The 139,533-nt window shown below is 57.3% G+C and overlaps 1 protein-coding gene and 1 long non-coding RNA gene across 2 annotated transcripts; both read left to right on the forward strand.

Moving 5' to 3' along the window:
* Positions 1-14,022: 14,022 nt before the first annotated feature.
* NUP210 (nucleoporin 210) lies at positions 14,023-102,750 on the forward strand. The gene is made up of 40 exons (XM_043886453.1): positions 14,023-14,364; positions 27,549-27,685; positions 29,516-29,647; positions 33,914-34,010; positions 38,299-38,449; positions 40,748-40,880; positions 46,190-46,348; positions 46,906-46,974; positions 48,453-48,559; positions 49,485-49,625; positions 50,450-50,587; positions 51,518-51,673; positions 53,387-53,585; positions 57,072-57,217; positions 59,088-59,309; positions 59,795-59,968; positions 62,781-62,973; positions 63,454-63,560; positions 64,107-64,211; positions 64,293-64,394; positions 72,899-73,027; positions 75,162-75,289; positions 75,390-75,525; positions 76,986-77,048; positions 77,177-77,356; positions 79,054-79,134; positions 80,387-80,518; positions 81,695-81,853; positions 85,240-85,331; positions 87,058-87,232; positions 89,000-89,175; positions 91,119-91,339; positions 92,328-92,464; positions 94,490-94,613; positions 95,639-95,785; positions 97,882-98,132; positions 99,363-99,579; positions 100,023-100,118; positions 100,202-100,285; positions 101,387-102,750. The coding sequence occupies exons 1-40, from the start codon at positions 14,192-14,194 to the stop codon at positions 101,485-101,487; spliced, it is 5,670 nt and encodes a 1,889-aa protein (XP_043742388.1). The 5' UTR covers positions 14,023-14,191; the 3' UTR covers positions 101,488-102,750.
* A 1,658-nt stretch (positions 102,751-104,408) lies between these two features.
* LOC122682550 lies at positions 104,409-112,387 on the forward strand. Its single transcript, XR_006337420.1, has 3 exons — positions 104,409-104,543; positions 112,007-112,103; positions 112,189-112,387. It is a non-coding gene; the product is annotated as an uncharacterized LOC122682550 (long non-coding RNA).
* Positions 112,388-139,533: the final 27,146 nt, after the last annotated feature.

Consider the following 139,533-nt stretch of genomic DNA (forward strand, 5'->3'; position numbering starts at 1 on the left):
AATCAAGGAGCTCAAATGAGTCAGGCCTAAAGGAAATCAACCCTGGATATTCACTGGAAGGAGTGTTGCTGAAGCTGAAGCTCCAATACTTGGGCCATCTGATGAGAAGAGCTGACTCATTGGAAAAGACCCTGATGCTGGGAAAGATTGAGAGCAGGAGGAGAAGGGGGCGAGAGAGGATGAGATGGTTGGATGGCATCACCGACTCAATGGACATGAGTTTGAGTAAGCTCAGGAGCTAGTGAAGGACAGGGAGGCCTGGCGTGCTGCCGTCCGTGGGGTCGCAGAGGGTCAGACACGGCTGAGCGACCGAACTACGACAGCAACAGCACCGCCGGCTCTGATCCCCGTCGTGACTTGGGTGGGAATCCTTCCTGTATAAACACAAGGTTCTGTCTGTCAGCCCCGTTCCGTCTTTGCCTGCTCTCTGCTTAACCTGTGGGACTGGAAGCTTCCAAGCTATCTGCCCAACCCCCTTGTTTCTGCATTTGGAGATTGTAAGGGAGGAGAGAGAAAGAAGCTGTCCTCCTTTCTGCGCCAGCTCTGCAGGTTGGTGGTGCTTTCAGCTGTGGCAGGAGAAGGACCTTAGGCCCCTGAGTTCATGGTTGAGCGCAGGGCTTCTGGCGGGTGAGCGGTACCTTTGCATTCTTGGCGTCGGTCCAAGGGCAGAGACAGCCTCCTGATGTCTGAGTACTATTTCCTATTGTTCATCCCCTTCAACACACTTGAAAGCAATTTTTTGCATTAAATACCTTTCTCCTCAATACAGCTAGAACAACTTCTATTTTCCTGACCAGGCATGGATGGGTACAATGCTATTGATTGGCATGTTTGTAAAATTTATACATAAACAGCATCAAGCTGTACATAACACTCCGCATTTCCTTTTTTGTAATAACATTAAGTTATTTATGAATTATGCAGATACAGAAAAGTGTTCAGTTTCACAAAAGGGTGCAAAGTGAACACTCCTGGGACTGTCAGTCGAGTGAAGAAAAAAAGAACATTCCTGAGAGCAGAAAGCCGCAGTGTTCCCTGATGACGCGCCTGCTCCATGCAATGCTGTGATGTGATCTCAAGCTGTCAATCTGTAGGTCTGGGTCATCCTTTTTAACTGTTGTACAGTATTTTACCCCAAGAGTAAAGTTAGAGACACTTCCAATTTATTTATATTCACAAAAAAAGTCTTGCAATAAATATCCTTCTTCACATCTGCTTGTACGCGTGAGAATTTCTCTGTAGCCATTTCGTCTCACTGTGGGTCACAAGCTATAAGTGGTGTGAGAGATGAATGTGAGGGATTTCAACCAAAATTGTGTGTGTGTGTGTGTGTGTGTAGCAGAGTTTTATTAAAGTATAAAAAGGACAGGGAAAACTTCTGGCATAGACATCAGAAGGGGGACATAGAGTGCCCCGGATTTCAACCATACTTTTTTTTACAGCTTTATCGAGATATAGTTTGCATGTCGTAAAATCTCATGGATTTACAGTTCAGTGTTTTGTGGTATTTCGGAGTTGTGCAGCCATCACCATGCTCTAATTTTATTTTATTTAGTTAGTTTTTGGCCACTCAGTGTGGCGTGTGTGACCTTAGTTCCCCAACCAAGGATCAAACCAGTGTCCCTTGCGTTGGGAGTGCAGAATCTTAACCACTGGACCTCCAGGGAAGTCTCAGGTGTGTGTTAGTCACTCAGTCGTGACCTACTCTTTGTGACGCCGTGAACTATAGTCCCCCAGGCTTCACTGTCTGTGGATTACTCCAAGCAAGACTACGGGAGCGGGTTGCCGTTTCCTTCTCCAGGGCATCTTCCCGACCTGGGGGTTGAACCGGGGTCTCCTGCATTTCAGGCAGATTCTTTACTCTCTGAGCCACCAGGGGAGCCCAGGGAAGTCCCAAACCACCCTCTAATTTTAGAACAGTCTCAGAACCCCTCAAACAAGCCGTAGGATCATGAGCAACCATTCTGCATTTCTGCTCTCCATCCACGCCCCCATTGCCAGGCAACCAGTAACATGTTTCTGCTTCTGTAAATTTGGACGTTTCGCATAAATGGGGTCATACGATATGTGGCATTTTGTGACTTTCACTGACCACAGTGCTTTCAAGGTTCATTCATGTTGTAGCATGTGTCGACTCTCGCTTCCTTTTTGTTGTCAAATAGTGCTCCATCCTCTGTCAGACCACACTCACTTATCCAGTCCTCAGCTGATGGACAATTGGCTTGTTTCCCCTTTTTGGTTACTGTGAATAATTTTATGGATGTCTGTATACAAGTGTTTGTGTAGAGGAATGTTTCCGTTTCTTTTTGGGTATATACCTAGGAGCAGAATTGTTGGATCGTAGGCAACTCATTGGAAAAGACGCTGATGCTAGGAAAGATTGACGGCAAAAGAAGGGGGCGGTGGAGGATGAGACAGTTACATAGCACCATCAAGTCAATGGACGTGCGTTTGAGAAAACTCCAGGGGACAGTGAAGGACAGGAAAGCCTGGCGTGCTGCAGTCCATGGGGTCACAAAGCGTTGGACACGACTGAGTGGCTGAACAACAATGGGGGCTTCCCTGGCGGCTCAGCTGGTAAAGAACTGCCTGCAATGCAGAGACCTGGGTTCAATCCCTGGGTTGGGAAGATCCTCTGGAGAAGGGAAAAGCTACCCACTCCAGTATTCTGGCCTGGAGAACTCCATGGACTGTATAGTGCATGGGGTCGCAAAGAATCTGACATGACAGAGTGACTTTCACTTTCAACAATAGGGCAGCTCTATGTTTAATTTTTCAGGAACTGCCAGGCTATTTTCCAAAGTGTCCGCACCATTTTGCATTCCCACCAGCACTGAGTGAAGGTCCTTTGGGGGCCCAATGAGGCCTCCAGAGTTGATACAAAGATCATTTTAAAGGAAAGACGTTCGAGAGTCACAGTTGCAGGAAGAGCCTTTTCCGAGCTTCCTTTATTTGATTAAGGTAGAAACTTCTGGAGTGATGATGCCATAAACCTCCTCTCTTGGGCTGGAAAGAAGAGAATGGAAGATCCTTGTACCTGCTTGTGTGTTGTGCCAAGTCACTTCAGTTGTGTCCGACTCTGTGACCCTATGGACTGTAGCCCACCAGCCTCCTCTGTCTGTGAGATTTCCCAGGCAAGACTACTGGAGTGGGCGGCCATACCCGCCTCCATCCCTTCCCAACCCAGGGATTGAACCTCATCTCCTGCATTGGCAGGTGGGTACTTTACCACTAGCACCACCTGCTTAAACAAACATCACAAGCTTTCTTATTTCCCATTGGCTCCTCTGTAAACCCATTTGTTATTCCACAGAAGCATTTTCGTGTATCCTTCTCCCCTATTAAGTCTTCAGCTATATAGAGATTATGTTTTCCTGTGAACTTCCAGTACCTATAAAATTCTATCTTTTTTCTTGCTAATCTGCCCCCATTACTGAACCTAACATAGCAGGGGAAAGTTTTTCCTCCCCTGTGGTTCCAGTTCCCACATCCTCACCAACAGTTGGTATGTCTCTTTTTTGGTTATCACGGCCATCCCAGTTGATGTGAAATGCTATCTGTTGTGGTTTTGATTGACATTTCCCTGGTGGCTAATAACATTGGACATCTTCCTATTGGCTGTTTGTAAGTCTTCTTCAGAAAAATACCTATTCACGCCCTTTGCTTATTTTAAAAAATTGGGTTATTTGGCTTTTTTATCATTGAGTTGTTACCCAAGAACTTTTGAAAGAATGAAATATAGGGGAAAAGGCTTAGAACTATGTCTGGCACATATTAAACACCCAAATGATGAAATATGAAACAGAAGATATCAGAATGGTCACCTGCAGGAAGGCAAATACTGTTTCATGAAACTTTCATTTCACTCAGACAAATGCGTTACATGTGAAATGGGTTACATGTGATTGTGTTGCTTTGTTTTTTAACTGCACTGAGCAGCATGTGGAACAGTAGTTCTCTGAGCAGGGATCGCACCCATGCCCCCTGCAGTGGACGTGCAGAGCCCTAACCACTGGACCACCAGGGAAGTCTCTGACTTGTGCTTCTCATACTGTGGGTTGCACTCAGAAAAGTTCAAATTCTATTAGCAGGTGCAGCCTGTTATATACAGGATGGATAAACAACAACGTCCTCCTGTGTAGCACAGGGAACTGTATTTGATGTCCTGTAATATACCATAATGGAAAAGAGTGTATAAAAGGCTACGCATAGTCATAACTGAGTCACTTTGCTGCACAGCAGAAATTAACACAACATTGTAAATCAACTGTGCTTCGAACATTTTTTTAATTGAGAAAAAAACTTCAAATCTCATGTTCTAAGGCACATACTTATGAGATGAATTGCTAGGTCTTGAACTATGTCTGTGTTCAAGTTTACTAATTACAGATCCAAGATCCCGCCCCACCATTCTGAAATCAAAAACAAACCCCCAAAACCTCTAAAATCACTTTCCCCGTAAGTTCTCATCAAAGTCCTTTGCAAGGAAAACCGACATACTTGAGTTGAGACTGTTGAAAGTCTTCTGCCCATTCAGTGTGAATATTGATGTTTTATTTAAGAACAGTCATAGTGTTGACAGTAGGTGCTGTTCCTGAATTCACTGGGAGTGGTGTTGTAAAAAGGGGTTTCTGCACCTTTTACTTTTCAAACTAAATGAAAAACAATAAATTCTGAAACAGGGGCTTCCCTGTTGGCTCAGTGGTAAAGAACCCGCCTGCCAGTGCGAGAGACACGGGACTGGTTCCTGGTCCAGGAGGGTCCCACATGTGTCCGAGCAACTAAGCCCGTATGCCACAACTACTGAGCCTGTGCTCTAGAACCCAGGGGTTGCAACTACTGAAACCCTTGCACCCTATAGCTTGTGCTCTGCATCAGGAGAGAAGACACCATAATGAGAAGCCTTCCTGCTGCAACTAGAGAGTAGCCCCCTCTGGCCACAACTAGAGAAAAGCCCACACAGCAACAAAGACCAGCACAGCCAAAAATAAATAAATGAATAAAAATTATTTTTAAAAATTCTGAAACATATCTGATTTCAGATTTTCAATAAGGACTTGCAGACATATGTACTGAAAATCTCCTCCAATTGGCTGAAGCAATTTACACCTCCACCAACGGTGCAAGAGACTTCATTTCCTCTGTCTTTGCTCAGACTTGATAGAGTCAGACTTTAAAAGTTTGGCTGATCTGATCAGTGAGAGATGACAGCTCATTCCTTTTTTATTTTGCCTTTCCCTGGATTCAAGGGATGGGCAGATCTTTTTCTGTGTATTGATCACTGGGACTTTCTCTCCTGGGAATTCTCTGTTTGTATGCTTATCTTCTCAGTACGATTTCTTTAGCTCTCCACAAACTGACTCTAACACCATAGTCAAGTAGTTCTAATTTTCAGCTGATAGAGAAGTTGAATTTATTCTCACAAACTTCTCTTTTTGCTCTGAGATAAAAATGGTAGGAGAGAAAGTAAGAAGTCTAAAGTAAAGATGATTTCTGCCAGGTCAGGCCATCCCCAAATATGCCTTAATGGCTCACTGGTTATTTTGAGTTAAAATTACTTACGGCTTCGCTGGTGGCTCAGATGGTAAAGAATCTGCCTGCAATGCAGGAGACCCAGGTTCGACCCCTGGGTCAGGAAGATCCCCTGGAGAAGGAATGGATACCCACTGTAGTATTCTTGTCTGGAGAATTCCATGGACTGAGCAGCTTGGATGACTACAGTCCTTAGGGTCACAAAGAGTCAGACACAACTGAGAGACTAACATTTGAGATAGATGTTAATACAAGAGGGAACCAGTGACCCTCCTCTCTGCCTTCCAGAAAGCAGGAAATCAGTCTCTCCTGTAAAAGGGTCACTGCCTGCATCTGGAGGTGGAAGGAATCCTTATTGCCAGAAATGGGATCTATGGCGGAGAGTCTATATAAACAAACCTGTTACTTCTTTAATTTACCACCCCAAGGCCAAACTCTAATTAGAGTTCCCAAAGCTTCACTTCCTTTTTCCTGTCAATTCCTCTCAAATTTATTGTTTCTTTGTCTAAAAAAATATACAAACTGCTTGCTTTGGCCACCTCTTAGGTCCCATTACTACAAAACCTCTATGAGCACAAATTAAAATTTATTCCTTTTTCTCCTATTTATGTGTCTTATGTCCATTTGATTATTAGCTCAGCCACAGGAACTCAATGGAGGAAGAGGGAAATTTCCCCCTCCCAACAGACACTGCCTTTCTTAGTCCTATAGAAAGCATTGTGGGCCCACAGAGTAAAAATGTGAGCAAAGAACCGCAACCCCCCCACCCCCACCAGCGACTTAAACTCTGAGTTCATCAAAGTTTCTAATGGATACAAAACCTAAATTATCCACTCAAGTCACATTATGACTTAAAGGACAGTACGATTTGACACATTCTAATGTGCACCTTTGTGTTGTAAATATTGTGATATTGTCAGCAGTTTAGGGACTTCCTGTGAGTCCAGTGGTTAAGACTCTGCATTTCCACTGCAGGGGGTGTGGGCTTGATCCCTGGTGGTGAAACTAAAATCCCACATGCCCCAGGCCAAGAATTACAAAAACAAAACAAAAAAACAAAAAGAACCCTCAAAACAGTTTAGCTAAATTTACCTGGCTGTTCTCCGAAATGATAACAAGTGCCCTGCTGCATGGGCAGGGGGGAGAGAGCAGCTTCACACAGGAAGCCATCCTTGCTCTGACAGGCCTCTCGGCTGGAGGGCAGACCATCTGAGGCCTGCCGCAAGACAGAACTGTGGCTTCTTCGCTTCAGTGAATATGTGGAAAGTTATGGGAAAACCTAAAGTTCCTCTTGATCACTGCATTGGCGAGTCTGTGGGTGAAATGAAAGTTTCCTAATGTATTTTGTTGCCTGGGTGTGGATTTTTATTTATGTGTAATGTAAAGCTCATTGGGATGACAGTAGGGGGTGGTGAGGACTGTGGCAAACTGGGGAGTTGAAAATCCTTCTTTCAAAAGATGTTGGCCACTTGTTTCTGGCAGGAAGAGATGAGTCCCTGGGGAAAGATGAGTCCCATGATGCCAGTCCTTCTGATTTTTTTTTTTTAACTTCTAATGTTTTGAAAGAAATTATAAAGCTAGATTCTACATTAAAAAAACAAAAAACCTGATTGTTCAATATTGGGAAACAATTCAAAGGAAAGAAATCTGGGTAGTGCTTTCTGAGGAAGAGGAACATCCTCCTTGTGGAATAAGTACTTGACTACATAGTGTCCTAAGCCCTGTCCTAAGGCTACATGTCTTATCAATGGAATCTCTGTGCCTTGGAGACCAGGAGGAACTCCATGTTATCAATGAAGGGGTAACCAATTACCTTCCCAGGGCCACGCAGCCAACAGGGAGCAGGGACGGCATCTGACCAGCATTTGTACAGGCCTCAGAGTAAGCTGTGCCCAAGGATGGGCTGAGGGCTGCCCACAGCATTGTCCAGAGAGATTCTGAAGACAGTAACAAGGTGGACTGAAGTTTGTCTGGTCTCCATAACCACCGTGCACAGGCAGTGTTAATGTCAATGATAAAATACACACCGTATGTTTGTAATTCATCACACAGGGATGAAATACACAAATGCCTGAAAGCCTCTGTAGGCTTAAGTTCTAAAGAATTACTTGGCTACTGTTAAGGTTTTTTTTTAATCCTTTTTCGTTGTCGTGGTGGTGGTAAAGTTCATCATCTTAATGATTTTTAAAAATAATTTTCTTTATGTGTTTTTGGCTATGAGAGTCTTCCTTGCTTCTCGGGCTCGTCTGTAGTTGCCGTGAGCAGGGGCTACTCTAGTTGTGGTGTGCAGGCTTCTAATTGTGGTGGCTTCTCCCGCTGCAGAGCACAGGCTCTAAGGCATGCGGGCTTCCGTAGTTGCAGCTCCCGGACTCTAGAGCCTAGGCTCAATAGTGAACTGGCTTAGATGCCCCGCGGCGTGTGGGATGGTCCCAGATCAGGGGCGGAACCGGTGTCTCCTGCATTGGCGGGTGGAATGCTCACCACTGAGTCACCGGGGAAGCCCCCCCAAATGGCAGATTTCAATTGCATTCTTCTTTAGTAAATGGACCCGTACACCCTGATGTTATTTCTTACTGAAACAGGCAGGTATGTAAGTATGTTTTTAAAAAATATACTAATATAATTAAAAAGAATAATCTATCACCTTTCCCTTTTGGGCTACAATATTTAATTTTTAATAAAAAATAAAAATATTTTAAATTAAAAAAAATAATTTTGTCTTATAAAGGAGTGTTAGAAAAAAATGTTCGTCCCTAAGAGGTTGAAATAGCCAGGTGTGTCCAGACTGGAGGAGAGGGCCTGAGAGGTGGACGGAGGAGTGGATGCTGTGTGGGAAGCAGGTGCATCTGGGGTCCTGAAGATCACGGAGAGTTTAGACTCTTCTGCCAAAGGCATCTGGGGGGCTCTGGAGGGTGGGGGCCAGGCAGGCGTGTACTGTGATCTGTGTTGACTACTCTGGTACCAGTGTCCGCTGCCTGGTGGTGGGCAGGGCCCATCTGGGGAGCCAGGGTTAGGACATACTCTCCTCCAGTATTTTTCAAAGTTATTTATTTGACTGTGCAGAATCTTCCAGCTGTGTTGTGGCATGCAAGATCTCAGTTGTGGCATGTGGCATCTAGTTCCCTGACCAAGGATCAAACCCAGGGCCCCTACATCGGGAGCACGGAGTCTTGGCCAGTGGCCCACCAGGGAAGTCCCCCTTCCTCCAGTTTTTGGTGGCCTGGTGAGGTCGAGACCCCCTGTGTGTCCCTCCGGGGTTGTTGGTGTCAGGCCTGGCGGTGGGATAGCACGCGTGCCAGTGCTTCTGAGGCGCCCGATGGTGTGGCGCTTCAGTCAGCCTATCCTGCCTCCACTGTCCCATAGTGAGGTCTCTGGGGAAGAAGAGAGTAGTGGGGTGAGGATGAGGGCTCTGGTGGTCCAGGGGCAGAGAACTGGCCTGGGCATTCCCTGACCCTGGCAGGGGATGGACGTGGCAAGTGTGAGAAAACCGTCCCTCGTGAGCATAAATGCACAAATCAAAACTAGATCCTGTGAGCAGGCAGCATGTCTGAGCATTGGTAAAAAGCAGCAATTTCTGTAATTAAATGGTGCCATTCTCTTGAAGTTTTAGAAGGCATTTTGCCAGGGTTGAAGCTGTTGCATTGCTCCCAGCCTTTTTCTTATTTTTTATTTCCCTAAATGCTGAGGTTTCCAGCTCAGAGACAGTGCTGAAGGCCCACAGTGGGGACCCCCTCCCTTGTCCTCAATCCTCAGGGACTGTGACCAGAAGCTAGCTGTGGCCTCATGCCGCAGGAAGACCAGTGCTGCTGGGCGGGTCCCGCAGAAGGATGGCATGGGGGTGGGCAGGCGAGTGAGGGAGCTCTAAAGAAGAACTGTTATCCCAAGAGGAACACAGACAATGCCTGGAGGCAGAGAGAGCTGGACAGGGAACCTGCAGGTTAAAAGCTCATTTCAGCCCATTGCAACATGTGAACCTTGCCTGGATCCTGATTCTGAAAGTACAAATTGTGAAAAAAAAAGAAAAGCTATGACAGTTGGAAGTTTGAACTTTGATTGGATATTTTATGACTGAGGAATTAGTGGTCGTGTTTTAGATGTGGCGATAGTTTTATGGTTATCGTGAAAGGGTTTTTATCTTTTAGCAATACGCACACTGAAATACAGATGAAATGGTAAGATGTCTCGGATATGTTTCAAAATGAGACGGCTGGGGGCTGGAGTTGGCTGCAGAAGGAGCAAGGCTGGCCACGCCGTGGTCGTGGGGGTGGATGGTCCCGCCGGGGGCGTCATTATGCTATTCTAGCAACTACTGTGAATGCTTGAACTTCTCCACTGCACCGTTTAAAAAATATGTTTGTTGCAAAAAGGTGGGAGATAGATTCTAATATGACAACATGCCAGTAGAAGCAGGTTCCTTGCCTTTGAAATCCCCTCTCGACTTATGTTCGCTCCTGGAGAAAGGTCCTTGTAGGCAGGGACTTGGTCCTCTGCCCAGGAACAGACAGCTCGGGCCTTGGGCTCCAGAAACAGTGTCTCCTGGTAGATTCAAGGCATCCTATTGCTTCATTGTATTTATTTTATGGCTACTATTTGAGCAACTGATACTGCCTTCCTATTTACAGAACTGACAAAGTCTCCTTCTTAAATAAATGTGACGCTTTGATTTGAAGACAAATAGGAAATACCAGTATGAGTGATCCTCAGATCTGCAATTTTTTTCTGAGTGGTAGGAGACGACAGGCATGGCACATAGGGATAGAGGTCATTGTCCTATCTCATTTTCTTTATCAGGCAGACAAATGTGGGGTCCCTTCCTTCCACGGGGCTCTCTGTGCCTGGGGCAGCGTGGCCTGCTCAGGCCAGGCCCCCTGTCCCCCTGAAACTCAGATTAAGCACTTGATACCTAGAGAAGGCGCCCAGGGCAGGGGGAGGACACAGACCACACTCAGATGGCAGGTGCTGCTTAGAGTCTGGGACCCAGACACTGCTCCTTACCAGGGTCATGGGCACCTGGGCGGGGAGGTGGGGGGGGTGGTCAGGGCTAAGGACAAAAGAAAGAGCAAAGGGAAATGTTCTGTCCCTCATTTTTTTGCTTCCTGTTGGTTGGTTTCCTCAGAGGAAATTTCCTGACTGCCTTAAAGTAAGCATATGAGTGGTCAACAAGCTGTGTCTACCAGATCATTTTGTTGGGCCTGTTTGTATGTTTGTTTTTCCGTTTGCATAATTAAACTTTTTTTCTTTTTAGGTAATTGTAGATTCACAAGCAACTTTTTTTTTTTTTTTTTAGTGTTTATTTATGTATTTGGCTGTGCTGGGTCTTAGTTGTGTCATGTGGGATCTAGTTCCCTGACCAGGGATGGAAGCCGGGTTCCCTGCATTGGAAGCCTCGAGTTTTAGCCACTGGACCACCAGGAAAGTCCCTCCCATGCAGTTTTAAGACAGAGACAGAGACATGTTTGAGACAAAGAGATCCTGTGCACCCTCTTCCCAGTTCCCCCCATCAGTGACTTCTTGCAAAACTATAGGACAAACAGGGAAACTCTTTCAATATCTTGTAATAATTTATAATGGAAAAGAACTTTAAAAAAAAATGAATCATTTTGCTATATGCCTGAAACTAAGACAACATTGTATCGATAAATCAAGTATATGTCAATTAGGAAAAAACCCACAGGACATACTATAACCAGGATTTACCCTGCAGTGCAGGAGACCCAGCTACAATTCCTGGGTTGGGAAGATCCCCTGGAGATGGGATGGCTACCCACTCCAGTATTCTTGCTTTGAGAATGCCATGGACAGAGGAGCCTGGCAGGCTACAATCCATGGGGTCACAGAGTCAGACACAACTGAACGGCTAACACGTTCACTTTTTCAGTCAAGACACATTTCCATCCCCACAAAGAGGTCATATTTTAAAGCCACATCACCACCTACCCCTCCCCTGTCTGGCTCTCACCCGTCAAGCACTCACCTGTTGTCCAGTTCTATAATTTTGCCATTTTAAAGAATGTTATACAAGTGGAATTATGCTGTATGTAACCTTTTGTGATTGGCTTTTTTCTACTCAGCATAATTTCCTTGGAATTCAAGCTACTGAGTTGTATCAGCTGTGTTTTCCTTTGTTGCCAAGTAGCATTTCATGGTGTTGATGGACCCAGTCTGTTAACCATCACCCATGGAAGGACTTCTATGCTGTTTTCAGTGTTGGGTTGTTCTGAATAAAGCTGCTTTGAACATTGTATGTATGGGCTTTTGTGAAAACTAAGCTTTCTTTTCCTGGGATAAATGTCCAAGATAAATTACATTCACTTACAGTCAAGATGTTTTATCTACAAATTGACGTTACGATTTCTCCTCAATAATCAGAAGATCTGGAAAGGTGGGGTCATAGGGATTCATGCTTCCCATGGGCCAGATGGGCTTAAGATCCCTGATGGCCCACTGAGTCCCTTATATTTACTTACCTACTGGGCAAGGCTCCTGGTTTGCCAATGTTAGTGGGCAGATTGGAACATGACGAGTTATATCATGAATTTCAAATGTATACACACATGTATTTGCTTATATATGCATAAAATCTGTCTGGAAGCATACCCAAGCAGAAACACTGACTGCCTCTGGGAAGGGAACAGGGTGAGGGGGAGTGAGGGGGGAGTCACTTTTACTGTGAGCTCTTTCCAGCCTTTTTAGCTCGAACCATCCGTTATTTACTAAAAAACGAATCAATAAAATATGCAAACAAGAACACTAAGAATCCCGCACAGTTACCCACTCTGGGGCTGTTTTTTTTTCATACAACTCTTATTTCTTTACACAAGAGAACCCACTGGAATTTCCCCTCCCAGAGCCCTTGGCTCCACACAGGGAAGAGCCCAGCTCACAGAGATCTCTGGTCTGGGGCCTTTAGGCCTTGAGTGAAAGTGAAAGTGAAGTTGCTCAGTCATGTCCAGCTCTTTGTGACCCCATGGACTGTAGCCTGCCAGGCTCCTCCATGCATGAGATTCTCAGGCAAGAATACTGGAGTGGGTTGCCATGTCCTTCTCTAGGGGAGCTTCTGGACCCAGGGATCGAACCTGGGTCTTCCACACTGCAGGCAGACTCTACCATCTGAGCTGCCAGGAAAGGCTTTGAGGGTGATTCTCAAACATCCCTCTTTACTGGCTCAAAGCTGGACGGCGCCTCAGGGGCAGACCCCGGCCATCAGGGCCTCTCTGAGACCCAGTGAGATGTCTTTGTCCAACACAGGGGCCACCTCCTCCTAGAAGCCTTTCCCAGCAGGACTGAAGTTCAGCCTCTCCCTCCACCCTCAGACAAGGTCATCAAGGGGCCTGAAAAGTGAAAGTGTTAGTTGCTCATTCCTGTCTGACTCTTTTGCGACCCCATGGACTATAGCCCTCCAAGCTCCTCTGTTCATGGGATTCTCCAGGCAAGAATACTGGAGCGGTTTCCGTACCCTCCTCCAGGGGATCAAGGGGCCTCCGGGTTTACAATTCAGGGCACACTTCCTGGACCCTTCACACATGGGGCCCCTGGGCACTTGCTCCGCCCTTTCCTGACCTCCCACTAGGCTGGGGCCTCCGCGCAGCACAGCGGATTAACATCTTAATCTACTGGGAGTAGGGGACCTGCTGAGCCCTCTCCTCCCGTAAATCAGGACAAAGAAAACTACAAACCCAGAACACAACCTGTAGATTGAATTGAAGATCTAAGACTTCTGTGCCCAGAATTCTCTGATGCTGCGCAGTTCCCTCTCTCTCGCTGTTGAGGGCAGAGGAGCGGTAGGGTGTGCTCTGGCGGTGTTGGCGCCCTAAATCTGCCCTTTGAGTAACCTCCCCATGGTTTCCGGAAGAGAGCGGGTGCAGCGCAGAGAACAGGGCTTTGGGGTCTGAGAGCCTCGGGGCTGTCCTTCGTGGCTGAGCGGCCTTCAGGCCAACTCACCTTGTTTCTTCTCGAGAACTGGGGATCACAGTGCTTCCCTGGTGGGGGGGGGGGGGCGGTAGAAGGGTCCAGGACTTCGGCAGGTGGCTTACATTTGCGAAACTGGGCGCCTCTTCTAGATGCCCGGGCCAGGACGCGTACGCATTCCGGATTTCCTGGGAGCCTGTTCCTTCGCGTGTTGATGGGGGTCTCCCTCGATTGAGCTCGAGGTCTCAGGAGCCTGGCCGACTTGTTTGTCGGACCCTGGCCAGGCTCACTGGCCAGAGGCGCTGCACGGGGCCCAGTGAATGGCTGCGGGTGGCAGAGAGGAGTTTGAACCAGGGGTCCGAACGTGGAGGCCAGGAAACCGTGTAGGGCTTCCCACGTGGTCGAGGGGTGTCCTGCAGGCCGGCGCCGCATCTTCTCTCCCTGTCCACGGTGACTCGGGCGCACTCCCCATCCCACTCACCCACCCGCCTCCGGGCCCCGGGCGCGCGCCCCAGCTCCTCGCTCCGCCCCGCAGGGCCCGGGGCTGGGGATGGGAGCCCGGCCCCTTCAGTTCCCGCGCTCAGGTCGCGCCGGGGCCCAGGAAGTGGCCCCGGGCCGCGGCCCTCGCCCCGCCCCACTCCCTCCCGCGCTTATCACCTGCCGGCCGGGCGCGCGCGACCGGGGACGGAGGGCGCGAGGGGAGCGCGCGGGCCGCCGGGCACCGGGTCGCGGGAGGTGAAGCGCGGCGAGGATGGCGGCTGGGGGCCGGGAGCTGCGGCCGCTGCTGCTCCTGCTCTCGGGGCTGCTGGCGCTGGGTCCCGGCGCGCGGGCGGCCAAGCTCAACATCCCCAAGGTGCTGCTGCCTTTCACGCGGGCAACGCGCGTGAACTTCACGCTGGAGGCCTCGGAGGGCTGCTACCGCTGGTGAGGCGCGGCCCGGCGCCGGGCCGGGGCGGGAGGCGGGCCTTGCACACGGGCGGCCGAGCGGGCGCGCTGCAGGTGCGCGGGCGCGGGGAGATGGCCGCGGCCCCGGGCAGGTCCCGTGGGGCCTGCGGCGCGCGGCCTCCGGGCCGGGCCGGCGCCGGGAGGCGGGGAGCCGCGCGCCCCCCGCAGGCCCGCGCAGCAGGTGCGCCGGCGCGCGCTCGGGCCCTGGGTTGGCGGCCGATAGGCCAGTGCCCGGGCTACTGGCCGCTTGTGACCCGGCGGCGTGCGCGCCGGTCGCCGCCACTGCGCATGGCGCCTCCCGGGCCTCGGCGCGCTCGGGCAGGAGGGGGCCTGCCAGGGCGCGGGGGTGCGGTCAGGAGCCCAGCGGTCTGCTGGACTCGCGGAGGGCGTCTGGTGGGTGCAGCTGAGGGCCTCCGAAGGCCTGTCGGTTCCGGGCTTCCGTAGGGCCCCTCTGCTGGGGGAGAGGGTCGCACAGGAGAGCTGCTGGGCCCGGGATGCGCGTCCACGTGGTCGCACTCCTTTCTCGTTCAGGCTCCGGGAGGGGTAGTCGGCGCCCTGCAGAACCCTGGGTTAGGGACGCAGGCAGCTTGCTGGAGTTTGTCTGGTGATTCTTGCCTGGCGCCGGACTGGTGTGGGAACCTGGCTTGTGGGGAAGCCGGGAAGGTGTGCGTGGGAGTTGAGTCAGCAGTGCAGCGTCTTGGGAAGGAATGTAAGCCTTTGATGAGAGATCTTTCGGACAAACCTTTGGTTTTTAACACATGATACAACTACATTGGAGAAACAAATGGCAACACAGTCCAGTATTCTTGCCTGGAGAATGCCATGGATGGAGGAGCCTGGTGGGCTACAGTCCATGGGGTCACAAAGAGTCAGGACTGACCGACTAACACTTACACCTACGTTACAGATGAAAGATGCAAAAGAATGGTTGGTGATTTACCCCAGGTTGCCCGCAGAGCAGGGTTGGCCTGGATTCCTAGCTTGCTGGGGGCTCAGGAATTCTGCACCTTGTGGGGAGTGTGACCTGGGAACCCAAGGAGCTAATGAGACTAGGGGTACGCCTCACCCCAACGTCGCTGGGTGATGCGGTCCAGCCGCTGCATCCCTCAACGAGGGAGAAGAAGGAGAAGAAGGCGGCCTGAAGGGGCCTCCACTCACAGCAGGTTCATTCCTAGCAGGGTGCTGAGTGCTGGGTGTGGCCGAGGCCCTACCACACACCTCCCTGCCACCTTGCCGGAGATGAAAGGGAGGGTGCCGCCCACATGCTACACCCTTGCTCCTTCCTTCGGTTGCTTGTTTCCAGGCTAGACAGTGTATCAGGTGTGATCGCACTGCAGAGTCCAGCATGTGTTAAGTCTGTGTGGACAGTTGTCCGTGCACATCCAGAGACCGTGGTGCTGGTCCTCTGACTGCTTTCTCCTGAGTCATTTCAGTTGTCTCCGACTCTTTGCAACCCCATGGACTGACTGTAGCGCACCAGGCTCCTCTGTCCATGGCATTCTCCAGGCAACAATGCTCAGGTAGGTTGCCAAACCCTCTTCCAGGGGATCTTCCCAACCCAGGGCTTGAACCAGCATCTCTTGCATCTCCTGCATCGCAGGCAGATTCTTTACCACTGAGCCCCGTGCATGCGCTACTAGTACCTATTGTTTTCTGAAGGTCCCCTGCTGAAATGACAGTCCAGGTTAGCCAAATGCATTTTCGGGCTAGTGCCTCTGCACCTGGTGGTTCGTATTTCCGGCTTGGTATCAGAGGCTGATCTTCACTCTAACTTTTCTACATCCTGTCCAGGACCCCCTGTCGGGGGATCAGCTGTCAGTCCAGACTTTTCCTGAGACTGTGCTCATTCTCTAGCTGAAGTTGTCTCTCTCTTGATATGGGGCCAAGGAAAAGGAAGCCGACTGTTACAAACAGCTGGCTTCAAATGAATCCCCTTGGATGTCCTTGTGTGCTACTTCCTGAGATTCTAGAGCTGTGTTTTTTGTTTTTGAAGTAACAACTGTTTTTTTTTTTCCCCAACTGCTTTTTTCTTTGAAAAACTAATGGATTTTAATTTACTTATCTAGCTTCTTAGGAGGAAGGGGGGAAAAAAAAACCATTCTAATCTCTGATGCATCAGGGAGTGCTAAGTACCTTGTAACTTGTTTTGAATCTGATCCATAGTTTTTATTGCAAATGTGTGACTGCTTAAGTGTCTCGGAGGTGTTTGGTGCTGTGACTTCTCCCTTAACGTCACAGGAAAATCTTCTGGAAATGTTTATTTTCAGTCTGCTCTTCCTAGTCCAGTCAGGTGTTGTTTTCGTTTTTGAAGAGTCTCTTCTGGAACTTTAAGAGCGGGTGTGCAGGCAAGCTTTCTGTCTGCCTCCTTCTTCGCCCACGGAGGTCACTGTGAAGTCTGTGAGGTGGCGAACAGAGCACGTGACCCCCCCCCCGGACCCTGGGGGAGTTTTTGCTCATCTTTGGATTTTCTGCCCGGCTCCCGGTTTACTGGATCGTTGCCTACCTGAGCCAGGGGCTTCAAGTTTACTTTTCCTGTTTCTTGATTTTATAGTATCAAATACTCAGGCAATTTTAAGGTGAGGAGAACTATAGAGAGCATCAAGTCAAAACTGTTCGCATGTCAGTGCGAGCCTCAGGAGGGAGGTGCTCTGGGGGACTGAGTGATGGTCTCTGTTGAGCGAGAGCACGCAGAGGGGGGATGGGGGACAGGGAACGGCGCCTTCTGACCCACCATCTTTGGGGATTTGCAGCCTCTGACTAGTTGGCCAGACCTAACTGAACCCCTCCCGTCATACCAGCACTGCTGGTTTTGTGACAAGTTCCTGATTCTTTTTTGATATTTCATGTTATTGCTTGGGTGCACGCTCAGTCGGAGAGTTGTGTCCAGCTGTTTATGGCTCCATGGACTGTAGCCCACCAGGCTCCTCTGTCCATGGGATTTCCCAGGCAAGAGTACTGGAGTGGGTTGCTGGGCTGGTGACCGGGGCCTGGCTGTGCCCCCCACCACCCGGCCCACCGGTCCTGGTTCCCCCGTGGGTGCTCGGGTCCCCCTTTGCAGACCCACAGAAGGAGGTGACCGAGTGTGTTTACCGAGTGGACCTGCTTCCCGGGTGGTTTCCTTCCTGCCTCCCTTGCCTGTCCCTGACCCTCACCCCACTCTGCTCTCGCGGTGACGTCCGAGGTGACTTCCGCCCTGTCGGCTCTGGCTCGTGCGTGAGTGTGTGTGTGTGTGTGTGTTGGGGGGACGGTTAGCTGGTGGGTGGAGGGGGGCTGTGTCTTTCTCTGCCCCCACCCACCTCTTCTTTGCACAACCATCACTTCTCCTTTTCCCACCCCTGACCTCCCCGTCCTTGGGTTCTTGTGTCCGGTTAGACAGCCTGAAGATAATTTTCATTTCTGGTGCCAACATGTTGTTTCTATTTTTTCTTTTTAAACAAAACATTGGTAAAATGCACATATCATTAAAGTGACCATCTTTGTGTCCAGATCAGTGAGATCAAGTACATTCACGTTGTGGGGCCATCTCCGCCATCATCTCCAGAACTTTTTCATCTTCCCAAACTGAGACTCAGTCCCCGTCCGCTAACCCTCCTCCCCGCCTCCAGCCCCAACATCCAGATTCTAGTCTCCTTAACACCCTGTGATATCAGCCTGTTTCCTTCTTCACCCCCATCCCTGGAAGTAGCAACATTGTTGTGACTCATGTTTGTTTTTATGGTTACTTCAGATGGATGGCAAATGATATGGGCTTTCTGTCTATGCTAGTGATATACAGTTTCCTCTTTAAATACTTTTTCTGGACTTCCCCGGAGGTCCAGTGGTTAAGACTTGCACTTTCATTGCAGGAGTGTAGGCTACAGTTAGATCCCTGGTTGGGGAACCAAGAGCCCACATGCCTCAGGGCGTGGCCTAAAGGGCGTGGTACTTTAAGACTTTTTAAAGTACCTTTTCAAGAAAGAAGAATCAGAATTTTTTTTTAAAGTACGAAAATGATGCAAGGGTAACTTGGATGTAACTGGATATAGAAAGAGAGGGGCTGGGAACCAGGGAAGGTGCAAGTGTCCAGGCAGCCGCCACGGTGGGTGGGTGACCAGACACCCAGGTCCAAAGGCAGGGGCATGAATACTGCATGTGGGGGTGGCAGAGGCAGCCAAAGAGCAGAACCAGTTTTTCTGCTAATTCCTTTGCCTATTTTGTGTATTACTCCCCACTCAATCCTGAAAGCAAAACACCTCCAGAGTGACCACCCACTGCACAAATGGGGAACCTAGCAGAGCCAAGTTCAAAGCCAGGTCACAGGACTCCCCTGGAGGTCCAGTGGTTAAGACTTTGCTGTCCAATGCAGGGGGTGTGGGTTTGATCCCTGTCAGGGAGCTAGGATCCCACATGCCTTGTGGCCAAAAAAGCCCCAAAACATAAAACAGAAGTAATGTTGTAACAAATTCAATACAAACTGGAAAAAAAAAAAAGATCCCCTTAGAAAAACAAAAGACAAGTCACAGACTCTTCAGTCCTGGGATGCCCAGGAAATGTGCCAGGCCTTCTCATCAATGGCTGTCTTACCCAGGTCCTTCAGTAGGGTTTTCGGAACGTGGACGGCACGCTGAGAAGCAGTATTAAGGTTGTGAGCGGGGTTGGGGCAACTGAGGACGTGGAGTCGTTTTTCACTGAGGTCTGTCGGCCTGGACGCTCCTGTGGGCGGCTGCAGGTAGAGGGGGGCAGCTGGCTCTGTTTTGCACAATCTGGGTGCATTTATCACAAGAGGGGAGGGTGGGGTCCTGGCCAGGGGTCTAGAGACCAGCGTCACTGAGGTGTATCTAGGAATGTGTCCTTGAGCAAGTTACTTCCCATCCATGCTCTTGTTTCTGTGGGTATCATATGGGAGTTTCAGTAGGATTGTTGGGGGGCAAATAAAATATTTGTGCTGTGTTTCGTTCTGTCCCTGACACATAATAAGCACATAATAAATGACATTTTTTTTTTTTTTTAAATATAGTGCCAGTAGTTTGAATGAAATGAGACGACATGTCTTGAATAATTCAATCAGGAGGTTTCACTTAGCTAGACTCTCCTGAGTTGCCTGCATGTGACAGGAAACTCAAACCACAGTAGTTTAAATAAAGTTTAAGTAAACTGAAGTTGTGTAAAGTTTAAATAAGCTCTGTTTTGGCAGAGTTTGTTTCAGGCTGCACGCAGGGCTTGGTGAGGTGAGCAGAGCCTGGTCTCAGGTCTTAGGTCTGGACCTCTGCCCGGGGCTCCCTAGGGTAATTAGACAGCAGTTCCAGGCCTGCAAACCCCATCAGGGCTGCCGGGGCACACCCTGGGTCTGGACCCCGCCAGCCTGGGGTTCACACTGCTGACTGACCAGGCCTCCCAGTGTCCCAGGAGCTGATGGTCTGAGGGTGGAGAAGAGCGGCACCCCCTAAAAAGCTGGGTGCTGTTACTGAGGAGGGGGTGGAGGCTGGGCAGCCAAAGCCCACCACAGGTCCCCTGCAGGAGTGGCACCCGCACATGCACATTTACGCATCTCTGTGTGTGTTTCTGTCGGGGGCGGGGATGGTATGTACACCCTGGGTTTGCTCCGCTGGGGCCCTTGACGGGAGCTGCTGTGATCTGGCGGGGGGAGGGGGTTGTCTTGCTGGAATGTGGGTGAGTATTCTAGAGGAAAGGAAGCAACACTGCCACAGGCCGCCAGCCCTGCATCCCAGGCTCCCCCAGCTGTGGGGTGCCCCACCCCACCTTCCGTGCGGGACGTGGGGGAGGGTTCTCAGAACACCTTGCTGCCTTCCAGTCCACTTAGGACACTTGGTAAAATTAAGTTTCTAGTCACAGGTCTTCTCATAAAGAAAGCTGCAAGCCCGTGTTGCCTCACTTGTAAATTCTGTGAAACACTTAAGAGGAAATAGTACAAATCCTTTATAAGCTCCTTCAGGAAAGAGAGAAAGAACAGTCATTTCCTAGCTTATTTTTATGAGGCCAACATTACATTGATTGCAAACCAGGCACAAATACTACAAGAAAAAGAAATTCACAGACCCAGAGTTCAAGATTCCTTAACAAAATAGCAAATCAAATCCAGAGAAATGTAAAAAGGGTAATGTATTATGACCAACTGGGGCGGTTCCCGGGAACGCAAGGTTGGTTTAATACTAACCAATCAGTGGAATTGCTTGACCAACAGAAAACAATTCTTCTATCAACCAAATGAAGAAGAAAAGTCATATAACGGTCTCAATATGCACAGAGCATTCAAGAGTCACTTATGACAGAACGTGCGGCAAATTTGGAGCAGAAGAGAATCCATGACAAAATGAAATGAAGGTGTTAGTTTCTCAGCTGTGTCCAGATCTTTGCGACCCCGTGGACTGTAGCCCACCAGGCTCCTCTCTCCTTAGAACTGTCCAGGCAAGAATACTGGAGTGAGTTGCCATTTCCTTCTCCAGGGGATCTTCCTGACCTAGGGATTGAACTTGATCTCCTGCAGATCTTTACCATCTGATTATTTACCATCAGATTCTTTACCACCCGAGCCACCAGGGAAGCCTGTTGACCCATTAAAGGGCATCTACAAAAACTGGCACCAGGGTCTTACCTGCGTGCAACAGGGACAAGTAAAGAGCACGCCGTGGACTCTGTCTTTATACTTGGTTCAAGGTCACACAACTGGGGTGTGTCAGCGCCCTGCTGTCCTGGGCCTTCACCTTCTCAACAGAGAACAGGGCCATCTCACCAGCACCGCCTGTGCCAGGGGCCTGGGGAGGGCCTTCCAGCTCCTCCTGCGGGACTTGGGGCGAGTGGGTGAGCAGGGAGGGTGGGCAGGCCTGCTGACCGCCAGCTGAGATGCGCGGAACAACAGGTGGACAGGCTGAAGCGGCTCTCACCCTTTCTGAGCAGCGGCATCAGTTCATTTAAACTGGGGGCAGGGCCTCCCCTGGTGGTCCAGTGGTTAAGAATCCGCCTTCCCATGCAGGGGGCGTGGGTTTGATTACCTGGTTCAAGAACTAAGATGCTACGTACCACGGGTCAACCAAGTCTGTGGGCCGCAGCTGGAGAAAAGCCCGCACCCTGCCACAGAGGACCAGTGCAGCCAGCATAAAATAAACAGAAACTTTAAAATAATTAAAACAGCAAACAGGAAAACTGGGGGCAGAGGAAGGCTCTTGTGCAGAAAAGCCATTGAGCCTGAACCTGCTTCTTTGGCAAACACGAGGCTGTATCCAAAGGACCTGGCTGTTGGGGCCAGTTCCCGCGTAGGCATCTCAGCCTTCCGCCCCACGCGGACCCTGTCTTCTCTGTCGAGTGCCCAGCCGTCTCTGAGCCTGCAAGGGTCAGGCCGGGGAAGCCGCTGCGGCCCACGTGCCGTCTTTCCCTCTTTCCCTGCGTTCCTCGCCTGTGTTCTCCCCAAGCCGCGTGGGCACAGTCTGGTTGTTAGCGCTCCCGCCAGCCTTGTGGAGGCCACTCGCTCCGTCCTTGTCTTAGATACCCTGGAGATGGAGGCCGATGGACAGACCCCGCCCCTCACAGCTGCCCCAGGAATGCACGCTGGTATTTCCTCCCCAAAACTGCAGCCACCCAGCCACTGTTGCAGGTTGCCTCTTTAATGTCCTGCCTGTACTAGAACTTACTGTTTCCTTCAAAATGACTACCTTTGTGAACATTGGAGATGCTCGTCGGTATTAACATCTAGGAACTCATATGTTTGCTACATTTGTTTTTCCTGAAACAGTAAAGATGAATGTGTGCTAATTAAAAGACATAAAGACTCAATCTAAAAACAGTTCATCTGTGCCTCACTGCTCTATGGTGCTGTGTGTTTCTGGGGAAAGCATCGGGTAATGTGAGGACTGTCTGATCTGGGGTCACACAGACATAGCTATAAACACTGGCCCTGCCACTCGTGGCTGTGTGGCTTTGGGGAAATTACTCAACCTCTCTGAATCTCAGTTTGGCTTTATCCACACATGTCGGCTGGAGGGTTAAGTAATCTGATGGATCAAAGGATTTAGCTCTGGGCTTAACACAGGGTAGACAATTCCTTTCATTATCTTCTATGCCCTCCCTATATTGATCAGGTTCTCCAGAGACCCAAAATTAATAGGAGATAAATATGTGGCTTCCCAGATGGCGCTAGTGGTAGACTCCACCTGCCAAAGCAGGAGACATAGAGACGTGGGTTCAATCACTGGGTTGGGAACATCCTCTGGAGGAGGGCATGACAACCCACTCCAATATTCTTGCCTGGAGAATCTCATGACGGAGGAGCCTGCTGGGCTACAGTCCACGGGGTCACAGAGAGTTGGACATGACTGAAGTGACTTGCATAGACGAGTGTGGGTTTTTGTTCTAGTCAGGCCTCAACTGAGTGTCTGAGGCCCACCCATACTGGGGAGGGTAATTTCTTTTACTGGTCTACTGGTTTAAGTGCTCATCTCATCCCCAAACACCCTCAGACACACCCAGAATAATCTCTGACCCAGTAGCTGGGCACCTCATGTCCCAGCCAGACTGACACATAAAATGAGCCACCGCACGCCCCCAGCACACTTCTGTTTTTTAAAAGAACCGTGTCTGGATATCTCTGCATTTGCCGCACGCAAAGGGCTCCTGCCTGTCATCCCCTCTTATCTCCACTCTCTCTGCCTGGCTCGGGCTGCAGGGTGATTAACTGTCATGTCTGTGAGGGATGACCCGTCCTCCCTCTGTGGAGGAGATGATTCTTCTCTTGCCAGGTCCCGGAGACAGAAGCTTTCTAGAACTGCGCACACATGGTCAGTTCTTCCCTTCCCAGCCCAGGAGGGAGACAGCCTCCTCTGTGGGTAGCTCTCGGGCTGACCCAGAGCTCTGAGACGCAGACACAGCACTTCCGAGGGACTGAGACATGATTCGAACGGCAGGAAACATCCACGTTTGGACTTGGACCCCTGTGTCCTGACCCTGGCCCTCGGAGAGGCCCTAAACTGGCCCCTCTTCCTTTTAAGCCTCAGTTCACTCCGGGGGCTGTGGAGGCTCAGATGGTAAAGAATCCGGGTGGGGAAGATCTCCTGGAGGAGGAAATGGCAACCCACTTGAGGATTCTTGCTTGGAGAATCCCATGGATAGAGGAGCCTGGCGGGCTACAGTCCATGGGGTCACAAAGGGTCACGACTGAGCCATTAACACTTTCACTTCAACACTTCACTCCTCCGTTAAATGAGGGCACAGCACCTCGTTAAGTTACAGCTAACGTTGACAGGGGAAATATTGTTATTTAGAAGTTAGAAGAATCCAGAAAAGAACAGAGAATAACACAGTGAACACCGTATTCCTAGGGTCAGAATTAGGCATTGTTAACAGTTTGTGTGTTTGTCTACAGTTTGGCTTTATTCCGGTAAGGAGACGTTATGGGTAGAGCTGCAGCCCCCTTTGCTGCCCTCCTAGTTTTCACCCCCACACAGTCCTCACTCCGAATTTGGGTTCCAGGGGTCCCTTTCCCTTTCGAATCCCTGAGAGCACCTTCCAAAGTGCTTTTTCCACTGACTCACTCGGGGACAGGGACACCTGACACCAGGCCCCTGCTGGGCTCTCTGCTCTTAAAGGCACAGCCGGAGCACAGGGGCCTCCAAGCACCCTCCAAGGTAACAGGTAATAGCCCTCTTCGGGGGATAGAAACACCCCTCCAGCCTGTCTTAAACCCTCCAGGTGGTTGGGAAGAGCCCGCCAGCTTCAGAAGTGGGGCCCTAGCGCAGGGTGAGAGGGGGCGGTGGGGGGGGTGCGCTTCCAGCCTCCCTGCTCCCTGTGAGGGTGGGCCGTGGCTCCCTTGCGGTGAGCTCCCCTGTGCGGGAGCCGCCGTCTGCTGGCTGGACCCTGCCATAGTCCTGGGGGTGGGGGGCAGCTGCACAGGCTGCCCTGTGTTATCTCAAGGTTGCACTTACTGCCCTTGTACCCACCCTAAGTGTGAAGAGGAGGGGCTTCTTTAAGAGCTGGGAGCACTCAGCCCAGGCTGGGATTGGACGCCATCCCCAGGGCTCTCCTCCCACTGAAGGCCTGCCCCGGGGCCACTCACTGTGTCCGGAATGCAGGGGCCCCGGGTCATAAGGATGATTGGGATGTTTGGGGTGAAATAATACGTGTCATTAAAATTAAGATCAACCAGTGATCAAACTCTCACCCCCCGCAGTGGAAGTGCAGAGTCTTAGCCATTGGGCCACCAGGGAAGTCCCTACCTATTGCTTTTTAATAAGGCAACAAAGACATTTTAGATGTGATTTGCTGTGTATTTCTATTGGACAGGGCAGCTTCGGGCTGTCCATGTACCTAGCAGAGCCCTGCAGCCCTGGAGGCCCTGGATGAGGGGTGGGGTGCTCCCGGTCAGTCTTGGGGGCTGCAGGCATCTCAGGGGCCACCCATGGAGGGCCTGGGCGTGGGAGGAGGACTTCAGGCTTCTCGGACTTAAATGAGGGCAGTCTCCTCTTATCTGCATTGATTTCTTTACTGGGAGAGTGAGATTAATTCACTGCCCTGAGGGAGTGAGAAAAGAGCTTGTCATCCCTGTTCTTGAGGAGCCTGAGATTCGGGGTTGGGGGGGATTTATAGCCTAGATTCCTGGCTCCCAGGGGCCATCGAACAAGGTACACCACATTGTTTCTCAAAGTTAGAAGCAGAAAACGATGAACTGTCTTATTTTTTTTTAAAGACTCTTAAAAAGAGCAGTTTTAGGTTTATTAAAAAAACTGAGCCCAAGTTACAGCAATTTCCTGTATATACCCCTCCCCCGACGGCATCTGCCACCATCAATATCCCCCACCAGATGGTGCATTTATTTCAGTTGATGAACCTGCACATGTGTGTGTGTGTGTGTGTGTGTGTGTGTGCGCGCGCACGTGTGTGTGTGTGTGTGTGCGCGCGCGTGCGCGTGTATGCGCGCTCACTCCTGACTGGTTCTTTGCGACCCCATGAACTGCAGCCCACCAGGCTCCACTGCCCATGGAATTTCCCAGGCAAGATACTGGAGTGGGTATCCATGCCCTCCTCCAGGGGATCTTCCCGACTCAGGGATCAAACCCAGGTCTCTTGCATTGCAGACAGATTCTTTACCACTAGCACCACTTGGGAAGCTGTACCTACATGGACACCTTATTATAATAAAAGTCTGTGTATTATGTTACTGTTCACAGTTGGCATTGATTCATTGTAGCCAGCCAAATGTGTCGTGACTTGTATCATTAGAGTGTCATACAGAATAGTTTTACTGTCCTAAAAATTCTCTGTGTTCAGCCTATTCATCCCCCACTCCCCTTGTCATTGAAATTTTTTTAGAAATTTGAAACAATTTTAGATTTACAGGACAGTTGCAAAGATAATACAGAGAGTTCCTCTGTACCTTCACCCAGCTTCCCCGACAGTTACCATCCTTCAAGACCAGGAGTGTTGAGAAAAGGGAAACAGTAGCACAGGTACTTGAGTTAACTAAACTCTAGGTGGCTTGGGTTGCGTCAGGGTACCCACTGAGCTTCCTTCTTTGCCCCCCGATCCAAGCCTGCGCCCTCCGTCACATTTGTCTCCTTGGTCTCTCAGATCTGATCTATGTGTGTTTTCTGTTCTTGTTTCCACATCAGGTTTTTTTTTTCCAAAGTGAAGTGTAGTTGATGTACAATGTTGTGTTAATTTCCACATCAGTTTTGTGTGTCTGTGTGTACGTGTGGGGAGGTCTGATGCCCTTGGAAATCATCGTGGAACAGCAAAGCTTCTGCATTCTGTGGTGTGGGGCGAGGCTGCGCCCAAGGCCTGCTCACTCCTCCCTGTCTGGGCTCGATCTGTGCTGTCTCCGTTGGTCTCTGAAATGCACTCTTCTCAGGGGACGTCCCTCAGTGCGGGGACCACAGATGCATTTCCCTGGGGACTGAGACGTTCGTTTCCCTCAGCCCCACTGCGGTTCATTCTCAGAGTAGGGGTGTTGCTGCGTCCTGCTGTGTGCTGGGTGTTCACAGTGTCTGAGCATCCGAGCTGAGCTTGGAGAGGCTTGCATTGACTTGGAGACGTCTGTTGGGTGTATTTCACACCATTGCCTTTGCACAGCAGACTGTACAAGTTTCCTTCTGAGTAACCCAGGACACTGAGGCTCCAGGCAGTGAAAGCCCAGGGCGGGGGTGGCAGCCTTGACTCGGGAGTGCCCACTCCCTGCTGGGCACCACACTGCACGCAGCCCTGGGGACCACGGGTGCCCTTCCCTGGGGCCTCCCCACCTGGAGCACTCCGAGGGCAGCCCTGACTGCTCTGAAAAGTGGGAATCAGATTAGAACGTTCACCTGCTCAGGATGGCCCAGGGGCTGGTCATCATCCTCAGAATAAATCTTAGCTCCTTCCTGTGGCCTCCAATGCCTGCTTGCCCTCCGCACCCCGTGTCCCTGACCTCAGCACCCCATCTCCTCAACCTCAGCACCCCCCATCTTCCTCACCTCAGCACCTTGACCTCAGCATCGATCTCCTTGACCTTGCGAGTGGCCCGTGCTCACCTGGCACTGCAGTGTCCACTGTGTTCCTTCCCACTCTCCACATCTCACTCCCCTGGAAACTGCTGTTACCCCAGGTCTCAAATGAGAAACCTCACGCTAACCCTTGGTGCCTGCTCGTCATGCTGTCCCTTCGGCCGGTTACTCCAAGGCCCAAGTCTCCGTGGGAAGTCACGGATTCTGCAGATCCGTCCGTTTGAATGTTTCCCTGCCCTTCTGCCCGCCTTCACGTAACCTTGGCCCTGAGTGTGCTGGGCTGTTGTGCCTGGTCTCATGGTTCCCGTTGGCGGGCTCTGGGTCTGCAGAGCTTGTTGGGGACGAGGTGACCGTCTGGGAAGCTGCTGTGAGCCCGGCCCAGCCTAGAGATCAGCGGGTACCTGGCCTGTCCCCCTCCCTGGGGCCTGTAGGCACTTTCCCCACTGATAGTTATTTCCAGTTCCAGGGCATTATCCTGTCAGGACTGCTGAACGTAGGGGTGTTTCCAAGTGTCCCGGCTCCTGTGGGATGAGCTCGGGGTGGGCGGAGCCTGTTCCCAGCAGAGGGGCTCGGCCGCCCGGCTCACCCCGAGTCTGAAGCTGGCTGAAGCTGGCGGAGCTGTGAGTCTGGGGCAGCTTCGGGTCGCAGCCCTGCCTCTCCAGCGGCTCCAGGGAGCGCGCTCTCATCTTTCTGCTGCAGGTCGTCGACCCGGCCGGAGGTGGCCAGTATCGAGCCGCTGGGCCCGGACGAGCAGCAATGCTCCCGGAGGGCGGTGGTGCAGGCCCGCCTGTCCCAGCCCGCCCGCCTGACCAGCATCATCTTCGCAGAGGACATCAGTAAGGGCTTCCGGGCCCCGTGTGGCCCTGGCGGGGATGGGGGAGGCGGGGACATCCTACTGAGACCTCGGGCCACTGGGGCTGCGGAGCCCGTGGTCGGGCACACTTTCTCTTCTCTTGTTGGGTCACAGGATGCCTGCAGAGTGGGTGGGAGGGTCACCAAGCAAGCAGCACCCAGCCCGGTTCCTCCTGCCAGCGCCATGTTCCACTTTCCCTCCCATGGAGGGGGGCTTCCATTTCTAAGTTGTTATTTGTTACCAAAATAACCCTTAATGGACGTTGATTCAAAATGAAGAGATTTGTGCAACGTTCACTTCCCCATGTTTAGTTTACCATATTATGGTCATAAGGGGCTTTCCAGGTGTCACTAGTGGTAAAGAACCTGCCCTCCACTGCAGGAGACGTTAAGAGTTCAATCCCTGGGTGGGGAAGGTCCCCTGGAGAAGGAAATGGCAACCCACTCCAGGATTCTTGCCTGGAGAATCCCATGGACAGAGGAGACTGGCAGGCTAGAGTCCATCGGGTCATACAGAGTGCTCAGAAAACAACGAATTTTCCATTGTGCTTCCCCCCTACCTAAGATGGCATGAAAAATTTCCCATTTTATTGTAGGATTATTTTTAATGGCTGAGTAGCTAGCATTCCACATACTGGATATTCAGATTGTTTTCCAATGTCTGTTTCAGTGTTATATAAGAAAATCATGTTACACAAGAGAACAATTTTGGGTTCTTTCAGGTTATTTCCCGCCAAGGATAGAGTCTCAGCTTTACTGGGTCACAGCCTATGTAAATATTTTTAAGACTTTTGATAATGAGGCTGAATGAGTTTCTCAGAAATTTAAGCGTGTACAAGTAGTTTTATATGATGCCTGGAGAACAGTCAGAATGATTTTTTATCACAAGCTGTTATTTTTTCACCCTAGAGGATTCTCCAGGTAATGCCATTTATGTATCTTATTGATGGAGCAAGTAAAAAATCTGTGTGGATGTGCACACACTCTTTTACACTAGAGTGAGAAGGGCATGGTGAACCCACGCCAGTACTCTTGCCTGGAGAATCCCATGGACAGAGGAGCCTGGTGGGCTACAGTCCATGGGGTCGCAAAGAGTCGGACACGACTGAGCGCCTTAGCACGTAGGTGATAGTGTTATGCAGAAGCAGTGTAAACACACGCAATGCACAAGCTCTGGGCGTAGTTCCTGATCTCAGGGCAGGGACAGGTGTTCAGGGTGCCAACTCGTCATACCAGAGCCTTGTGGGGAGCTCAGTGGTCACAGCCTGACCAAAACCAGGAGGTCTAGGAACTGTTTTGCCATGGCGTTAAAAGATCATGTGTTTGCTCGTTTATTCTGGGCTGTGCTGGGCCTTGGTGGCGGCGCGGACCTTTTCTCCAGTGCTCTGCTCCCAGCCTCTCAGTGCAGTGGCTTCCCCACGGTGGAGCAGGGCTCCAGGGCGCGTGAGCTCAGCACCTGTGGCTCCTGGGATCTTCCCGGACCAGGGATCGAACTCATGTCTCCTGATTGGCAGGCGGATGCTTGACCACTGAGCTGCCGGGGAAGCCCCTTGCCACAGCTTTAAATGCTGGTGTCCAGGGTGGAAAAGTACAAGACAGACAACCAACGTGCCCGCAGAGCCCTTATTTCCTGGATATCTGGGCTGACTCTCAGGCCCAGTGAGGCTCCAAAGGGTAACTTGGTTCTTCCAGCCCTGTTTTTTGGGGGCCGTTGGTCACCCCCAGTCTTTGTCAAAGCCTGAGACCACCCACCCTGCGAGGCGCTGGAGGGGGTGTGGGTCCCTCACCGGCTGACCGTGCCCTCCCGCCTGCAGCCACCGGCCAGGTCCTGCGTTGCGACGCCATCGTGGACCTCATCCATGGCATTCAGATTGTCTCCACTACCCGTGAGCTCTACCTGGAGGACGCCCCGCTGGAGCTGAAGATCCAGGCCCTGGACTCGGAAGGTGAGGCCCCCAGGCTGTCCGCCCTCCACTTGCCCGCTGCCCGCTCTCCCCTTGGGGGGGCTGCTCTGGCCAGAAGGGTGACGTGCTGCAGGTTGGGACCACCTCTGAATGGACACCGGGCCCCTGCGGGCAGCAAGGCCACGGCCACGACTCCACAGGGCCTGGCTCTGTGCCTGGAGGGACCCCAGGGGTACAGCCTGTCTTTGGGAAGCTGACAGCATTGTCTGGGCAGCGGTGGGAGCTGAGAGCGGCTCGCAGGGTCAGTGCCGTGACCAGCAGAGGCCTTGAGGGCTGGGCTTGGCTTCCTGGTCCGGAGTGCAGACTGAGTATGTGTGTGTGTGCACGCGTGTGTGTGTGCACGCGTGTGTGTGTGTTGTGGGTGGTGCGTCTATGCTGTCAGTCCCATGCACCGTCTTTCCGTTTGTAATAGAGCGTTGACTTGTTTGGGCTGGGATTCTTCTCACAACGTCTGTTTTGCTGGGTGGCAGGCTGCCCAGGCTGTAGCCGACCTCTTTGTCAGGGAACAAAGGGAGTATTTGTAGGTAGAGGTTTTGTTGAAGAAAGTAGGTCAGGCTCAAAGACATCTTTTCAACAAAGGAGCTTCTAAAACTTGCAGTCTAAGTCAAGTCTCACCTTGTCTTTGAAATCTCCCCTGATCGCTCTAGCCCCTGCTTTTAGAAACACTTTTCCAGATCGGGGTTTCTCAGGCTCGTGGGGTTGACATTTGGGGCAGATATGCCTTTGCGGTGGGGGCTGCCCAGGACACGCACGGCAGGCTGGTCAGCAACATCCCTGGTCTCTGCCCTGGATGCCAGGGGCACCCTCTGAGCTGTGACAACCAAAACTCTCTCCCAGCCATCGCCAAATGTCCTTTGGGGTCAGAGTCCTGTTTTGGAGTGTCTCCCAGCTATCTTTCCTCTCTGCATCATTCATCTGGTGAGCTGCCCAGCTTCTCTGAACTGCCCTCTGATCGGCGAGACTGACATAGGGATGCTCAGCTCATTGTGAGGACTGACCTGGTGAGCAGACGTGAAGGGTCCCGCCCCGCCTGGCGTGCGGTGGGCGCTCAGTCCGCTAGGCGTCAGTGGAGTGGGCTCGGCCTCTGGAGTTCCGCCAGATACTGGGGTGCAGCCGGGCTGGGGAGCATCTCAGGCTGGGGGTTCACATGTAGGTCAGGCCCCATGTGCACCGCAGCACACGCTGTCTGTAATCACACGGGGGGTGAAGTGTGACGGGACAGGATGGGGGAGCAACCCCAGCGGGCTCAGAGGCGGGACGTGGAGATCACACAGGTCAGGACAGTTTCTTAGAAGCTGCGATGCTTGAGCCTCGAGAGGTGAAGGCTCTGCCAGGCGGGGACCCTGTTTCATCCTTGAGACTGAAATTGGAGAGGCCACACTGCCATCTCCTGATACTGAGTTTTTTCTGGGCGCTGGGTTCTGCGCCAGGGTCTGGGGTCTGTTTTTTTGGCCTGAGGCCGTCTGCAGGGTGCCTGTTTGGGTTCATGATTTTCTGATCTTTCCCAGCCTGCATGTACCTGGTGCCCGGGGAAGCGCTGGGCAGCTCTGGTCCCCCAGACACCCCCACTCCCATCCTGACACCCAGGTTCTGCTCAGAGCACCTCCCATCCCCTTCTGGATCTCTGCTCTCAGAGTCCCAGCCCCTCTGGTCACAGCCCCCACACCCCTGCCTTCCTGTGATATCCTGTCCTTGGGGGCTCCCGGGGTGGGGTGAGTCCCTTCCCTGTGAAACCCCCCAGCACTTCCCGGCCCGGCCTTGGGGTGCAGGCACTTTCACTCTGCCTCTGGGCAGGGTCGGGATCACTCCATTCCCTGTTTGACATTGGACTTTGGTCCAGCAAATGTTTGGTAGTGTTTGCTTACTGTTTTCCAGCTGCTTCCTGGGACCAGGGCTGGGGGCTGAGGGGGGAGGTGCCAGCTCCAGAGACCGGGTCCTGGCATTTCTTCGTTACTGTGAGCACTTGGCACACAGTAGGGCTAATAGATACTTTTGAAACAGACAAGCCCCCAAGCCTGCAAGCTCCTGCTGACTGTGGGGTCCTGCAGCCTCTGTTGCTGGGAGGCGCCCTTGCTCACTGTCCCCTCTGAGAAGTCACGCTGAGACTGTTTGCTGTCTCCTGTGGCTTCATCCCGTCTCCCAGACGTCAAGGCCAGCTTCATGCAGGGCCGTGTGCGCCACAGGGCCCTGGGCTTGATTTAACGCCTCACTGCTGCCGTCTTGAGATTTTAATGCGTTTCTTTTCGCGCTTGTGTGTGGTGAGAGGGGTCCGCTGGGACGTGGAGCCTCGGGGACTTGCGATCCTGCTTCCCTGCCCCCGGGGTTCTCTGCCACCTGCGCCCCGTCCCCTGGTGTTGTGGGTCCTGCCGGGCCTCTCCCTCGTGGCCCTTGCCCCGTGACGACGGCCGCCTTCCATCCCCCTGGGCTGGGTGTGTGCACGCTGCCGTGTGTCAGGTGGAGCACAGCCAAGGCCTTTCCTATCCCAGGACTGCCCGGTCCAGCCGCTGCGTTTTGGCTAGAGTGAGCCTCTCTGCGGGCCTCACCCGGCTTCCGAGCGCATCTGGGCACAGGCTTCAGAGGTTTAGCCTGGGGGTTGGGGGGCCGGGAAGGAGAGACACTGACCCCATTTCCCCGGGGCCTGCTCAGCCGGGACGCAGCGTGTTGGTTCAGAAGCTGGCAGGGGTGGACCCCAGTAGCTGGCATGTCTATGTGTAACCTGAGTTGCAGGGCAGGTGCTCTGGGTGCCTCTGAGAGTCTGCACTCATGTTGGGGTATCTGCCCTTCGGGGGAGCACCCCTTCATCTGGCCCTGTGTCTGGGGCTGTCTCTGCCTCCTTCCAACCTCCCCAAGCCAGACTTGCCTCCTGGTGCCTTCCCTTTGGGATGAGGACCCCGAGCGGACCAGGGCCTGCAAACCAGGCGCTGACCCTACATGTGCACCGCCTCCACGTGGGCGAAGCTTCTGGAAGCCCACGGACGCTTTCTGCTCTAGGAACGGTCCCACAGTCATCCCTCCCTTACATCTGAGCACGCAGGCGGGCAGGGACTTTGACACTGAAAACCAGAGCTCCAAGCGTAGCCACTGAAATGGATGAAGACGGGGACTTCCTGTCGCCAAATTCCAGGTTAAGAGACCCTAGGAGGCGTCCCCCAGCCTCTGTCTCCTTGTCCTCAGGCGGCCATGGTGAACTGGCTGACACCTTTCAGGCCCCTCACTGGGCGCACTGTCTCCTCAACAGCCCTAGACCTCAGAGGTGGGCTGGGGCAGATTCTCAGGCCTGTCTGACTCTAATGCCTTGGTCTTCACACCGTAGAAAGAGGTTTTCGAGGCCCCAGAGGTTCTGTTTTGGGGGCTGGCCGGGTGGGGAATATCCATAGATGATTGAGGTGGAGCGGGAGAGGCAGTAGGGTGTGGTGGGGAGTGTGGCAAGCTGGCCGGAGAGGCTGGGCCAGCCGCGGGTCACTAGAGGAAGAAGGGCCCAGACCGCTGGATCTTCAGACCTGTGAACTTGGAAGTTGGATGCATACATTGCGTTTCTTTATTTGAAATGATGGGGACCAGTGGAAAGGGACAAGATCAAAATCACCTGGGGAAAAGGCGACCATAGCTCTGGGCAGGTCAGGCCTCTGAGCCCCCGTTTTCATCTCCCACCCTGTTTCTGAGCACTGCCCTTCCCATGAGAAGGTGTTTACTGAGGGTTTCAGACCCTGCCTGGGTCCTGCTCCTCCAGAAAGCATCGCCTAGTCACATGCTGGGCTCCGCCTGTTCTCACGTCTGGTCCAAGGCGTGACGACGGCAGTCAGGACTTCAGAGAGGCCAGCTGTGCGAGGCCCACGTCCTCCACCCGGGACCCGGGGTCTCGGCATTGGGAAGGAGACAGGATGGGCAGGTGAAGCCAGATGGCCGGGGTTCCTCTCCCAGCACGGGGAGGGGATGGGGGGCTGGACTCACAGTCTCAGGAGCTGCTGTCTAGACTGTAAAGTGCTTACCCACTCGAGGGGTGATGGGTGCACAGGTGGGACAGGCAGCAGCAAGGACAGAGTGTGTCCCTGGGAGACCTGGGCTCAGGGGGCGCAGCCCCACTCAGTCACGTGACCCCGATCCCTTACGCTTCGGTTTCCCCTCCAGAAGGGAGGCTGGAGAGGGCGCCCCCTCCCCCATGGGGGGTGGTGCCGAGTCCACCGCCCCTCCCCTTGGCCCCGAGGGGTTAACTCGTGTGCACCCCCCCACCCTGCTCCGCTCCTGCAGGAAACACGTTCAGCACCCTGGCCGGGCTGGTCTTTGACTGGACGATCGTGAAGGACACGGAGGCGGATGGCTACTCAGACACCCACAACGCGCTCCGGTAAGGGGCGCCTGCCTTTGAAGGGAGGCGGGAGGGAGGGTGGGTCGGGGGCTTTCACCCTCATCGTCACTGTTAGCACCCCGGTCAGCGAGGAGCCCAGGATGGTCCCCAGGCTGCCCCGGGGCTGATCAACGTGTTCAGCTCGCACAGCCGTGCAGGGGCCTTGTCACGGGGTGTGTTCCGGGGGCCGTTGTCGAGGGCACTGGGCTGTCCAGCTGCAGCAGAGAAAGCTCATCCTGATAACCGGAGCTGTCACGGGGTGCCAGGGAGGGGTGGGGAGGGGCCCCTGGGTGGGATGAGTGGGTAACGGTTCTGGCTGGGAGGTCCCTCCAGCAGTGACAGCCTCCAGGCACGGGAGGCTGCCTGTCCCAGCACTGGGCAGGGCAGGAGGCGGGGGGTCAGTACTGCAGACAGACAGATGCCTTGTGAGATGGAGTCGCTCCCCGTCTTGACTTGACCAGTCCTCCCGACAGCGTGTGGCTTATGTTTCCCTGTCCGCTCGCCTCAGATTGGTAAGGGCTGGAGCTGGACTTGAACTGTTCTGGTCTGTGTGAATCCTCACTGTGTCGCGTGGCAGCCACTGGCCCCACCCTGGCCATTCACACTTACACCAGAGAAGATGGGGGGTTCCGGTTCCCGATGCACTGACCCCATCAGGTGTTCATTAGCTGTGTGGCCGGTGTTACCCACACTGGACAGGGCGGACAGAGCGTTTCCACCGGCAGAAGGTTCTGCTGGCCGGCAGTGGTGCGCTTCTGGAGTCCGGGCTAATATCCCCTGATAGGAGGTGGCTCAGTGGTAAAGAACCCGCCTGCCAACGCAGGAGACGCATAGACGTGGGTTCGATCCCTGGGTCGGGAAGTTCCCCTGGAGGAGGAAATGGCAACCTACTCCACTAGCCTCGCGTCGGAAATCCCATGGCCCGAGGAGCCTGGTGGGCTGCAGTCCATGGGGTCACAAAGAGTTGGACACGGCTGAGCGACTAAACAACAACAACAAAAGGCTGCATTGCGTTGTGCTGTATTAAATACAATTTTGGGGGGAGGAAGACTTACTTTTTAAAGATTTGCACCAATTTTCAGCCTAAAGAAAAGTTGCAAGTACAATACAGGAAGTGGATTCCCCGAACCATCTGAGGGCAAGCAGCCAGCCTGGTGGCTGTGACCCCCGATTATTTTAGCGTGCATTTACCACCTCTTAGGACATTTTCCTGTGTATCGACAAGACAGTCATCACAGTTAGGGAATTAACACTGATGCCTGCAATCACCAGACCTCATTTAAGTTTTGCCAGTTTACCCCATTTGTAGCAAAACACGCAGCCCAGGGCCCCCTGCCTCAAGTTGTCCTGTCTCTCCTTGTCTCCGTCAACCTGGAGACTTGGTCCAGTCTCTTGGTCCTTCTTTGATTCCCCGGATGTGGGACTCGTGAAGATTGTAGTCTAGATATTTTGTAGAATTTCCCCCATTCCTGGAGAAGGAAATGGTAACCCACTCCAGTATTCTTGCCTGGAGAATCCCATGGACGGAGGAGCTTGGTAGGCTACAGTCCATGGGGTCGCAAAGAGTCGGACACGACTGAGTGACTTCACTCACTCACTCACTCCCCCAGTCCAGGTTTATCTGACGTTCCTTCTGATCAGACCCAGAGCTCTGCGTCTTTGCAGGAACATCACCAGAGGCGAGATTCTGCATTCTCACTGCATCTTATCATAAAGCTGCACTGACTTTGTTCTCTGTCATCCCTCAGGGAGGGTGGTGTCTGCCAGGTGCCCCACTCTGAAGTTGCTTTCTACCCCCTTGCAATTAATAACATTTTTAATGGGGAGTTATGAGTCTGACCTCTTATTTACACTTTCAAAAGTCCAGCTCAGGGCTCCAGGAAGCACTGGGGCGCAGCTCACGGCCATTTCCACAGCAGACACCCTCACACCCTGACACCCGTGTAAGCCAGTTGCCCTCCTGGCTCAGAGCTCTTTGGGGGCTGGGCCGTCAGCCTCCGTCTCCTGAATGAGCTCTGGAACTCCCGCTGTCTTGTAAGCCCAGAGTGCGGGCTGTAGGTCAGAGAGACCTGGCGCCCAGTCCTGGCCTTGTCGTGTCCTGCTTGTGGCCGTTGCCAAGGACTGTGACCCCCTGAGCACCAGCGTCCTCCAGCAGATGGACGTGTCACCGTGCCCACCTCCAGGGTGCTGGGTGGGGAGCACGTTGACGGGATGGGAGCCCGTCTCCAGGCCCGGCACACACTAGGTGTTCAGGAATTCTGGCTGCCTGCCCCCCTCCACCAGCCCTGCTTCCTGCCCTGACAGTGGCCCCAAGCTTCCAAGCACTGGACGTGAGCCGAGTGCTGACCCAAGAGTGCTAAGAGTGTTGGAACCAGAGTGTCCTGGACTTTTATTCATTTCAGCATGCGATTATTTACAATAGCTAGGGCATAGAAGCAACCTAGATGTCCATCGACAGAGGAATGGATAGGGAAGTTGTGGTACATACACACAAGGGAATATTACTCAGCTGTAGAAAGGAACGCATTTGAGTCAGTTCTAATGAGGTGGATGAACCTAGAGCCTATTATACAGAGTGAAGTAAGTCAGAAAGAGAAAGACAAATACCATCTATTAACGCATATATATGGAATCTAGAAAGATGGTACTGATGATCCTACATGTAGGGCAGAAAAGGAGACAAACATAAAGGACAGGCTTGCGGGCACGGGGGAGAAGAGGAGGGCGGGATGATTTGAGAGAATTGCAGTGAAACATGCACAGATGTACCTGGTGGCTCAGACTGTACAGAATCTGCCTGCAATGCAGGAGACCCGGCTTCCATCCCTGGGTCAGGAAGATCCCCTGGATAAGGACACGGCAATCCGCTCCAGTTTTCTTTGGCTTCCCAGGTGGCTCTAGAGGCAAAGAACCCGCCTGCCAGTGCAGGAGATGTAAGAGACATGGGTTCCATCCCTGGGTGGGGAAGATCCCCTGGAGAAGGAGATGACAACCCCCTCCAGTATTCTTGCCTGGAGAATCCCATGAACAGAGGTGCCCGGTGGGCTACAGTCCACAGAGGCACAGAGAGTCACAGAAACGACACTACTGAAGTGACTTGGCATATACGATAGGCACTGGGAGTAAGGCACATGCAAGATGCAGGGAACCCAAACCTGGTGTTCTGTGACAACCTAGAGGGTGTGGTGGGGAGGGAGACAGGAGGGCGGTTCAAGAGGGAGGGGGCGTGTGGATAGCTACGGCTGATTCATGTGGATGTATGGCGAAGACCATCACAATGTTGTTAAGTAATTATCCTCTAAAAAATAAAAAATGATAAATAAAAAAAGAACCAAAGCTTTTCTGTATGCAAAGAAAAAAATTTCAGCATGCAGTACCTCGTGAAATGAGGAAATGAATCACCGCAGTGCTCGGCAGATCTTGGGGAGAATGAACATGTCTGACTGCTCTCCTTCGGGCGGAACGGGGGGCTTATTTATAGATCTCAGGCTGTCAGGAAAGACTCAGGCTGGCCCCGCTCACCAGCCTGCTCTCTGGGGGTCCCACCCCATCCGGAATTCTCCCTCCCTTCTTCACACAGCCTAACCGCAGGATTAGGGTAGGATGCAATGTGATCCCTTGTTCCTGACACTTGAGGGGTCATCACTGAACCATTTCCCAGATGCAGGAGCTGGCCAGGGAGAGGAGACGGGCTAGTGGGGAGCCCTGGCTGGGCCTCTGGTCCTGGGGCTTACCTTTCATGCCGTGAGACCAAAGCTTTTCATAAAGTTGACTGAGTGAGGGAAAGTCGCTCAGTTGTGTCCAACTCTTTGCAGCTCCATGGACTGTAGCCCACCAGGCTCCTCTGTCCATGGGATTCTCCAGGCAAGAACACTGTGGGGGGGGGATTGCCATCTCCTCCTCCAGGGGACCTTCCCGACCCAGGGGTCAAACCCAGGTCTCCTGCATTGCAGGAAGTTTCTTTACCACATGAGCCGCCAGGGAAGCCCTCAGCTAAGTGGGCAGTCCTCAAATCTCAGTGCTGCCTTTGATCACAGTCACAGCTGGAAGTTTATAAAATGCAGGTTCCCAGGCTCCATGCAGACCAAGGGCCGGTAGGGCCTGAAAGCCTGGGTGTTTCCGGGGGATGCTGGAAGTTCTGAGGCAGGACGTTCTGGGGACGGTTTTCTAGGCAACACCCTAGGGTCATTTCTGTGGCGCCTGGCAGCATGCGGAGGAGCCACCTAGAGGGATGCATGTGAGGCTCCTGGTTCCATGCGTCAGGGCTGAGCACGCGCTCCTTTTCCAGCATCCTGACATTCCTGGAGTCCACCTACATCCCCCCCTCGTACATCTCAGAGATGGAGAAGGCGGCCAAGCAGGGCGACACCGTTCTGGTGTCCGGGCTGAAGACGGGCAGCTCCAAGCTCAAGGCGCGCATCCAGGAGGCCGTGTACAAGGTGGGCGAGGGCGGGCCCTGGGCTCCGGGGCGGGATCTGGACGCATGGGCCCCTGGCGCGTCTGCTAGCGGAGAGGAGGTGCCGTGCGGGGACCAGGGTCTGCTGTGAGCCGTGCTTGGGAGCAGGTAGCCGGGGAGCCTCCATTCACCCTGGGCCCCGGCCTTGAGCCCCCAAGGCCCCAGCCGCTGGCTGCTTTCCAGAAAGATCAGCTCCGGGGTACGCTGCCTCCTGCTGTGCGCTGTGGGTGGTAGCTGGTTAAGAACTTTCTCGGCTGGTTTTGGTCCCGTGGAACCCGAGGGCCTGTGTCTGGCACCAGGGCCGGGCGTGGAGACGTGTCGTCTGGTAGCAGCTGCCAAAGTCAGGGCCCTGGAGATGGGTGCTCCTCCCCTTCTGTAAGAGGAGGTGGGCTCGACAGGCTGGGGTGTGCCACCCCCGCCCCCACCCCCCCAGAGCTCTCTGGGGGCCCCTCTGGGCAGGCCGACCGGCCTCTTTCCCAGGAAGGCTGGGCGTGTCAATCTGCTGACTGTGCAGTGCCCTGGGGTGGGGTCCTGCCAGGAATGGTCTCTCCAACAGTGACAGTCCTGTGGGACCCAGGAGCTCAGCACCCCCACATCAGCCCCAGCATGCAGTGATCTGGCGTGTTTCCTGGGTGGTAGCTACAAAGCTGGGTGGAGACATGAGAACTGGGGCGCTGGGGGCAGGGTGGGGGCGGGTCTGAGCTCCGGGGCATGGCCGAGCGAGGGTCCGCTGGCGGGAATGAGTTCAGTGGGCGATGCCTCTCTGTCCCATCACATCTGGGCATCCTCTTTCTTTCTTCCTTCTTCTTTCCTTCCTTCCTTTCTGCTATTTTGGTCCCACCACATGGATTGCGGGATCTTAGTTCCCTAACCAGGGATTGAACCCATGCCCTCGACAGCCAAAGTGCTGAGTCCTAACCCACTGGACCACTAGAGAATTCCCTGGGCACTTTCCACGGGCTGCGCCTGCTCTGGGCCCCGGGCGGATGTTTCTGCACAGCCAGGCCCTTCAGGGATGTCTGCCAGTCCCCACAGCCCCTCTGGTCTTTTTTCCCATAACTGCATGTGTTGATTTCTGGCTGTGCTGCCTCTCACTGCTGTGTGGGATTTTCTCTAGCTGCAGAGATCGGGGGCTACTGTCTGGTCTTTAAGACCATATGTTTTGGGGGCTCATCTCTCAGGCGCTGGCCTTAAAAGGCGGGGGGCCTGATGTGACATACGAACCCTTCCCTCCTCAGGGAGAAGCCCCAGGTTTGGGTTCCCCGTGAATGTGGTCTCTGCGAGGGGTGAGGTTTATGATGAGACTGTCCCGAGGGGTGAGGTTTATGATGAGACTGTCCCGGGATCCTCGTCGCTTTGATGTGGTTTCCCTGCTGTTTGTCCCATGTGAAGGGGTTGCTCTGCCAGCTTTTTGGGTTTTTTTAAGAGGAAATTGTTGCATATGTAGCTGTGGATGCAGCGTCTCCGTGGGAGGTGGTGAGCCCAGGGTCTTCCTGTGTCATCACCTGGAATGGGAACCTTAACTTCCTATTCAGTGAGGACACCTGTAATATGTTAGAGCTGGTTCAGTAGAAAATCCGAAGAGATCTACAGACAGGTGCAGAACTGGCCCGCATCCAGGGATGACCACCGCTCGTCCTCCAGGGAACACGTCTGCATTTCTATGGACAAGGACCCCTTGCTTTCCCCTCCATTTTCCCCAACTCACGGGGTGAAGAACAGCTCCAGGACAGTGGAAGGTGCAGGCCCCATGGAGTCTGATCACTGGGGGGCGCCCCTGGCTCCATATGGGTGGTCCGCCCCCGAGCCCAGCCTGTCATGATGCTTCCCGAGGAGGGAGTCTGGGTGGGGATGAGGGGTGGGCTGGTGGGGGTGGTCTGAACGGGGGGCGCTTGTCAGAGCGCAGCTGTTCCTCCTCGGGCTTGCCTGCGGGCGCCCCACCTCCCTGGCCTCTGGGGCTCTTGCGTGGAGCCCCCGAGCCCCTGTCTCCGCAGCCGTCACTCCTGGCTCCTCATTCTCTGTGTACTTCTTACTGTTTAAGACTGGCCTGCAGGCTGCCCACTGTGAAGTGCCGGGCTCGCTGTATTTTGGCAGTGACCTCTGAATACCTGCCCCTCTGCCACAGGGCTCCTTGGGGTCTGGGGCGTCCCGAGGTGTTGCCCTGTGTTCTCAGCCTCCCCTGCCTTCAGTGAACAGACTGAAGCGCTCTAGAGGTTCTGCCTCTTGCCCACACCAACCCTGACTCAGGCTCACCTCCCCTTCCCTCTCTTCCTCATGCTAGAACGTCCACCCCGCGGAGGTCAGGCTGCTGATCTTGGAGAACATCCTTCTGAACCCGGCTTACGACGTCTACCTCTTGGTGGGGACATCCATCCGCTACAGGGTGCAGAAGATCAGGCAAGGGAAAATTACAGGTGGGTTCCCTGCTCAGCGCCGCACTCAGGCACCCTATTTATCATGGTGAGATAGGCGTGACGTGGAACTTGCCGTTTCAACTATTCTTTAAGTGTGCATTTTTGTGATGTTGATTACATTTATCAACACATTGTTGTATAGCCATCGCCACCATCACCTCCAGAACTTCCTCGTCTTCCCAAACTGAAGCTCTGAGCCCGTTAAGCACTAACTCCCTAGCCCCCTTCTCCAGCCCCTGACAAGCGCCCTTGTACTCTCCGTCTCTATGAATCTGAGTGCTCTCGGGACCTCACCTAAGTGGAATCATGTAGCGTCTGTCCTTTTGTGGCCGGCTTACCTCACCGAGCATCCTCCAGGCCCATCCGCATTGCAGCAGGTGTCACATGTCCCTCCTTCTCAAGGCTGAGTACTCGTCTACTGTCTGTATGGACCACATTTTGGACATCATCCGTTGATGGACACTTGGTTTCTTCTGCCTCTTGGCTATTATAAATAGTGCCTCTGTGAGCAGAGGTGAACAAACATCTTGAGATCCTGCTTTCGATCCTGCTTTCGATCCTTGGGGGTTTATATCCCTTTGTTTGAAGAATGTCAGAAGCCACGAGCTTCTGCCGGACTGGGTTTCGTTCCTGGTCTGGCACTGACGTCCGGTGGCCTGGACGAGGCACTGCCCCGCTTTAGGGCTCAGGGTCTCTGCCGGAGCCCTCGTGGCCTCTCTGCCTATGTCGAGGGCGCGATGGATGAGTGCATGTGGATTTGTGCCGGAAACGCTAAAGCGCTGTGTACGTGTGGTGCATTCTTGGTGGTGAGTGTTCTTAATGCATCACCAAGCCTGCTAAGAATCACCGTCATCATCATCATCATTTTGTTTAGTTTACACACGTTTCGCGGTCAGAGCCCAGGGCGTCCAGGCTCGTGGGTGCGGGCTGCGAGGCGTGCCGGGCAGGCCCCTCCCCCGGTCGCTGGCGTCCTGTCTGTGAGGCAGGGCAGCAGGTAAGAAGCCTGTAGCTGCTCCAGCGTCGGAGCAGCCTGGGTCTGTTCCACAGCCGGGTCTGCAGATCGGGGCGGGGGGTCTGGTCCGTCATCGCCGTGGGGCAGGCTCTGCAGGCCTGGGGAGGCCTCGGAGCGAAGACGGCCTCCCCTGCCTCGGGGTCCAGCTCTCTCCCACTCAGGGTGCCCTGCGGAAGGGCACGAGCCTGGGGGTCCTGGGCATCCCCGAGCGCTCGGCGCTCAATGTCTGGCTCTTCTATGTGTGTCAACGTGGAGGCGAGGTGTGTACAAAGCTGGGTGGGGTCCTGGCCAGAGGCTGGCGTGCACCCCAGATTTAGGACCCAGGTGTGGCCTCCTGGGACTCTTGAAGGGAAGATGGCTCAGGGGTGGAGTTCTCCAGATCCTGCCCCTGAGTCCTCAAGGTGAACGCCGTGGGAACAGGTTGAAAGGCCAGAGGGCACCTGGGGGGTTCTTGACAATACTGCCTTCCCCTGAGCGCTGTCAAGAAGCGCCTTGTGACCAGATGGAGGCGGTCTGGAGGCGTCTGACTGTGGTGAGCGTTCCTGGGTGTTGTGCTTTTCACGTTATGACCCGACAACGCTGTGATGTGGGTTTCAATACTACCCTGTTTTACAGATGAGGCACAGATGCCTGATAGTTGCAAAGCTGTCAGTCCTTTGCCTATAATACCATGCCTGCAGGATCGAGGCGTCCCGGCCCTCGGGGAGCGCGAGAACGGCTCTCTGGCCTCTCAGGGCAGGGTGGGTGGCCTCTTTGCAGGGGTGGATGAGGGTGGAGAGGTGCGCCCCCACCAGGGATGTTGGGGGAGATTTAATAAAGTGGACTCCACAGCTTACCCTTCAGTGTCTGACGGACAGCGCATCCCAAGACACCCAGAGGACTTTTGGGCTTGGTCACTGACCTCCGGTAGAAATCAAAGAATGGAACCCAGGAAAGTTAGCCCCGGAGGGGAAGTAGTTAAGCTGCCTCCCTTGCATCTGTAGGGTAATGAGATGGAAAATGCCTCTAAAAATAAACACACCTGCATGATTGATGGCACCAGGCGCTGGGCTGGCGTGCCTTCCAGACAGATGCTTGGGAAGAACAGACGGGGGAGGAGCCAGCACTGGGCCACTGTGAACAAGACATCTGGGTGGAAATGCATTGTCCATTTTTTTTTTTTTTGGATGGGTTGTTTTTAATTGACACAGAATTCACATTGCTGTCATTTTTAACGGACTGCCAGGCAGGAAAGTCAGGGGGACAGCGTCGTGACAGGGGACCTGGATTTCAGAGAGCCCCTGTTTTGTATGACGTCCTTCAGAAGGCTCAGAGAATGACACCCAGAGGGCAGTTACCCCAAATTCATCTTCACGTTTTCTTTCAGTCTTTCTTCCTTCAAAATATAGTGCTCCTTCTTTTCTGTCCTGCTTTCATTCCCCGACGTCTGCCGGCCTCTCGTTAAGTGACAATTAAGTGAGTGTTAGTCGCTCAGTCGCGTCCGACTCTCTGCACCCCCACGCGCCATGTGCTCTGCCCATGGGGTTCTCCTGGTGAGAATCCTGGAGTGGGTAGCCATTCCCTTCTCTGCTGAGTGCTGGCTTGCTTTCTCATGAGCCTGTTTGTTTATGGAACCCCTGCTCTGTCTGTGGGCACTACTTGGGGGAGACTGCAGCGGTCGGGGGGCGGCCCAGGGCCCACCCACCTGGGGCTCCAGTGACAGCCTGCAGTGGGGCAGGGAAGGGGGCGAGGGGCCTGGCAGAGGGGTGTCTGTGAGGCCCTGCTTGGTCCTCAGGGCATGATGCTGGTGTCGCCGGCTCGCCTGGCGCAGTAACCAAATTATGAGAACAAGACGTGGGGAGGACGTGCTGGCTGAGGAACGGGGCGTCTAAGGAGATCTCAGTGACAGGAATGCTGGAAATTCCTGGGGTAAATCAGGCTGAGGTTGGAAGATGGATGGGTGTGGAGCAGGGGTTCCTGAGTCCAAGACGCAGCTATTAAAGGACCCAGTGCAGCCTGAGCTGTGGCTGCCCAGAGCGAGTGTACGCTAGGCTGCCTGCAGGGCTGGGCTCAGAGGCAGGGCTGTGTGCTTCTCCTCGTCCTGGGCTCGGACCCACCTCCCCAGGAGCTCTGTGGTCATCCCTACACAGGGTGGGGGTGCGGGTTCTGGAGATCAGAAGCACCTCTGGAGGATCAGCCAGGGTTGAGGGCGGTCAGAGACCGGCTGCCCTCCTGCCCGCGGAAGGGCAGCCTTGGGGCTGGCCCCATGCCCTTGGGGGTAGCTGGGCCGGGCTGGGGCCCAGGAGCAACTTCCTCTGCCTGTGGACGGACGGGCACCTTTCATGTCCGCAAAGCCTTCCCTGCTCAGTGCCTCTGACAAGTAGCGAGGTCCTGCGATACAGGAGGTGCTGGAGAGGTTCAGCAGACAAGCCCCTCATGTTCGTTGTCTTAGGGCTTTGTAAATAGGGTTACATCTTGTTGTACAAGATCCTTCCAGAGTCAGCTTATTTCCAAAAAGGGCCTTTTTCATTTGGAGGACCTTAAACAAGGGAGGAAACTAGTGGTTCTAAAGTAGCACCAAGCGATTTTGCTCAGTGGGCAGTGTTGCGTTATCTTTTGTTATGACGTTTCCTCGATGCGGGGCTTCCCTGGTGGCTCAGCGATAAAGAATCTGCCTGCTGATGCAGGTGACACAGGTTTGATCCCTGGGTGGGGAAGATCTCCTGAAGAAGGAAATGACACCCCACTCCAGTATTCTTGCCTGGGAAATCCCATGGATAGAGGAGCCTGGCAGGCTGGAGTGTATGGGGTCACAAAAGACCCGGACACAGCTGAGTGACGAACAACAGCAACAGCCCTCCATGCACTGCAGCTGTGGTCTGGTCCCTGGGTGCATCACTTGCAAGCGTCTCGGCCACCGCTCGGCCGTGTGGACCGGAAGTGGGCCGTGTGGACCGGAAGGGCTTCTCCGTCCCCGGCGTGTCAGAATCCCCGACCGGGCCTGTGCTGGTCCCTCCCCTGCAGTCTCCTCCCTGCCCCGCCCCCCGCTCCTCCCGCTCCCTGAGTTTGGGTCAGCGGGCCTGGGCTGGGGCCAATTATTTGCAGTTTCTCAGATGACGCCGATGGTCCAGGGAACACACTTTGAGAACCCTCTGCTCCAGGGCAAATTCCTGGGGACTTATTGGAACACACAACTGGTACCCCGGGGCAGGAGATGGCCACGTTGCCCTCTCCTCTTCCAGAGTTCCTGGGAATTCTGGAGGATGTTCTGGTTGAAACACCTCTCTGATCCTTGTCCTGGGTGCCTCCCGGGGCAGCCCCCGCCTGGGATGCGGTGGTGAGGAGGGAAGCTGACTGTGATCCCTCTCTGGAGGGCTGGAGCAGGGCCTCACACACAGGCTCTGTGCGTGGGCTATCTGATAGGAAGTCCTAGAGGCGGGGCAGAGGATGTGTCCCAGTGGTCCTGCTCGCTGTGGTCTGCATCCCAGGTCTGCTGCCCGCCGCTGAGGGGCCCCTAGCAAGCTTCCGGTCTTGATTTCTGCAGGTCCCCCAATGCTCACGTGAGGGTTCCAGGGGCGTCACAGGGTAAAACAGGGTGAGGTGCACATGAAACCCCTAGCGCAGTGGTCCCACTTCTCGGTCAATTTGAAAGTGCTGGTGGGCGCTACCCACAGGACTCAGAAGGTCAGACCCCGAGGTCATGGGTTTGTAGAACCCATTATTTCCCAGGGAAATTGTTTTCCTTCTTGGCCCAGATTGGGTGAGTTCTCTTCCACGATGTGACACAGAGAAGAACACCAATGGATGGTCAGGACAGCAACAGAGAGAATTCTTTGCAAATTATAGACCCATCTCTTGAAACCCAACGGGGCACCACAGGCCAGCATCTCTTTGCAGACCCCCGGAAGATGGCCCGGTCCAGTGAACCCTGCCCTGGGCCCCTCATTGCAGAAGCAGTGTCACTTACTTCTGTGACAAACAGAAAAGGCTCTGATGTTGGTATCCTGCCAGACGCTGGCAGTTTGAGTCAGAGGCTGTGCTTAATTAAAAAAAAAAAAAAGCTGCTCATGGCATCCACAGAAAACTGATTGCCTCTGAAAATTCATGGAGAGTGTCAGCTTTGTCCACAGGCATGGAGAATACTATTAAAATTTAAAGTGTTGAAAAGAATTAGGAAAAAAAAAAATCAAGCATCTGTACTGACAGCAGGATCCAGGGATTGGTGGCGGGGGTGTGGGGGGGAGTGACATTGACTTTTAACATTTCCTGTCTTGGTTCTCTCTGTCTGCTTTGCTCATCCCTGTTTCTGGGTGGCCAGAACTCTCAATGCCGTCCGATCAGTACGAGCTACAGCTTCTGAACAACGTCTGGGACCCAGAGGGAGCCCCGGGCCGGCCTGTGGCGGTCTTGGCCCAGGACACGTCAACGGTCACCGCCGTGCAGCTGGGACAGAGTAGCCTGGTCCTCGGCCACAAGAGTATCCTTTTCCCGGTTGGCGCGCCCGCACCTGTGTGTCCTGCACAGACGTGCTGTTTGGAAGTCAAGTCACTTTTCTCCCTGAAACCTTGGCGAGGCTAAAAATAGCCCTGTTCTCCCTCAAGGTCTGAAAATCTAAAAGGACCAAAATAGCACGGTGTCTGAGCAGAATGGCTCACCTCGGTGCAGGACTCCTTGGAGAGGCTCTGAGATGGAGGCGGTGGCTGGGGCTGAGCCCCCCTCTCCGCCTCTGGAACTGTCTCTGGTCTCATCCAAGGGGCCTAGCCTAGGCTGTTCCCACACCAGCGTGTGGGTTCTCATGTGTCCCAGACTTGTTCACGTGGCCCAGGTGGTCTCCAGGTTCCCTGTTGAGGCCCCCTTTTGAGTGGAGAAAGTGCCCTATGGCCACTGATCCTGGAAAAGACCTGTGTTCTGCAGGGCCTCAGGCAGAGGCCCTTCCATCCTTGCTTCTGCCTGCGTGATGTTGATAATGAGGGAGCCGCAGGAGCCAAACCAAAGCCTGCCAGCCGGTTCATTGCGCCTTAATTCAAAATCCAGGCATCCGCATGCAGGGAGCATCCCGGTTACCCAACAGCACAATCTACGTGGTGGAGCCCGGGTACCTAGGTGAGTGTGCGCGTCCTGGGTTGTCTGGGATTCCAGGAGGTAAAGAGTCAGGTAAGAGCAACAGCCCCCCAGACAATGGCCTCACTTTGGCCAGATCTGCCGGCTGGGAGGCCTGGGCCATCAGCTCCCACCCTGACCCCCAGTCCTTCCCCTGTCTGTGTACAGGACAAGCGGAGGGAGGGTGGGCCAAAGTCCAGCCGGTAACCTGCTCTTCAGGGAGGGAACCAGGACAGAGTCGAGTGGGGAGGGCTCTGTCTCCTGGCTTTACACCTGGGCTCTGCCCAGACTGCATCATGGCTGCGGATGCGGGCAAGATGTCTTGGAGGGAAGAAGGGGAGGGCTGGAGGCCTAGAGAGGAGGGGAGGAATTCTGAGCCACAGAGGATCCAGAGGGGCATAGCCAGGGCCCAGGAGCTGCCCAGGGGTAGTATTCAGAGTGTAGACCTACTGTGGAGTCAGGGTGCAGTCCTACTGTGGATTTAGAGTGCAGACTCACTGTGCACTCAGAGTGTGGATCTATTGTGGATTCAGCGTGCAGGCTCACTGTGTACTCAGAGTGTAGCCCTACTGTGCACTCAGAGTGCAGATTCACTGTGCATTCAGAGTGCAGACCCACTGTGCACCCAGAGTGTAGACCTACTGTGCACTCAGAGTGCAGACTCACTGTGGATTCAGAGTGAAGACTCATTGTGGATTCAGCATGCAGACTCACTGTGTACTCAGAGTGTAGACCTACTGTGCATTCAGAGTGCAGACTCACTGTGCACTCAGAGTGTGGATCTATTGTGGATTCAGCATGCAGGCTCACTGTGCATTCAGAGTGCAGACCCACTGTGCACCCAGAGTGTAGACCTACTGTGCACCCAGAGTGCAGACTCACTGTGGATTCAGAGTGAAGACTCACTGTGGATTCAGAATGCAGACACACTGTGAACCCAGAATGTAGACCTACTATGTACTCAGAGTGCAGACTCTGTGGATTCAGAGTGTAGACCTACTGTGCACTCAGGATGCAGACCTACTGTGTACTCAGAGTGCAGACTCTGTGGATTCAAAGTGCAGACCTACTGTGCACTCAGTGGAGACCTACTGTGCACTCAGGATGCAGACCTCCTGTGCACTCAGAGTGCAGACTCACTGTGAAATCAGAGTGCAGACCTACTGTGGATTCAGGGTGCAGGCTCACTGTGGGTCAGAGCTGGGCCCACCGTGGAGAGGGTCAAGTTTGAATGGGCCCTGGAGCCACCAGGAGTGAATGTTCCGGTTTGGCCCAGGGGCCTGTGAGGGCAGCTTGGGTCCTGAGCGCTCAGGCCTGCTGTGGGCGTTAGATCTGCCAATCACGGGCGCTGGTCCTTCCCTGGGAGGCGAGCAGGGGAGTGGCCATGGCCCCATGCTCACGGGGCCTGGTTTACCCTCTTCCTGAGCCACAGGACCCTGTGACCCCAGTTCTGAGGCTCTGTGCCCCTGCCTCTTCCACAGGGTTCACGGTCCACCCGGGTGGCAGGTGGGTGCTCGAGACCGGCCGCCCATATGAAATCACCGTCGAAGTGCTGGACAAGTCTGGTAACAAGGTCTACCTGTCGGATGTGAGTCCCCCTCGGGCCTGGTGGGGGTGTAGGGGTACATATCCTGGAGCAGGTCCCTGAAGAGCCTCCTCAAATCACCGGGCCCCCCAGTAGGCGGGCTGAGTTGGGGTGCTTCTTACAGTACTGCTGGATCCCTGGGAAACCCTGTCATGGGGAACCTTGGGCATCTCAGGGCCCCGTGAGCCTGTGAGTCTGCACCCTAAGGCCGCACTCCCATCAGTTGGAGCAGGGAGAGGAGGCTGCAGGCAGCAGGGTCACAGAGGCGGTGATGGTGGCGGGGGTGGCGTCTCCCATCTGCCCTCCTGCTCCCTCCTTGTTAGCCCAGGGACCTCACCACTGAGAATCCTTCCTTCCCGGCCCTACAGGGGCTCAGGGCCAGAGATGCCTTTGAACTGTCCAGAGGCCCCTCAACTGAGACCAAGCCCAGTAGCTTCCTGGTTCTGGAAAGAGCTTCACACAAACGGGCAGACAGAGAGGCATCTTGGCCGCATTTGTTCCTTTGTGAGCAACTCTCAGGATCCTGAGAATATCCAGACCTTCCTCGTGGGGTCTGAAGTTTCCCTTCAGCCTTTTGGTAGAAGGCACCGCCTTCTTTGTGTTACTAGACTCGCTCCATCACCGTTTTGGGGGGAAGTTAGTGCTAAGGGATTCCGTTGTCATTCTTTGTATTTGGTGGTTTCCTTGTTGGGATCACAGGGTCTGAGCGCCAACTGTGGCTTCGCGCTCCTGAGCGCCGACTCATTGGGTCACACACGGAGGACAGCCTGGGAGGGTCTGAGGCTCGGGGCTCAGAGCGCAGATCCCGGGCTTCGTGCAGCTCATCAGGCTGGCCCGACTACTCTTTGGGGGCCACGTGGCTTCTTTTCCGCATCCTGACTTCTCTGAGTTGTCCCAGAATCTCTCACCAGCCTGCGTTGCCTTCCAGAACATCCGTATTGAAACTGTGCTCCCTGTGGAGTTCTTTGAGGTGCTGGCTTCTTCCCAGAATGGGTCGTACCATCACGTCAGGGCGACAAAGAGGGGCCAGACAGTCATCGAGGCGGCCCTCACCTCTGTGGTGGACCAGGCAAGTTGGCACCTCCCTGGGCTGCCCCGGGCCCTCTGCAGGCAGAATTGTCACCCAGGGTGGAATGAGCTGGAGGAGTTGGGGCCCCGAGAGTTCAGTGCTCTCACGGGTGCCGTGGGGGTCCCTCCCACTCTAGGCTCCCAGGGGCATCAGGGGTGGGGGCTTTGGCCCTTCCCTGTCCCCTGTCCTCTGTCCCTGCGGTGGACCAGAGCCCCTCTTCCTCTGCCCCTTGCTGGCTCCTGAAAAAGCGAGCCCTCACCTCTGGGACCGGGTTTAGCAAGCCTTGTTGGGAGCAGTGTTCGGCCCGTGTGTCCAGCTGTGCACTAACTGGGACCCATGAGTGTTTCTTTGGCTGTTTTGGGTCCTTCAGAGTTTTAAAATTCCCACCTGTTTTTGAAAGGCCAGTCGGTTTCAGTGGGAGCAGATTCTACTGATTGGAAGCTTGGTGAAGGGCTTCTCATCTCCCTACTACACCTCTCCCGGGCCTGGTGGAGGCCGCTGTGGCCTGGGGACCAGGCAGAGATTCCTACCGAAGCGGCCACTTCTGCTCTGGGGGCTCTGGGCAAGTGGCTTTCATGTCTCATGCCTCGGTTTCCCCATCCGTAAAGTGGGGATAACCACAACCATCCCGGCAGGAGTGCCATGAGGATGCGGTCAAGCAGTGCTGACTTGAGTGGCGGTTGAAGAGCCACCGAAAGCCGTCTCCATGGAGACAAAGAAGGCTGCAGGGTACCCGGCGTCTTCCTTCCCACTCCCCCACAGTCTGAGGGGAGGGGCGGGGTCTGGTTGTCATGTTGGTGTGTGTCTCCCTCGCCCCCTTGCAGGATGGAGGGGTCCACACATTACGGGTGCCTGTGTGGAACCAGCAGGAGGTAGAAATCCACAGCCCCATCACCCTTCATCCGAGCATCTTGACATTTCCATGGCAACCAAAGGCAGGCGCCTATCAGTACACGATAAAGGTAACTGGGAGGCTCCATCTGGGTGACTTTCTTTGGGTGTTTCCATGTGTTGGGGCTTGAACTCCATTCTGTTTGTGTTGAATTACCATCTATTGGTTGAAAGAATTTGAAATCAAAGTCTTTATGCTTTCTGTATCTTCCAAGGTTTTCTATCACAGCAGGGTATTTTGGCAATTAGGAAAAAACCTTGAAAAATAGAAAAGAAATCACGAGGTAGAAAGTCCGGATTATGGATTTAACTTTCACATGTGGTTTTTATTTTTCGTAAAAATAATTGCTTTCTGGAAGCAGTGTAAATATCTTTAGAGAAAACCTTGGAATTGGCAGGGGAGACGTCTCCAACTCCTTCGCATGTCTGGTGTTCTTGGTCTCTGAAGTTCACGTGTCCCCCAGCGTTGGTGGCAGGGCCCAGGGCCTTTGGGGGCTGGGGTTTGTGGGGGCCGCCCTCCGTCCACTCCGCTGTCTGCCTGCAGTGAGGACAGGTGTCCTGTGTGTGCTCTGGGACCCGCTGTCTCTTCCCTCAGCTGTGTCACCTTCCCGGCCCCTGATGCAAAGGCCGCTGGGCTGTCCTTGACTTCACGGCAGATGGCTGGAGTGGGCAGAGTGTGTGCAGGAGGGGCAGGGACGTCACGACTCTGTGGCTGGGGTCTTCCCACTGCAGCCTGAGCTCGGAGGTGCCCCTGGGTCCTGGGGCCACTGTCGGGGCATGTGCATACACGTGTGTGCCAGTCAGAGGTCCGTGGAATACGAGGACCAGAAGGAGACAGGGCGGGGAGAGCAAGGGGTGCGGGCAGTGCCAGCCGGACGTTGGCTGATGCCTTGTGTCTCCACGCGGTGACGCAGTGCCAACACGTGTGAGCAGAGGTGTGAGAGAGAGAGGGATGGCGGGGCAGGGCAGGTGGGCTGACCGGTGATGCCTTCCCTCCCCAGGCCCACGGCGGCAGCGGGAACTTCAGCTGGTCCTCGTCGAGCTCTGTGGTGGCCACGGTCACTGTCAAGGGCGTGATGACCACAGGCAGTGACACGGGGGTCAGCGTGATCCAGGCACACGACGTGCAGAACCCGCTGCATTTCGGCGAGATGAAGGTGAGGCCTGGGTCAGGGCGGTCACAGGGCGGCTCGGGGAGTGATCGGAGCCACCCTCTTAACCAGCCTCAGGCTTAGTTCAGAAACCTTGGCTGGGATTGTGGTGAGGGGGGTCGGGGGTCAGAAACCTTGGCTGGGATTGTGGTGAGGGGGGTCGGGGGTCAGGTCCAGCCTGGCCCTGAGCTCATGGACAGACCCAGGAGACAGCCATCCCATCCCACACCTGGCAGGGGTGGGACTGCCAGGATTCTGAAGGGAGGTCAGAGGATTCAGAAACACGAGATACTCAAAGGAGTCCTTCTAGAAGGCCCTCCAACCCGAAAGCTAGGACTCTGCATCAGAAAGGCCGCTGGGTGCTGGGTTGTAAATTCATAGGGAGAGGAAGCCCCCAGACTCCAAGAGACTAGCCTGCTCCTTTCCTCTGGTTCCTGTTCAGATCCGAGTCAGGAGTCCCCATCACGGGGACCCTACACCTGGCGTCCATCCCAAGTGATGTGGGACCAACTCAGTGACGGCCGAAGGTGGGCGTGACCCCCTGCAGCCGAGCCCTGGACAGCCCCAGCTGGTGGCCTCCTGACCCCAGCACATTCCTGACTGCCTGACCCTGATCTCAGCTGCTTTTATCACTCCATTTAGGGCCAAAATGGAAGCTCCATACATAGCCTGTCCAGTCCCAACCTTCTACATTATTTGGGACATTAATGCACAGGTTATCCTCCTCTTTTTATTTCCGTTCACACACACCTACCTAAGGATCCATCTAAGTCTTGTGTGCATGCTAAGTCATTTCTATCATGTCCGACTCTGTGCGACCCCATGGACTGTAGCCCGCCAGACTCCTCTGTCCATGAGATTCTCCAGGCAAGAATACTGGAGTGGGTTGCCACGCCTTCCTCCAGGGGATTTTCCCAACTCAGGGGTCAAACCTGTTTCTCTTGTGTCTCCTGCACTGGCAGGCGGGTTCTTCACCACAAGCGCCTCCTGGGAGGCCCAGACTCTCATGTAAGGAGGATTGTAACCGAAACAGCTTAGCTGTAGCGGATGCTCCAAGTGTTAGGGTGATCTGTGAGCCCCTCCTGTGGCTGCAGGCCGATTCATCTCAGAGAGTGTGCCCCGCCCACCCGCCGCTGAGCCCAGAGCCTGCACACCGCCCTGCAGTGTCTGTAGTGGTCGGAGCCTGGCTTCCGGGGCTGCCTGCCTGGCCCAGACTCACCCTGCTGCAGCCGGGCAGGCTCTCAACCCCCACAGCAGGGTCCTTATCGGGCAGAGACACTGGTGACCTTCTTGACAAGGAGGCTGAGAGGATGGGGTGAATTCGTGTGGTTCTTGGAACAGAGCCTGGCGTCTGGGCAGTTTTGTTTGGTGTTGATGCCGGTGACGCCTCTCACTCTGTGCTCCCCTGTTCTTTACCTCCCTCCGACGTGCTGAGCTGTACGTGCCTCAGGGCCTTTGCACAGACCGTCTCTTCAGCCAGACTGGGTCTGGCCATCTCTGACACACTCCCAGGTCAAGCTCATGTGTCACCTTCCCAGGGAAGCCTTGTCTGCATCTCTGCCCAGAACGTCTCTGCCCCCTGCACAAAGCATCGTGTCGCCCAAGCTCAGGCTTCTCACTAGCTGGTCCTGAGTGCCCACACGCAGGAATCAAAGCTGAGCAGCGCTCTTCCTCCTCTGTGTAGCCGGCTGACCGTACCCCCCAAACCCTATCCTGCAGGTGTACGTGATCGAGCCCAGCGGCATGGAGTTCGCCCCGTGCCCAGTGGAGGCCCGCGTGGGCCAGAGCCTGGAGCTGCCCCTCAGGATCCATGGCCTCATGCCGGGCGGGGCTGACGATGTGGTCACCCTGAGCGACTGCTCCCACTTCGACTTGGTGGTGGAGGTAGAGAACCAGGGCGTGTTCCAGCCACTCCCAGGTAACGCAGTGCTGTGAGTGGCTGCCGACTGGCGGGGTCACTGCCGATGACCTAGTTTCTCAGCGTGGTTTGCCCAGATTCCTAAGTCAGGAGCTGAGCCAGCGGAGGGGTCACAGCCTGAGAAATGGCGTTTGTCCCCTGTCCACCCCCAGCTATGGTCTGCTCTGCACCTTTCTGACGTGTGGCCTGCGTGTCGCTCGGCTTTCTGAGCCTCAGTTTCCACGTCTCTAAAGTGGGCGTCATCCTAAGTAGACTCTCCTGTCGTGGTGCCCTTCGCGGTACCTGGAATGTGGCGGGTGCTCAGAGTACACTGTCCGTAGGGGTTCTGATGAGTGACAGAATCGCACTGTGACCCGGCAGTCTGCCCCTCCAGGGCCGTTGGAACCGGGCCCCCTGAGGGCTGGGTGGTGAAGTCGGTGGTGATGCTGGTGGTGGTGTCATTCCTGCCGGGTGTGCTGCGTGCACTTGGCGTGCATGACCTTGGCGTGCATGACCTCACTTGGCGTCAGAGCCGCTGTGGGAGGGGGGCTGTGGTCAGCCACGTGTTGGACAGAGAGACCGCGGCCGTGTCACTGCCCAGGGTCCCCCGAGGGCCCAAAGCCAGGTCCTCAGGATGGAATGTGAGGCTGGGTGTGTGCAACACCCACCCAGAGCCTTAGTGCCCGGGAAACGGGGCCTCCCTGGGGTGTCGGCCCAGGAGTCACCTAGGGTTGCAGGTGATGCAAACCATGCCTGAGGGTGAGTACACCCCGGGCAGGGTGAGAGGGGTGGGGAGCAGTGATTGTGGGCACGCCTATGGGCCGCGTGCACACACAGTGGCCTGGGGTTGCAGAACCTGTCAAACCCTGCATCACTGGGGCTTTGGGGTACATTGACCTCAAAGTGGCCAGGACTGGGGGCCACCGCTGGTTTCTGAGCAGAGAAGTGACCCCTGGATCCTGGCAGGGTTTAGGAAACTTGGCAGTCAGAGGTGTTTGTAGGCTCGTCTCTGGGGTCACCGTGGTTGTGGTCCTTCACAGAGCTGTTTGAATGCAAAGCTGCTCGGATGTCATGGAACATCCCGGGACATCACCGTATTCACATACTCCCCTGTAGCTGCAGTTGCATCTTCTCAGATTGTCCAGGGGAAACCAGGCCTTATGGGCTCTGTGTCTTCAGAGAAGCCACTGTTTAGCGGGGAGGCAGACATCAGCATGGCCTTCCCAGGTGGTTCCGCAGCTCAGGATCTGGTTGCCAAAGCAGGAGACGCAGGAGACCTGCGTTCGATCCCTGAGTCAGGAAGATCCCCTGGAGGAGGAAACGGCGACCCACTCCAGTACTCTTGCCTGGAGAATCCCATGGACAGAGGAGCCTGGTGGGCTGCCGTCCACGGGGTCACAAACAGCTGGACGACTGAGCGACTGAACAGCAGCAAAGCGTCAGCACAGAAGGAAGAGGCCCGTCCTCCCGACGGCAGGAGAGAGGCCCGCGGCCCCGTCCCGTCCCCACGTGTCCTGGAGGGGCGTCCACGGGCTGCGGCCACGAGCTCCGGGGGACCGAGGAGAAAGGACAGGGCTGGGGTCCACAGTCCTGGTCCCAGCGCTGCCTCTGTCAGAACTGCCGACGGGCTCTCCTCCAGGTCTGTGTACCTCACCCTGTGCACATCCGCCTTAGGGGGAAAAGAGCCTAAAGAAATACGGACCTGTAGTTACGTGTGTGCAAAGGCGTCCAGGATAAAGCCGATGCTTGAGGCTCACTTTTAGACGCGTAACCTCTGGGACGGACTGTTGTGGGGGAAGGGGGTGGGTAGACAGGCAGCCAGAAGAGCAGAAACGAATGTTCGCTGTGGGATCTAAGGGGCGGGGTGTGCAGCCTCACCACATCATCCTTTCTAAATGTTTAGGGGAAAAAAACTGTAAAATACCACCAGAATGGCTTTTTTTCAAACAGGTGGAAAATACCGCGGATTGGCGGGGGGTGTCACGCAGCTGCTGGTGGCAGCGTGAGTCAAGACAGCCATTTAGGGAAGGATGGTTGGCGAAAGTGATGACGCTGAGCATAGATGCTCCCAGGCAGTAAGGACCAGAGAAGAAATCCTGCTGTCTGTGGCCTGCCGATAGAAACGCTGAAATGCATCCCCAGAGAAATGCCGCGCGTGCTCTTGGCAACTCAGTGCGTCCTCATGGCCCCGCACGGCCAAAGGCACGTTGGAAGGGCTAAACGCCAGCCCCAGGTGGGATGTACTCCTGGAGGGCAGTGTCTCAACAGTCTAATATCAACATGATACACCGCGTTAGTAAAACAGAGGAAGAAAACCGCATCATTATCTCAATGGAGGCAGAGAAATCAGTGGACAAATCTCAAAACCTCTTCATGATAAAATCAGTCTACAAACTGGAAATAGAAGGAAACTCCACGAACTTAATAAAAGCAGTATATGAAAACCACAGCTGACATCAGACTCCGTGGTAAATGGCTGAAAACCTTTACCCTGAGACCCGGAACAAGATAAGGGTGCCTGCTGTTACCACTTCAACGTGATAGCGGAAGTCCTAGCCGGAGCTATTGGGCAAGAAAAGGAAATAAAAGACACCCAGACTGGAAAGGAAGATACAAGTGTATCCGTTTGCAAGTGATACAGTCTTAATATGTGAAAACCCTAAAGATTCCACCAAAAAAACCTCTCAGGAGTAAAATGAATGTGGAAAAATGATATTTGTGTGGAATCCCAAAGATCCAGAATAGCCAAAGTGATGCTGAAAAAAGAACAAACTTTGAGAGCTCATTCTTCCCATTTTCAGGACTTATTACAGGTTGCTGTTGATTAGTCGCTGAGTCGTGTCCAACTCTTTGTGATCCCGTGGACTGTAGCCCACAAGGCTCCTTTTTCTGTGGGATTTCCCAGGCAAGAACCCTAGAGTGGGTTGTCATTTCCTTCTCCAGGGGATCTTCCCGACCCAGGGATCAAACCCACATCTCCTGCTTGTCAGGTGGATTCTTTACCGCTGAGCCACCTGGGAAAGTCCTTATGATAAGTTATAGTAATTGAATCAGAGTGGCGGTTGCACAGACTTAGAGGCCGGGGAAATAAAACAGAGAGCCCAGAAAATACTCTGAGTGATTTGCCAGTACTGAGCGGGAGAGAGCCGGTTACCAAGGACTTCTGTCTGCAGTTCCCTTTGTTTGAGTTCCAAGGCCAGCAGGATCCGGCTCTGCTCTTAGAAGTCAGCGAGCAGTGGTTTTCCTCTGGGGAGGGGCACGGGGAGGTGCAGGTCATGCTGGTACTTCATCCCGGGCCTAGAAACAGGGCGTGTTCAGTCTGCCGGGTGAAGTGGTGAGCTGTATGCTTATGATGTGCGTATGCTTTTTGGTATGAGAATTATGCTTGAAAATGGTACATTAAAAAAATTGGATTCGTATCAAGCCCTGCGTGAAAGAGGGTGCCAGCCCGTCGGGTCTCCCCTGACAGAGGCACATGCTCGCTGACCTCTGCTGCTCCCGTTGCAGGCAGGCTGCGGCCGGGGCCTGACCACTGCAGCGGCGTCACGGTGAGGGCGGAGGCCCAGGGCTACACCGCGCTGCTCGTCAGCTATAGGCATGGCCACGTGCACCTGAGCGCCCGCGTCACCATCGCCGCCTACCTGCCCCTCAAGGTGAGCCCGGGCCCCGCCCTCCGCTCCCCTCCGGACGTGCCCCCTCACCTGACACCAGGTGAGCGTCAGCGTCTGGGACCCCAGTGCACACGCGTGCAGAAGGCATGAAGTGTGTTCCTGCTCAGAGCACGCTGCCTTTGCTGTGACACCAACTCCCGCGTCTGAATCCAGGTCCCGCACCAACTCTGCCACTTTGGTTTAACTTCTCAGGGCCTCAGTTTCCTTGCCTGTAAAATGGGGCTAACACCTGCCTTAGTGAGGAGGAGGGTTTGAGCAAAACGAAATGGACCGAGAACTGTGCCCAGGAGGTAGCAGGTGCTCAGCAGGGTTAGTAGTTGACGTGTGGGCAGGAAAGGCCGGGCCCCTCCTCCCAGGTGGGGTCATGCAGCCTCACACAGACCCGAGCAGGCCTGTTGGTTTAGGGTATGTTTCCTTCTCCTCCTGCCCCACTAGAAGCAAGCTCAGGGACATTAGAAACGTCATCTCTGAAGCCCTAGCCCTGGGCAGTGTCTGATGCAGGGCAGACAACAGCCAAGGGCTGTTTTGGATTTCCTGTTGAGATGTAATTGACAGATAATGCTGTGTTAGTTTCATTCGTGAAGCACAGTGACTTGATACCTGTCTGTACTGTGAAACGATCACCATGAATCTACTCGACGCCCATCACCACACATAGTTACGTGTGGGTTTTTTTTTGCCTGTTCCTCTGTCCTCAAAAGGTACTAGGCTCTACATCTTGTCCTGCACCTTGCTCCTTTACTTGAAAAACAAAGAAGATAACTTGCAGATCTCTTCACATACACATGGGAAGGTCTTTGCTTGCTATTTGGTCATAAAGATAGACCACAGTTTACCACCCTGCTGATGGGTGTTTGGGCTGTTCCCACGCTTTCCCCTCTTAAAAAATAATGCTGCAGTGTGTGGTTCTGTGCCTGCAGTTAGCATATTCATGGAGCCCTATCTTCCGAGTCCATTCCTAGAGCAAATACTGCTCGGACAAGGGATAAATAGGCCTGTGATTTTAGCACACACTGTGATTTTAGCAGACATTGCTGAATTTCCCTCTGTTGGGGTTGTGCCATTTTCCTATCTTCCCCAGCAGAATATGAGAACACATTTCTCAATAACACTGTGTTTGAAAGTTGCTGAGAGAGTAGATCTTAAAAGTTCTTCTCATCACGAGAAAAAAACATTTGTAACTTTGTGTGGTGACAGCTGTTGACTAGACGTACTGTGATTATCTATGCAAATATCAAATCACTATCCTGTACTAATGAAGCTCATGTAATGTTATATGTCAATTATATCTCAAAAAAACAGCTTCCTTTTATAAAAGAGTATGTGTTTAGGACTTCCCCGGTGGTCCGGTGGCTGAGACTCTGTGCTCCCAACGCAGGGCATCGATCCCTGGATTTGACCCCTGGTCGGAGAACTAAATCCCACGAGTCAGAGCTAAAGACCCCACGTGCTGCAGCCAAGACCTGGCACAGCCGAAAAATAAAAAAATAAAGTGCGTGTGTTGCCACAGACTCATCAGCAGTGTGTGTACTCAGACTTTTGATTTTTGCTGATGAGACGACAGAGAAATAGTATCCAGGGTAGCTGTAATTTGCTCCTCTTAAAATATTTTACTTTTTTCTACATGGTTTTCATTTCTCACGTGGTTGAGATCACACTACAGATATGCAAGGAAAACAGACATGCCCTTCCTTTCATGGAGCCCGTAGGCCAGGAGGGGAGACGGACACCCGAACAGATCCTCCCTGGCAGGGCCGTGAGCACCACATAGGGCAAAGACCAGAGAGCGAGCCCCGGCCGGGCAGGCCTGCTCCTCGCAGAGACACGCTGACTCTTCTGCTTTCTCCCGCAGGCTGTGGACCCCTCCTCTGTTGCCTTGGTGACCCTTGGCTCCTCGAAGGAGATGCTCTTTGAGGGTGGTCCCAGACCCTGGGTCCTAGAGCCTTCCAAGTTCTTCCGCAATGTCACCTCAGAGGACGCGGACAGCATCAGTCTGGCTCTCTTTGGGCCCCCTGCCTCCCGGAATTACCAGCAACACTGGATCCTCGTGACTTGCCAGGTCTTGGGTGAACAGGTGAGAAGGCAGCCACCCCCAGGCCTACCTTGTCCAGGGAGGGATGGAAAGTCATGTCCCCGAGTACCCTGCTGTGCCTCCCGTCCTCATTTTGTCTAATCCTCAAGGTAGCCCTAAGACACAGCTGCGGCAGTCGCACCCATTCCATAGGCAGGCAGACTGAGGACCAGGGCAGTGGGGTGGCTGAGTGAATACCAGGGGGGCCAAGCAGGGGGCAGGACCCTGATACGTGCTGGCTAGTCCTGCAAAGCTGCCTTGCATCCCCTGACCCTCCTCTTGGAGCAGGCCCAGTTCTGTTCTGTTTGTAGAGGGCCCCCCCGGAAGGTCTGTCCATCTCCCATGCATGTATCACTGGACCGTTATAAGCCCTTGGGATGGGTTATCACTGCCGTCCCCATTCTGCAGAACAGCACCCTGAGTCCAGAGGCTCCCAGTGGAGTGGGGACTCAGAGCCTGGGTGTGCGATGCGTCTTCTGCCCCATCAGGTCATCGCCCTGACGGTGGGGAACAAGCCCAGCGTCACCAACCCCTTCCCAGCGCTGGAGCCCGCCGTGGTGAAGTTCGTGTGCGCGCCGCCCTCCCGGCTCACGCTGACGCCCGTCTACGCCAGCCCCCAGCTGGACCTGTCCTGCCCGCTGCTGCAGCAGAACAAGCAGGTGGTGAGTGGCCTCCGAGGGCCGGGCGACGCCGGTGCTGACCCTCCCCCGTCAGCACACCGGTTCTGCCCGGCGGGCGCTTGCCTGGCGGTGCCGTGGGGTGCCCGGGACCCATGCTGTGGCAGTGTCAGGAGAAAGGGGACCTCTTCAACGCCAGACTCGGCCACTGCTCTCATCCCCTGTGGCAAGAGCAATGTGTGAAAGTCCGGGCTCTGGGAAGGCCCGGCCCGCTGGGTCCACTGTGAAGCCGGAGCTGGGGGGCAGCTCAGGGCGGCAGGCCCAGCCCCGATCTGACTCGCGTGCGTCCACCTCCTTTGAGTGACATGGGGTGACAGCAGCCTCCAGGGTCACTAAGGGCATAGGGGGAACTGCACACACATAGGCGCTCAGAGGGTGGCTTAGGCGTCTCACCTTGCTCCCTGCTTCCGTCCTGCTGCGGCTTCCTCTGCGCCCGAGTGAGAGCTAGACTCACACCCCTGCCTCCTGAGGCCCGCAGGCCCCGGGGACCGCCCGTCACCTTCCCCGCCCCACCGCCGTCCCCTCTCAGACCTGGGGCGGCCCCGTGGTCTGGCTTGCTGTCCCCTGACTGGAGTGGTCTCCTTCTGAACGCCCAGGCCCTCTCCTGCCTCCCTCAGCTCTTCACTCACACGTTACCTTCTGGGAGGGCCTTCCTCAGACTTAGACCCCATCTAATGAGTGTCCCCAGGCTTCCCCGCTGGCTCAGTGGTAAAGAATCTGCCTGCAACGCAAGAGCTACAGGAGATGCAGATTCGATCCCTGGGTCGGGAAGATCCCCTGGAGAAGGAAATGGCAACCCACTCCAGTATTCTTGCCTGAATAATCCCATGGACAGATGGCCTGGTGGACTTTAGTCCATGGGGTCGCAGTGACAGAGCATCTAAACAACGGTAACAAGGGCCTCCGCAGTATTTCCTCCTCTGGTTTGCTCTCCCCCCACCCCTGCCCCCAGGCACCTGACATCTTCACGCTGTAGAATTTGCACGAAGGCAGATGTCAGAGATAGCCTGGGTTTGGTTCTGGACACACCAGAACAGCTCAAGTATTGTGATAAAATGAGTCACATGAGCTTCTTGGTTCTCCAGTACATTTAAAAGCTGTGTTTATATTATCCTGGAGTCTATCAAGTTTGCGGTAGTGTTACAGCTAAGGAAAACCACATACAGACCTGAATTTTAAAAGTACTTTATTGCTAAACAACGCTGACCACCATCTAAGCTTTCAGAAGTGAGTTGTGGTAGTAATTTAAAAGGCCCCTGATCACAGATGCCCTAACAGATACAGACAGTAATGATGAAAAAGCCTGAAGCACTGGGAGAATTACCAAAACATGACCCAGAGACGCAAAGTGAACAGACGCTGCTGGAAAACTGGCCCTGACCTCCAAGCCCCTGACCCATGAAAACACAGGTTCCGCGGGGCTCGTCTCCCTCTCTGTGGTTCTCGAGCAGGGCCCAGCTCGGGCTGGGCGGTGGGGGACAGTGGCACGGTGTTGACCGGGGACCCCCACCCCTCTAGGTTTGTGTCCCTGCCACCCTCTGCTCTTAACTCTGCAGACTCACGTGCCTGGGGACCCCGAACCCAGGCACGGAGGACAGGGCTGGGAGGGGGTCAGGCGTGGAGAGCGGATGCCCCTCCAAAAGCCCCCTCGCTCCAGCTCTTGCCCCCCTGTCACTCTGGGCTGGCCAGACTGTCTCAGTTTCAGAGAATAAGATAATCAGATCTCCGGGCGTCTGTCTTGTCTGTAAGCACTGGCCGCTCACCGAATGGGCCGTGTCTGGCCATCGGTCAGCAGTGACCTCGGGGTCAGCCCAGGGTCGTCTCTTGGTTGAAAGATGGCGACGGGGCAGCGAGCACGGCTCTGTGTGGGCTTTTGCATGTTGTAAGTCTTGCTGAACAGAGAACTGCCCTGAGATCCAGCCTCCCTGGGACTGCAGAGTCCGCAGCCAGGCGGACAGGGCCGCTGTGATTTGTGGCCTCGCAGGGACCTGAGGAGGACAGATCCCTGCAGTGTATGCCGGTGCAGTGTCCGTTTCGCTTTATGCCCCTCCAGAGCCAGAGGCCGCCCAGGACGTGTTTGCAGAGTAAATCACTGGTGACACCAGGCGCTGAAACGGGGCTGACCTGTCACAGTGACGGACTGGGGCCGCACTCCAGCCTGACCCCAGGCTCCTGAGCAGGGCATCGGCCAGGAGTGCTGAGCCAGGGCACAGATGGACCAGCTGCCCGACTCCTGCACGGAGGGACGAGGCTGCACAGCGTCCAGGGAGGCCCGCGGGCTTTAAACTCAGACCAGACGGTCCACCCCAGCACCTGTGTGACCCTGGGCGAGTGACTCAGCATCTCTGAGCCGCCTCGGCCTCCCCGTTTGTGAATTTGGGGCTGCTGTTGCCTCACAGGACCAGGGAACTTGCAAGCATGCTTGACGCCTGGTCCCCCTGCCTTGGCACTGCTGATGCTTCGGGCCAGATCCTCCCTCCTTGGGGGAACTATCCTGTGCGCTATGCAGCACCCTGGCCTCTACCTCCTGGATGCCAGTAGCGCCCCCTACAGTCGTGATGACCAAAATGTTTTCAGACATCACCAAGGTCCCTGTCGAGGAGCATGGGCTGGGATTGGACTCCAGGTTGTGTAGGACTGTCAAGGGCACCTTGACAGCAGCCGTAGCGAGCATCCCTTAGCGAGTCACCCCCAGAAGCTCCCAGGACCCCCGTGAGCCCACCAGGTGCACCGTGCGTCAGGGACGGGCCTGCCCGGCCCAGGGTGTGGCCGCGTGCGTGACCTCGGCTTCTTGCAGGTTCCCGTCTCCAGCCACCGCAACCCGCTGCTGGACCTGGCCGCCTACGACCAGCAGGGCCGCAGGTTCGACAACTTCAGCTCGCTGAGCATCCAGTGGGAGTCCAGCAGGCCGTCGCTGGCCAGCATCGAGCCCGCCCCGCCCCTGCAGCTGGTGTCCCGGGACGACGGGAACGGCCAGAAGAAGCTGCACGGTGAGCGGCGGCCCTGACCAGGCGCAGAGAGGGGCGGGCAGCTGCAGGTGGGGGGCCAGGACCCCCTCTGTCCAGGACTGACGCCTGGGGAGCATCAGGACTCCCCTTTAGTCCTCACATGTCTGCGAGGGAGGAATGGACTCTGGGAGGGAGGTGGGGAGCAGCTCAGGGCACACAGCGGCTGGGCTCAAAGCCCAGCTTGTGCACGGACCAGGCTGGCACCCAGACCCAGCTGCTCCGAGCTCCGAGACCCCTGACGCTGCTGTTGGAGACCCTGAGCCGTCCCCTCCAGCTCCTCTAAGCCGCTCTGGGAAGCTTGCTCAGGGCCCCTTAACTCTTAGAGGTGCACATGGTGCACCCCGTCCCCTAATTTCAGGGCGGTGGGAGACTTCAAGCTACACACCAGCTAGTGGGAAGGTGGGGCTGCGTCACAGGCGGGAGCCGGGCCCAGATCTGACGCGGCGTCCCTCTCTCTCTCAGGCCTGCAGCCCATTTCGGTTCACCAGGCCTCGGGCACCACGGCCATCTCTGCCACTGCCACTGGCTACCAGCAGGTGCATCTGGACACGGCCAGCGTGAAGCAGCCGGTACCGATCAGGGCGCCCGGGGCGGGCCGTCCTCCCGCGTCCCCCACGCTCTGCCCGCTGTTCCCGGGGTCCTGAGGCTGGCCCACTGACCGGGGTGCCTCCTTGCCGGCCCCCATGCCTCAGTCTCCCCTCCTGTGCTCCCTGCATGCTGGTGACGGGGGGCCCAGCTGAAAGGCAGCTCACCAATCTAGACTCTCCCCTGCCGCCCGACTCAGAGCCCCTGCCGAGCGTGCCCGGGTGGTTCAGCCCTGTCCCTTTCAGCCCGCAGCCCCCACTGCCTGGAACACCACCCCACTTCTCTGGGGACATGGGGGTCGTCCACCCTGCGGCCTGGCAGGTCAGGGGGCGGCTGATTTGACAGGACTAGGGGAGGCCTCACAGGGATGCGGCTCAAAGCTCGATGGGTGTTGCTGGGCTTGTGTCCCCGATACAGCGAGGTCCCCAGTGTGACGCCAGCGCCTGGGGCTGCTCTTCCCTGGGGGCCACCCGTGGGCCTGTCTGGCCCTCGGCCCCCCTGGATCTGACCGCATGGCCTTGCCCCTTCAGCACGACCCCCTCACACCTGTGTCGGCCTCCATCGAACTCATGCTGGTGGAGGACGTGAGGGTCAGTCCGGAAGAGCTGACCATCTACAACCACCCAGATGTGCAGGTTCGGCTGCCCCACCCCACCACCCCCCGTAGCAACCCCCGGGGACCCCTCACCTCTGACACCAGCCCGGCCCCTCCGCAGGCAGAGCTGCATGTCCGAGAAGGCTCCGGCTACTTCTTCCTCAACACCAGCAGCGCTGACGTGGTCAGGGTGGCCTACCAGGAGGCCCGGGGCATCGCCACGGTGAGTGTGCACCCCGCCTGCCTCTGTGCATCGGCCGGCGGGTCGCATCGGTCACAGCACGGAGTCTTCAGATTTTCCCAGGGGTCACTGCAGACACCCTCGAGCTGCCTTTGTGGTCCGCACTGTGTCTCCACAAACTACCCACGCTGTTAGCTACCTAATGGTTTCCTTTCGGTCGGCTTTTCAGGTAGGATGGAACTATTATTACATAGTGACAACCGGAAGGACTGTTGCCTTGACGGACACATCGGCTTTTTCTGTTTCTCCATGTTCCTTCCCTGACCCCCCACCCAGCTGTGACCACAGAATATCTGAGCCTTCCACTCTGATCAGGGCTTTAATTCAAGTTTTCTCTTTCTCCATATTGCTCTGTAGGCTGGATGATGATGATGATTATCATTATTTGGCAATCATTTGTACTCAGCCATTCTCTCCTTGTGGGGCATTTGGGTGGTTTAAGTTTTTTTTTTTATTTTAAAAAAAGTCACACTATGGGGCTTCATTGGCAGTCCAGTGGTTAAGACCCATGCTTCCAATGCAGGGGGCACAGGTTCAGTCCTTGGTCAGGGGACTGAGACCCTGCATGCCACGTGGTGAAGCCAAAAAATAAAAAAAAATACAAGGTCTTCCTATGGCTATGACAAAGAGTAAAGGCAGACCAACCCAGTGTCCTAACTGTCTGTGTATCAGCAGAGTGAGTTATCATGCGGTCACGAAAACTGAACTGTGTTTGAAAGGAAACCCTCGGGACGGAGTGTGTCAAACCTGCGATGTGAGTTGTGACCACGACCCCGTGCGGTATCCTGGCATCGCAGCTCTGCTGTGAGCTTTGGACCACTCGGAGCCTAAGGCCTGCGATCCCCTGGTGGAGGCTGGTTGCCGGGTGTTGAAGGACTTTTACGGTCATCCCAGCGCCAAGCAAGACTTTGTCCCGGACTGGAGAGAGGCCGGGCATTTGGTGCTTGACGCACGGTGGGGGTTGAGGGTTCACCCGCAGTCTTGCCGTCTGCACTTGCTTTTGGCACTGCCCGTCTGTGCGGGGGAGCCCTCGCCACTGGCAAGAGCATGAAACACGCATTCCAGGGAAGGCTGCCATCAGACTTAGCCTTCACAGAGACCTGGTCCCACCAACTCCTTTCAGAAACACAGCCGGGTGCCTTTGCCTGGACACCTCGCTCTCTCAGCCGAAACCCTGCAGGTCCCTCTCTCTGACTTTCTGCATCCGGGGACTGTCTTGATGCAAGGGTCACAGCGTCAGTTGCTTCTGAAGTGGAACAGGTGTAGAGTAAGTGAGGCAGGTGGACGGGATGCAAGGACCACACTGGGAAGGGCTGGGCTAACCGACACCGGATGCTTGTTAGCTGCAGTGTTAGAGGGTGTTAGGGCATGGCGGGGACTGCGGCAAAGTAGGGAGCAGAGACTGTGGCTCAGCGATAGCTGTGACCTCTCAGCCACCTTTAGTGTTTTTAGTAGCAAGTTTATTGAGGTGTAATTCACATGCCATACGATTCACCCACTTAAAGTTACAATTCAGTGGGTTTTAGTATATTCATAGATAAATGCAACATCACCAAAGTCAATTTTAGAGTATTTTATCATCTCAGGAAAAAAAAAAATCATAATTACCTCCCTGTTTTCCACACACACACACACACACATGAAAGTGTGTTGGATTTTTAAATGTATTTGTGCCTTTGCTGGTGCAGCTGGGCTTTCTCTGGTTGTGGCAAGTGGGGGCTACTCTCCGGTTGTGGTGCGTGAGCATCTCCTCTCAGCGGCTCCTCTTGTTGCAGAGTGCAGGCTCGCGGGCCTGTGGGCTCAGGCGCCGCCCTCCTGGCTCGGGAGCGCGGGCTCGTGGGTGTGCGGGCTCGCGGGCCTGTGGGCTCAGGCGCCGCCCTCCTGGCTCGGGAGCGTGGGCTCGTGGGCGTGCGGGCTCGCGGGCCTGTGGGCTCAGGCGCCGCCCTCCTGGCTCTGGAGCGTGGGCTCGTGGGTGTGCGGGCTTGCGGGCCTGTGGGCTCAGGCGCCGCCCTCCTGGCTCTGGAGCGTGGGCTCGTGGGTGTGCGGGCTCGCGGGCCTGTGGGCTCAGGCGCCGCCCTCTGGCTCGGGAGTGCGGGCTCGTGGGTGTGCGGGCTCGCGGGCCTGTGGGCTCAGGCGCCGCCCTCCTGGCTCTGGAGCGTGGGCTCAGTAGTTGTGTACACAGGTTTCATTGCCCCTCGGTGTGTGGGATCTTCCCAAGTCAGGGATCGAACCCATGTCCCCTGTATTGGCAGATGGATTCTTAACCGCTGACCACCAGGGAAGTCCAGTATATTGGATTTTGTCCAATATTTTTTCTATGTTCCTTGAAATAATCGTGTGGGGTTTTTTTTTATTATTATTATTCTGTTGATATGAGGTGTTACATTAATTGGCTTTCAGATGTTAAACCAACCTTGCATTCTGGGATAAATGCTACTTGATCATGATATGTAATTTTTTTTATGCATAACTAGATGCAGTTTGCTGGTATTTAATTGAGTGTATATTCATATTCCCAAGAGATACCGGTTTGTGGTTTTCTGTGTGTCTTTGGTTTGGGTATCAGGATGTCAGCCTCATGGAATGACTTGGAAGTGTCCCTGTTCTAATTTTTGGAAGAGTCTGTGTAGGACTGGTAACAACTACTCTTGAATATTTGGTAGAATTAACCAGTGAAGCCACGTTGTCACGGGCTTTGCTCATGGGTAGTTTTTTATAGGAATTCAATCTCTTCACCTTTTATTGGTCTATTCAGATTGTTTCTTTTTGAGTCAGTTTTGGTAGCATGCGAGTTTCTAGGAGGATCCAGTTTTTTTTGTTGCATTGTTTTTCTGACATTTTCTTACCTTCCCCCAGTGGGCAACCTTGGTCTTTAGCTCTCTTGTGGAGCTGCAGTATAACATACCTGTTTTTCTCAGAGGCAGAATCATGGATGTCAGGGCCTCTTAGGTTTATTGCCATAAATCAGAGCAAGAAAAAGCTGTCCCTTGGCGCCTGTGGACAAGCGTATATTGTTATAGGGAGTCTGGGCGCAGCTGGATGCCTGAGATCATAGGAAGCTCCCCTGGGGCATTATTATTCCTTTCTTCCAAGAAAGGATAATCCCCTGGCCATTCCTCTTCCATGTAAATGAGTGGTCTCCAGCAGATCCCTCCCACTGAACAGAAAACTTCAAATTATAAATGATTTCAACTGCCTGAAATATGCCTTGCTTTGCTTTATCTCTGGAGATTAAAACTAACTCCCCTGTTATCTAGAAGAGGGACGTGTCCAGTTCAGAAAAATGTGTGTGGTGCAACAAAACTTGGACTCCTTTTTACTCACACTTAACCTCACACCACACATTTTGAGCAAGTCCTGAGGGCAGCCCAGTGGCCAGAGAGAGACTTTCCCTCCAGGAACAAGAGCCTCTAAGGGTCTGTGATGGACTAGGTAGGCTACTGCTGCAGATACTGAGCTCCCTGTCCAGGGAGGCATTCAAACCGAAGCTGGCACGCTTGTCTGAAAGACTCAAGACGGGATTACAGCATCAGAGTCAAGTCTTCCCAGAACTACGAACCCCTTCTCGCTTCTGCAGTGTCCTATGATGTACGGTCCCTGTTGGCAGCAGACTTTAGGCTTGTCCCTGCCAAGGCAAGCATGATGTCCCCCGTTTATAGATGGTCCCAAAGAGCTCAAGCTAGAGCTACAGCAAGGAGTCCCTTGAACTGCAAGGAGATCAAACCAATCAATCTTAAAGGAAATCAACCCTGAATACTCACTGGAAGTACTGAGGCTGAAGCTGAAGTTCCAATGCTTTGGCCACTTGATGTGAACAGCCGACTCATTGGAAAAAAACCCTGATGCTGGGAAAGAGTAAAGGCAGGAGGAGAAGAGGGCGACAGAGGATGAGATGGTTGGATGTTATCACCGATGCAATGGCCACGAGCTTGGGCAAACCCCGAGAGACGGTGGGGGACAGGGACGCCTGGCGTGCTGCAGTCATGGGGTCACAAGAGTCAGACGTGACTTGGTGACTGAACAACAACGACAAAAGAGCTGGAGCAGTTCTCTCTCCGCGTGGTGGACGCGCCTTCCCCACGTCTCATCTTCCGTGGCTCTTGCTGAGAGGGGCTGACCCCTGCCGCAGACACGACCCCGTGACCGGTCTAGTACCGTGTGTGGGGCGTGCCGGCAGTGCCCATGAGGCAGGCCCCGCCAGGATCGTGTTTGCCCAGACGGTGTCCCGGAGGGGCCGAGGCCCCCGGGGTCTCTGATTTCCCCGACCTCGGCCTGCACAGACGCCCCTGCGGCTCCAGATGCAGTCGGACGCTGGTTCCTTTGCCTCCTCCACCAAGGGCACGAGGGATTTTTCATGGAGTGTTGGCAGCCGATGACGGGTCCTCGCGGCGTCTCAGAGCGCTCCTTCTGAAGGACGTTTACACGCTTCTGCGGCATCTCCCAGCTGCTAATTAGCAGCATTCTCATTTCCCTTAATCACTGAGACAAGGAAGCCCACAACAGTTCTTCAATTAGCTCAGAGGAAATGTTTCTTTCTTTCGCTATTGAGGCCCATTCAGAGGCAAGAATGGCTCGTGGGTGCGTGTTGGCTTCTGCGCGTCTGCGGGCGGGGGCCTAGCGCGGGCGCCCCTGGGCTGCTGTGGGGCGATGGTGCCCTCACGATGCTCCCAGGGCTGCAGAGGCTCCCACGGCCCCAGACCCTCTGCCAGCCGCCTCTGTGTCCTGCTCGGCTGGCTTACGCACGGGAGGGTTTACCTGTTTTAAACTCAGTGTTTCTTCTCATCACCTCTACATTTCACATGCTCCCTCCTTGCAGAAGCCATGTAGTAAGTCCAAGGGTGGCGGGAAGGAGCCTAGCACTCAGGTCTTTCATCAAGGCAGTCACTCTGCAAAGGCGGGTCCCCATCATGCGCCAGCCCGTTGCAGGCTCGGGGGACTCAGCAGTGAGCTGCCAACCAGGGCCCCTGCTCTTAGGAGCCGACCCCTCCCCTGGGTCCTGAGCTGCGGGCTGGTGTCCGTGATGCTGCACCTCTGAGGAGGTGCTTCGGCGCGGGGCGGGGTGTCCCTCCCTGAGACGGGGTGGGTGGTAGGCGGCAGCTGTGTGGCATGAACTCAAGTGTGTCCCACCTTTTTCTGGAGAAGGGACAGTGGGCAGAGGACCCAGTCCCCAACCTGGCCCTGTAGGAAGCCTCGGGGCTAGGCGGGGCCCCTTGGATGGCGTTTCTCATCTCAGTGTGACCCTGGCCACCCCCCACCAGCCTTGAGGGTGTCCGTGTCTGCAGGGGGCACAGTCCTCACCTCTGGCATGGGCCTGGCCGCCACGAGACATTGCTGGCACACACAGAAGAAAGAAGCTGATGGCACCAGTGACATTCAAAGATACCCACAGGGTCCTTGCTCGTCTACAGATGCTGCTTGTCAAGGGACAAGCGTGACGTGTGACAGGCCTGGGAAGTGTGGAGCTGTGAGGGCGCATCCGTACCTCGGGGCCTGGCAGGCGCGGGCAGACGTCCGGAGCAGAGCTGCCCCTGGCTCCATGGCAGCATCTTAACGAGCAGTGACGTGTCCTCAGCTCCAGAGAGCTGACAGGGCTTCCTCTGGGCTCTCGGGGGGCAGTGTCACCCCTGAGGAAGGAGAATTGGTTCTGGGGGTGGATTCGGTTACCTCCCCTCCTGCACACGCATCCCCCCGACATGTCCATCAAGCAGCAAGTGGGTCTGGAGCCTGGAGAAGCAGGTGGTGACGCATGCACAGTGGGGATGGGACAGGACCACCCGCCAGCCTGCCCCCTCGCCTCCCCCAGAGCAGTTTGTCTCGAGTGGCAGGCGGGCTCACGCGTGGGGCACCGTTCACCGTTGGGTGAGCTGGCAGGGCTGACGTGTGGGCGGCCTGGTGGGCCATGTGGTCCCTCTGTGGGCCGCCGTCCTCTGCCCTGTCACCCAGGAGGTGTCTGGATGGACAGCTGCTGGGAAATCAAGTGGGAGAGAAACCGATTTCCTCACCATCATTTATATCTTTGTTTAAAACATGCAAAATGGCTCGTTTGAAGGAGAGACAGAAACGCCTCCCCTGCATGCTCACCCCCGCCTCGCGGGTCTCTCCCCATGGGTGCAGCGAGCCATCATTTCTCTGCCTCCTGAGTGACATGCCGCTTCTGACGGCGGTGACGTTTGCAGGGGGATCAGATCGGAGTCCTCGTGTCTCCCTGGGATGTTTAAGTGGGTTCTCTTTGGGGGACATGTAATCAGCCAGGTGAATCGTCCACCACAGACCTGGAGACCCGTGGCCCTGACTACCTCCTGTCTTCAGCGTATTTGATGTCAGGCTGGCTCGGTTGTTGTTCGGGCTGCCAGCAGGGTTTCCGCGCTGGGATTTTTATTGAGTGACCTGGGTCCTTACGTGAAGTGCCCTGAGCATCCTTCATCTGTGCTTGTGCCCCTGAGCCCCGAGCCCAGCACTGCAGGCAGTTAGCCCGGCCTTGTCCGGCCCAGCCCCCTGCCCAGCCCAGCCCCCTGCCCGACAGCTCCCTTCTGGCTGCTGGTGGCGTCCGGCTCTCGGGCGTGGCCGAGCGTGGGAGAAGGTGCCCTGAAATGATGGCTCGGGCACTGTGCTCCCTCCCCAGCGCCGCCCGTTTGAGGCTGGGTTCCTACCCTGGGTGGGCCTGTCTCTTTGTATGTCCGCTGAGGGGTGTGGACTAGAGTCAGCGCTTCCCAGATAGATGAGGGGCCCTGGGGTTTGCAGACTTCTTTCTGAATCCTGGTCTCCATGAAGCTAGGATGGAAGCTGAGCTGGTGGAAGCGTAGGTCTCCGTACGTTAACCAGTGCCTCGCAGCGGTGACCCTGGATCTCAGCGCACATACACTGCGGGGCTAGGCTGGACTTGAGGCTCCGCCCTGAGGCGGCGGTAGGCACCACCGCAGCCTTGGGGCAGATACACAGGTCTGCCTGCTGGCCAGGGGGTGGCAGAGCTGCCCCAGGAGAAGTGAGCAGAGGGGCGAAGGTGCCCACCTGGGCCGGAGGGACTTGGCCAAGAGGGACCTCCGGACAGGGCTGAGGCTGAGAGGGAACCAGCAGGTGGACGCGGGGCAAGAGCCCAGATTTCAGGGCTGGACCGTGCAGCCCCGAGGGGCAGGCGGGGCCAGCTGGCCAGAGGGTGACGGCCATGGGGGAACGTGGTTTGCTGTGACATCAGAGCCCTGGGCAGGGGCCAGATACGCCAGGTTCTTGTAGAACATAAAACTCACTCTGGGTAGCCTTTGAAGGCTTTTAACCTATTTGGTTGTCTCCTGACTTTTTTTCCCCCACGTGTTCTTGATATTAAAACTGCAGCTTTGCCAACACGGAGCCGTTCGCTATACCCAGCCCTACCCCCAGTGAACATAGGCCACAAACTGCAGGCATCAGAGCCGGACCAGATAGAGGTGGGAGAGGCCGTCACAGGCCCACCCACTGGCTCCGCGACGTGCCTCCACCCACCCAGCCCCCAGACCACCCACCTGAGGTGCCCGTCTCAGCAATGCAACCAATCACTGCAAGTGCATCTGCTGCGTGAGAAAGTGGTGATGATGCAGGCTGTCTGGGGAGAGGTTCTTCTGAAAGTGGCATCCCTGGAAGGAAGTAGAGAGAGAAGAAGGCTTAAAGAGGGTCTTTGGCAAGGAAAGCCAAAGACAGGAGCTTGGAATACAGGAGCTCAGATGAGTTCATTCACTGTGAACATTTTATTCAGGCTCTACGTCAAATATGGGGAAAGTGTGTCAAAGTGTGAGTCGCTCGGTCACGTCTGGCTCTTTGCCACCCCGTGGACTGCAGCCCGCCAGGCACCTCTGTCCATGGGATTCTTCAGGCGAGAATACTGGAGTGGGTTGCCATTTCCTGCTCCAGGGGATCTTCCTGACCCAGGGGTCGAACCTGGGTCTCCCACATTGCAGGCAGATTCCTCACCGTCTGAGCCTCCAGGGGAGCCCTCAAACACAGCAGAGGTAGAGATGAATGTGGAGATGGGTGAGATTCGAGGAGCTCACGGTGAAGAAAGATGTGGTGGCCTCTGTGGCCCGTTCCCAGGTTCTGAGAGTCTGTGAGTCCAGATTAGGATTCCTCAGCGAGGGCTTCATGGGGAAAGCAGCCGCCTCGCACCCTACCAGCGTCAGAGGAGACCCCACAGGATGCCCCTCTCTGATGGGAGCTGCAGCAGGTGGCCTGGACAAGCAATATGGGTTCCTGGCTGTGAATCCTCTGTCCGCCGAGCTCTGACCACCCCGCCTTGGAGCAGCTTCCATTTCTTCTCTGTAATTTGTGCCAAGTTGCAAGAAATGCTCCTTGAGATCTGTCCCGGCACTAACATATCACACCCCAAGCCCATCGCCCGCTGGCAGTGGGGGCCCATGACGAGGGGTGGGCGGGGCCGGCTCTGGGTTAGGGTTTTCCGAGCGGGCGATAGGCCGCTGCCCTGAGCGGCCGTGTGACCGCACCCCGCCCCCGCCTTGCAGGTGCACCCTCTGCTCCCCGGCACCGCCACTGTCATGATCCACGACCTGTGCTTAGCCTTCCCCGCCCCCGCGAAGGCTGACGTCTACGTCTCGGACATTCAGGAGCTGTACATCCGCGTGGTGGACAAGGTCAGTGTCAGCCTCCTCGTACGCTCCCTCTCTTTAGCTGCACAGGAGCCGGGAGCACGGTGGGGCTGTGGGGGGTGCTTTCCTCGCATCTCCCCACCCCTTGCAGCGCCGTCTCACGTGGCATCCTGGGTTTAGCGCAGGGCGGCCTCTGGGGGGGGTCCATCTTCATCTCAGTCGACACCCGTGTAACCTGGCTGTAAATCCCCCTGGATGCTGTCCTCACATCGGCCCCGGCCTGGGGATTCCTAGCCTCTGGCCGCTGCAGGTGACTAGCCAGCCAGGGCATGAATTTTCTCCCCCGTCTGTACTTTTTGGCTTCTCGGAAATTCAGTGGCAGATGAATAAAGCGCACTAACGCCGAGTGCTTCTGCAAAATGAATGCGTAATAGACCTAGGCTTTTCTTTAACGTGAAGATGGATTTTATGTAACTCAAATACATGAGGTGGCTGCAGCGGTTTCCAGAGGAGTGCTATCAGAGTCCTGTCTTCCCGAGGGAGAGAAGGGTTGGTCATTAAAGGGGGCATTCACGCAGCTTGGGCTTTTTCACAGTCACTATTCTCTGAGCCTCGGTTATGCCCTCTCTGATCTCGTTTCCACGGGTGAGTTGCTTCTAGGCTTGTGTTCTTTCACTGAGCACTTCTGACTCACGTTTCCCAAAGTTTTCACGGCGTGCAGTATGTGCTGCCAGGTGTGAACTGTGGAGCGATTATTAACCCCCCACTGTATGCCTGGTGCTGTGCTCAGCTGTGGATCAGCTCTCTAACTGAGCTTTCTTTGTGCTGAAGTAGAGCTGATTTACAATGCTGTGTTAGCTTCAGGTGCATAGCACCGTGATTCCACTTTATTATATGTGTGTATATACACACACACATATGTGCTGCGCTCAGTCGCTTCAGTTCAGCTCAGGTCAGTTGCTCAGTCGTGTCCGACTCTTTGTGACCCCTTGGACTGCAGCACGCCAGGCCTCCCTGTCCATCACCAACTCCCAGAGTTTACTCAAACTCATGTCCATTGAGTCGGTGATGCCATCCAACCATCTCATCCTCTGTTGTCCCCTTCTCCTCCTGCCCTCAATCTTTCCCAGCATCAGGGTCTTTTCCAATGAGTCAGTTCTTCACAGCAGGTGGCCAAAGTATTGGAGTTTCAGCTTCAACATCAGTCCCTCCAATGAATATTGAGGACTGATTTCCCTTAGGATGGACTGGTTGGATCTCCTTGCAGTCCAAGGGACTCTCAAGAGTCTTCTCCAACACCACAGTTCAAAAGCATCAATTCTTTAGCGCTCAGCTTTCTTTATAGTCCAACTCTCACATCCATACATGACCACTGGAAAAACCATAGCTTTGACTAGATGGACCTTTGTTGGCAAAGTAATGTCTCTGCTTTTTAATATGCAGTCTAGGTTGGTCATAGCTTTTCTTAATTGCTTCAGTTGTGTCCTGCTCTTTGTGACCCCATGGACTATAGCCCACCAGGCTCCTCTGTCCATGGAATTCTCCAGGCAAGAATACTGGAGTGGGTTGCCGTGCCCTCCTCCAGGGGATCTTCCCAACCCAGGGATCAACCCAGGTCTCCCGCATTGCAGGTGATTCTTTACTGTCTGAGCCACCACGGAAGTAGAAGAATACTGGAGTGGGTAGTTTTTCTAGGGGATCTTCCCAACCCAGGAATCATACCGGGGTATCCTGCATTGTAGGCAGATTCTTTACCAGCTGAGCTACCAGGGAAGCCCATATATATATTTGTTTCCATTATAGGTTATTATAAGATGTTGAAGATAGTCCCTGTGCTATTGGTAGATCCTTGTTGTTTATCTACTTTATATGTAGTCATGTGTATCTGTTGATCTCATCTTCATTTATCCCTCTCCCAGATGTTAGTTCTCTCAGAGTGGGTTGTGACCTTTATGCCACATTTATGCTTCAGGCAAAGCATCTGAGTATCCCCCCGAGGCCCCCTGAACACAGAAAGCATGTCAACAGCTTCCGCTTGTTGGTAGGCTAATAGTCTGGAGGTCACCGTGGGCCTCTGGGTGTGAGCTTGGCGATGCTTTTGCAGAGATCTGTAGGGCACCACAGGTGGTGGCTTGGTCATTCGAAGGCCATCCCGGAGTCTCTTCCCCCCACGATGTAGGTGGAGATCGGGAAGACAGTCAAGGCGCATGTCCGCGTCCTGGACTTCCACAAGAAGCCTTTCCTGGCCAAGTACCTGGCCTTCATGGACCTGAAACTCCGGGCAGCCTCCCAGATCGTCACGTTGGTGTGAGTTCTCGTGGGGTCGGGGGTCAGAGGAGGGCACCTGGGGGGGCAGCGGCAACGGGTCTGCCCGGGGGAGAGGTCCCAGCCCCTCCCTCTGCTCCAGGGCCCTCGATGAGGCCCCGGACGACTACACCGCCTCCTTCCGCGTCCACGGCGTGGCCATCGGCCAGACCAGCCTCACCGCGACCGTGACCGACAAGGCCGGGCAGAGAATCAGCTCAGCCCCACAGCAGATCGAGGTAGAGCTGTTCCTCCTCACGCCTCGGGGGCCCGGCCCGGCTCCTGGGGCACATCAGCGCCCTGTGGGGGGAGTGGGGGAGGGGTATGCTGTTTTTTTGTGATCGGCTGGGACTTTTAGGGGCAGCCCAGGTAGCCCCGTGGAAAGGGAAAGTGTTAGTCACTCAGCTGTGTCTGACTCTGCAACTAACACCCTGGACTGTAGCCCGCCAGGCTCCTCTGTCCATGAAATTCTCCAATCGGTAATACAAGAGTGGGAAACCATTCCCTTCTCAGGGGCTCTTCCTGACCCAGGGATGGAACCTGGGTCTCCCGCATTGCAGGCGGATTCTTTACCATTCGAGCCAGCAGGGAAGGCCCCATGTGGAGAGGGCATATGAAACTGCTCTCCAGGGTCCTCTGTTTAAAAGAGGGCCTTTCCTGGTCCCGGGGGTCTGGGAGCCCAGGAGTGAGGGGGCTGGGTTCCCTCACTCTGTCTGGGATGTAGGGGGCCTGGTGTGGCTCAGAGGAAGGGAGTGACTTGTCACAGACGGGGGAGTGGCTGGGGGGTGAGCAGGTGGGTCTGGACTCCAGTTTAGAAGCAGACACTGATGGTTGGGGCCCTGGAGGTAGCAGGCTGTTCACGGGAGCCCCTGCTCACCAGAGCAGCCGTTCTGGGTGAGGGAACTTGGGGCTGGTGTTGGGCTGAGACAGGAGCCCATGGCCGCCAGGGCTGGGAAGTCGTGTCTGAGTTTATCCTTTGGGGGCAGCACTGAGCTGCCCCTGCCACGTCCTCTGTGGGCTCAGCCTCGCGGGCTGGGGGGCTTCGTGCCGGCGGGTGTGGGCGGTGCTCCGAGATGGAGGTGTGCCCTTCTCCTCCGGGTGAGAAGGCAGTCCTATGTGCCTGTGCTCAGGGCCGCCCTACTGAGACCATGCCTCACGCACATGTCACCCCGGGGCTGACTGGCACGTCTTCGGGCAAAGCGGGGATTGTGGGGTTGTCGGAGGAGGAGGTGGGGGCTTTGCCCTGCCGCAGAGACAGGGCCTCCGCATCCTGCACCCCACCCCAAGTCCTCCTTTCCTCATCTGGAAAATACTGAGGCCATGGGGGTAGAGAACTATGCTAGATGATTATTCAGTAAAAATCTGGAAACTGTGCAAGAGTCAGCCTTCCAAAGGGGAGCTGGGGAACCTCGACGGCAGCGGGTTGGAAACCTGGATGTGCGCCAGACTGTCATGGGGACTTGCTGAAACACACAGCAGGACCCACCTCTGATGGGCAGGTCCCGGGTGAGCCGGGGAGTGGGCGTTTCTGCCGACCCCACCAGAGCGAAACACGCCCCCGGGAATCCGGGACCCCAGGCCCTCGTCGGCTCCCTTCAGAGGCAGGAGTCTGTGCACCGTGTTCCCGCGTCCCTGGAGTTAAAGAGTGACCGCGCCCGGAACACAATGGCCTCTTTCCCTATTTTGTCTCCATGCCCAGGTCTTCCCCCCGTTCAGGCTGATCCCCAGGAAGGTGACGCTGATTATTGGGGCCACGATGCAGGTGGGCGTTCAAGGCTGCGCCCTCCGCCCACCACCACCTGGGGCTTCTGAGCGGGCTGTGGGGGGTAGTTCCGGGGTGTGGGCACCCGGAGGGGCTGGCTCATGGGCCCTGCTGCCTACCCCCTCCAGATCACCTCCGAGGGCGGCCCCCAGCCCCAGTCCAACATCCTCTTCTCCATGAGCAACGAGAGCGTGGCGCTGGTGAGCGGCGCGGGGCTGGTGCGGGGCCTCGCGGTGGGCCGCGGCGCCGTGTCGGGGGTCGTGCAGGCCGTGGACGCGGAGACGGGCAAGCTGGTCGTTGTGTCGCAGGTAACGGCGGGGTCGCAGCAGAGGCGCCCTCCACGTCCGCCCTCTACGGCGGGGTGCTCCGCTCCCCAGGCGGCTGGCGGGGCGCGGAGCCATGGCAGGGAGGTTCCCCGTCTGCTGGTGTGGGCTCTGCTCCTGAGGACCACCCCTCTCCCAGGGTCTTGCTTCTGCCCTCGGAGCCGGAAGCACCTGCCTGTCAGCTTCCCCCCTCGCCAGGCCAGGCCTGCTCTTACACCCCCACAGTTGCCCTTCTCCAGACCGAGGGTCCCTGAAAGTGAAGGTGGCTTGGTCATGTTCGACTCTTTGTGACCCCATGAACTATACAGTCCATGGTGTTCTCCAGGCCAGAATACTGGAGTGAGTAGGCTTTCCCTTCTCCAGGGGATCTTCCCAACCCAGGGATCAAACCCAGCTCTCCCTCATTGCAGGCGGATTCTTTACTAGCTGAGCGACTGCTCCTTAAGGCTTGGGGCCCCAAGCCCTCCCTCCCCGGGGACGTTCAGTGCAGGGTGATGGCAGCCGTTGAGACAGCAGACCCTGTTTCCCGTGCCTCCGTGCGTGCTCTCGGGACCCTCTGCTCTGCCTGGGCGCGGCCACCCACGGCCACCCACGGCTGTTGTAGGCCTGAGCTGGTGCTGCCCACTTCAGAGCCCTCCCGCCTTTAGTCTGTTCATTCCCAGCGGGGCTTGCAGACGTTCTCACAGGAGAGCTGGGATGCCGTGGGCACTGACGCGCTGTGGGGGTTATGGTGTGTATTTTTAGAGGTGCATGCTGGCTTGGCTGCCGTGATCCAGGGTAACTGGGCACCCGTAGTATTTCAGACCTGGATTGATATTTGCAGGAGAAGAAAACCTGAGTTATCCACTAGGATCTCGGCTCAGCTAGAGGTTAAACTATCTCCAGGCCTCCTCGCTGGAGTGGGGGACATTTCCCAGCAGCTTTTCTAGGTTGGCAGAGATGCTGGAGGCCAAGTCAGGCGGACTTCACCCAGGAGGGCCCCTCATCCCCCCAACCCCCATCCCTACCTCACACGGTCGCTCTGGCCCCAAGCAGGTAGTGGCAGGCGTCTCGGTCTGCCATTTTCCTCCTTTCCTGGGGTGGGCATTTCTGTGGGCCTCTGGGAAGGACAGAGCAGAGCGTGTCCCCTCCTGGGAAGAGCTCAAGGTGCCTGGTTCTGCCCCCTGTCCATGGCCAGCAGTGACTTGCAGGAGCAGCGACTGGGTGGTCCGACCATGCTGGAGCCCCAGCTCTAAGAGAGCGCTTCCTTCCAGGTGATGTGACTGTGGACAGAAACTGGGTCCCTGACAGTGGTCCAGGAGCGCTGCTGAGTTCAGAGCATCTGAGTACTCAGCTCTGGGACCCCATGGAGGTCCCAGAGGGTCCCAGAGGGACTGACCTTGACCCGACCCTGAGTTCATTGACTCACGCCTTTCCCAGCAGTTCCAGTGTCTCTCCAAGTGTCCTGGTCAGACTGCAAAGTCCTTTTCAATCACAGGGTGGATACTCCAAGTCTATCAATTTCATAAAAACAAGAAAGTACCAGGCGTGTTGAGAGTAAAATTAAGCACCAGGGAGGGCCTACTTCGTTCCTCTCTAAAGAAAGGGTTGCAGCCTCAGAAGGGGGAGTTCCGGGGAGGGACCCATTGTTGGCACGTGGCCCCTGAGCCCTGCCAGCCTGAGCCCCGAAGCCCTCTTCCCAGGATCTCGTGGAGGTGGAGGTGCTGCTGCTCCAGGCTGTGAGGATCCGCGCGCCCATCACAAGGATGAGGACGGGGACCCAGGTGAGGCTTCATCACAGGGATGAGGACAGGGACCCAGGTGAGGTTCCATCACAGGGACGAGGATGGGGACCCAGGTGAGGCTCCCATCACAGGGACGAGGACGGGGACCCAGGTGAGGTTCCATCACAGGGACGAGGACGGGGACCCAGGTGAGGTTCCATCACAGGGACGAGGACGGGGACCCAGGTGAGGTTCCATCACAGGTATGAGGACGGGGGCCCAGGTGAGGTTCCATCACAGGGATGAGGACGGGGACCCAGGTGAGGTTCCATCACAGGGATGAGGATGGGGACCCAGGTGAGGCGGAGCCTCTCCAGCCCCTCCTGTCTGCCCTTGGAGCAGCCTCTGGCAGGAGTCAGGCTCTGGGAGCTGGTTCAGGATGAGCCTGGGGGAGCTGCTCCCAGGACGCTGTTTCCTCTGCTGGGACGATTCTGGGACGATTCTGCAGCCCCTCAACCCGCTGGCCTCTCTTTTCCCTCTGGGTCCAGCTTCACGCCCCACCTCTCCTGCTGCATCTCCCCCGTGCGCCAGCTCCCCAGCGTGTGGCGCCTACCCCTGCAGTCCCGTGGGGGTGACGCCCCGTCTCCACCAGCCTGTCGCCTTCCCGCACCTAGAATAGCACCTGGCACCTCCCAGGAGCTGGTGTTCGGATGGCGCGCACCTTTCTGGGTGCTTCGTATGTCGTAGTCCACGTGGCGTGCGTCACAGGCCACCAGGCTGGCTCTGGGGTCACCTCCGCGTCACAGATGAGGAGGTGCACATGTGGCAGGCTTAGGGCATCTGCTGACGCCACAGCCAGTGAACGCTGGAGCTGGCGCTGACCCGCAGCCGCACGCAGCTCCGCCCCGGCCTCTTGCTGCGTTGCTCCACGTTTGTTTGCCCTAGGATCAGCACTTGGCAAATCCAGAGTGTCTGAGGCTGAGTCCACCGCTCTGAGCGGGGCCCCCCACTAGCCTGAGAGAGATGGGAACAGGGGGAGCTGGCCTGCCAGGGGGGCTGCAGGCCCCTCAGAGCTCTAGACGGTCAGTCAGGAACGGGGTCCCTCGGCCCCGGAAGGCCAGGCGGGGAGGGGCTGGCGCTGTGCTGTGCCTGCCGCCGATTCGGGAGGACTTGATCGAGGCCCCCCCCCCCCCTTGCCCTTGGGAGACAGGGCGGCAGCGGGCCCTGGGGGACAGCGCAGGCTGTGTCTCGGGGTGTCCGGGGGCTCCGGCCATGGGATGTGGGTGGTCACAGGCCTGGGTTCTCCCCACAGATGCCCGTCTATGTCACCGGGATCACCAACAACCAGAACCCTTTCTCCTTCGGCAACGCCGTGCCAGGCCTGACCTTCCACTGGTCTGTCACCAAGCGAGACGTCCTGGATGTCCGGGGGCGGCATCACGAGGTACTCACCGCCCCCCCAGAGACCCCACCCTCCATCCCAGATGACAGCCTGTCACGCCCGCGTGAGGCTTCCTTGTCTGCAGCCACGCTGTCCCTCCCCGGGGTCCTTCCCCCCTCCAGCTCCTCACGTGCCTCCAGCTCCCCTCTCGTGGGTCCCAGGACAGGCTGCAGCCTTTTCATCTTACCCTCCTTCTTGCCGACTAGCCGCACCGCCCAGGGGCTTGGAGGCAACCTGCAGGTGGAAGCAGCAAAAATGACAGCCGGGTGGGACAGTCATGCAGGTCCCAGGACGCCAGGAGTCCTGGTTGGGGGTCCCCAGTCTGTAGCTTCTGACCCCCTTTCTAGGATGTCACCTGCCGCTGGCAGCCCTGGAGTTTTCTCCAGGTGTATCCCAGGGCCTACCCCGTCCCCTTAGGCTCCCTAGGGGGTGGCTGGCCCCTTCCCAGGTCTGTGCTGGAAGGTGCTGGAGAGACACGCTGCCCCGTGTGTGAGCTGAGGCCCGTGCGTGGGGAGGCGGACATGCCCGGGTGACCCAGTCAGTGGGCTGTGCAGCCGGCCCGGGTGACCCAGTCAGTGGGCTGTGCAGCGGGCACTGGCCCTGTGACTCCAGGCAGTGACCCCAGGTGGGCCTCGGTCACATGGGGCCTGAGCGCAGCTGCTTCCCGGGGTCTCTCCTTGTCTCATTTGTGGACAGTGGGGGCCTGGAGAGGGGATCAGACAGGGGATGGGGTCTCTTAGAGGCTGCCTGAAGTTCATATAGTGTAAGACCAGTACCCCCCACCCCCTGACCCCGTGGGACCAGATCTTGTCCCCAGACCATCCCCACGGTACCCGGGCACGTGACTTCTTCACAAGTACCCCATAACAAGGGGTACTTAACAAGCCTGGCGCCGTCTGGGTGATCTGCCCCGAGCCCTGCAGCCAAGGCTCCGAGAAGTCCTGTGTGAGGACGCTGGCGGGGCCCTCCTCTCCCGCGGGGCCCTCCTCTCCCGCGGGTCCTGGGAACGGCGTGAATCGCAGCATGGGGCACCCCACGTGCGTGCCGGGGTTGGCAGCCCCCCACTGGGGTGGGAGGGCAGCGGGGTGACAACAGGCGGATGGCTCGGGGGGTCTGGGGCACCTGCCCCGTGGGGGAGCTGGGCCCGGGCCCCCTCGGGACGTCCCGTGTCTGTTGCAGGCGTCGCTCCGGCTGCCGTCACAGTACAACTTCGCCATGAACGTGCTCGGCCGGGCGAAGGGCCGCACTGGGCTGAGGGTGGTGGTCAAGGCCCTGGACCCCACCGCTGGGCAGCTGCTGGGCCTCGCCAAAGAGCTCTCTGATGAGATCCAGATCCAGGTGAGGGGCGGGCGGGCAGGGGCCGCTGTCAGTGGGGGAGTGCCGGCCAGCCCAGGGCCCTGCTCCCCCATGGCGTGTGGGCACACGTTGGGGGGGGCTGGGGGCCTGCCCTGGGGGGCGCTTGGCCTGTGGGGAGCTGCGGTGAGGCTGGCGGGGCCTGAGCTGGGGCTCCGAGGTGCCGTGGGAGCCCAGGGCTGGGGCGACCCAGGGCTTCGTGGAGGGGAGGCGTTTGGGGCTGGGAGGGCCTGGCGGGGGCGGGGGGCGGGGACTCGGCCCATGCAGAGCCTGGAGGTCTGCAGTAGCTCGATGTGCTTCCAGAGCAGGAGCTGACTCTGAGCTCAGAGTGGGGTGCCTTCTGGGGGAAAGAGGCTGGAAAATCTGAGCTGGGCATGCGTCTAATCGCCTGTATTTCACAAGCGCTCGTGGAGGACGAGACGCAGGCAGACGCGTGCCCCCTGCTTCCTGGGCCGGGTCCTGCGAAGCCCACGGGGCAGGTATTCCCAGGAAACAGGCATTGGAGGGTCCCAGAAGGCCTCGAGGGCTGTGCCCCAGGAGACAGGGTGTGACCCCAACGTTCACAGATGGGACCTGAGCCTCAGGACGGAGGCGGCCTGCTCAGGGCCCCTCGAGGGGGCAGTGGCAAGACGGCGCTGTCCACCCAGGCCTGGCACACGGCGCTCTCCTGCTCCCCTGCCCTGAGCGTGTTTAGTTAGGGACCCTCTCCGGCTCATGTGAGACTCACTGGTGTCCTGACCTTGTGCGTGAGTGCTCAGCCGTGTCTGACTCGTTGCAGTCCTATGGACTGTAGCCCGCCGGGCTCCTCTGTCCGTGGGATTCTCCAGACAAGAACACTGGAGTGGGTTGCCATTTCCTACTTCAGGGAATCTTCCCGACCCAGGGATCGAACCCAGGTCTCCTGCATCGCAGGCAGATTCTTTATCCCTTGAGCCATCAAGGAAGCCCTTAAATGTAATGTCTGGGTCCCCCTAAATTGAAAAGAAAGACTGAAAGCGACTCCTAGATACATGAGGAAAGACACAGGTTCAGACCCTCTCTTCAAGAGGAAACAAGCCATTTCTAGGTCAGGCACACGCCCCACGCAGGGTGAAGAAGCGCATTTCAGAGAGGTGCCTGTCTGCCCAGCCCCGCCCCCGACTCCTGCCTGCGTGTGCTTACACAGACTCACACACACACACACACACACACAGACTCACACACACACACAGACACACAGATACAGAGACACACACACATAGACACACAGACTCACACACACACAGATACAGAGACACACAGACTCACACACACACACACAGATACAGAGACACACAGACTCACACACACACACAGATACAGAGACACACAGACACACACAGATACAGAGACACAGACACACAGACTCACACACACTCAGACACACACAGATACAGAGACACACAGACTCACACACACACAGATACAGAGACACACAGACTCACACACACACACACAGATACAGAGACACACAGACACACACAGACATACACACACACACACACACACACACACGTTCCTCCCAACTGAAAGCAAAGCGCAGCGAATTCTGACCCCTGTCCTAGAATTAGAGACAGGGCTTCGCATCTTCTGAATTCTGTGACCTCAGTGGGGTCATTTAGCAGCTCCGTGTCTCGGTTTCCCTGGCTGACAGCAGGTAACTTTCGAGCGCATTGGAAACTCAGACGCTGGATCCAGCCCACAGAGGTGTTTTATTTGGCTCACTCAGTGCTTCGAAACAGTCTTTTATTTGCTGCCAATGTTGAAACAGAGGAAGATTTTGTCTAAAAGCCCAGTGTGCGGCTTGTCCTGGAGACGTGGAGTGACGCCAGCAGCCCAAGTGGCAGCGGACGAGACAGCCTCTCACTGACGGAGCTGCGCCCCCAGGTCACAGCCCCCAGGCCCCCTCGTCGCCCAGACGAGACAGCCTCTCACTGACGGAGCTGCGCCCCCAGGTCGCGGCCCCCAGGCCCCCTCGTCGCCCAGACGAGACAGCCTCTCACTGACGGAGCTGTGCCCCCAGGTCGCGGCCCCCAGGCCCCCTCGTCGCCCAGACGAGACAGCCTCTCACTGACGGAGCTGCGCCCCCAGGTCGCGGCCCCCAGGCCCCCTCGTCGCCCAGACGAGACAGCCTCTCACTGACGGAGCTGCGCCCCCAGGTCGCGGCCCCCAGGCCCCCTCGTCGCCCTGACCCCGCGGCCGTGCACTGTGCTGCCGGCTCTGGCGCCCCTCGGCAGGTCACGGGGCAGGAGAGGAAGGCCCCCCTTGTGCCTTCGGCTCTGTGTCTGTCGGGGGGACCGCAGGGGTTACCTGCCCGGGAGCGGCGGGAGGGGCCTGTCTGGGCGTGTGCTTGCTGTGTGATGCTCAGCCTGTGAGGCAGCTTCTCTCTGGGAGCCGTCGGCCCGCGGACGGGTTCACCTGGGTCCGGAGCCCAGTGCAGCCCCTGAGGCCCTGTGCAGGGAGCCCCGCCCCTCCATAGTGCCCCCGCGTCCCCAGCTCCGGGAGGCGAGCGCGCCAAGGATGCTTCCCTCGGGGCCCTCTTTACTGATGAGGAAGGCGCGCCTGAGTGTGCGGTCAGAGCAGCGGCTGGGCGGCAGGGGACGTAGGCCAGCTTCCTCTTCAGAAATCACCTGTTCGGTTTTAGACACAGGCCCTCGGAGCGCCCAGGTGGCCTGATCGTATCAGAAGGCAGCGGGGAGCCCCAAAGTGTGCTCAGCGCCCAGGCTCAGGGTCAAGGGTGCCAGCAGCCCGCGGGTCCTCAGGGAGAGGGCCTTAGCAGGGCGTGGGCGCAGTGGGCTGCGTGCAGAGAGCCGTCTGGAGTCCCCGGGGGAGGGCTGCCTCGTGGGCTTGGGGCTGCCGGGGAGGGGCAGGATCAGATCCCCCCAACATCGTCAGGTGTATCAGCCACTGGCCGGAGGTCACCAGGCACCCTGTCCCGGTTCTGTGCGGATTCGGCAGGAGCCTGGCAGGCAGAGAGGGTGCCTGGCGGGTGGTTCTGGGAAAGGCCGATGTGGAGAGCATGTCTGGCTAGGGGAAGGAGAATTCAGACAGAGCCTCCCCAGCCTGGCAGCGTCGCCAAGCAGGGCCCCGGGCCCCATTGCTGCATGTGCCGCCTTCCACACACACACCCTGAGAGCTCGCACCCCCGACCCCGTGAAGAGCCCCGGGGGCCTCCCCACCGTGCCTGCTGCCCCTGCCCAGCACGCCCTCGGGCTCTTCACGCTCGGTGCTCGCTGCCCACCCCCCAGCTCCTGGCAGCGCTGGCCCCAGGGTCTCTCGGCCCACGGGAGGCACGCCGACCCTGCACGTGCTTCTGGGGATCACAGGAGAACGGAACTGTCCTTCTCCCCCAGGTGTTTGAAAAGCTGCGGCTGCTGAGCCCTGAAATAGAAGCGGAACACGTGCTCATGTCACCAAACTCATTCATCAAGCTCCAGACAAACAGGTACGTGACTCAGCACGGCTTCCGTCCGAGGCTCGTTTGTCAAAGCCAGCAGGAGCCGTGCGTGCCGAGGGCCAGCCGCAGTGCCCTGCCATCCCCCTCCTCCTCCCGGCCACGGGGACGACCCCTGCTCGTCTGCAGCATCTCCCCGTGGGCCCTTCTCTTCCTCCCTGCGGCCCAGAACTTCTCACACTTTCTATACAAACCCGCTTCTTCAAAGAGGGGCAAGTGCCAGCTTGGAGGGGTTCAGTCTCTCGAATGCCCTGTCTTTAAGACTTGCCACTCAATGTGGTCTGGGAATTGGGGCATCAGCTGGTGGGTGGGGCATGTGAAAAATGCAGATCTCGGCCCTTCCTGGGTAGTGGAGATGCCGTGAATGCTGAGCAGTGGGTTCTGAAGCCTGTGGGCACACCAGACCCCTGCCCTGTGTTCTAAGGTGGTGCTTTGGGTAGCGATGCCTCGTGTGTGAACTGCAGTTGCAAAGTCGGGAACTGCAAGGACATTGGAGAAACACACCACACACACACACACACACACACACACACACGGTGGGCACACAGCCAGAAGTGTCAGCGCCCGGCTCTGGGCTGGACTCTGGATCCAAGACGGAGGACAGCGTTGCCCTAGAGGAATCTGGTGGGGGAGAGGGGAGTGTCATGTGAGATGGGTTGTAATGGTCCGAAGCCACAGCCCAAAGGAGCGCCTTCCGTGCCAGGATTCTGGGGAGGCACGGCCCCCGTGGACAGACAGGAGTCGGGTCTCAGGGGATGTGTAGGAGTCCTGCAGGTTAAGAGGAGGGCGTCGGCGGAGGGAACAGGAATATGAGGCAGAAGTGGTGACATTTGCTTAAGGAGTCGTCTGCGGAGGATTTGTGGGGCTGCGGCACAGAGGGTGCCGGGGGGCGGGCCTGGGAGCTTTTCCTTCCTTCCTTTCCTTGTAACATCATGAATATGTAAAAGAGCAAAGGAGCCCGCGTCATTTGCCTTCTCTCTGGTGCACATTATTGGTAGTTTCCCGCACCGCATTCTTATTATAGCAGTGACCAGTTTTTATCCGGTTATTGGCCTTTGGAAATAGGACAGGGCCGGGCCCTCACTCCCGTTTCATAGCTGAGCAAGCTGAGGCTGGGAGAGGGGACTGGTGTGTCTGAAGACGCACAGTTGCTGGTGGGCCGTTGGGACTGCCTTTGGGCGCCATCCGGCTCAGAGACGCGGGCTTCTCATGTCAGTGGCGTCCCTTATCGCAGAGCGCAGGCTCTCGGCTTCAGCAGTTGCGGCTCACAGGCTGTAGGGCGCAAGCTCAGTAGTCGTGGTGTATGAGCTTAGCTGGTCCATGCACGTGGAATCTCCGCAGACCAGGATAGAGCCCGTGTGCCCTGCCCTGGCAGGGAGATTTTTATCCACTGAGCCACCAGGGAAGCCTTTACATGGGAGGCTCTCTTGACTGCAAGCGTCCGTGCAGCTCATGAGACCCTCAGCTCCCACACCCTTCCCGCAGACTGGCCACGGAGGGTGCTACTCTACTGGGAACCCTTGGTTTTCCAAATGAGGTTTCCCATCGGTGGCCAGTGAGCCGCAGCAGGCTGTGCGTGGGGACCTGGTGCATGGTGACACCAGAACTGTGCTTTTTTTTTCTCCTGTGAGCAGCAGGACTCCTGAACCCCAGGCCCCTCTCCCTGACCATCTTACTGCTGTTGAAGGCGAGCATGAGTGTGTTTTGTTTTCCCAAGGGATGGCGCCGCCTCTCTGAGCTACCGCGTCCTGGATGGGCCGGAGAAGGTTCCTGTCGTGCATGTGGACGAGAAGGGCTTCCTGGCATCAGGGTCCGTGATCGGGACGTCCATGGTCGAAGTGACTGCCCAGGAAGCTTTCGGGGCCAACCAGACCGTCATTGTTGCTGTCAAGGTAGGATCTCGTCTGCCTCCGTTTTGGAATAATAAAAGCAGAAGTACTGTATTCCCTTTGAGGTGTGCAAGTAAATATACTCACCTTCTAGCCAAGAAATTGTAAGAAACTATTAAAGGTCCTAGGTGAGACTATAAAGAAAGCTGAGCACCAAAGAACTGATGCTTTTGAACTGTGGTGTTGGAGAAGACTCTTGAGAGTCTCTTGGACTGAAAGGAGATCCAACCAGTCAATCCTACAGGAGATCAGCCCTGAATACTCATTGGAAGGACTGACGCTGAAGCTCCAATACTCTGGCCACATGATGCAAAGAGCTGACTCACTGGAAAAGACCCTGGTGCTGGGAGAGATTGAGGGTGGGAAGAGAAGGGGACGCAAGAGGTTGAGGTGGTTGGATGGCATCACGACTCAATGGACATGAGTTTGAGCAAGCTCTGGGAGATGGTGAAGGGCAGGGAAGCACGGCGTGCTGCAGTCCGTGGGGTTGCAGAGAGTCAGCCACGACTGAGCAGCTGAACAACAACAGGTGAGAAGCTGCAGCATCTCCTGGGTGTCAGAGCAAAGGTCCTTGGAAATGGTTGGTGGCAGTGAGCTCCTTCCCTGGCTGAGTGACTGTGGCCCAGAGCCGTCCGAGCCTTGCGGGACTGGTAGCCCCGTGTCCTGACCGGCCAGCGGGGCCTGGGTCAGCAGACACCTGAGCACGATGAACTCAGCGTGTGCTGTGTGCTGACCCAGAAAGCACTGGTGACAGACAGCTCTGGGAGGGTGAGGAGGCCCGTCTCACAGGCGAGGCCCTCGAGCCGCCGAGCGCTGCCCGGTGGCTGGGAGTCAGGCTCTGGGCTCCAGCCCGGGTTGGTGCCCGCTGGTGCCCCCCACACCCAGCATGCCCGTGCCCCCTGCCGCTCTGTGCTCCCTAAGACAGGAATGTTTTCCTGGGCGTCCCCCGGATCGGGTCCCAGGGTTTATCCTGAACGGAATTTTCTCTGCACATCTCATCACAACCACAATGTAATCCTCGCTGACAGAGCAAATACATGTCCTCTTGAATATTAATATTTAGACTCTGCTTGGGTCCTGGGCCTCTTTCCTTATTAGTATCTTTTTGTTTCAAGATGGGCATCTGGCAGGGAACCCTCAACCCTAGTTTCTGAGTAAGCGAAAGTGACTGCCGACTTGTCCCGTGTCACCAGATGGCATTGAGTGCCAACTGTGCGCCCATCCCTGGAAACAGGGGCTTTGAGGGGCTGGCTTTTTGGCCACGATGGATTTTACTGGAGACAGAGAACCAAGGCGGCTCTCTAAGGAGCTTGGGTTCCCAGGCTCCCGAAAGCCATCATCCCTTCCTTTCGCATCCCCCCTTTCCCTGGAGCACCTCTAGGCACCTCTGCAGCAGGCAGTGTCCCCCAGATACCACCGCCGTCCGAGCAGACATTGCTTCTACTTTAAATGCCTGGAGAGCCAGGTCCTCCGACGTGGCCCAGCATTCAAGGCCCAGGGGATATTTTTGCAACATGAATAATGATCTAATTTTTCACAGTCATGGACTCTGACTCTTGTGGGTTAGATTTCCTCGGAATGAGGCCAGCCACCGCGGGGAGGAGGAGGGCCAGCATCTGGGCTGGGACACTCTCTCCATGACCCCAAGTCGGTCTAGCCCCCAGGCGTCCTGAGCCGGGAGCAGCTGGAGCGGGCACCCGTCCTCGGGAGCGGGCTCTCTGGGGAGGCGTCCCTGGCACAGTTGTCACCGCACCTGCTTGCCATCCCCAGGTGTCCCCTGTTTCCTACCTGAGGATCTCCATGAGCCCCGCCTTGCACACCCGGAACAAGGAGGCTCTGGCGGCCCTGCCCCTGGGAGTGACTGTGACCTTCACCGTCCACTTCCACGACAACTCCGGAGATGTCTTCCACGCTCACAACTCCATCCTCAACTTTGCAACTAACAGGTAGGCAGTGGGCCCCCCGCGTTCCCCACGCGGAGTCACATCTCCATCAGATCCAGATCTGACTCACACAGATGACTGATAACCCTGCAGAGAGGCCAGCGCTGCTGAAGGATGAGTTCATCACTCATGGTTCCCAAGAGCAGGGAGTTCGCCCCACTCTCAGGACCCCAGGAGAAGCACTGGGCTCGGCCAGGCAGCAGGACTGAGGGGCCACTGCCGAGAGTCTTGATTATCATGAGACAGAAAGTCATTCGGCAGGGACGTCCCCTAATGCCCAAGAAGCAGAACCCAGAGGTCGGGGCTTGTGGCTGGAGGTTTGCACTAAGATTTCGTGGAAGCTGGAGGCGCAGACAACCCTGGCCCTGCAGTCTGGAGTGCGGCGCTCGCTGCTTTCTCTACAAAAGCCGATCGGAGAAGGCACAAGCCTTCCAACGCTCAGGTGTCGGTGAGGACGGAGTCCGGCGGTCACTGACCTGCTGTGTGCAGGCCCGCCTACGTGCCATCTCGCTGACTCTTCAGTGATGCCCGTTTGTAGAGGCCCAGAGAGGTCAAGCCACTTGTCTCAGGCCACACAGCCAGAGAGTAGGGTTTGAATACCAGGTCCCAGGTGCGCTGCAAGGGTAGTTCTTTTCTGCTGACACTTTGGGACTAGAACTGCAGCCTCAGGCCGAATATGAGGGAGAGGGGAGTGGTCTCCAGGAAAGAGAGCCGTGGCCCCAGGCTAGGCCTGCCGGCCTGTGAGCCCACTGGAGCAGCAGTTTTCAAAGTGTGGTCCCCACACGGCAGCATCACACTGCCTGGGAGCCCTTAATGCATGCTCTCAGGGCACCTGGTGGAACAAGGCCTTCGGGTGATTGTCAGGGCTGAGGACCACCGTGCCAAGGGATGTAGGCCAAGCCAGGAGGAGTTGAGAGGGGCCTCAGACCCGGAAGGAGGCAGCAGGGCTCCAGAGCCTCCTCTCCAGCCACAGCAGGTCGTGAGCAGGAGCTGGTGACCACTGCAGCCCGCGGGCCCTGGAGCAGACGTGTGCCCCGCGCTAGCACACCCGGGGCCAGGCCCTGGGAAAGTGGGGTCTGGAGTCAGGCCTGGGTCCAGTCCGGCTCTGCCCTCTCTGGGCCCCGTGAGCCTGGATGGACAGGTCACCCCTCCAGGCTGCCGTGTCTACACCTGCCGTGTGGGAAAGTGGCCTCGTCCCCCGGGCCACCAGCTGAGGCTGTGGTCACGAGGGCCTCTGGCCTGCAGGGTGCTCCATGCACACAGCAGGGCGTCTGCAGGTCTGGGGCACAGGCCGCCCCTCGTCCAGAAGTCACATGGGCCCTTCCATGGCTGGGACATCCGTCTCCACGAGAGCGGTCAGGGCTTGGGCAGCGGGCGCGCGGGGAGGGAGGCCATGGAGCAGGGGCCCTGACCCTCCACTTGCTCAGCCCACCCGTCCCTCCCAGCTCGCAGGGGCTGTCGTTCCCCGAGTGCCCACGTGTGCCCGCACGCCTGGGCTGACCTTAGCTCTTTCCAGCTGCTGACTGGGTTTGCTGCTCGCATCAAGCCTGTGATGTGGGTACATGGTCAGCCCCACTCAGCAGAGGAGAAAGCAGGTGGGCAGGGGCGATGCCCTTGTCCCAGTTACCCGATTGAGGGCTGCCCGTGCCCCCAGAGTGTCCAGGTTCCCTGCTCGGGCGGGCTGGGAGCACAGCTTCATCACCTGCTCTGGGCCTCGGCCTCCCCATGGGACATGGGGGTGCTGAAGCTGGCCGTCCTGTCTGGGCCGTGGATGGTGGGGGAGTCCGGCTGGTATGGCCTGCAGCCCCCTCACCTAGAACAGCTGCTCCGTGAACCTGAGCCAGGCGGCATCAGGGCGCAGTGGGCAGGCGTGGGGGCCCAGCCGGGGCCCTCCCTGGGAGCTGGGGCCGCTCCCGAGACTGAGAGCCACGTCTCCCGTGCCGCAGGGACGAGTTCGTGCAGATCGGGAAGGGCGTCGCCAACAACACCTGCGTGATCCGCACGGTCAGCGTGGGCCTGACGCTGCTCAGGGCGTGGGACGCGGCGCACGGCGGCCTCTCCGACTTCGTCCCGCTGCCCGTCCTGCAGGCCATCTCCCCCGACCTGTCCGGGGCGGTGGTGGTGGGGGACGTCCTCTGTCTGGCCACGGTTCTGGTCGGCCCGGAAGGTACAAGGGGGTCCGGCCGAGGGAGGCGTGTCTTGGGTTGGGAGGTGGGAAGGGCTGCTCTGGCCCCCGGGGCCGGTGTGCACGTGGAGCTTGGTGAGGTTCTGGAGCGGGCATCAGAAAACCGCTATCCCGACCGGGGCCAGCCAGCATCCTCTCTCTGCACTGGGCTGTAACTGGTGCTCGGCCACACCCGCCAGCTCCCCGTGTCAGTGGCCGCTCTCATCTGCGTGCTGAGTGGCAGCATCAGAGACAGTCAGGCATGTCCAGCCCAAGTACTTACTGTCTGGCCTTTTACAGGGACCTGGTGGCTCAGAGGGTAAAGAATCAGCCTGCAATGCAGAGACGTGGGTTCCATCCCTGGGTGGGGAAGGTCCCCTGGAGGAGGGCATGGCCGCCCACTCCAGCGTTCTTGCCTGGAGAATCCCATGGACAGAGGAGCCTGGCGGGCTACGGGCCAGGGGCTTGCAAAAGAGTCGATAGGACTTTAGTTGCGACTAAGCAACGATAACAACAAACTCATTTTAAAATGAAGTTACACACTGCCTGTAAAGAAAAGCAAATATTATTTGCCACAAATAGAAGGTGGTTGTTGAATGTTCTCCTCGTGTTTATTATATAACAAGGTTGGCTTTTCACTAAGGACCGCCGTCTAGTGACAGTGCAGAGTCTGCCACCTGGCTTGTTAGTGTAAAAAGGACTGCATAGCAGGGTGGCTGAGTGGGGGCGATGCTGGGGCTGGCACGCAGCGAGCCGGCCCTGGAGGACCAGCGCCCGGGTCACCCCAGAATGGGATATGACCGTGAAGTTTCCGGGCGGAGGCATTGGGCAGGGGCCCTGGCCACTCAGGGAGCAGGTGGCCATGGCCAGGAGCCAGGGGAGGAGCGGGGGGCTTGGGGCAGCAGGGACGCTGCCCGGGGACCCAGGTAAGATGGGAACAGCTGGAGTGTGAGGCGTGGGAAAGACAGTCACGCGCAGTTTCCCCTCCCAGGAGTCGCCGGGACCTGGAGTTCGTCAGCCAGCAGCGTCCTCCACGTCGACCCCAAGACAGGCGTGGCCCTCGCCCGGCAGGCAGGCTCCGTGACCGTCTACTATGAGGTCGCCGGGCACCTGAGGACCTATAAGGAGGTGGGCTTCGGGCACATGTGTTTGACCCCCTGGGGGTGGAAAGCTCGGCTTGCCTGCTGACTGCTTCTCTTCTCCATGTAAGAAGCTCCAGTGCCCCGTGAGGCAGTTGGCTGGGGGTCATGAGCCTGGTGGGGGGGGCGGGCAGGCCCCTCCTCGCAGGCCACCGGCCCCCCGGTCTACAGCGGTGGAAGGACAGAGGCGGGCTCTTGGGGGCATCCCTGCGCCCACGTCACCTCCATGGAGCCCCATGGGCAGGACTGTCCGCGTGGGCATCCCCTGGGGTGTGGCGGCCGTGGGCGGCCCCGTGCAGCGATTTGGCGTCACCGGCAAAGCTAGCCTCCCCCAGCGAGTCACCTTTCAAGTCTCTGTGGAGGCGAACAAGACCGCTTTCTCTCCTGTCTATCTCCAGCCGAGAATGAATCAATGAGCGGAGTCTGGCTGCGTTCCACACGTCTCATTTTCCGAGCAGCGTGTGCTCCGTGGAACCCAGCAGTGTCACCTAATAGCGGGCGTGTTCAGCACTGCTGCTGGGGCGAGTTAGCGCAGACAGAGGCACCGTGTGACCGACGGAGCGGTGCCTCCCACCCCGAGAAGCCCGGGAGGGCAGCTGGACAGGCTTGGGAGAGGGGGGCTGGCAGAGCAGGGCGCCACCCGGCAAACGCAGGCAGGCTTTGAGAGCCAGCTCTGGGGCTGGAACTCAGGGTGTGGAGCAGCGGAGGCTGCTTTGCAATCGGATCAGTTTAGTTCAGTCGCTCAGTCGTTTTTGTGACCCCATGGACTGCAGCATGCCAGGCCCCCCTGTCCATCACAACATGCATTCAATTCCAGGTCCCTCCTAGCGTGGTTAGGTGTGATGGCTCGGGGGCCAGGCTGTGTGGGTTCAAATCCCAGCTGGTCATGGAGAGGCGATGTGACCTTGGGCTCTCTGTGCCTCAGTTTTCTTACTGGCAAAATGGGGCTGACGTTGTGTGAAATGAATGAGTCGTTCACGGGTATGAAGCCCTTAGGATGATACTTGGCGCATCACTCGTGCTTCATGGATATGAGCTGCTGCTGTTCGGGGTGAGGACGTTGTAACTTAGGCCAGATGCAGCAGGGATTCATCAGAGAATTTTTTTTAAGGCCAAGAGTGATGTTGATCAGAGGTGCATTTGGAAAGATTGCCGGGTGCCCGGCTGAGTCCAGGAGCCCGAGGGAGGGGGCAGTGAGGCCTGGCGCCCGTGGGTGAGGCAGACTGAGGGTTTGGAGACGCTCAGGAGGGAGGATCATCAGAGCTCAGTGACCATTCGGGAGGAGGAAGCCTTGGGAGTGAGTGTCCAGGTCTGGCCTGGGCGACAGGAGGGGAGCAGAGAGGGGAGCAGGGAGGCAGGGCGGAGCTGGGGGCGGGTGACGGGGGTTTGAGGTGGTTGTGGCTCCTCCAGGCCGGGCTGGGGCCCACACAGCTGGGCGGCTGTGTCAGGAGCTCCAGGGCTGAACGCTGGAGACGGCAAAGGGTGGGGGCGTGGGGGGTCTGCAGCCCTAGAGGCGGCGGGACCACACAGGGCCTCCCGGAGCAGCAGCCAAGTGGAGCCTGGCCTGGGGCCTCTCCCCAGGGCAGGGGCGGAGGTGTTGCAGGGGAGGGGTGAGTGGAGAAAGACCACCCCTCAAAATGCCCGTGTGAGCCTGCAGTTTGGTCAGGCTGGTTCATCTTGAATAAATGGCACTGAAGTAAACTAGGTCCTTCTCTCTTCGCTGAAAGATTAATTAACCGAGCTGACGTACGGAGAAGCGGTCGTAGCTGTCGGGAACCAGAGTCCCCGGTCCACCCCCGACAGCCGCGTGATTTCAGGCCTGATGTTGACCCTGCCCCGTGCTGGGAGAGGCAGCTGGCTCTGAGGGGGCGTCCACCCAGGCTGGGGTCTAGCCCAGCTGTGCCCCATGCAAGCAAATCACGTGGCCACGGAGCCTCGGTCTTGCCCCCTGGACCGTGGAAAGGGCAGTACCTGATCCTGGGCGCTCAACGACCCACCCCGGCTTCCTCCCCAGATCGTGGTCAACCTGCCTCAGAGAATCGTGGCCCGGTACGCCCGCCCCGTCCAGAGCAGCTTCCAGGAGGTCTTGGCCTCCAAAGTGATGGTCACCGTGGGAGACCGGAGCTCCAACCTGAGAGGTAGGGAGTGAGGGGCTAGGAGGCCTGGGGGGCCCTGCCGGGCTGGGGAGCAGACCCTTCAGATGGGTTTCTGTGCCCTTCCTGCCCAGACTTGCCTCGCCCACTCTTGGGAGCGCATTTAACCCCCGCTGGCCCACTCCTCCTGGCTCTTTAGAAATTCGAGTCCTCCGCAGGCAGAGGCAGTGAGGGACGTTTCTGAAGGCCGTGCTGAGACACTGCCCGCTTCTGGGCTCGGCGACGCAGTGTCAGCCCTGGGCACCCAGCTGGAGAAAGCCTCACCCTGCCACCACACAGCCCTGAAAAGCTGGCCTAGCAGGCCTCACCACTCATTCTGATTTCCGTAATTCTCCCAAGTCCTGCATGGAATAGTCAACCTCCTCCCCTGCCCACGACAGCCCTGGACAGCAACTGCCAGAAATCAGTGCGTCCGCGTGCTGTGCTGTGCTTAATCACTTAGCCGTGGCCAGCTCCTTGCAGCCCCATGGACAGGGTACCAATGGGGAACCGAAGTCCAGGGATGAATTGCCATTTCCCCTGGTGGCTCAGTGGTAAAGAACCCGCCTGTCAGTGCAGGAGACGCAGGACCTGAGTGTTCAATCCCTGGGTCTGAAAGATCCCCTGGAGGAGGGCATGACAACCCGCTCCAGTATTCTTGCCTGGAGAATCCCATGGACAGAGGAGCCTGGTGGGCTACCGTCCGGGGGGTCACAGAGTCAGACACACACGCCGGCTGTCAGGAGCAGACGACATGCATGAGTGGGCCAGACCCAGCTGCCCGGCCTCTGGACGCTCTCTGGACGCAGGCTCTGAACAAGCGCTGACATGGCCTGTTCCCTCAGCCTTTATAAGCTGCGGTCAAGAGGGCTGTGGGTGCGGGTCTGGTTCTCGGAGCAGCCGGCCCCCGCGTGGTCTGCTCTGGCGTCCTGTGTTGGGCTCCGCGGGCGAGGGCTGAGGTGGGGGCCCCGGGGGCCTGGGTGCGGCGCCCCTCACCGCCTGCCCTACTCCCCCCCCACCCCCGTCTGCAGGCGAGTGCTCCCCCGGCCAGGTGGCAGGCATTGCGGCCCTGCGCCCAGAAGCCCTCCTCTCCTGCCAGCTGCAGTTCAAGCAGGACGTCTTCGACTTCCCGGCACGAGAGGTCTTCACCGCGGAGCCCGAGTTTGACGCCGCCCTGGGTGAGCCTGCGGGTCTGGAGGGGAACGGGAGCTGCACGGTGGGTGTGCCCGCGCTGTGTCGGGCTCACAACGGCCGTCTGTCCGGGGCAGGCCCCGTACCTGTCAGGAGCCTGACCTGGGGATGGATGTGGTCGTCCTGGCCTCCGGGTTACTGCGACCTCCGGGAGGGTTCGCGTTCCTATGCCAGGTGCCGGCCTCCCCCAGTGGCTGCCTCCACCCCCGGAGAGGACGTGCTTCTGAGCTGAGAAACCTGGTCCAAGGCCTTTCCTGCTCTTTGCAGCTCAGAGCTTGGAGGCTGCTCCCCTCAAGACTTGGGAAGGAAGGTGGTGCCCTGCGCTGCCGGCATGATGAGGCTCAGGGTGGGGCTCGCTCCGTGGAGGCAGGGCCTTTATTCACTCTTAGAGTCCCGGGCGTCTCTGGAGTGTAGCTGCTCCACAGACCTGCTGACCGGAGCCGGGGAGCTGGTGGCCGGCCCCACGGGCTGGCCCTGAGAGGAGGGCCGCCCTCACAGGGAGCCGGGACAGCTCAGAACATTCCCCGTGACGAGCCTGCGTGGCGCCCAGCTCCAGTCAGAGCTGCCGTGAGCGTCTCCGTGGACGGGCGTGCAGCACGTTGCTCGGCTCTCTCTGAGGACGCGCGGCCCGGCGCCACCCGGCGAGTTTGGCTGTAGCCGGAGGCCAGGCCCCCCTCTGCCCACTCCGTATCTGTCCCTCCGGCTGCTGTCTGGGGTCTGGGCCGCACCTGCAGGCACACTGCGTGCAGGACCGAGCTGGGGCTCAGCGCCGAGTAGGCTCTCGGCTGTCCCAGGCCCTGTGGATCGGCCAGCACAGCCCCACACGGGGTTGATGTTACCCCCACTTGAAGGACACAGAGTCAGCCAGGAAGCCAGCTCGCCTGGGGGCTCCCCACTGGTGAAGGTGGGGGAGGAGGAAAGGAAGGGACTGGCCTCGAGGCGCCTGGCTGGCAGGAACACGGGGGGAGACCCCATCCCAGGCGCCCTGGTCCCCAGCTCACGGAGCCTCCCCAGGCGCCCTCAGCACTGTTCATTCAGCCCAGGAACCTGCTGCGGGCCAGGCGCGGACCCCAAATAGTCCCAGCCAGGCCACCGTAGAGCCTCCTGCAGCACCCGGGGCGTCAGCTATAGAGGAGTCAGCCCCGCTGGGTGTGGGGCCAACGTTGGGTCTTGGTGTCAGTTCAGCCTTCCCTCTCTCCCGCTCTGAGCGAGCCTGGTGGGGCCCCAAGATTCAGAGATGGACCTGGTATTCCTGCCCCAGGGGAGTCCGTGAACAGAGAACTCCAGGACAGTCGGGAGCTCTGGGCCCAGAAAGGGGGCCCAGGGTGGGCGGGGACACTGAAGAGGGACTTCCCAGGAGGCCCCTGGAGGAGGGCGTGCCTCACCTGGGCTCCAAAGGATGCACAGGAGTCCTCCAGGGAGAAGGAACGGCGGCAGGGCCTGGGTGGGGAGGGGACCGGGCAGAACGGCGCCCCTGTCTCTGCAGGCCGGTCCCTGGGGGCCTGGGTGGGGAGGCACCAGGGGAACGGCGCCCCTGTCTCTGCAGGCCGGTCCCTGGGGGCCTGGGTGGGGAGGGGACCGGGCAGAACGGCGCCCCTGTCTCTGCAGGCCGGTCCCTGGGGGCCTGGGTGGGGAGGCACCAGGGGAACGGCGCCCCTGTCTCTGCAGGCCGGTCCCTGGGGGCCTGGGTGGGGAGGGGACCCGGCAGAACGGCGCCCCTGTCTCTGCAGGCCGGTCCCTGGGGGCCTGGGTGGGGAGGCACCAGGGGAACGGCGCCCCTGTCTCTGCAGGCCGGTCCCTGGGGGCCTGGGTGGGGAGGCACCAGGGGAACGGCGCCCCTGTCTCTGCAGGCCGGTCCCTGGGGGCCTGGGTGGGGAGGCACCAGGGGAACGGCGCCCCTGTCTCTGCAGGCCGGTCCCTGGGGGCCTGGGTGGGGAGGCACCAGGGGAACGGCGCCCCTGTCTCTGCAGGCCGGTCCCTGGGGGCCTGGGTGGGGAGGCGCCTGGGTGGGGAGACACCAGGGGAACGGCGCCCCTGTCTGGGTGGGGAAGGCACTGGGGGAACCGCGTCTCTGTCTTCGCAGGCCGGTACGTCTGCTCGGTGACGATGCTCCAGCTGACAGACCAGCAGCTGAAGCACCTGAGCCTGAAGAGGACGGCGCTGCTGGTCACAGCGTCCCTCCCGGGCAGCCCCTCCCCTGCGGAGCAGGTCGGGGCCGAGGTGCCCTTCAGCCCCGGGCTTTACGCCGACCAGGCCGAAATCCTTCTGAGCAACCACTACAGCAGCTCCGAGGTGAAGGTCTTTGGCGCCATGGAGGTTCTGGAGCACCTGGAGGTGAGCGGTGAGCAGGGGGGAGCCAAGGCCTCCGGAAGGAGCAGGAGGCGGGGAGGAGCAGCTGCCCCCGTGAAGTCCTGGGCTGCCCTCTCTGAAATGAGGGCCGAGTTAGACACTCTCGACCATTCTTTTTCCCAGAGCAGAGTCACTGTCTCTCGTTGTTCAGTCGCTCAGTCGCGTCCGACTCTGTGACCCCATGGGCTGCAGAGGCCAGGCCTCCCTGTCCATCACCATCTCCCAGAGTTTACCCAGGCTCCTGTCCATCGAGTCGGTGATGCCATCCAGCCACCTCCTCCTCTGTCTCCCCTTCTCCTCCTGCCTCTGTCTTTCCGGGCATCAGGGTCTTTTCCAGTGCTGTCTGTCGGCCCGTATGATGGTGTGAAGGGTCGTGGCTGCTCCTGTCCCCCGCAGCGCGTGCTCAGCAAACGTGTCACGTGTCCGCGAATGAGCTCAGTGCAGGACGCGTGGTGGCCGAGAGCAGGGCGAGGAGCTCTGAGCCCTCACCTGTCGCAGACCCTGCTCACCTGTGGGCAGCAGGTCCCCAGCTCTGGGCCTGGGCCACGCTGGGTGCTGAAGGGGGTTCCGGGGCCCGGCAGGGTGGGAGGAGCCCGGGGCGCCGTGTGCAGGGCTCGCGGGGTCTCCTGGGCCTGCTCTCTGCAGCCTTGGCTCCGGAGTGAGACAGGGATGAATTGGCTGCTGACAGGGAGGGTCTGCTGGGCCCTGGGCAGGGCTGCTGGCATCTGATAGCCCATTGACCAGAGCTCCGGCCGCCCCCTCGGGAAGCGGAGTTTGGGGATCACTTACATAGCGCAGCATTATTTAAAAGGAGCTGTTGATTAGAATTCCGTGATACTGATTTGTTCTTTTAAAAAACACCCAGCCTAGACCGCGTGCTCCTCTGACTTCGAGGGTTGCACGCCTGTCAGCTGGGTGTGCCCAGGTACCAGGGCCGCATGAGTGTCAGGAAGAAGTAGGGGCGCGCCCCTCAGCCCTGGGGCCCCCCCGGGGGTGCAGTGGTGAGCCCACCTGCCAATGCAGGATGCAAGAGATGCAGGTTCCATCCCTGGGTCAGGAAGATCTGCTAGAGGAGGGCATGACAACCCACTCCAGTATTCTCGCCTGGAGAATCCCGTGGACAGAGGAGCCTGGTGGGCTACGGTCCACGGGGTCGTGGAGAGTTGGACACGACTGAGCCGGCATTCACATCCTCAGCCCTGACGTCTCTCCCAGGTGAAGTCGGGGTCCCCGGCCGTGCTGGCCTTCGTGAAGGAGAAGTCTCTGGGGCTGCCGAGCTTCGTCACCTACACAGTCGGCATCTCGGACCCCACGGCCGGCAGCCAGGGGCCTCTGTCCACCGCCCTGACCTTCTCCAGCCCCAGCACTAACCAGGCTGTCACCATCCCAGTCACTGTGGCCTTTGTGATGGACCGCCGAGGCCCGGGTGCTCGTGAGTCATGGGACAGGGCCCCGGGGGGAGGGCAGTCAGCGTGGTCCAGCCAGGAGCGGCACCCGGGAGTCTGGGGGCGGGAGGAGCAGAAGCACACGTGCCCCGCAGTGAGTGAACGAGCCACGGTCAGGCAGGCTTTGCTCCCCTCGCCCCCCATCTGCACTCACAGGCAGCTGGAGGGGCTCTCGTAAAATGTGGCTAGCTTGTACCGCTTGAGCACGGCCTTGGCTTCCGGGGCGTGCCCCTGAAGGGGTGGAAGCTGAGCCTCCTCCCTGCTCCAGGAGGCAGGGTCCTGGGCCCAGGGCAGGTGGGTTCAAGCAGCCAGAGACGGCCGGGGGCGGGCCCCGGGCTGACTGGGCCCTGACCCAGCCCCTGGCCCGCTGAGCATGGGCACAGCTCTCAGGCTCTGCGGGCGCTTTGGTGACCGTGTCCCTGGACTGCAGATGGCGCCGGGCTCTTCCAGCACGTCCTGGACTCCTACCAGGCCATGTTCTTCACGCTCTTCGCCCTGTTGGCCGGGACGGCGGTCATGATCATAGGTGAGCTGGGCACGCTGTGTCCCCCCGTCCGTCTGCCCCGCCCTCCCCGCCCCCACTCTAATAGCCGCTCGTGTCTCTCTCAGCCTACCATGCGATCTGCGCGCCCCGGGAGCCCCCCGCCACGCCAGCCCTCTCCCCGAGAGCCAGCCCTCAGCACAGCCCCCACTGTGAGTAGCCACCCTGCGGAGCAGTCCGGAGGTGGGGGGACCCCGGGTCTCATGAGGCCCGGCCCTGGGCGTGAGTTGTGAGCCCCAGGGCGCAGGTCCGGGTGCTGGTGGGGGACGTCGGTCCTGGGCAAGGAGAGCTTTCCCTGGGGCAGACTGGGCAAGATGGAGGGGCTGGGGCCAGGGACCCTGGGTCTGCCGGTGTACCGGCAGAGAGGCTGGTTCCCGCCCTCTGGCGCCGCTTCCTAGGGCTCCCAGCGCGGGGTGGATGGGCTGACTCAGAGGTGAGGGTTTGGGCGGTCCCGAGGAGATAATGCTCAGAGAAGAACTGCATGACTCACTCCTCTTCATAATCCAGCTGTCTCTGCGATGCTGAGGCCCCGCGAGTGGCGTCCCCTCGGCTGTGCAGTGTACAACCTGCACCGCTGTACATGGCGGCCCTGTGTCTCCCGATTCCCTTTCAAGGGTTCCCTCCTCTACACAGAGAATCCTTGAGGGGGTGTCTGCTGACCTGCACGGGGGCATGGCCTGGCTTCAAGGGGCCTGTGAGCTTCTTGGAAGGGGACACAGCTTTGTGTATAGATGCATCTTGCTGGGTAGCAAGACCGTCCGTGTGTCCTGGGCTCTAGAATCACAGCCCTCATCCAGGCTGCCTCTCGGGCCTGTGACGGCCAGGGGAGGCCGTGGACCGCTCAGCAGCTCGCCTCCCTCTGTCGACACGGATCACGGCACACGCCTCCCTGCTTCACGGGAGCCGTGGCGGGGGCTTCACCTTGCCTCCCGAGCACTCCAGACCCTTCCACCCACACATGTGGGAGTCTGTCCCTGCAGCCTTCACTGCCCGGAGGGACAGGCCCCTTTCCCCGAGTGCCCCCGGATGGAACGCGGCCTTGGGATCCTGAGTCTCTGCCCAGCAGGCTGTGCGCTCTGGGAGGTCCGGGTTGTGGCCCAGGCCCCTGCCTGTGCCGCTTGGGAGGCCCCTGTGGACCCCGCCTACCGGCCTGGGAGCCTGGGCCTCTTCCTGACCATCGTCTGGCGCGGGCCTGCGGGGCCTGGGGGCGTCGAGGTCTCCCTTCCGCTGACCACGTCTCTCTTCCTGCCTAGATTTTGCTGCCTCGTCACCAACACCTTTCAACGCACTGCCTCCTGCCCGCCGATCCAGCCCCGCCTCGGGGCTGTGGAGCCCTTCGTACCCGTCCCACTAGGCAGCAGGCCGAGGCCCCGGGCCCCCACCGCCCCGGGACAGGCCTGCCGGGTCCAGCCTGGAGCGAGCCCCGGCCCCAGCCGCCATCGCCGCCGCCCCCTGCCTGGAACTGGAGTCTAGGCTGTGCCCAGGAGCTCAATCTCACATGTAGGAATTTAAGTTTGTTGTTTGGCGGTGGGTTGCTTTTATTGTTGTTTTGTTTTACTCAGAGTCTTGCCGAGGTGAATACTTTGGCTCCCTCCTCGACCTGTCGTCTGGGGCTTCTCAAAGCACACGCAGCTTTTATTTTGGAGTCTCTAGAATCACACCGTTCTCAGGACTCAGAGCAGGTGGCAGTCTGTGGACCAAGGGTCTGTAGATGCTGTGACAGCCATGTTCTCAGGGAAAGGACTTTGTCAGTGATGTTTCTTATTTGTGTGAGTTCTTTTCTCTCTGGAAACCCGACATTTCCCCTCTGTCCAGCTCCTGCTGGGAAATGACTGGAGCGAATGGACGCGAGTGACCGGGGCCACCCCAGGGCAACATGAGGAGCCTCAGGGCTGGGCCAAGGCGCCCAGATCAGCCTTGGGGGCTCCTGAAACTCCCGGAGCTGGGCAGCTTGCCTCCTGCCCCCACCGAGGGCCGCTGTGAACCGACAGTCTCCTCTGTGGTTCTTTGTTTTCCCTGGCGGTGAACTGGGCCTCCGCCCCGGGGGACAGCCCGTCCTGCCTGTCCCGGCTTCCCTATCAGCGCGGGGGCCTCAGAGTCGTAATCAGGGAGACGTCCTTGACCTGGAGCCAGGCACCACCCGTGTGGTCAGCCCCCTGCCCCCGCACAGACCCGTGTTCTCCGCCGCTCCTCCCGTACCAAGCGCCTCGCGGATCTGAGCCTCCGCCGCCCTGCGGGACGGCCTCCCTCAAGGCAGCTCCCAGACGGGCCAGGGAGGAGGCGGCTTGGAAAACAGCCTCCCGCCCAGCCCTCATCCATGCAGCAGCTGAGACCTCTAGGACGCGGCCCTACCGTGGCCGGGGAGCTGGGCTGCCCCCAGGAAGCCCAAGAGCCCGGCACGCATGGGCCCTGCCGTGGGGCCCCCAGCTTTGACCCTGAGCCATATGCCCGAGTCTGCCTCAGTCCTTCGGGGCTGGACCACGCAATTTATTTTTTTAAAGCTAGAGACAGGAAGAATTGTGCCTTGGCGTATTACTTGAGCTCAAACTGACAACTTGGATGTAAATAGGCGCATTTCTACTTGGTTTATTTAATAAAGCTCAGTTTAATTTCTTAACACGAGTGTGATTATTGCCGGAATCCCATGCGTCCTGCCGGGACCTGACCCAGGCCTGGTGTTGCTGTTTCCTGTTGTGTGAATATGGGGAGCGGGTCTGTTCCATGGGCCTCTCGTCTCTGGCTGCACACCCAGGCCTCCCTCCCCTCTGAGGGATCTCTGTGACCATCACCAGCCCCACTGCCCCACCCTGGCTGGTCCAGCCTCGAGGATGGGAACGGACCTGGTTCTAGTATGTCTCCAGAATCTGGTCCACAGGAACACCTAGAACACATTTAACTGATACCATATGCCCCTGGTGGCTCAGACGGTAAAGAGTGTGCCTGCAATGTGGGAGACCCAGGACAGAGGAGAATGGAGAATCTCCTCTAGAGACACGGTCCAGAGAATCCATGGACAGAGGAGGTTGGTGGGCTCCAGTCTATGGGGTTGCAAAGAGTTGGACGCAATTGAGTGGCTAACACACACATATGCACATGTGCTCAGCTCAGGACCTGCCTGGCACGCAGCACTCAATACAAGTCAGCACAGCCCTCAGGCACGCCCCCTCAGTGACGCAAGACGGCTGCCAGGATCCAGGCATCACATCACGAAACAGCTCCCACCTTACCTGTTGGCCAGAGTCGGCTTCCATGGTCCTTCCCAGCCCCTGGAGGTGAGGGCCACGGATGATTGTTCCTTCAGGAAACAATCACGGGTGGTATTCCTTCAGGGTTGAGTGGAGGTCGGGATGTCGACCCCCTCAACTTCTTTCAGATGAAAATGGAAAGGTGTCAGGGTCTGCCCAGCTGGTGTCCTTCCTCATCACTGTGTCTGCCTCTCTCTGCTCATCTCAGGCACTCTGACCCCTGACAGAGCTGGACGGACACCCGGGCCTATGGCCGAGAGGTCTGGGCTTTCTTCTCCCCAGACGTCACCATCATCTTAAAGCACATGCTACTGGAAACAGCCAGACCCGGCTGGAGGCGAGGGCGTTGACAAAACCCGGTGACTTGCTTCCATTTTCTGTTTCCGAACTAACCAAGCAACTTTCACTCTCTAAAGGGTGCCAAAAAATGCTTTTAGCACCATTTCATGCTAAAAATATAGTATTGCATATAGGGTTTTTTCCCCCCTCTAGAATTCCTAAGTTTAGCCAAAAAAATAACTGTTTCTCTCTGTCTCCTCCTGTTTTTGTGTGTCTGTGTGTGTTGGGGGCAGGGAGGGGGCTGTATTGGACTTGTTACATCTCAAGGTCTGAGACAGCAGCTCTGAGACAGACCACAGCCTGGGCGTCCAGGTGGGTGGGAAAGGCACGGACGGAGTTCAGAGATGGGGTGGCCGAGGTGCAGGCCCCCCGTCTGCGGTGGAAGGGGACGCGTCTTCCCCCGTCTGCAGAGCGGCCTTCCTAACATCTGGCTGCCTCCCTACCCGCCAGCCCGCGGTGTCACCAGGTCACAGGTGGTGCGTGGGCTGCAGTTTATCCCAGCCCTCCGCCTCCCCGCACCTCCCCGGAGGCTGAATGCATGTCCCCCCATTCCCATGGAGGTCACGTGACTTGCTCTGGCCAGCGGAATGTGGGTGGAAGCGACCATGTGTCCATTCAGAGCCTGGGCTTAAAGAGGCCTCACCAGTTTCCCCTCACCCACTGCGTGCTTCTGCTGTTGACAGAATCGCAAGGGGGCCCAGGGCACCTGAGAGGACCTGAGACAAGCGTCCGCATCCCCGACCGCCTGGCCGTGGGCGTGAGTGATGGCGGTCACAAACACACCAGCGTTGGGACGGTTTGTCAGGCGGCGTTGCTGCAGCCATAGGTGACCTATACAAAGCGAGGCATGAATTCCCTTCTGGCTGAAGCCTGCGGGGCAGCTTTCTGCCGCTTGTCTCAGAGGCTGGGTGACCTGGCTGCGGCCTGGGGACCCCTCCCCTTCAGCCTGTTCTCTCCTGGGCTCTGCCCGGAGCTTGACGGGGCTTCCTGGTGGCCTGGACAGGAGCGGGAAGCGCGCCCCGTGTCAGCGCCCCAACCAGGCACTCAGGCACGTGCCGTGGAGGCTAATCACGCAGCGCCCTCCTACCCGGAGCTCTGGTCTCCCCCTCCTCGGGCTTCTGTTCTTATCTCGTCACCCCAGTGGGCCAGGTGGCCACCAGGAGCAAGAGGGGACGTGGGGACACAGAGCCCCCCGCGGCTGGCTGGGACAGCCACGCGAGCCACCACCCTCCAGTCTCTTGAACAAAGCGAGTCGTGAGTCTGGATCTAGAATCGGGGCTCAGGGACGGGCTCCCTCGGCTGGGGGTGCTGCAGAGTCACCACGTGAGAGGAGGGGTCAAGAGTCAAGGTCATTAACAGAGAACAATCTCGGGTCATCCTTTTTCTTATTGTTCAACTCCCTTATTGGGCAGACGGGGAAGCTGAGGTCCAGGGGCAGGAAGGGGCGAGCGGGGGCCACCCCTGAGGAGTGCAGCAGGCCCTTCTCCTGGCGGTCGAGGTCCCCCTTCCTCCACCCGGAGTAGCGACCCAAGACATGCGGACTCGTCAGTGGACGGCGGGAGCCTTTCCCCCACGACTGGCTCTCAAGGAGCCCGTCTGCAGCCCTAATGTTAACAGCACATGGGTGAGCGATCTCAGTTAAACAGAGAGACGGGAGGAAAACAAAGCCAGAGCCGTGGGCTTGGGGATTGTCTGTTGTCTTGTTGGGTTTTATGTTGGATGTAAGCGCACATAAAGTTGCGTGGGGAGGGCTTCATCAGCAGGCTCGTCCGGTGACCACTGTCGCGTGGGGAGCATTTACTGAAAGCAAATACAGACAACCATAAGCACCAGGGAGGTGGCAGCCCGTTTTCCCATTGCTCCGTGGTTCCCGGGTGCCAGCGCCCCAGACTGGTGGTGCACCCCCCTTGGGACCTGCTCCACGGAGCGGGACGCGTCAGGGGGCCAAGGGCAGCAGCCCAGAGCCTGAGGGACAGGCCCGGCCACCGCAGAGCGCCTGCCTCTGCCGCTCACCTGCAGGCGGCCACGACCTTGAGGACGTCCTGTCACCTCTTGAGCCGCGGCTTCCCCGTCTGCAAAGTGGCAGTGTTCACACGGCCTCCTCCTCCGCGGGCGCGCTGTGTGGATGGCGTGAGCCGCCGCGTTAAACCCCAGCCTGCTGGCGAGCAAGCATGTGGCGCTCAGCAAGTGTGAACTGGGCTTCCTCCTCCTCCCCGGGGGGTGGAGGCAACCGCCCTCGCCCTCTTGGGGGCCGTGAAACCCCCGGCGTCCCTGCTGCCGCTCACCAGGCCAGCGGGACCGAATCGCAGGCAGGTGCCCGCTCACAAACGGCGGGACAGCCCAGCACGTGGCCCCGAGAGTGCGGGGCTGAGAGTGGATGGCCTCGCCCGCCGGACTCACCTGCCAGGGGGGAGCAGAGCCCAGCGGGGCCCGTTCTCCTGGTTTTCTAGAAAGTCCAGCTCGGGGGAGGTAAAACCTTCCAGCTTATACATGTTGGTAATAAAATTAAAGTTTCAAAAATATTTTTTTAAGAGAAACCAACTTCTGGGGGCCAAAGAAACCCGCTCTCAGGCCACCAGCTTTCATTCTCGGAGTTTCTTCATAAATGGTGAACAGTCTGGCACGTGCATGCCCCCAGCGCCTTCTTGGGTCCGTGGCAGACATTGCTAATCCATCCCAGAACTCTCTCTCTTGCTCTGGTAGGACTCTGCCTTGGACTGCCTACAGTCCAGCATTCCAGCAGCCATGGCCAGTTAGCTGATATCAGTGGAAGTGAGGAGTCCCACCTTGCCCACTAACCTACTCCCAAGCCGCTCATTTCAGAGGCAGGAAAGGACTAGTTTTAGCTCACCCATAACCAGACGTGATAGGATCAGCTTTTCTTTGGCAGCTGACAAAGATAGAGGGACTGGATGAAGGATGTTTTGTGTGCTGGAGTATCTTTTTTTTTTTTTCCCTTCAAAAATATAGGTTTGGGACTGAAGCATCTTAAAATGCAGAAGACATAGGCCCCACTTCCTGCCCCTACTGCCCATCAGGTCCAGGTTGAGGGCGTTGATGGGCAGAGGCAGGGTGTTTGTGTAAATGTAATACTTTATTTTCAGGAACCACTGAGACATTCGCCTCCCTGTTGGGGAGGGGAACAGGAGCTCATGGTCTAAATCAAAGGAAAATGATCAAGGCGCCCAGTTGGAGGCAGACTCCTGTCGGCTGTCAAGCCAGTCATTTTGTTCCCTAAGCCGGGAGGGGTGAGCTGCTGTTTCCACCTCCAGGAGATGCTGGCAGCCTTTGTCAACGCCCTGCTTCCCCAGGAGCTGGCAGGGTGGGAGTCGGGGGGATGAGTCAGACAAGGCTTCTCTCTGGAGGGGCAGGGGGAGACCCAGCAAGGCTCAGAGCTGCTCCTGTGGGAGGGGCATGCTGCAGCCTTGGCAGAGGGATGCGGCTGGGTTGGCGGAGGCTCCCAGGAGGAGGGGAGTCAGAACCAGGTGTGGGACATCATCAGAGGGGTTGGTATGAGCCCCAGGTCAGAAACTGCTTTTGGAAAAGGAAATGGCAACCCACTCCAGTATTCTTGCCTGGAGAATTCCATGAACAGAGGAGCCTGGTGGGCTACAGTCCGTGGGGTCGCAAGGAGTCTGGACATGACTGGGTGACCGGGCGTATCAGAAACTTCCAACCTCCCCTGGGGGCAGTGTTGAGCAGTGGGAAGGAGCGCGCTGTGGCCTGGCTTCATATCCTCACCCATCTGGGACAGAGTTACGGCCTATTGTTCTGGGTATAAAAAGTTCTTGGCCCCCCAAACTAGGGGATGCAGGGAAGTGCTGCTTTGGGGTGATGGGTCAGTGCGTTCAAACAAGGCCTCCTGTCTTCCCCAGGCCTGTGGCATTCCCCAGGGGTGTGCATGGCTGGGTTGAGATGCTCTGAATTCAGGACACCTTGGAGAGAAGTCAGCAAAGTCAATTCTTCCCAATCGAGCTGGACTCTTACTTTTTTAGGTTTCTCACTTTTCAAATGATAAGATGGACAAAACCCACTTTCAGTGCAATATCACATAATTTCAGATTCTGAGTAGGTTATTTCATATGACAGTTTAAACCTATTATAGCAAGTCCTGGTATAAGATAATCTAATTATGGGTCAATCCTCATTGTATTTCCACCTGTAAAGCATTTAATATGTTCTATGTCCTATTCATAAAAGTACACATTTAAACTAAGGATGAGAACCTGCAGATGTCACCGTGGAAAGCCTTGGGGAGGACTGAGTTTCATCGAGATGCTCTGAGGGGGCTCTGAAAGAGCTGTGAGCCCCCCGAGTGCGGTGGGGGCCTGTGCCCCGTGTGGCAGGGGCCTGAGTGGGCGTGTCGTGGCCAGCGGCCGCTCGGAGGGGTACCCTGGGGTGTGTGAGTGGAGGCCCCTCGGTGACAGTTGGCAGGATGACTGCTCTGTCCAAGGAGAGTGGACGGGATGTGTTTGGGGGAAACACGTGCCCTCGCTTCACCTCTGCCCCTTGGCCCTTTAGCCAGGCTCCCCCCAGACATCCGGTCCTGACTGTCCAGCCAGGCCCTTCCCCTCCCTGGGCCTCAGCGTCCCCCTCGGCTCTGATCAGATGCCCCAGCTCCAAAAGCCTATGGGTCCAGGAAGGGAGCAGACCCAAGGCCGGACCCTGCCTGCCCGCCTGCCCGCCGCAGCCGCGTCTGCAGGAAGCGCGGCTGCCACCCCGGGGCCACCCTGCTCTCGGCAGGCGGGAGATGGAACCACAGGGGCCACGCCGGGTGGGGGCGCTGGGCGGCCAGTGGGCCGGCTCCTCTGCCAACCACGGCCTGATTTAGCCAGCACACCTGGCAAGGCCCTAAAGGGCAGCCTAGGCGCCCCGCGCTCCTGCCCGACTCAGAACACCTGAGCCGCCTCGGCTCCTCCCACACCAGCTGGGGCGATGCTCCCGGCAGCCTGGACTGGCCGGTCAGCCCGCCCTGCTGTTCTTCTAGTCTCCCTTCTCTGCCGGCCTGACTCCCCACTCCAGGGCAGAGCTTCCCTCTCTTCTGCAGTTTCCCTTCCTCCTCTTCTCCGCCTGCACCCCTCCTCCCGCCCCTCCTCCCCGCCCCCCAGCGTCACCCCACTTCCCATCCTTCTCCTCTTCCTCCCCATCCTTCTCCCGCAACACCCTACGGCCTTGCTGCTCAGACTCTGGTCCTCAGATGGACAGCGTGGGTGCCCCAGGGAGCCTGTTAGAAAATGCAGACTCTCAGGCCGCACCCCAGCCCTGCTGCGTCAGGGCCTGCAGTTCAACAGGACCCCGGGGGACTCGTGTGCCCGGCCCTAATTACAGAGTCATCAGAGTTCATTAAAGGGGCAGAGACCGCCGCAGCACCTGTAGCCCCTCTGCTGATTGCTGACTCTGCTTTCAATCTGCCCTGCTTTCTTCCCAAGGGTTTCTTAAATTTTATTTTATGTTGGCGTAGAGTTAATTTACAGCGTTGTGTTGACTTCAGGTGTACGGCGAAGTGATCCAGTTATACACATACCCTCTCTTTCTGGGATTCTTTTTTCCATGTAGAGTATTGCAGAGCGTTGAGTAGAGTTCCCTGGATTAAATGTTAATCCCAGACTCCTAATTTGGCAAGGGTCGCCAACAGGAGGGAACAGCCCTTGCAAAGATGACCAGAGAGAGAACCAGGAGGCAGGGGGTGGGTGGGGGTGTGTCTGTGTATCATGTTGAGCAGACAGTGGCGGTTCCAGGGAAGGACATCGCAGAGGTCAGGAGGGGGCTGAGGTGGCGTGGCTCGGACAGGGCTTCTGTGGGTCTGCTGTAAACATTTAACCGAGTGAAGTTAAAGGCTGGACCAGGCCACCGTTTTCTGCGAGTGGGCTCTGAAGTCAGAAAGCCTGGGTCCAGATTCTGGCTCCGCGTCTCACATGCTGTTTCACTGTGAGCAAGCCGATGAAACCCTCTGTGCCTCAGTTTCCTTACCCCTGAAATGGAGGCCACAGAGGTGCTTCCATCATTTGAGCCGATGTGAGATTAAATGAGGGAATCCTTGGGAAGTACTGGGAAGCGTTCCTGGCATGTCAGGGCCCAGCTGGAGCCCAAGGCCGGGTGGTCCACTGCTTTGAGCCTCAGCTTCCTCGGCGGTGAGGGCCACCCTCTCCTGCAGGGGTGCTTGTAAATATTCAACAGCCAACAGACAGGCATGTGCCTGGCCCTCTGCCTGGCAGGCTTGGCTTCTTTCGTGGAGCTGGCGTTGTAGTGGGGGAGACAGAGAAAGCATAAACAGCACGGTTGTAGAGAGAGTGCTAAGTACCCCGAGAAATACCAGACAAGGTGGGCGGAGACAGGATGATGGCGGAGGGGCCCTGCTTCTGTTCAGCGGTCGGAGAAGGCTTTCCCACGGCATTGTCTGAGTTGAGATCTCAGAGCCGAGGGATCAGCAGAGATGGAGCAGGAGGAGCGTTCCGGCCAAAGGGACAGCACGTGCAGAGGCCCTGGGGTAGGCACGCCCGGGCCTGACCGTGGAACGGAGCAGGGGCAGCGTGGCTGGGGTACGGCCCCAGGTTTTAGCGAACAGAAATGCAGGGCACCCAGTTAGAGATCTCAACAGCAAGATTTGTTGTTGTTGTTCAGTCACTCAGTTGTGTCTGACTCTTTGGGACCCCATGGACTGCAGCGCGCCAGGCCTCCCTGTCCTTCACTATGTCCTGGAGCTTGCTCAAACTCACGCCCATCGAATCAGTGATGACATCCAACCTTCTCATCCTGTCGCCCCCTTCTCCTCCCGCCTTCGGTCTTTCCCAGCATCAGGGTCTTTTCCAGTGAGTCTGCTCTTTGCACCAGGTGGCCAAAGTATTGGAGCTTCAGCATCAGTCCTTCCAATGAATATTCAAGATTGATTTCCTTTAGGACTGACTGGTTTGGTTAAATGGATTTTTTAATATAAGCGTATTCCAAATGTTGCATAAGTCATTTGTTGTTATCTGAAATTCCAATTTTACTGGGAACCTCTATTTTATCTGGCAGTCCTATGCTCAGGGGGAGGAGTTGGGGGGGTGTGATTCATCAGCCTGATGGAGGCTTGGCCGGCCTGGGGAGGTGGTTGGATTTCTTTCTAAGGATCACGGTTAACAGGCCCGATGCCTCCAACCTCCGTGCTGGTCCAGGTACTAAAACTGGTGGGCCTTGCAGCTCCGTGGGGGAGGTGTCTCTCAGGGACCCCGGAACAAGAGGCTGGAGTCACTGGCTGTATGGAGAATTCTCCAAAAGATGACTCATCTCAAGTCACAGACAAGATCCTGGGCTGCATCCCTCACAGAAATGACAGGGAGGGGAGGCGGTCGGGGTAGTAGGAGTGATGTTAAAATTAGAACCACTGTGTTCTCCTAATTACAGATGCAGTCAGCGCCTAGGAATCTGTAATGGGCTTCCTCGCAGCCTTCTGGAAGGGGGCGTCCACCATGCATGTATTCACAAGGAATCGGGAGAGGGTCTCAGGGGACGCTGTGTGCCCAGCAGGGGCACAGGGGGAGGTGGGGCCGGGTGGCACGCCGCTCTGCAGCTGACGGCGTGGATCCGTGACGTCAGGCCTGCCCTGCTCCCTGTGGGCCTCGGGGGATGGATGGGGGGAGAGTCAGCCGTAGGAGAGACTCCCAGAGGCTTCATCTGGGTCCCTCACGCGGGCTCTGCTGGCCCCCCGGGCTAGTGCTTGCTGAATGAATGAATGAAAGAAACAAAGAATGAATGAATGAGGGCACTTTGGCCACCCCCTCCTTCTCGTGGCTGGGCTATTTTAAGCCTCCCGCTAGGCCCTGTGTGGGTGCCTCCACTCCACGTCACAGCAAACAGATTAAAAGGCACCCACATGCCTCATTAAATAGAATTTATATATAACTACACGGCAATAAGTGGAGATGTCCTGGACTAGTTGACTGAGGTTCTGTTCTGTGGACACTTAATTGAACATTTATTCATCTTGACACGTTAGTATGTCTTTCCCCCCGTCCTCCGCCCCCCTCCACCCCCACCTGCAAAACACTGCTGGGCCCCCAACAGCCTCCCGGCTACCGACGCTCTGCCCCGTGGCCAAGCAGGCGGCCTTGTCTCGGGGCCTGAGTCCCCCCAACCTGTCTGCAAGGGGGACGGTGGATGCAGTGACCACCGGGCACGTCCTCCACGCGGAGGCTTGTCAGAGCCCTCCCGCTTCCTTCAGAGACAGGGTGAGAGTCCCTGCCGCCCTCACAGGGCCATTGACTGCCGTGGGCGCCAGCGTCAGCAGCTGTTCTTATGCCCATTTTACAGGCGAGAAGGCAGAGGCTGGGAGGTGAGGACAGCCCTGTGGGGTCCTGGTCCGCCTGAGGAGGTGTGGACCGCAGCACATCACACATCCTGGGGTCAGGTCCGTTACCCTTCAGCCCTGACTGTGTGAAGGAGGCGCTGATGGGTCTTCAATGCTCCACTGTGTGTGTGCTCTGTCGTTTCAGGACTCCTCTGTCCATGGGACTTCCGGGCAAAAATACTGGAGCGGGTTGCCACTTCCTGCTCCAGGGGATCTTCCCGACCCAGAGATTGGATTCACGTCTCCTGCATCCCCTGGCAGGTGGCGTCTTTACCGCTCGGCCACCTGGGACGCCCAGGCCTCTGCAGTGAAAGGACCAAATCCTTATCACGAGACCACCAGGGAACTCCCCTAAAATATTTATGTTTAAAACAGTAAAGAAAAAAATTAAATATATGTTTCATGTATACCCAGTAACAGCAAAATTCATGATGGCAGCATTTAATAAATTTTTTTATTGAAGTATAGTTGATTTACAGTGTTTTTTGTTAATTTCTTCTGTATAGCAAAATGTTTCAGTTATACGTACATATATATTATTTCTCATATTCTTTCCCATTACGAGTTATCACAGGATGTTGACTATGGCTCCCTGTGCTAGGCAGTGGGACCTTGTTTATCCGTGCTGTGTATAACAGTTTGCCTCTGCTAATCCCAGACTCCCAATCACCCCCCTCTTCTGCCCTCCATCCACACGTCTGTTCTCTGCGTCTGAGTCTGTTTCATAGATAGGTTCACGTGTGTTGTATTTTAAATTCCGCATTTGCTAAGTGATGTCATATGGTATTTGTCTTTCTCTTGTCTGATTTGCATTGATTCCTATGATAATCTCTAGGGCATTATTTCATTGTTTGGTGGCTGAGTAATATTCGGTTGTATGTGTGTGTGTATATACATAATCACATCTTCTTTATCCGTTCCATGGCCATTCAGGTCGTTTCCATGTCCTGGCTGTTGTAAATAGCACAGCTATGAACATAGGGGTGCATGTGTATGTATCTTTTCAAATTATAGTTTTTTTCTGGATACATGTCTAGGACTGGGATGGCTGGATCATATGGCAGCTCTGTTTTTAGTCTTTGAGGAACCTCCATGCTGTTTTCCGCAGTAGCTCTTCCCACGAACAGTGTAGCATTTATTACTTGCAGACTTTTCAATGGTGGCCATCATGCAGGCGGCATCTGAATGGCCGAATGGAGGGTTCCGTGGGGTTGGGCTGCAATCAGCATGCCGTGTGCTATTCAGCCGCTAAGCTGTGTCTGGCTCTTTGCAGCCCCATGGACCGTAGGACGCCAGGCTTCACTGTCCTTCACTGTCTCCCAGTTTGCTCAGATTCATGTCCATAGCGTTGGTGATGGCCATCCCACCATCTCATCCTCTGTTGTGTCTCCTCAGATGAATCAGTCCACCTCTCTGGGCCTTCCCATTCTTGATAACGATTGCTAGTGCAGACAAGGTCCAGTGCTAAGGATCTAGCGCTAAAGATTCCTTTTTCTGATTGTCTTCCCCTTCTTTGAAGGGCAGGTCAACCTCTTCCACAATGCGTCCAGCAGACAGTGGACCAGAGGCATGTGGAGGAGCAGGCCCACGTCCTGCTATTCGGTTCTGTGCACATAGGCACCAGGAGCCCGGCCCTGGGGGTGAGAGACGCGGTGAAGGGCTTCAGTTCTGTGGCAGTTTTGTGCGGGTGCCCTGAGTCACGGAAAGGAGCAGCGTTGAAGGGCCAGCCACCTGCTCCTACAAGGCGAGACGGCTGAGAAATGAGGATCCTTCCTGATTTGCAGAAACAAGGTGATTGACAAGGTGACCGTAACCACCAAGCAGCTTTATCTAGAAGAACCGCAAATTGCTCCCCAGCTACTCAGAAAGAGCGGGGCTTGATGGCCGTCTCTGAGGAATAGCAGTGTGGAGCATCCGGACAGGTGAGGTGGCTGAGAGGTGGTCAGCAGAGACTCCAATCCCCAGGGAGCTCCTGAGACACCTTAACTCTCACAAACATGTGCTCCTGGACCTCTTGAGAATCCTGTTTGAGTCTCTGCCCTTTTTATTATTTTTTGGCCATGCCATACATCATGGAGGATCTTACTTCCTGGACCAGGGGTCAAACCCACACCCCCTGCAGTGGAAGCTTGGAGTCTTACCCACTGAACCACCAGGTAAACCCCCCCCCCATCCGAGTCTCTGCCTTTTGATAGGAGAATGGAAGACATTAACCTTTATTGTACTGTTGGTTTGTTTAGACTTACTTGGCCATCTATTTTAATTCATCATGATTTCACTGTGTTACATTTTTAAATTGATCAAATTATCTATTTCGTTTCTCCCCCCTCAACTGTTTTGAAAATTATGCCTTCTGTGTCTGTTTGCCTAGTGAATAACTGTATATTTTTAACACACATACTTGGTTTTCTAATCATGTTTATTGTTTAACAGTGTCTCTGCTCCAGCTTGATCTTTGTGAATGCTGATAAATCCCTGAGGCGGGGATTAAGGAGTTGGGGAGGGGCCGCACGAGGTCATATGCATCGACCCTGTGACAGGCACTGTCTCTGTTTCCATGTATGCCCTTTATTTATCCTTAGAGCAGCCTGGAAAGGAGGGTTAGTCTTTCCATTCACGGGTGAGTTAAGTGAAGCTCAAGAGCTGAAGATGGTGGTCCAGCGCTTATCAGCAAGTGGGGGGCCAAGCAGGATTTCTAAGTCCTGGCTCTTTCTGCCATTCTTTGTCTGTCTGTCTGTACGGTTCACCACTTGTCTGTACTTCCTCAATGAAGAGCCAGTGAGCTGGGGTGTGAAGACAGAGTCAGAGCTGAGTGTGTGCAGGGGAGAGAGGGGAGAGCTCTCCCCGTGGTTGCCTGGTGCCTGCTTCTTGCCAGTGGGTTCGGGGTGTCTGGGAGCCCCACAGAGCCCTGGGGGACACGCCTTCCTGCCCGCGTGCTCTGGGGAGGGCCGCTTGCTGATTTGGGGGGGGGCTGCCTCTCTCAGTCACTCATTCACCAGATGCTTCCTGAACCCTTCTGGGTGGCAGTTCCTGGGAGGGGGGGCAGTTCTGGGAGCAGAAGGAATCCAGGCGAGGTGAGGGAGAGCTGCGCAGAGGAAATGGGATTCCTGGAGATTCTTTGTTCCTTATTATCATGGCCGTATTTTGAAAAGGTAACACATGCATGGGAGACAATATCTGAACTTTACAAAAGGCTATGGAGTCAGTCTTCTTTCCCCCCCTAGGATGTTGTCGTTATATAAACGGTAAAATATACATGAGGAGGTATAAAAAATCCAGCGGTGCCCACCTTCGGCATTATCTGGAGCACATCCTTCTGGAAAGTCTCTACAAATTCAAGCACACGATCCCGCATGCTCCTGCGTGTTTTGGCGCTGCTGGGAGAAACCCACACCTACTGTTCTGTGTCTGACCCTCATCACTTCCTTTATCCCAAAGGTCGCCCTTGTTGGTCCATAGAGAACAACCTTGCTTGAGGCCACAGATATTCCGTGAAAGGGACTTTCCACGATGCCTTGGAGCTCGTGAGTGGGTTTATTGTGGGATAAACTCCTGAGTTTGGAATTGCCGGGTCAAGGGTGTGTGTGCATGAGAGTGGAGGAGGGTTCGCCACCCCCCCAACCCCCACCTCGTCTTCAGAGGGGTGTGTACTCCAAGGAGCGTGTGCCGCTATCAGCCCAGCCGTGACAGGCTTAGAGCTTGTTGTCCCAGAGCTCCATCACACGAAGGCCGTCTTTTAAGGGACTCCTAGGTGGGCTGCATGCTGAGCCTGGAGAAGCTGGTTACCCATCTCTCAGCCGCCTACCCGCATCGCCCCGCTTCAGATAAGACACGGTCAGACTCCTTAATTGAAGCCGTGCTAGCCGATATGGTGGAGGGTTTTTCCTTTTAATAGCTTCTGTGAGACATAATTAACATACTACACAATTCTCCCTTTTAAAGTGTACGAGTCCATGCTTTTCGGTACATTCACAGAGTTTTCCAATCAATTTTGGGACATTTTCATGAGCCCATAAAGAAATCTTGATCCACCCACTATTACCACCCCCCCAGCTGCCACGAGTCTATTTCCTCCCTGTCTGTAGATGTGTCTGTTCTGGGCCTTTCGTGTAAGTGGAATCCGGCAATAGTGGTCTTTTGTGACCGACTTCTACTTAGCATCATGTTTTCAGGGTCCGTCCATGTAGCAAGTGTCAGTTTTGTATTCTTTTTTTATTAACAAGTAAATATTCACTGTGTGGACAGACCACTTTGTATCAATCAATTGATGGGCATTTATTTCCATGATTTTGCTCAACGCTGTTATGACATTTGTGTACAAGTTTTTGTGAGGGTGTGCGTTTTCAATTCTCTTGGCTATATATCTAGGAACAGAATTTCTGGATCATCTAAGTGCTTAAAGGTTTGAGGAACTGCCAGGCTATTTCCCAAAGCAGCTGTACTATTTTAGACTCCCCCCAGCTATGTATGAGCGTCCACTTTCTCCACATCCTTGCCAACGCTTGTTATTTTCTGTAGTTTTAATTTTAGCTAACCTAGTAAGGGTGAAGTGGTATGTCAGCTTGGTTTTGATTTGCATTTCCCTGATCACTAATGATGTCAAGCATCTTTTCATGTGCTTATTTTATTTTTTTGAGAAATGTCTATTTAGATTTTTGCCCATTTTACGTTGGGTTGTCTTTTTAAATCATTGAGTTATAAAAGTTACTTATTCTAGAAACAAAGGTCTCATCAAATGTATGACTCACAAAAATTTTCTCCCGTTCAGAGGGTTGTCATTTCAATTTCTTGACTGATGTCCTTTGAAGAATTGGCAGGTGGCAGCTTTACCACTGTGCCACCTGGGAAGCCCTCCTGATGGTTTTGCTTTCATATACAAGTCATTATGATTTCGATTTGCATGTCCCTAGCAACTAATGAGCAATGACAGCCCACTCCAGTCCTCTTGCCTGGAAAATCCCGTGAACGGAGGAGCCTGGTGGGTTGCAGTCCATGGGGTCGCTGAGAGTCGGACATGGCTGAAGCAACTTAGCAGCCGCAGCAACAACTAATGAAGCTGAGCATCTTTTTGTGTGCTATTTGCCATTAATATATCTTCTTTGGTAAAATGTCTGTTCAAATCTTTTGCCCATTTTTAATTGGGTTGTTTGTCTTGTTATTAAGTGGTAAGCATTCTTTATACAGTCTACTCACAAGCTCTTTGTTGAATGTACATTTGGTAAATATTTGTTCCCATACTTCTTTTCTTTTTCTTAAGTGTCCTTTTTTAAGTAGAGGATTTCCTCTTCAAAGGAAACTACAGGTGGAAGCAGTCTTGAAGAGTCCGCGGCGGTTGGCTCTGTGGTGCCAGGCGAGTGAGACGCAGCACCCCGGATTACAGGAGGGGGTCCCCTGACTCCAAGTCAGGGAAGGTGGCGTGCTAACCAACACCCACCCCACCCAGGGCTGTGCCTGGGAGCCAGGCCCTGGGGGCCGGGACCCTCACCGTGACCTGGTGCACGTCTACCAGGGCGCAGGGCCCTTCGCCTGGCATGTGGGCTCTTAGTTCCCTGACCAGGGATCAGACCCGGTCCTCCTACAGGGGAGGCGAGGCGTCCTCTCACTACTGAACCCCAGGAAATTGCCATTAGGGTCTTAAAAAAAATTTTTTTTTTTACAATGTTGTGTTCGTCTCTGCCACAGAACCACTTGAATCAGCCACAACTACACACATTCCCCTTTCCCCCTGAGCCTCCCCACCTCCCCCATTCCACCCCTCCAGGTCATCACAGAGCCCCAGACTGGGCTCGCTGTGGGGTCCAGCACCTTCCCGCCAGCTCTCCGCCCCACACACGCCGGCACATGTATGCTGATGCTACTTCCCCATGGTCCACCCGCTCCCTCCCCCAGAGTCCACAAGTCGGTTCTACATCTCTGCCTCTGCTCCTGCCCTGCAGACAGGCTCATCAACACTGTTTCTCTAGAAATCATATACATGCATGAACATACTCTGTCTGTTCTTCTCTTTCTGACTTACTTCACTCGGTGTAATAGGCTCTAGGTTCATTCCCCTCACCAGAACTGACTCAGATTTGTTCTTTTTATGGTTCAGTAATATTCCATTGTATATAGGCAATTCAATATCAGGAAAACAAACAGTCTACTCAAAAAATGGGCAAAAGACCTTAACAGAGTCTCTTTTGAAGACCAAGTTGTTTCTTTCTTTTTTTTTTTTATCATGATGAAGTCCAATTTACTGATTTTTTTTTTCTTTTAGAGTTCATGCTTTTGGTGTCATACTTAAGAAATCTTTGCCAAACTTAAGGCCATTAAGACTTTCTCCTGTGGTTTTTTCCCTAGAAGTTTTGTATGTTTAAGTGTCACATTTAGGTTTATGCTCTATTCCCAGTTAATTTTTGTAGATGCTGTCAAGGGTAAGTTTTCGTTTTTGGTTTTTTTTTTTTTGCATGTGGATATCCAGTTGTGTCAGCAGTATTTGTTGAAAGACTAGCCTTTCCCTTATTAGGCTGTCTTGGTATACTTGTTAAAATCAATTGACCACATGTGTGGGGGTCTGTTTTCAGCTCTTTTCTCTTCTGTTGACATTTTTGTCCAGCTTTCCACCAGGACCACTTGGCCTGATTACTCTTTTGCTTTATAATAAATCTCTAACTCAGGTAGTGTGCACCCTCCAACTTTGTTTTATTTTGGGCAATTTGAATGGGGCAGCTTTTGTTAGATGAGACTTTACTGCCTTGAATACCAGAGGAACCCAGTCATTGTGGTGATCAAAAAAGCCCCCCACCAAATTTCCAAATGTGGTGATTGGGGGCAGTACCACTCTCCTCCAAGAGAATCTCTTCCTCAAAGGGAGAGGAATCAGGTTAGCATCAGCAGCACTCAATGATCGAGGAAAATGGTAGAAACCCTTCCAAGTTCTGAGGAAACTGATTTTAACCTAGAATTCTATACCCAGGAAAACTGTCAATTGAGTGTGAGGGCAAAATTTTTCATTTCAGACACCCAAGGACTCTGAGACCTTCCCACAGGCTGTCTCTGGGAGAATTGCTAGAGGATATTCACAGCAAAATACAAAATGAATCCAAGAAAGAGAATTCATAAAATCCAAGAAAGCATGGACCCAATCCAGGAGGGAAATGCCAAGAAATCGCCAACGATAGCCACATAGCAGGCCAAGGAGGCAGCAGGCCAAATTATAACAGTGAGTCAGAGAGCTCTCAGGAGGGTTTTTAAGGAGAAAAATGAAGATTCTACAACAATGGGTGATATTTAAAAGATAGATGGTCTCACTGAGAAGCTGAATGTGGATAATAATAGTAAAAGTTATTAGATGATTATAACATGCCTCCCCTTCCCCTCTCTCCTCCAAACTTTTGTAACCTCTATTTTCTTTAGAGTGCATAGTAATATGTTTTTTTCCCTGCCCCTTGGCCTTGTATTCAGGTAATGATAACACTGGAAAAGGCTGTCACTGGTTTTTCAGGTTTAGAATCTCTCCACACACAAAGCAAGGGGCCGCTCACTAGGGTGAACCGGGTCGGGGTCGGGAGAGCGGGACACGAGGCTGGCACAGGAGGTGTCCCGGCCAAGCTCTCAGGACCGGCGCCAGGCCTGGGTGGCAGGAGGGCCGGCCGGCGGGCCCATCCCAGCAGAGGCCTCCGCGAGCCCCGTCAGCGGTTCTGGAGCTGGGACCACCCTGCCGAGCTGGCCGAGTTTGGACAAAGGCGCGGGGCTCTTGTGCCCCTGTGTGGACCAGTCACGGCCTGGCTTCAGGGAAGCAGGGGAACCTTGGGTGTGATCGAGTCCGTGGGCACCGGGCACTTTCCGAAGGGGGACAGTGCCGTGAGCTGTCAGGCGCCGCCGTGTCTGGCGGGTGGGGGGTGAGAGCCCCATCCTTAAGCGGGGTCCTGTCCGCCGCCGCAGCACCTACTGCACAGGTCTCCTTTGCTGTCCTCTGCGGGGATCCAGACGAGAGGCCATGTCTGAACGGGATGACCTGTGAGTGTGTTCACTGCTTCGTCTTGCAGGAGTGTGTTAAAGCACCCTGGGTTACCTCTCTCTCTCCACCATCTGCCACCTTGCCCATCAATGCTCTGACATCATCAGCTTTCGTGGGGAGACTGTGAAGGACGTCTGGGTGGCTAAGAGTCCAGAGTCTAGTCCTTTGTCCAGAGGGAGCTCAGTTAGCTCACTGCGTCTGTGGGCCTCAGGGGCAGGCAGCGTGGAGACAGAAATATGGGGTCAGCTTCAACCCAGAACTGCTGCAACGGGGGGGTGGGGGTGGGGTGGGGACAGGCATATGGGGGTTGGCCGGGGGGACGGGGGAAGCTGCTCCTCACCCCCCCCATCAGTTTCCCCCAACAACCCTCACTCAAGTGCCCCAGGATTTACACCTGAATTTCCTTCATTCCCAAACTGGCAGAGAGGCTCCATGTGTGTGACCCGAGGGTCAGGTCTGCCAAATAATTCACGAGACGCCAAGGTCATATCCCTTTTGGGGAGGCTCCTGGTCTCTTTATAAAGGGAGGATATAGTAGAACTGGCTTGCAAAGATGTTGGTATATTTTCAAAATATAAACTGAAACAATAAACACATTTTACACACACAAGCAGGATGGAATTTTGCCCTAGAGAAAATAATTACAGGATTTATAAAAACAGTATTAATTTCTAGAACATCACAAGTAGCCCAGGAAAAGCACTTGGTGAGTTTGAGGACCTCGAATCCGCTCCCCCTGCCATTCTCTCTTTCACAGGCCATGCCCAGGCGCCACCCAAGGAGGCCTTAGGGCCCTGGAGGGTCAGGGGTCTCTCTAGGCGGGGCCCATCATCTCCTGGAGGTAAAGGGGTATCAACAAACATGGGTATGGGATACCAAGTCTTATCAAAGCCAGTGTGATGCCAGCCTTAACAAAGAGACACTATACCATCAAAATGTACATTATTACAAGGTTTTTAGAAACTCATGAGATGTAGCCAAAGCTTAGCCCAGAGGCAAATTTATAACATTTGCCAGAAAACGAATCAGTGGAGAGAACTGAACTCTCCAAGAAGGCAGGAAAAGAACAAGGTTAGTCCTAAGGAAATTTAGAGTATGAAAAGGATAAAAGCTTATTAAAAGTCAAGAAATAGAAAATACTATCGCTGGGCAACCTGAGGCTCAGAGACAAAAGGAACTGCTGGAAGGCTCCGGACCACCGTAGAGGTGGGTCTTGGGACCGCAGGCCCGTCACACCAGACCCGGGGTGTGAAGCAAGGTCCCTGCCGGGGCCTTGGGAGTTGGTCCACAGCCACATCGTGGAGGCCTCAGGGCGGCCAGCCACCTAGAACCGTCTAGGAAAAAGGATGGCCTAGGAAACCTGTCCTGCTGGGGCAACAAAACGAACCCCGCGTTTTTATCACACTTGGAGAAAAATGCCAGAGTGCTTCTGAGTTCCTTATTTTGCTATTCACAGCCCAGTCGTCGGCTGATAATCTGTAGGAACGTCTGTTTCGCCGAATTTCTTGGTGAGATTAGCATCTCTAAGCGACCGAGGCAGCTGCGAGGAGGCGCCAGCAGCACCCCGGCGGCGGCGGGCGCGGGGCGCGGGGCCGGCAGGCGGCGCCCTCCCTCCGCCGCCACCGCCGCCTCCCGCCCGCTCCTCCCGCGCCGGCCGCCGGGCTCGGGCTCCCGCTCCGCCCGCGCCGCAGCCGGCACTTTGCAAACTCCTCGCCCGTCCGCGGCGGCCGCAGCTGCGCGCCCTGTCCGCCCCGGTGCGGCCGCGGAGCCGCGGGCGGCGCGGAGGCGCCTGGGGCGGGCGCGGGCGGAGGCGGGAGCCGGGCGCCGAGGCGGGGCCGCGCTGGGCCCTGCGCGCCGCGCCCCCCGGGCCGAGCCCCGCGCCGCGCCGCGCCGCGCAGAGCCGCCGTCCCCGCCGCGCAGCCACGGCCGCGCCGCCGCCGCCCCGCCGCCCGCGCGCCTGAGGCGGGGACCATGGCGAGCGCCGCCGAGCCCCCCGGCCAGGCGGCCGAGTACCTGCAGGAGCTGACCCGGATCGTCGCGGCGCAGCAAGAGCTGCTGGCGCGCCGGCGGCGGCGCATCGAGGAGCTGGAGCGCCAAGTGGCGCGGCTGAGCCGCGAGAACGCCGGCCTGCTGGAGCGGCACCGGCGACACCTGGCTGCGTGCGCCCACCGCCCCGACCCCGGCCCCGGCCCGCAGCCGCTCGGCGCCATCCCGGAGCTCGGCGGCCACCGCGACAAGTAAGTGGGGACCGGGGGCGGCGGGCGTGTCGGGGGCGCGCGAACTTCTTGGGGGGCCCCCCGCGCCCCTCAGGGCTCGGCGTGGAGGGTGCCCGGCCGGGGGGCACCTCGGGGTACCCCCGGCGGGGTCGCGGCCCGCCCTGGGACGCGGTCTCTGCGGGATTGAGCTCCCCGGGAAACGGGCTCCGGGGCGCTGTCCGGCACTCCCGCGCGCCCGGCTCTCGGCGGACGGCCGGCTCGGGACTCGGGCTCCAGCGACCCGGGAGCTTGGATGCGGGATGGTCTCGCCACAGAGGGCTGTCCGGGCGCAGCCGGGGCTCTGGGTGGCGAGTCCGGAACCCCTGACCCGGAGACCCGGAGCGCGGGGGCGCAGCAGGCGCAGCTCCCGCCCTCGAACGGGCCTGGGTCCCTCTCAGGTCGCTTCCCTCGGGGAGGGACTGTCTGCTGCCTCCAGCCCGGGACGCGCGGAGCCCTCCTCCCTCGGGACGCCTCCGCCTCCGTTTCTTCCTTCGCAGCTCCGGGTTAATACCCGCCTGCCTGGCCCTGAGATTACCCGGGGCTATTTCGGAGCGAGGATTAAGCCGGAGACGGCATGGGGCAGGACTGCCCGGCCGCGCTGGCCCCGGCGTCCCTGCCTCGCGTTTGCCTCCCGCGGGTCCGAAGTCGTGTGCTCGCCCCGCTCCGCCCAAGTCCCTGGGCGAGGCAGGAAGCGCGGGGCTCGGGGGGCGCTGGGGCTCGGGGTTCCTGCGTGCTTTGCGCCCTAACCCCTCGGTCCCGTGTCTTTGGAACCGCCTGGCCCACACACCACGGACTGGGGGCAGAGGAGAAACTGTGCGTGGGTTTTGGGGTAAGGGGTGAAATACGCAGCTTCAGGGAAGGTTTCCTGGGAGGTTAGGGGTGGGCAGAAATGCTGGGGGAGAAGTTACCCCCACTCCAAAATCCTTTGGGGGAGGGGCTCCTGATTCCCAGGCGTCCAGGTGTGGCTGCCTGGTCCTGTGGTCACCCGAGACCCCGTGGCCCCCTGCCCCGGGCCGGGCTGTGCAGGCTGCGGTCACGGGACAGAGAAGCCTCCCTCCTGGCCGGCCTCCTGCGCGGTCCTGGGCGGTGCTCCTGGCTCTAGTGGGCCCTGGAGGAGGAGGGGCGCCGGGGTGGGTCAGGGTGCGGGTGAGCCCGGAGGCTCTGGTGGCAAACTTCTTTGTGTTTGTGTGCTGGGAGGGCAGAGGCAGGATGGAACCGCTCTCAGCCGGCATCACTAGCGAGCAAAGAGACTCCCGCACCGCCTCTGGATCTCTGCCCCTGGCTCTCCGGTATCTCTGAGAACACTCTGTCCCTCGGTCTCTCCGTGGTCACCTGGTGCTGGCTGCAGGGCCTGAGCCCTGACCCCCCAGGCAGGGAGTCACAGAAGAGCCGGGCCCCGAGGAAGTCGTCAGCGGCCCGACAGGCAGGGGCCCGGGGCCACACGGCCCGCTTGCCGGCTCAGTGCTGGCAGGTGCCTCGCGGCAGTGTCCAAGGACTCCTTCTTCCCCCTCAGAGTCACTTCTGGTGACCAGGTGTGGCCGGAGGATGCTGGGAGCCTGCTTGAGGACCCCCACCCCCCAGTGCTGGTGCGGGCGGCGGGCTTGGAGGGCGCTGGGGTGTGCTGAGGCGGGGCTTGGCTCACGCGTCCCCAGCGTGGCTTCAGAGCCTGTGGTCACATCTTTTTCAAGAGAGACGGTGGCAACAGCGAGTTCTGGGTGGAGGGGAGCGTCTCAGGCTGGAAGGTGCACACAGGGGCCTGGGGGTCGTGCTGAGAAGCAGATGCTGACCAGTGGGTCTGGGGGCCGGGGGCTGGAGGGCCTGAGGGTCTCACAGACTCCTGGGGGTGGGGGTGCTGCAGCTTTGGGGCCACAGGTGAGGAGTAAGGAGCCAGCCTGGGAGGCTCGAGCGTGTTGACAGGACTGGGGGCCTGCTTCCCCCGTGTCTTTCCCCAGCCTTTGAGCAGAGAGGGCGCCCGAGCCCCGCTCCCTCCGCGGGGCCCATGCCCGGGCTGGTGGCACATATGTGCCTTCTCCCTTCTGGTGAGGGGTTCCGGCCCCTACAGTGTGGGGGGAGTGAGCTGTGGGCTGCTTTTCCAGCCCAGATTTGAGGGGCCCCTGCCCATCCATGCAGAGAGGTGATTTATGCCTAAGGAGCAAGGGGATAACCAACCCCCTGAGAGCAACTGGCTTTTATTCAGCGCCTACTGTATGCGGGGCCATTGGTGATGTGCTGGAGACCCAAAACGGAGCGCGGAGAAGGCAGGCAGGGGGTGCGCAGCGCGGGCGGGCGGCCGGGACCCAGGGGCTGTGGGACAGGTCTCCTCTCTTAGCTTCGGGGTGTTTAACGCATGGAAAGAGGGCTGACACAGCTGCTGCCTGGGCTCTTTCTGAGGATTAAGAGAAGGTAAAGGGTGTGCGGGAAACGTACACAGTAGGTGCCTAATGCATGGCACACTCTTTCCTTGTCAGGCAGGTTCTCATTTCGGGGGGCCAGGTGAGCACAGGTCGCAGGGTGAGACCTCGGGGGGATGTGGAGACGGTCCAGAAGGCGGGGCGGGGTGGGGGTCAGCTCTCCGGCGTAGAGACCAGGAGGTCTGTACCTGGCTGGCCCGAGCCGACGGGCAGCATGAATCCAGACCGCTGAGACTGCTTCCTGCTGGGGGACCCGCTCCACTTTCCGCAGAGCTAGTACCCCCACCGTCTCCCAGCCCCTGCCCCCCGGCTGCAGACCGGGGCCCCTGAGGTTGAGGGTCCGGTGAGCAGGCAGGCTCAGCTGGGCCTGGCTTGAGTCAGCAACCCCTGGCCCCTTGGCCGCTGGACAGGGTGCCCCCACCTGCCTGGCAGGTGCAGCGTCCTGCTGGGGAATGTGCAGACGGAGGCTGCCAGACAGGCTCACACTGGACGCCAGTCGTCTCTGGACCGCCTCCCCCAGGCAGTCCTCGGGGGAGTTCCTGGGCATGGGGGAAACCTTTCCACCCAAAGACCTTTAACCCCTTTCTCAGGAAGTCCTCTTTCCATCATGGCTGAAGGTTGCCATCCTGAGTCTCTCAGCTTTGGGGAAAACAGGGTAACAACAGGAAAGGAATAGGATGCCTTTGGTTACATTGAGTGTTTCACTGCTTTTTTGTGTGACGTCAGAATTCACATCAGTGTTCAGTCAGCTCCATCCTAATGTTTCTAGAACCGGCCTCTCCCAACCCTCCAGGAATTCAGGCTCATAACAGATGCTCAGTAGATCCTGCTGAACACGGGGGGCTTGATTAGGATCCGTGTTTCACCATTAGAAAGTCAGCGTGGGCTTTAGCGGGCACAGCTGTGCCGGTGAGCACGCAGACCCAGACGCGTGGGAAGCAGGTGTGTGCGTTGCTGCCGCGTCCACGAGGGCGCCCTATGTGCCTGCCCTGCTCCGGGTGTTTGCGTTTACCAGCTCCTGTCGTGGGCCCCGCGCTCCCACGAGGCGGGGACGGTAGCCCCTCCCGTTTTACGGGTGTAGAGACCGATGCTCAGAGAGGCCCCGGGACCGGCTCTGGCCCTCCCGCCTGTCCAATGTGGAGCCAGGCGGGGTGGACCCTGCTCTCGCCCCTCCGCCCGCACCTGCCCTTCCTGCTCCCGGTGATCAGACATCCTCCTGTCAGTCCTGCGTGACTCCCAGCCCGCAGTGCTGGAGGAGGCCCAGCATGCAGGGTGCTTGTCCCGCCTCCTGGGCCCTTGACACCAGGTCGGGTCCTCAGCATCGCCCGAGGCTGCCATGTGGAGGGGCCCAGGGTGGCACGGGGACGCTGCCTCCCAGCCTCTGCTCCTGAGTTCCCGGCAGAAGTCAGCCTCAGCCTGACGAGGCTGGGAGGCCCAGTGGAGCTGCCTCTCTCAGCGCCTGCCCTCGAGGGCTGTCAGCTCACCGGAGAGGACGTTTCTCTGGAGCTGTGAGCTGGTGACTCACTCCGGGGGAGGTTTCCAGCGGCGTTCAGTCTCTGCTGACTTCCCAAACAGGCGCGCCTCTGGTCTGTGCTGACATTAACCATGACAAGGGTGCATCGGTTTCGGGGGAGAGGAAAGGGGTGATGCTCAAGGGTGACCGGTGATGAGGGGTGGGCTGGAGGCGGGGACTCAAGTACCTCACGGGGCGGGTCCTGGCTGGGAGCCTCCGAGAGCACATTTATCTTCAGAGCAGCCGGGGAACCCCAGGCCCGGGTCGCAGGGTCGGAGGTCCCGGCCGCCTCTGATTCCACCTCCGGGGCCTCGCACAGGCCGGGAGAGGCTGAGCAGGCTTCTCTGATCTGCAAGGGCGGAGGGGGTGGCCAGGGGAGATACCGGGCTCCCGTTCTCGGTCAATGATGCTCTTGTTCTCCCAGCCGAGTAGCCGGTGCCGGGGAGGACGTCCCCCGGCCGGGAACGGGCTGCTCTGTGCCTGTAGGGCCTCGGTCCGGCTGAGGAACACGTGTTCACATCCCAGGGAGCGGGGCGAGCCGTTCTTTCTCAGGCAGATGGTCGAGTCCGCAGAAACAAGGAGATGCTTCTCTGACACGTCTCCCGAACGTCCGACACGCTGAGCCAGTGATTCTGTTACAACCTGGAGGATAAATCCTGAGATAAATCTGGCTCAGGCCTCGGAGCCTGCGGAGGTCTCAGGGCTGTGCCTGTGAGGTTTGCACTCAGGATTTTGGGGTCAGGGGCAGTTTCGGTCAGCTGCGTGGCTGTTTGTCAGCTGCTTTGTCGATAACATTGTTTTGACAGCTGATCTCATTTTTTTTTTTGTTCCCTGCTCTCTGCTTTTGTAAGAAAGAGCCAAGCTTTGCCCGACTTGGGGAGGGCACCGTTCTGAGCGAGTCAGGGTGTCAGCTGTGTGATTGGCCACAGAACAGCAGGAACAAAAGCGTCGGGCAGGCCCTGGGAGGGGGCCGTGTGCTGACCTCACTGACACGGAGCAAAAGCTACACAGGAGGTCGCGAGGCAGCTGGGGCCACACTCGTGGCCGGGAAATTCAGGGGGCCTCGAATCTTCTGCCGCGTACCCCCACCCCCACCACCGTGCAGACGCAGGTCAGGCTGCAGCGGAAACTGACCTGACTTTAGAGCAAGCTTCCCAGAGTGACAGCCTTGCTGGGAATCCCCAAGGCCGTGGACCTTCTGTGTCCGAATCCTCTCTTCCAGGAGTGCCGTGCTGGCAGGCGATACCACGCCGGTTATTATGGACGCTGCGTGCTTATGCTTTACTGAGTAAAGAGCCGCAGCCTTGACGTTTTTAAGCACCTGCTGCATCCACGTTTCCGGCTTCATAGGGACCCTCTGGGCGGCCCCGTGATGATGCCTGAGCTGCTAAGCCCTGCTTGGGTCTGCAGGCGCCCGTCAGCCTCGGGCACCTCCCAGCGGGAGGACGGGTGGCGTAAGGCAGGCTTTGCCCCGGGTGCCCCAGTGGGCTGGGGAGGCGGCCCTGCTCCAGGTGGCGGGATTGTGGGGCGCCTGGCGCTGCAGGACACCAGGGATGCTGGCGCGGGGGAGGGATGGGGTACCCAGAGAGCCCTTGAGGGTTGCTTTACTGTGAAATTTCCAAACCTACGGAAACGTCGAAAGGACTGAACCAGGCAGAATACCACCCCCCCGCCCCCCGCCGCCGATTCTCCAGTGAAGGCTTCGTAGTTTGTTCAGGACATGCCTGTCCGTGTGGGAGGGTGTGTGGAACCAGTCTGAGGCAGAGCCGGGCCGGGCCCCGCAGACTCACTGTCTCCTTGTCCCCCTCGACTGCTCCTGCTGACTCAGCCCTGCCCGGTCCTCGGTCTCCAGCAGCGGCTCCCCCACGGCCTCCACGGGGACAGGGACAGAGACCCCGGCCGGGGCGAGAGAGGGGCTGAGTGGCGTGCGGCAGCCCCCAGCAGGAGGCAGACTCGGGCGTCAGCCTCTGAAGGCTTCCTGGAGGAGGTGGCGTTTGAGGCTGGGCTTGCAGAGCCAGAGACAGGAGGATGGTCTCTCGGCAGCAGACAGCACGCGTGGGGGCGCTGAGACAGGAAGTGGGCTGGGCATGTTGCCAGTGGTCGTGCCGGGCCTGGGAGTGGGGACAGTGGGCCAGGCAAGGCCCGGGTGGGTACAGACCGCCCAGGGCGCTTCCTCAGAACCGACATCAGCCTTGTGGGGTGGGGAACAAGGCTGCTCACCCTCAGCCGAGCTGTGCTTTGCCTGAGCCTCGCTGTGAGACGCTCAGCTTTCCTTGGAGGAAGTGAGGTTCACAGAGGAACAGGCAGCGACGCTATGCTCTGGGCACCTAGACTCCGGGGCGCTTTGACGGCGGTCAAGCCCCGGTTATAACGAAGCCTTTCCCGGTGCTCCGGCGCTATGGCTGACCCATGTAGGCTACCATCACCCCATTTTGCAGATGTGAACGCTGAGGCTCAGAGAGGTTGCCCGCGCGCACCAGGGGCAGAGGCAGAATTCGCATCCAGGCCTGTCTGCCCCCAGAACCCGGGCACTGCCGCGCCAGACCTGTTCACTGTGTGGTGTCCGTGTTCGGGGCGGTGTTTGGGCTGATTCTGGTTGTGCGCGGTCAGCGTGCCCAGGCTTTTGGCTCCAGGAGCCGGGACTGCCTCCAGCACCGCCGTCCATCCTGCAACAGCCCTGCCTTTTCCCTTGGAGTGTCGGGTTTGGCCTCTGCCGCGCTCTGGTCTCCTTGGGGAAGTTACTTTGCCACCAGGAGCCCGAGGCCCCCACTGGTGGGGTGGTGGCGGGCAGGCGGTGCTGCGTGCAGGGGAGGGACTCTGAAGCTGTCGGGCACCAGCTGGGCCGGTGTCCGCCTTGACCTGGTGCGGTTCCCCAAGCACGCGGTGAGGCTGTACTGGGCTGCTGCTGAGGCCTCTCCAGCGTGCTTTCCCTCGGGACGCGCTGGGCACGCGGTCCTTTGTGCCCCAGCCCGGCTCTGCCCCTGTCTTGTTGGCTGGAGGGGCCTGTTTGCTCTGCACGACAGTGTCAGACCACACAGACCCTGAGGCCCCTGGGCGGCCCCCTGCCTCCCGGAGGACCGGGCCCGCTGTGGGCAGAAGACTGGGCTCCCGCAGACCGCGTCCTGGCGGCAGACCTGGCTCTCGCGGTCGGTCGTGCCTGTCGGCTGTCCGGCGGGGCGGGGCTGGCACGAGGTGCCCTGTGAAAGCCCAGCGTCCTCCTGGACGGCCTCAGCCCCCGGCACCAGCGCCCTTAGGGGGTGAGGGCGTGAGATCCAGGCCTCAGGGCTCCCTGACAGCCTGAGGAGGGCTGTGAGTGGGCGGGTGGCCCGTGAGGTCAGCCAGGGCGAGACCCGCCGCTCCTCCTGCTCCCGTGGAAGGTGAGGGCACTCTCTCGGGGCCCTGGCACTGCTGTCCCTGGTGGGGACAGTGGTCACCGGGTCTCCCTTTGGGGTTGCCTGAGTGGACAGTGTACCCGGCGTGGTCCAGGTGCCGTGAGGAGACTGGTGTGTCTGCAGCAGAGGGGCCCAGAGGACAGCGAGTGGGGTCGGGGGAATCTGCAGGCGGTGGGTGGACAGGTCCGGCAGCTGCGAAGGCCCTGAGGGGCTCTGGGAGGAGACGCTGGGTGTCCCCGGAGGGGGGTCTCTGGGGGAGGGCGCTGGACAGGGCACCTGGCTCCCGGAGGGGGACCAGTGAGCGGGGGCTGCAGGAGATGCTGTGGCAGTTGGGGGTCCTGCAGGCGAGCCGGGGCACGTGGGTTTTGGACAAAAGGAACAAGCTCCATCCTGTCTAACCCCCAACAGCGTCCTGTCCAGGCAGAAGGGAGAGCTCATTGCTTAACCAGAAAGATGAAGGTCCGTCTAGTCAAAGCTCTGGTTTTCCCAGAAGTCATGTATGGACAAGAGAGTCGGACCATAAACAAGGCTGAGCACCAAAGAACTGATGCTTTTGAGCTGTGGTGTTGGAGAAGACTCTTGAGAGTCCCTCGGACTGCGAGGAGATCCAACCAGTCAATACAAAGGAAATCAACCTTGAATATTCATTGCAAGGACTGATGCTGAAGCTGAAGCTCTGGTACTTTGGCCACTTGATGTAAAGAACTGACTCCTTGGAAAAGACCCTGATGCTGGGAAAGATTGAAGGCAGGAGGAGAAGGGGACGACAGAGGATGAGATGGCTGGATGGCATCACTGACTTGAGTTTGAATAAGCTCTGGGAGTTGGTGAAGGACGGGGAAGCCTGGCGTGCTGCGGTCCATGGGGTCGCAAACAGTCCAACACATCTTAGTGACTGAACAGCAAGGAGCCCAGATGTCGGCCTTTGTTGCCTGCCGTGTCTTTGGACTGGTGAGGGGGTGGGGCCGGCTGACCCCCTGGACCCTGCCTCCAGCACCCGTCACTCACCCCTCTGGAGAAGCAGCCCGAGCTGGGACGTCTGCTGCCCTGGGGCGGCTGCCTGGGGGTGGATGTTCACCAGTACATGTTGAATGAATGAATGAGTGAGTCAGTGAATGAATGAGTGTTCCAGTTATCTGTGGCCGAGTAACAGATTGCTCTAAAATCTAGAGGCTTAAGGCCAGCCCCCGTCCTTAGAGCTGAGACGCTGCAGAGCGGGGCTGGCTGGGTCTTCTGCTCCCTGTGTGGTCATGGGAGTTACTCAGTGGTGTTCAAATAGTGGGCGCACTAGTCTGGAGCATCCAGAACACCTTCCTCAGGGATCTGGGAACCAGTGGAGACACCCGGAAAGCTGGCCTGGTGGACCAGAGTGTCCACACCTGGCCTCTCCAGCTTGGGGGTCTAGAGACCCCAGAGCCGGGGTTCTGAGGCTTGGAGGGAGGCTGGGAATGCCGCATTCTGAGGCTTCCTGTGGCTCGGCCTTGGGGATCCCACGAGGTCACTTCTGCTACCTGCTATTGGTCAAGCAGATCCCAAGGCCAGTTTTAAGCGGGAGGGGACGGGACACCCCTCACTGGGAGGGAGAGCAGAGTTGCAGCCCTCTCTACCCCTGCATTCGGGTGCCCAGGCCCCATGCTGTCACTTCCCCGCAGGCCGAGAGGGCCACTCTCTGTGTGGGCTCTGGCGCCGGTCTGGCCCCTGACAGGTCGCTGTCTGTGGTGCCAGGCGTCTGAAGGGCATTGTCCAGGCGTGGCCCAGCAGGAGCCGGGCCCCTGGGCTCAGAGTGCGTCCCAGGCCGGCCTGACCAGATCCCCGCCCGCCACGCCGGGAACCTGCCCACTCCCGTCTGCACCCCCTCACTCTGAGCTATGTTTTTAACTCCGCCATATGGCGGAGCCGCCAAAACATCCAGGGAGGCGGGTTGGGGGGGGGGGCTGGTTCTGGAGGAAATGATCACGGCTGATGCGTTTGTGATAACTGCGGTAATTAAGAGCACACCCCAGCTCCACCGCTCCCCAGGCTCGCGGGCGCCCTGAGCAGCCTCGCTCCTGCTGGGGAGGGGGCCGCCGGCCTGCGGGGACAGGGCCCTCACGTGCTGGGGGCCGCTGTCGCGGGGGTGTGCGGAGCCCCTGCCTGCCTCTCAGGGAGCCCAAGGAGCACGGCCCTCCTCTCTGTCCGTGCCTCCCCCGTCCTGGGACATCTTGGCCCAGACAGCGTTTCCCTGCAGGCTCCCTCGCTCACAGACCTGCCCCTGGGGCGGTGGCCGCCGGCACTGCCCTCTGCTGCTCACCCCGAGGCGTGCAGTTTTCACGCTCCGTGCCCTCACTCACATGGGTCCCTCTGCCTGGACGCGTTTCGTTCCTGCTCCTGGAGACCCCTTGTGTCCCGTAGGGACCGGCTACCGTCTAGGAACTCCTCGTGGTTCTGATCCACGTGAGAATGGGCCTTGTCTTCTGCGTCTGCTGCCGCCCTGGGTCCCCTGGGGCGTCCCATCTGACCAGCCGTGACGGCGCCCTGCTGGGAGCCCGGCCTCTCCCCTCCATCGGGCAGGCCGCGCCAGATCCTGGCTCCCTTCAGATGCCCGCCCAGCAAATCACTTAGGTTTCAGATGAGATGTTTTAAATGAGGGCCTTCCCTGGTGGCTCAATGGTAAAACCACTCCTGCCAGTGTAGGAGATAGGGGTTTGATTCCTGGTTGGGGGAGATCCTCTGCAGAAGGAAATGGCAACCCACTCCGGTATTTTTGCTGGGATAATACCATGGACAGAGGAGCCTGGCGGGCTACAGTCCATGGGGTCGCAAAGAGTCAGACACGACTGGGCAACTAAACAAGAAAACAAAAGAACGTTTGCAATAAGTCCACAGTTGACCCGTGAACACGTCCAGGGTCTCCGGAACGGAGTGTGTGCACCCCAGGGGCGGTCAGGACCACCCTCGGAGGTACGGGGACTTCTGTTCCCACGGAGCCTTGAATTTCATCCTCAGGGTCTTTTTTTGGGCAACCTTTTGTGACACGTGTGATGTTCTTGCACACGTGCCCACACATGATGAGTAAATACACGCAGACGCGGTTATTGTGTGGCCGTGTGCCCACTCTCTCCTCGGGCAGGGAGGTCTCAGCCAAGCCTAGCGCCTCCGTCTTCACCTGCAGCTGGACGTTCCCGCTCGTCTCCTGGAGTCGGCGGCTCTCCTGGCACGCGGCCTCTGCTGGGCGGTGGGCTGAGTGCCTGCCGTGTGCTCCCTGACCCCTTCTTTATCTGTGTGGCCCCCCTTACAGACGAGGAAACGGAGGCTCAGAGCGGTGGAGCATCTTCCCTGGGGCTGCGCGGCTGGGAAGTGGCAGGGCCAGAGGGACCAAGCCCGTGTTCTGTTCTGTTCCGTGTCTGTGGTCCTGAGAGCCGCCTCTGGCTCTGCCCGGGGGCTGGGCAGTGGCGGCGATGGGAGGGCGGTCCTGGGGCAGCGGGCTGGTCAAGGCCCGCGAAGGCCCCTTCCTGCGGGGAGGCCCCTTCTCTCTCGTCCCCGGAGAGCTGAGCTCCGGGCCAGGAGGAGAGGGTGAGGGTGGATCTGCAGGGTAGTGCCGAGCAGGACCGGCATCCGTGGGGCGCGGCCTTCTTACGAGAAAGCCTGCCGACTCTGGTCCGTGAGGGAGAGGGCAGCTGGGGAGGAGCTGCTTCACGACCGTCCCCCCGGACTGTCATTCACCAGATGCCGACAGCCCCGTGCCCTGAGCTGCAGGAGACCGGGGCTGGGATGGAGAGGGGGAGAGGCTGCCTTTGTTCTGTCCTCACCTCGGCCTGGCTCCTCTGCGTGGACTGTTTTGAGTCCGGAGGGGCTGTCTTTCCCTCTCTGCTGAACCCACACTCCAGGTTCCATCCAGCAAGTTTCAGAGCCTTGCCATGTGCAGGTGTGCGGGGTGGGGGGTTAGGGGGGCACGGAGGTGCCTCGTTGCCTCTGGGGGGCAGCTGCCCCCTCTGCCCCATGCAGGGCGTGGGGGAGGTGTCGGGGCGGGCAGAGCCAGCCCCAGGCGGGCACGTATCGCTCTGGCATAGCCCTCGGGGCTCTGCGTGTCCCTCTAGGAAGGCTTGGTTTTTGACGTCCCTCAAGGTGACAGCTTCAGCCAGGGCTCACCGGTTTTCTCCCTGAATAGCTCTCCTCTGCTTTCGTTTGATTGAAGCAGACTGCCCTCCCCAGCTCGCAAGCTCGTGGGGACCTCTCTGTAGATCCAGCTGGAGCGCCTGAGCCCCTGGTTTAATGAGAGGGACCCCAGGTGGGGTCTGGACCGCCCGGGGCCCGCAGGCTCAGCCCAGCCTGGCCACAGTGCAGGCGGAGCTTGGCTCTCTGTCCGTGAAAGTCAGGCCTTGGTGCAGTCAGACCCACGCTGCGCTGGGGCACTCCTCACAGTGGAGACATCTCCAGGGCCATCTCCAGGGCAGAGGCGTCTCAGGCTGCTCCATCCCATGAGGAGGTCGGGGGCCGGGGGCCCGCTCATGCCCCAGCTTGCCCAGTGCTGTTTGATTAAAACCAATTGCTGAGCTGGGAGCCCGCAGGTCTGGGTTTGGGTCCTGGCTCTATCCAACAGGCTGGCAAGTTTCCTCGCCTGGAAAAGTGGGCATAAGGAGAGATAGAGGCCTTCTCATAGGACAGAGCTGGTCAGCACAGCACGGGCGAGGGGGAGAACTCCTTCCACAGGAGTTCTCAGTCCTTATTATTTGGCAGGTTGTGGGGAAGATGGTGAAAGGGGTCTTGAAGGTGGAAAGGGGGGTGATCCCTTGGCCTGGATGGGGAGGATATGTGACCCAAATAGCTGCCTCCCAGTATCTGCTTTCTCTTTATTAAAACTTCTCATTTTTGGTGTGTTTTTGTGTTTTAATATGGCCACAATGCCAGGGAGAATAAAGAATACCTTTTGCAGCCTCCCAGATAGTTAGATATGGCTCTGGCCAGTAAGAGGTAAGCAGAAGTGTGCAGTTTCCAGGAAATGTCTTTAAAAGGAAGAGGTGGGTCCTTTTCCTATTTCTTCTCCTTCCTTTTGGCTGGAATGAGAAAGTGATGGCTGGAGCACTGGCAGCCATTTTGGATTATGAGGATAATGGTTGCCCTGTAGGGATGGCAGGGCCAGTGAGCTGGAAGGGGCCAGGGCCCCTGACACTTGGGGAGAACAGCCCCATACGGCCTGGATTACTCACCTCCAGACTCTTACATGAGCCACGAGGGCTGGTTACTTCTTACAGTGTGAGATACAGAGGTGGTGGGTCAGGCAAGCGCCCCCGGACTGTGACCCTCAGGGGATGGTGTGTGTCTTGTGACAGATAGGGCACTGCCTGGGCTGCTGGCAGAAGAGGCAGAGACAGGTACAGACAGAGGGACAGACAGGGAGGCAGACCGTCTCTTCTCTCCCCCGTGTGTTGAATTTGCCAAACACTCATCATTTATTCATTCATATAACTAGCACTTGCCAAGCCTCATAAGTGCCAGCCTCTACAGAGTGGGGAATGCTGGAGCAGAGAGGCTAGTGAAGGAGTCTTTTGGGCCTAGAAAAGAGAACAGCAGTCTCAAAGGCCCCTTGCTGAATCATCCAACTTCGGAGAAGACAAAGCATAATTTTAGTTCCATCCTGATGCTCCAGGCCAGTTGCATCTATCTGGGACTTATCACCCCCTGTCCGGAAACCTACCACCCCCTACACCCGCCCAGAAGACTTATCACCCCCTGCCCAACTACAAGTGTCATCTCAGCAAAAGAATACTCAAAATATCCCGCCTGATTGACGTTTCCCTTATCGCTTCCACAAACCTCCCTATAAGTATGAAGCCTCCCTGATCCCTTTCGGCGCTCAGCCTGGTCGTTAGGCTGACTGTCGCCCCTCCTTGCCTGAATAAAGGTAACCTGCTTCTGCTGAGGTCGTCTTTCCTCTTCTGCCTCGCCGGAACTGTACCTTACAGCTAGGTTCAGGGGGATGCAGGGGGACACAGGGGGACTCAGGGGGGCAGCCCCCCACCAGGAGGACGCAGATCTGATGGGAGGTGGAGCGGGGAGGATGCTGGGAAGAGAAGGGGTGCTGTGTACCCATCAGAAAATGCCTTTCACTCGTGTTGAAGGTGCTGTATCTGCAGTTTGATGTTGAGACTAATGAGATTCGTTATAGGGATCGGGTGAAAGCAAGACTGGCCCTGGCCTGGGGTCACAGACAGGGTGTGTCTTTACAGTTTGCCGCCAGCTCTACCCACACCCCCCAGCACCCCAGCTGTCCCACCCACGCATGCCCCCTGCCCCTTGGCTCCTGGAGTCCCTCCACAGCAAACCAGGGGCCCGCGGATGGTTCGGCCCTGGTTCGGGAGCAGTTTGCGTTTGGAGAGAGGAACCGTGACAGGCAGGCGGGTGGGGGCGGGGCACAGGGCCGAACAGAGGCCTGGAGGGCAGAGGAGGTTGCGGGGCGGCCGCTCCACGAAGGCGAGCTTGGACCCAGGCTTATGGAGTCCCCCTGACCGCCTGGGCCCGCATCGCCGGCTCAGCAGCTGGGGCTGGGAGCTTTGGGCTATTTATATCCACTCAGCAAATCTTCTGATCTCAAGGATCCTTTCCAAAGCCTGCGTCGTGCTGGCCTCTTGCATGCTGACTGGCAGCTCAGGGACGCGGGCCGAATGCAGAGCAGGGCCGGCCTGAAGGGCCTCCTCATCCACCCCCGACGCGGGCTCTGAGCGCTCAGCCCGTGCCGCTGGCTGGTGAGCCCGGGCCTGGGTCTCTGCGGTGGGCAGTTGTTTCTCTGTCCTTAGGGTGAGGGGAGGCTGGCAGGAACAGGTATTACTTGTGTACCTACTATGTACAAAAAGTACTTTTCTCCACCCTCCTACCCCGAAAGGAAAGTGAAAGTTGCTCAGTCGTGTCCGACTCTTTGTGAACCCATGGACTATACAGCCCATGGAATTCTCCAGGCCAGAATACTAGAGTGGGTGGCCATTCCCTTCTCCAGGGGATCTTCCCAACCCAGGGATCGAACCCAGGTCTCCGGCATTGCAGGAGGATTCTTTACCAGCTGAGCCACAAGGAAAGCCCAAGAATGCTGGAGTGGGTAGCCTATCCCTTCTCCAGTGGATCTTCCTGACCCAGGAATCAAACTGGGGTCTCCTGTATTGCAGGCAGATTCTTGACCAGCTGAGCTATCAGGGAAGCCCTTTCCCGCTGAAGGAGGTTGTTTATCTTAAAAAAAAAAAAATCGTGGTAAATGTACATAACATAAAACCTACATTTTAACCATTTTTAAGTGTGCATTTCAGTGGCAGTAAGACATTCACCTTGTGTAACCATCCCCACCATCACCTCCAGACCATTCTTCCCAAACTGAAGCTCCGTCCCCAGTAAACAACTCCCCTTCCCACCCCCCATCCCTGGTCTCCCACCATCTACTTTCTGTCTCTGGGAGCCCGACTCCTCTAGGGAGCTCGTGTAAGTGGAGTCATGCAGACTGTGTCCCGTGTGGCTGGCTCATTTCACCGAGTGTAGCGTCCTCCAGGTCCGTCTGCTGTGGCAGCGGTCAGAACGTCCTTTAAGGCTGAATAGCGTCCTGTTGTCGGCGTGGACCCCACTCTGTCCGTCCACCCATCTGTCGGGGTCCTGGGGTTGCTTCCTCCCCTTGGCCGCTGTGATGACACGGCCGTGGACGCGGGGTGCACGCGTCTCTCTGAGGCCCTGCTTCCCCGGCAGTGCTGGGTCGTGTGCTGACGTGGACTCTCAGACCCAGGAGCTCAGCCCCACAGCGCTGGCGGGGGAGGTGCTGGGGTCTCTAGCCCGGGGGGGGATGGCAGGGCAGCCCAACGCCCCCCACCATGGGCAGCTCTGAGCCCCAGTGGCGTGTGGCCGGTCCCACCCTGCCTTTCCGGGGGCCCCGAGACGCCAGCACCCAACAGCCCGTCCTGCATCTTGCTCTCCTTCTCAGCACAGCCTGTCGCGGGCGCGTGTGGGTCGCCTGCCGGTGCCCCCCCCCCGCCCCCGCATCAGCTCTGTCTTGAAGCCCCCAGGGCCAGCACACAGGAGGCCCTTGGGAAGTGTTCCCGAGTGACCCTCGGTGCGTGGCTGGGCGTTCTCTCCCTTCCCTGCTCGATCTGGGCAGCCCGACCCCACCCACGCCGTCAAGGGGCGCAGACCCACCCACCGCAGAAGGCGCCCCGTCCTGGAGCCCATAGCTGCCTGGCCCGGCGGGCTGATGGTGATGGACGGCTCTCCGCCGCTCCGCTTATCCGCTCACTTCCCAGGGCTCTTGCAGCCCAGACTCGGGGCCGCTGTGTGGGTTCGGAGCTTCTCGGGGGCAGCGACCCCGCTGGGGGTGCAGGCATGCCCCTGGGGGCCGGGGACGCACCCAGCCTCCGTCTCCTAACCTGGCCTCCACGCAGGCCTCAGCAGGCATGTTCGTAAACACACCCAGGGCATTGATCACCGCCGCCGCCAAGCTCCGTCTCTTCACCTCTTCTTTGGCCCTGCGTCCCTCCTCCAGCCCTGGCGTCTCTGGGTCTCCGTCCCTGGGTCTTCCCTCAGCGTGCAGAACACACAGGGTCCCGTGGGCCTGTCCCTTTGCCACCAGCCGCCGCCACAGCTGGTGGGGTGGGGGCCATGCCCAGCCTTCTCTGGAGATGGGCCTTGCCAGATGGGGTCCTCACCTAGAGGCCCCCAGCCCTCACTCCCCCCCAACTCTAGTGACCCACGGTGGGACCACAGAGGCTGGTGGTCCCGCCCCAGGGCAGGACGTCTCTGGTATATCCCTGCTCCAGATGCCAGGGGCTGGGCAGACACCCAGGCCCCACTCAGCCCAACAGCGAGGGCGTGTCCCCAGAAGGCGGGGCCGTGCCTGCACGCCCGGGCGGGCATCGTCGCCCCCTCATGGTGTTTGTCCGCCCCTGCCGCCCCTCCCAGCTCTCCAGCTCTTTGGAGGGACGGCCTCTGGTGGGTGAGCAGGCACAGAGAGCAGGAGAGGTGAGGGGCGTGGGGTCTGAGGGTGCCCGCCACGCTCAGCAGCCTGCCTCCGGGGACTGGGCCGGGCCACTCCCGAGGCTTCCGCATCCACCACGCACTCCGTGCCTCCATGGGCCGTGTCTATTTCCATGCCCACGTCACCCACCTGGAGGACCTCGGGGTCAAGGTCAGGGTTGGCCTCTTGGCCATCTCAGTCTCCGTGTCCTCGGCCCCGGCTCAGTGCCTGGCATAGGACAGGGGCGTGAGCTGGATGTTGGGCTAGGGGCCCTTGTGGGTCAGGTAGATGCCTGCTAGGAACACTGGTTCTCAGGCTGCCTGGGATGCCGGCGCTTGGGACAGTCCTGTTAACAATGTTCCCAGGAACCAGGACTTTCAGCCTCCTTTGCCACCAGCACCGTGTTCTGACCGGAAACAGTCACTCGGCGCAAAGTCAGGGAGCAGGTCTTGCCTCTTACCGGATGGAAGTCAGCGCGGGTGTCACGGGGACAGGCGCCCGTCGGTGATTAATAGCAGATTTTACTCACCACCCCGTGTGGATCTGAGTTTCTGCATCACTGCACAGGCTCCCTCCAGGACTGCCCCCCGCCCCAAAATGTCAGCCTGGGGTCAGGCAGCTCCGTACTTTTCTGCCGGCTTCCAGGTAGCAGACAGTGTCAGGCCAGAGAACATGGTTAACACGCATCATGCGAATGAGGGCTCCTGGCTTGAGGACTGCAGCGTTCCTGCCCTCCGCCCTCCCCTCCTCTCCCCTCCTCCCCTCTCCCCGCCCCTGCTGGGGTCCTCCAGGCCTGGGGGGCCCAAAAGTCCACCAGGTCTGAGATCCAGCACCTGGCCTCGCCTCTGGCTGTCGGAATGCCTTGCCTTCTCCCTGCCAACGCGACTCTTCTCTAATTAGTCATATTTTGAAAGCAGATCTGCTTAATTGCAAGCAGTCCTAAATATTGGTGTATAAATAA

This window comes from Cervus elaphus, chromosome 24 (assembly GCF_910594005.1).
Source record: "Cervus elaphus chromosome 24, mCerEla1.1, whole genome shotgun sequence".
Taxonomy (NCBI): Eukaryota; Metazoa; Chordata; class Mammalia; order Artiodactyla; family Cervidae; genus Cervus; species Cervus elaphus.

Coding starts and splice junctions, on each gene's coding strand:
- NUP210 (XM_043886453.1), top strand. CDS start 14,192: ATGGCGGCTGGGGGCCGGGAGCTGCGGCCGCTGCTGCTCCTGCTCTCG. Junction 53,586..57,071: donor CGTGTTCCAGCCACTCCCAG/GTAACGCAGTGC, acceptor CTCCCGTTGCAG/GCAGGCTGCGGCCGGGGCCT. Junction 99,580..100,022: donor CCGCCGAGGCCCGGGTGCTC/GTGAGTCATGGG, acceptor CCTGGACTGCAG/ATGGCGCCGGGCTCTTCCAG.